The 144,179-nt window shown below is 44.9% G+C and overlaps 1 protein-coding gene and 5 long non-coding RNA genes across 6 annotated transcripts; 3 read left to right on the top strand and 3 right to left on the bottom strand.

Moving 5' to 3' along the window:
- Positions 1–11,279: 11,279 nt before the first annotated feature.
- LOC135372159 (uncharacterized) lies at positions 11,280–13,040 on the bottom strand. Its single transcript, XR_010415850.1, has 2 exons — positions 12,954–13,040; positions 11,280–11,644 (listed from the first exon to the last, which is right to left on the bottom strand). It is a non-coding gene; the product is annotated as an uncharacterized LOC135372159 (long non-coding RNA).
- Positions 13,041–33,942: 20,902 nt separating this feature from the next.
- On the top strand, positions 33,943–35,546 carry LOC135372156 (uncharacterized). The gene is made up of 3 exons (XR_010415849.1): positions 33,943–33,967; positions 34,040–34,131; positions 35,515–35,546. It is a non-coding gene; the product is annotated as an uncharacterized LOC135372156 (long non-coding RNA).
- An 8,003-nt stretch (positions 35,547–43,549) lies between these two features.
- LOC135372151 (uncharacterized) lies at positions 43,550–44,257 on the bottom strand. Its single transcript, XR_010415848.1, has 3 exons — positions 44,157–44,257; positions 43,711–43,751; positions 43,550–43,611 (listed from the first exon to the last, which is right to left on the bottom strand). It is a non-coding gene; the product is annotated as an uncharacterized LOC135372151 (long non-coding RNA).
- A 2,773-nt stretch (positions 44,258–47,030) lies between these two features.
- LOC135378722 (uncharacterized protein K02A2.6-like) lies at positions 47,031–68,815 on the top strand. Its single transcript, XM_064611811.1, has 2 exons — positions 47,031–47,243; positions 60,785–68,815. The coding sequence occupies exon 2, from the start codon at positions 67,185–67,187 to the stop codon at positions 68,232–68,234; it is 1,050 nt and encodes a 349-aa protein (XP_064467881.1). The 5' UTR covers positions 47,031–47,243; positions 60,785–67,184; the 3' UTR covers positions 68,235–68,815.
- A 2,584-nt stretch (positions 68,816–71,399) lies between these two features.
- On the top strand, positions 71,400–72,242 carry LOC135372146 (uncharacterized). Its single transcript, XR_010415847.1, has 4 exons — positions 71,400–71,426; positions 71,511–71,749; positions 71,824–71,976; positions 72,091–72,242. It is a non-coding gene; the product is annotated as an uncharacterized LOC135372146 (long non-coding RNA).
- A 17,962-nt stretch (positions 72,243–90,204) lies between these two features.
- LOC135378721 (uncharacterized) lies at positions 90,205–123,950 on the bottom strand. Its single transcript, XR_010418555.1, has 3 exons — positions 123,788–123,950; positions 123,417–123,590; positions 90,205–94,439 (listed from the first exon to the last, which is right to left on the bottom strand). It is a non-coding gene; the product is annotated as an uncharacterized LOC135378721 (long non-coding RNA).
- Between the last annotated feature and the right edge of the window lie 20,229 nt (positions 123,951–144,179).

Raw genomic sequence — 144,179 nt, 5'->3', positions numbered from 1 at the left:
CCAACTAATTAAAATTCTCAGACAGGAAAGTTCTTACGTCTTGAAAGATATTGATAACCAGCTCAAACAGCTTGCGAACAAACTCTCTCATCATGAAGTTCTTAATCTCTCTGAATTCACTGCCAATAAGCTGAAGAAAATTCACGAAATCAAAAAAAAAATCGAAACGCGATAATCTTATCCTGTCTCCCATGTTAGCGCATGGCATTTGTGACGCGATACATTCTGAACCATCTTCCACAGAGGCTGGCCATTACACCGTCTTCAATCTTTCTGATGTGACCCTCGACCTGGCTGAACTTAGTGTTCTCTCAAAAGATCTCAGTTTTGTACCAACGGAGCGTAATATTGATGAATTTGAAATTTTGCATGATCTGCACAACTCAGGTAGGAGAATGCACCTGAAAACCTTCTTTCACGATAAACCTAGCTGAGATGCTGCGCCCTTCCGAAACCCCTCTAGCTGGACGCCGGACTCCTCTAGAACTAGCCCCCTCATTGATAATTACATCAAGGCCGTTCACAAGGATATCAAGACTAGTTATTCGAAATCTATTGTACACACTGATAACTTGTCTAATTGTGAGAAAGTAGCGCTACGAAATCTTAAAACCCGTAATGACGTTATCATCAGACCAGCGGACAAGGGTGGCGGTATAGTGGTTCTCAATACATCCGACTACATCGCAGAAGCGGACAGGCAGTTGAGTGACCGCTCGTTCTACAGAGCTATTGATCAGGATCCAACCCCTTCCTTTTGTCTTCTTATTAATAAGAAAATTGATGAACTCGTCACTAGTAAACTTATCCTGTCCCATATTTCCAAATTCTTGCGTCCTAAGAACGTCACACCAGGTAATTTTTATCTTTTGATCAAAGTTCATAAACCCAATAACCCCGGGAGGCCCATTATTTCAGGAATAAACACACCGACAGAGAATTTATCCTTAGTTGCTGACCACTGCATCAAACACATCCCACCCCTTCTCCCATCCTTTGTAAAAGACACAAATTATTTTCTTTTTCAAAATTAACGCTGTCCATGACCATTTCAGTAACCATGCGGACATTTTGTTGGCAACAATGGATGTCGTTTCGCTATACACTAATATTCCTAATGACGAGGGTCTCTCTGCTGTTGAACAGTTCCTTAATTCTCACTCTTCCGATATTCTTCCCATGCCCGCTATCATCCCCCTTTTAGAACTAGTTCTTGGCTGTAATAACTTCGTATTCAACGATCAACACTTCGTCCAAATTCATGGCGCTGCCATGGGCTCCCGGGTCTCACCTAATTATGCAAATTTATTCATGGGTCGTTTTGAAAACTTAGCCCTTAATTCTTTCCCCCTTAAGCCACTCATATATCTCAGGTTCATCGACGACATTTTTGTCCTCTGGTCTGGTAATCAGGCATCTCTGTAGTCATTTTTTGATCACTTCAATTCTGTGCATAGCAAAATTAAATTTACCTGTAACTATTCAAGGTCTACCATAAACTTCCTTGATGTGACAGTGTCATGTAAATCTGGTAGGCTGACCACTGAACTATACAAGAAACCAACGGACAAGCGCCAATATCTCCACTATGAAAGCTATCATCCTAATCACCAGAAAAGGAGTATTCCATATGGTCAGTTCTTGCGCCTGAAACGAATCTGCTCAGATCAGACTGATTTTGTAAAACATGCTCAGGAAATGGTATCTGATTTCCACAAAAGAAATTACCCATTTGAACTCATCCATGACTCTGTTGCCAAATCACCTAGCCTATCCAGGGAGTCCTTATTCACCCCGAAACGCAAAGAAGACTTAAGTAATGTAGTACTGTAGTAAGTGTTAAGTAAGTAATGTAGTAGTAAGTAAGTAATGTAGTTAAGTAAGTAATGTAGTTTTATTCACTACATATCATAAATCACTTGTCAATACCAATTCCATTCTTAGACGCCACCTCAATATATTACATTCTGACGAGCAATTAAAGGAAGTTTTTCCGACTCCCCCGTTAGTAGCATTCCGTTGATCCAAAAATTTGCTCGACGTCCTCACGTCATCATGCATCATGAAGCGCTCGCCGGGTTGTTATCCCTGTGGTAGTGCACGGTGCCAGACCTGTAAATTTATCGCGCCGTCCACCATTGCCCGTAGCACTTTGGGTGACTTCTGTTTGAAAATTAGTCATTCACTCCACTGTAATTCACCGAATATTTGTTACTTGATATTCTGCTGCAAGTGCAATCCACAATACATCGGTTTTGGTATCTGGAGACCGAAGAGATGAGATGTTCTCATTGGAGCAACTTCGTAGCTTTTATAATTAAAAAGTTAATTATTGAAAGTTAATTAAGACATTGCCTTAGGAGTCTGTTAATGCCCCCCTAGGGAGTGCCCTTCAGCATATGATATATTGCAATTGATTTCATCTCGGAAAAAGTGATTGATATATTTTTAAAAAATCTGTTCACACTTAGCGTGGACACCCTGTATATACTTATGTGTGTCACCACTTCACTTTGTACCTCAGGAAGCGTGGACCACCACGCGAAAGCTTGTACAAATTAAACTTAAACAAAAATCTTCAGTGTCGGTTTCTGCATTTTGTTTATTAAATTAATGATAGAAGATCCAGGCAGTGAACCAAGGAATGAATTATATTAAATGTCAGCTTGACTTTTTGAAACAATAGCTTACGATATTCTGAAAGCCCATACGAACTGTGTCTGTGACGACTCTTGATTTTCAGAAAGCGTTTTTTTAAATAATCGTAACTTAGCCATTCCGAAACAGATATGGGGCCGCCCTTTTTATGACGGTATAGCACTCTTAAAATGAACTTCACCACATAGAACGTTACTAGCCCACCATCACCCAGAGTGATATCGTTATCTGCTCTAGTTTGTTGAAAACTGGAGGCGTACGCCCTTTTTTGTGACACGGTGAAGTTCATTCCGAAGAGTGCGGTTCAGGCGGTCTACACCGCTGACGTAAGGGCAGTGATGGCCACTAACTACTTCTACAGTAGTTTAACTATAACTACTAACTACCTCGTGATGGAGTAGTTTAACTAGTAGTTCAACTACTTTTCAGGGGAGTAGTTAAAACTACTTCTTTAACTACTGCAATGTAGTTTAACTACACCTATAACTACTTAACGTTATCCATCAACACCAATCCCTTGTAGTGTTCTTGGACACCTAAATATGAATCACAAGCAACGACAAACTTTGGCTCAAGCCACTGCTACGATTGTCAAATACAAAGCTTGCGGCGGGATTCTTTCTGTGCCTACGCGATAAACTAAGTTGCATATTTATTTCACAGCAAATGAGGCTTCACTGGACAACAGTGTTGCGGATTTAAATCCGGGGATTTGATTTAAATCCATCAAAGGGCTCGTGGATTTGATTTGGGATTTGATTTACGAGGAAAATATGGCAACGATTTGGATTTGGATTGAATCATATTTTTGACAGATGATTTGGATTGTATCACGTTTTTTTCGACGGGATTGGATGTGTATTTGGTCAAGCTCCTGAAGGAAAATGGTTGGATTTTGACTGCTGCGAAATTTGACATTGACGGGCGGGCAGATTCTTTGTCAGTCGTATCTGAGGCCGTCTCTGTAATTACGTTTTTACAAGACATTTGGCTGAATTGCATTTCACATATGTTTACACATGATGCAATGCAACTCTTAATGATGGGAAGGTTTAAAAAATGTTTGGATTTGAGATGGCTTGCCTTGCATCCCGCCATTTTGGTTCCCAATGTCCCGCCAAAAGTTATGTTTCGTTTAAAAAGAAATCCCATGATTTTTTGATTGCGTCTACGGACACTGTTTGTAGACTGCTTCAAGTTTAAGAGCTGGTTTGTCTGGTCAGACAGACCACCTCGAAGGCGTATAGCCATCTTCCCTTCCGAGCACTAAAGCTACGTCATGCAATACTCTCACACATAATCACATGGGTAGTTCGATGTCTAATTCACAACGGTATCACAGCTTTCTATAATTTCTTAGAAATGGAACGCATTGGAGAAAGCACACCACTGGTGCACTGAGCTCAGGCAATGTACGTTCGAGAAAAGGACTACCGTACACGTATTTTGACTGTTTTATTTGTTCTCGGAACTGCGACTGATGTCGCGTTCTGGTGTCCCAGAGATTGCTAAAAGAAGTCCCGAAATGTCCACATGAGAACCAGTCGTATGAGGTCATTGTGTCCAGGAACAGGAATGTGAATGTTGGTTGCCCTTTTTCATAGTGGCTTGCTTATAGTCAGCTTGGTGCCACCGCAGAACTCGTACCGCAGGAACGAACGACGGAATAGTCCTCTATTTAAGCGAGTGTACAGTAAAGGATGATGTTGTTTCCCCTCTCTGCTATTGGATGTCCGCAGTGGCCCGCCGCCCGCTGATTTCGGAAGTAGCGAAACATGTATTTGCAGTACCTGCAAGTTCTGGAGCAGTTGAACGAGTGCTCTCTGCAGCCAGCCTGATCAAGACCGCGAAAAGAAACAAGCTGCAGCCAGCTACACTGGAGCAGCACTGGTCTTTCTAAACAAGAACCTGAGAGAATAAGACTGCTTACGCGTGTTGGGCGGATGTACTATTGAGTTTGTTATAACACAATTGCGGTGTGCAGCACGTAGCCGTCACATTTAATCATATGTGCCGAGTAAGCGTATTTGACAAATATGTTACTCCGATATCCACGTGAAAATAAAATGTCGGTGTCGACGTTGGCATCGCTATGTTGGCTGTTCATACTCTTCGCTGCAGGTGAGATTTATAGGTGTTTATACCATGTCACGGTCTTATCCAGCTAATGCATGCAGTAATCGTACGACCTTGTAGACATGGTCAGCTGCATGCTACAGTTATTTCGGGAACTTTAGCCCCCGGATTCGTTGACGGATTTGATGAATCCTGATTTAAAACCGGATTTGATTTAGCACACCAAAAACAAATCCGGATTTAAAATGATTTAATTTGTCGCCTCAAGTTTAAATCCGGACTTGATTTGGATTTGATTTGCGGTGTTCCGAAAAACATGGATTTGATTTAAATTCGATTTGACTCGTTAAATCCGCAACACTGCTGGACAAGCATTAAAAGTGACGATTTAGTACACATGCACGACACAATTGCTCTGCACCTCCGTTCTCATCAAACAAGTAGCTCAAGGTAAAAGTCGGAACCACAATCGTGCATTAAAGCTTGCGGCAAAATCGGAAGTATAGTTTGCGCCTTTAGTAACCTAACTACTGTAGTTAACTACTCGAAATAGTAGTTTAACTAGTAGTTGCCACTACATTTCTGCAAGTAGTTGATAACTATTTTTTAACTACAATCTGGTAGTTTAACTAGTAGTTTAACTACATGTAGTTAACTACTGGCCATCACTGCGTAAGGGATATCAAAGTTCCTTCAAGACATCCCTCAGACGGTATACACCGCTGGGTAATTCCACTTTAAATCGACCAAGGTCCGCCGATGACATTTTTCTATTTCAGTGAGAAAAATATATGTTGTAAACGACCTTGAACGAAAACGAAAGCAGGTACCCGGAGCTTCCTACGATCAACCAGTCCACAGATGGAGAGGGGGTAAGGTGGCCCCTTCTTCGCAACGTGATATTTTCTCGCGACTTTGCAGCCATTCCATACGCGTCACAGCCCTCATCGGGAGCACACGTAAAGTCTGGGCACTCTAGTATACTTGTACTGAGTGAAAACAGTGTCACTTTAAAGGGTCGCTGAAGAAAAAAACACAAAACTCAGAAGATATGACAAAAATGCACATTTTTTAGCACTCATAGCTCGTGGACAGCAGGTCAGATATTCGTAAATGAAGTACGCTTTTCATATGCAATCTTTCCTCTATCGTTCAGTATATAGAGAACCATTCAAACCCATTTCGTTGCCGAAAGAGATGTCAGTGAAGTTAGGCGAGAGCTGAAAATTGACGATGTTTGGTATGGTACCCCAGCCGCTGCAGTACTTATTCCAATAATCTTGCGGTCACTGAAAGGCCAACGTATCCCCTAAATCCAGCTGCAAAAATATGTTGCACTATTTTAGTAGGGTGTACGCAGCGATTTTTTTTCGTTGCAGCCTTGCATCTCCGACTCCATTTTCGAGTGGCACGCCATCGCGCGTTTCCCATTTCACAGGGCCTTCGGTCTCCCTAATGTTGCACTGATTTCCGCCGCTGGCACTTATTTGTGGACATGTCCACGTCTGCATTCATGTTTACGTGCAAATCTTTCAGATGCCGCTGCAAGACGGACAGATGACGTCTGCCTGTTATGCCGCTGCGATTGAGAGGGTAGTACTCACTGACGATTTGCAGCTGAGTATAAGCAACAACTTTTGAAACAGTTTTGTTAATACTGCACTGGGTGTGCGCTAAAAAAAATGTTGTGCTGGGAAGTGCTACCAAGTGGCTCATTGCTGGAGGTGCCGTCTTTATTGCAGCCGCAAGAAGAAGTAACAAAAAACTGTCATTAACAGGTAACACATGTCAGTCTGTCATGTCAGGTAACACACGTAAAGTCTGGGCACTCTAGTATACCTGTACGGAGTGAAAATAGTGTCACTTTAAAGGGCCGCTGAAGAAAAAATGCCAAAGTCAGAAGATATGACAAAAATTGTACATTTTTTAGCGCTCATAGCTCATCGTCGGCAGGTCAGATATTCGTAAATCAAGTGTGCTTTTAATGCTCAATCTTTCCTCTATCGTTCAATATATAGAAAATCATTCTAACTTGTTTCGTTGCCGAAAGAGGTGTTAGTAAAGTTAGGGGTGAGCAGAAAATTGCCGATGTTTGGTATGGCATACCTCAGCTGGTGCAATACTTATTCTAATAATATTGCGGTTACACAAAGGTCAACGTATCCCCTAATTCCAGCTGCAAAAATATGTTGCACTATTTTAGAAGGGTGAAAGCAGCGAATTTTTCTCTGTGCCCAGGTTTCGTCGTTGTGGCCTTGCGCTCAGACACCAGTTTCGAGTGGCACGCCATCGCGCGTTTTGAATTGCACTTGCCTTCGGTCTTCCTGATGTTGCACTGATTCCCGCTACATGCACTTGTTTGTGGACATGTCCACGTCGGCATTCTGTATTACGAGCAACCTTTTTGCCGTTGCAACACCAACAGATGGCGTCTGTCTATTATGCCGCAGAAACTGAGATTGGAGTACTGACAGGAAGTAGCCGAGTATAGCAACAACTTTTGTCAATACCGCAGAAGGTGTTAATTTTTTATTAAATTCTGTACTGGGAAGTGCTACCAGCAGCTGATTGCTGGAGGTGCCGTGTTCATTACAGCCGCAAAAGGAAGTAACGAAAACTGTCAGCCTACATTGCATATATACCACGCCTTTCTGCGATGGAAATTATCGTGGCATCTATTTGTGACATATATTAATAAAAAAAAATAATTAGGGGCGCATTCTACCGACAAGTGTTCGACTGGTGTGGCTTGGTGCAACCTTCCTCTTATTGACCAAATCCTGTCTAATTGACCAAATAATATAGGAGCTCAGGGGATGCATATGCTAGCTATGTAATGTAGGTTAATGCTTTACGTAAGTTAATGTAATGTAAGTTAAGCTAATGACAGTTTTTTCTTACTTCTTGTGGCTGCAATAAACCCAGTCAGAAAATTCTGTCCTACGGATATCCATCGGATATACTTTCACGGAGATACGGATATCCGCAGAATAATGAAATTCCTGCAGCGGATGTACTACGGAGATCCACTTGGCCGGGCTTCGAACTTCCTATGAACGTCCACTTTGCGGACGTAACTAGGAGATACTGACGTAAACAGGAGCTTACTAGGATGTAGCGTGTATCACGAGCGAGTGTTACTGTTTTATTTGTCAGAAGTCAGTATACGCTTTGTAGTAAAATATAAAGCGTGTTTCCGCCATTTTCTTAACATCTGCCACCGTTGCCGGTCGTTTTACTTTCTGTTGGTCCGCTTTGGTCCGCTTTCTGTTGGTCCGGTCACATGAGAGAAAATCAGCGCGGCGTTTCAAAGAGCAAAAGAAAAAAAAGAAACAAGAAGAAAGGAAGTAGAAACGCCAACAAGAAATTGGACAACTCAGCCAAAAAGCTTTGGAAATGAGGTTGCATTCACTTTCAAACAGGGAACAGACACTGTATATTGGTGTTCTCGCGAGCTTTTACACATTCGAGAGCCCTGTTCGCCTGTGAGTCGAAATGAAGGGTGAGATGTCTAAGTTTCACTCGATTGCGTGCACAACCAACGGTAAAATGAGAAATTGTTTGGCGTATTGAGTCGGCGTAGAGGTAATGTCTCTGTTTCTTACTCATGTAGTTTGAGAAAGTGAGTTGGTTCATGGGAAGTCGAATTTATGCAGTGCTACATCGTCCCGCGTTTCTCTCTCTCTCTCTCTTCAAATTCATGATCCGTACAGCACCCAATCGCGGAGCTGATTCGGACAATCCGTGAAACAGCCGCAACAGGACCTCCTGCGGATATACGGCTACGGATATCCCTCCATAAATATCCGACGAGAGTCCCACGGAGATCCGTCTTCGGATATGGACATTGGGATCTATTTCGGACGTCCGTAGGAGATGGTGTTCTGTCTGGGAAGACGGCACCTCCAGCAATGAGCCACTTGGTAGCACTTCCCAGTACAACATTTTTTTAGCGCACGCCCTGTGCAGTATTAACAAAACTGTTTCAAAAGTTGTTGCTTATACTCAGCTACAAACTGTCAGTCAGTACTCCACTCTCAGTCGCAGCGGCATAATAGACAGACGTCATCTGTGCGTCTCGCAATGGCATCTGAAAGGTTTGCACGTAAACATGAATGCGGACGTGGACATGTCCAGAAATAAGTGCCAGCGGCGGAAATCAGTGCAACATTAGGGAGACCGAAGGCCCTGTGAAATGGGCAACACGCGTCGGCGTGCCACTGGAAAATGGAGTCGGAGTGGAAGGCTGCAACGGCGAGACATGGGCACAGGTTTTCATTTCTGCTTCTTTTTTCTCTTTCTTTCTTTCTTTTATTTTCTTTTTTTTTTTCTCTTTTGGGAATAGCAAGTCGGCCTTGGCCTGTCTGACCTTTCCCCCTTTCTTTATCTGTAATAAACATATCCCCCCCTAAGAATAAAACTCCTGGCACACAACTGCTCATCCGAGATGATGTTCCAGTTACGGAGTCACCACTTATTGCAAGTAATTTCAATGAATATTTCTGTGTCATTCACAGGCGGATCGACATCCCTGTTAGTACCGAGGATGAGCTTCCTCTTCCACCTGTCAGCTGTTACACTTTCTTTCTTGTCCCGACAACTCCTCACGAGGTCGTGTGAGTTATGCATTCGTTAAAACCCGCAAAATCGTGCGGCCCTTACGGAATTTCACCCCTATTCCTCAAGAAATTTTCCCACCTCTTGGGGGCGCCACTGTCTGAGATATATAATGAACTTCTCCCATCGGGCATTTTTTTGGATGACCTCAAAGTGGCTGAAGTTGCTCCAATACACGAAAAAGGGTCAAAGTCGGAAACTGGCAATTACAGACCTATCTCCTTACTTTCTTCCGTTGGCAAGGTGCTGGGGAGGCTGATCCTCACACGGCTGAAACGATTATTTGAGACCAATCACGTTTCTCGTGATTCCCAGTTCGGTTTTCGAAAAGCCAGGTACAAATCTCTTGCTCTTCTTCATGCTACTGAAAGAATCCGTGCAAACATTGAAACAAAGTTACTACCCATGGGAATCTTTGTAGATCTAACCAAAGCCTTCGACCTAATAAATCACGAAATTTTATTCAGAAAGCTAGAGAGATATGGAGTGAGAGGTATTCCCCTTTCACTCTTAAAAAGTTTCATTTCATTTATGTTATTTTATTCTACCCAGTTAGTTTACCTGTTAAGTACCCAGTAATAGGGCACAGTACGTGTATAACGCCGGAGCAACTTCCTCTACTTTGCCTTTACACGCGGGTGTGCCTCAGGGCTCTCTCCTCGGCCCTTTCCTTTTTTTAGTGTTCATTAATAACTTGCCTGATTATCTTTCTAACACTTTGTTACTTATACGCCGATGACACTAACATTTTTGTTGAAGCTCCAAATTTATCGGAACTTTATCATGAGGCATCTCTGGTCTTAGTAAAGCTTCATCTCTGGCTCTCTGCTAACAGACTTCTTGCTAATAGTGAAAAGACATCCTACGTCGTCTTTCATCCAGCTCAAAAAAACACTACATTTCTCTTACTTTCAACTTAAATTTCATAACCATGTGCTCACTCGAACAATCACTGTTCGGTTTCTTGGTATACCCTTGCATGAAAACTTAAGCTGGCACCCTGATATAAGCCGCGTCAGAAGTAAAATTGCTTCTGGCCTCTACGCTATTTCGAAAATCCGAAATCGTCTTCCCACAAATGCCCTGCTCACTGTCTATCACGCTCTTATTCACTCTCACATCAGCTACGCTCTAGAAGTTTACGGCCTCACCTATCCAGGTCATCTCCTTCCACTTTTGCTGGCTCGGAAACGGGCCTTGAGGACTATCCTTCAACACGGTCATCGTGATGCCATATCATATGCATTCCCTCTCTTGTCCGTACACAACGTCTACGACCTTTTGAAGTATAAAGTTGCTCTTGCTATGCATTCATTTTATTACACCCCATCCACTAGACTTGACCCCTGGTTGCAAAATGTTGTCACTTATTACTCTCTCAGGTACGATCCGTACACATTTTATTATCCCAATGGACGTACGAACTTTGGTTAGTTTTTAATTTCATCTTATGGTAGCAAGGTATGGAATGGACTACCACTCGAGCTAAGCTCTACTGCTAGCCGTGCTTGCTTGAAGGTGAATGTTAAAGTGCATTTTTGAACATCATGCTATTGTGCTGTTGCGATACTTTGACTGCATATTTACTGCATATATACTGCATTTTTGCTTCTTTCGAGATGAGCCTCCCCACTTTCCATTTCAAAATAAAGTTGTTCTTGTTTTGCTTCTTTCATCTTAATCCCAACGTCGTTGTTACCTTTCTTTTTATTCTTTTTTGTTCAGTGTTCTGGTTCCTCTTTATTTACTCTTATTGTAACTGCTCTACCTAACTGATTGTTCGTTTTGGACTGTACCACAGGGCTTTGCCCTCATAGTCCTGTTATAGATCTGTTTCTCTTCTGTAAATGTGCGTTCCGAAATAAATAATTAAATAAATAAAAAAGTCGATAATTGGATTATTGCAGTTATAAAACAGGACGCAGATGTCGAACTATGTACATACTTTTTATTTCCAGACATTGTGACAACAGTATATTGGCGCAGAAACGTTGGTTCTTGCAGAAAGTTGTTGTAGTGTTTGATGAAGTGACGGCATTCTGCTCGTTGATTGCATGGCCGTTTGACGTCATCCCACTGGGATGATCAGATGAAGGTTCTATATATACGTATGTTTTCTTGATTTGACGCTAGGTGTGCCAGCGTCGGAGTGAATCGCGATGTTTAAAATTCGAGTTGACGGAAACTACGAGGTGTTGAAGCATGCATTTTCGTATGTGAAGTTGCTTCCGTGTATTCTATCGGCATCCACTGCGGAAAAGTCCCTCCAGCTTCTGGTCATAGACACTTTAACCTGAAGGTTACCAAGGAAGAAAAAAGTCTAAATGAAGCTTAAAGGCATGCAGTGTTGGGATAGTTGATGAGGAAGCCTAATAATACAAAAACGCACAAACACACGAAGGCACAGGAGAGAGAACCACAAAGTGATATGTGCACAATCTGTGTAGTTTAGGCACTGACACAGTCATGTTCCAGTCATGTTTTATTCGAGGCGCTCACATTTTAACATGCTGTCAAAGAGAATGTCACCTAGTGCATGACTATTCGGTGTTGGAAGAAAGTTGCCAAATGATAATAGCCCCTGCGATCTGATGACATAGTACTGATCAATTCTGCGTATGGTCTGCAATTTGCGCTCAGTGTGACGGAGTCTTCATCTTGTCAGTCTCCGGAATAAGGAGTGGACCACCCAAAATTGTGGGAGTCTCCATGGTGCAAGTGCATAGAAACGTGACTGGACATACTGTATCTGACTGCAAAGGTCTTGCAAATGGGTGACTCACACTTGGGGACACTGACCTCGAAGGAACGCATGACAGCCTGCAGTAACCTTTGGCCCTGAGGTCACGCTCTTTTGAGGATTTGATGTAAGGTCATTGTAGGGGCCTTGGTAGCGACCAAACGTTTGAGGGACGCAGGAAAATTACCCATGGAGTGCACCGGTGACAATGTGTAAGTCGGACTTAGGAACTCTGAGTATGTATTGCCCCTTTTAGAGTATTATCATACATGGAATAGTTGAATTTTTCTGTGCTATGTTACTAACGATCATGAGTAGCGCAGCTTAACAACAGCACAAAAATGGCACCGAACTTCCAATTGGTACTTGCCAGCACAAATAATTATGTAAGTCCTTCGAAGCGAGCTAATCAAGGAAACTTCTTATGGGAATTGTAGCGTAGGCTGTAATCAGATGCTAGGATGTGTAATAGTTACCAAGTACCCCACTTTTCTATTTTAGCTTATAATACGAATAAATTCATAGAATGAGTTTTGTAATACATAATACACATAGCTACTCAGAAGTATTACCGTGATATCGTGATATAGTACAAACTGTTATTATTACTGTCCTTCCCTGTTCCTAACATAACGAAACTGGGTACGACCTTGTTCACATGGGCTCAGGATCAAATTATAATAAAATACAGCAGCAACTGTCGGCGATCCAGCCATACCATGCAAATGTGCACACGCTTCGATCGCAGATTTTCTCGGACTCGAAGATTTCCAGTTTACGTTTCAGGTCGCGCAAGAAAGCCAAAATCAGAGCGTTGCTTGTCATCAGAATACATGGAGGTATAACTACCATGAAGACTCACCTCTGACCTGCACATAAGTAGCATGGGCACCGAGGTATCGCCACAAGCAGAACGAGACATACTTCTTTACAGAAGTGTGCAGTCTGGGCCTTGACAATGGGGTCTCGATAATGTACTTGATCTCGTCGGGCTCAGATATCTCGGGTTTGACGCGTTTGGAAAGGCTGATTGTATCCATAGGATGTGCGGGACTCATTAGGCGGCTGTATTCTAGTGCCTGGATAGGCTGATTACTCATTAGGCAGAATGCAGGACCTTCCGAAGATGACGGTGCTTTTCGTGACAAATAAGTGTCAGGAAGGAGAAATCGGTCTCGTGATTGAAGCAGCAGGTCCTGGGTACGTCCCACAAATAGAATGCGGCGTTGTTAAAGGAACTGTAAAGTGATATTGGACCCCCCTGTTTCTGTGTGAGACCTGGTAGTGTTTGCCTGTGTGATGCCTCACAGAGAGCCTAAGCCCTCAAAGCGCGCTAATTATTACACAGCATAAATTAGAAATATGAAATGGGACGGTAGGTTGCGCCTCACAACAGCTACAAAAGTCATGATGGGAGTACTCCCGTCACGTGACACCTAAGTAATACAAAATGAACTTATGACCGGCTACTAACCATCAATAAATATTACTTTTAGAATCACTGGGAATCAATAATTACTGCGACAATTCTTCAAAATATCGAAGAAACAATATCCCAAAATACTGTCAGCGCCCTCTGTTTGCTCTTCTCCCAACCATATCGCACGGCGGGTATTGCGGTCCTGCGGGGTTTGTGTATGCAAAAAAGTTTTCCTGCCACACAACAATTGAACACGTAGAACATCATCTGACAGCGATGCCAGGTATCTACTGTAATGTTCGGGGATACACCAAGGGTGCTCTTTCGACAAGGGAGGTTGTGTACCACAAGATTCCAAAGGAAAATGCGCGGAAACAAAAGTTGTTGCAAGCTCTTGGTCAAGACATTCGTGAGCCATGCCATATTTGCTCAACCCATTTCCCTGACGAGTCGCACGAAGTGGTAGCAGCGGACGGTCGAAAACGTTTCAAACGGACCGCAGTCCCGACGCCAATGTTTTCCTTCTGACGTCTGACGATGGGAACACCAGTGCAGACGAGGTATGTATTTACCGACACACAGGAATAATACATATATATGGTTCACTTCAAATTCAGATTGATTTTTGTGATGCCTAGCTACGATGCGTAATGTACCAAACGGAATATCCCCCTTCCCTTTGGGAGTCCTGAGCTCTGGCAGGAGAATATAAGTATACACTAAATTGTGCGCTATGGTTACTGACGTACTCTTCATTTATATCAGCGACACCGGCTTCCAACGTGATTGACCAGAAAGTGAAACTCGGAAGTAAAAGCATGCAAACGCATGATTCACCGTCAACACCTCTCAACCTTAATCCAGTGATGAGTGCAACACCTATTGCTCATACACCCTCATGCTCACAGGTGGGCCAAGCTCTTGTTTTAACATTCTAACCTCTGCATTCCTTGCAGGTGCATGATATGACAATATCTGCACCACTAGTAGAGCCAGCTGTTGAGTCATTCTGGGAATCTGAAGACAACAGTTTTGAATGGTGCACAGCCTGCTGACACAAGTTTGCAGATGTAAAAGCTCTTCTACCTTGCACTGTTGTGCCCTCTGCTTCACCAGACCAGAAGAAGTACATCAAATGTGCATCAAATTCAAAACTCCACTATTAGAACTGTTTGAGAAATGCTGGACTTCCTTTTTTTGGTTGCATATTCAAAGTTTCACCACACGCACAATTTTCGGGGTTCTCCATGTTGCATACAGCAATGCCTAGATGAACGTGCACACAGGGACAATATCTCTAAGATCATTCAAGACGCTGTCTCTGTGGTTTCGCTTTCCACAGCCTGCGAGGCAACCAACGGTGACAGGGCGCTCGCTTGACTTGACCAGTGGAGTGCAGCTGTAGCTTCCACAGTTTCGCCACGAAAACCACCGCCCCCCTTGACCACGTGATCATCCGTAACGAATCACGACAGGGTAGCCGGAAAACGGCGCCAAAAAGCGCGCGCTGGCTGATCGAATTGCGCATGTGCGCTACGTGCCCTCTCCATACTCTCTCACTCGAATTCTCTCCCCCCCCCCCTGTTCCGAGCGCTTCGCCAGGCCATCTGCTAATATTATCGTGAAGCAAATCCAGAAGAAGAAGGAATTCACATGTACAAATTTATTGACACGGTAAACATATAAACAAGAAGCAACATTTGAATGCAAGTAAATCTACACGATTATTACAGAATACTGCAGAATAAATAAAGAATAAATAGTGCCGAGCAACAGAAAGCGTGACTATCATATTACACAATTCTTAGGGGAACCTATTCGGTTTGGAGAAAGTAGATATTATTATACAGATGATACCACGTGATGAGTCGCAGAAGCCATCCGCTTCATCCCAGCACAACTGTAGAATTTTCAGGTGACAGGGGCCACATGCTCGCGGATCACAGGGCCACGAACAGCTGTCGGTGTCTGAATGAAAAAAAAAGGAACCTGTTAATGATATGGTAAACCCGAGCACAGGCAACGTTAATTGGCTGAATACGCTATGTAAGACATCTATCGTTACGCGCCTAATGTCGACTAATGACAAAATTCGAGGAGCCCGGCGTACGCGATGCACGCTGTTTTCCATTTCATGCGCACCCGTTAAACATCAGACACATTCAAATACAGGAACAAAACGCAACAAGTAATGTCACGCAGAATAGCACATCAACCATGACTGATAACCGGCAGAAATTGATGTAATACGGGACAAGGCGCACTTCCATGCACACAGTTAGGCGACAGTATTAAACGTCCGATCACTGTCATGCATCATACGTTTGTCTGCACACCTTTCATTCAGGCGTTCGTCCATGGCTCGAATATCTTCGAAATCCACGAAACGAAATCACCGTCTCCCCGCATAGACGCAAGCCAGGCGCCCACAGCTCCCCATAGAGCCCATAGTTTGATATAATTCAGGCAACACTGGACATAAGACCAATGAAAGCGTGCCGTGATGCCTAGCAGGAAGCCAATCAGCAACCTCTCCGCTTGGCTCGGCTTTCGGCCGGCCCTGGCTATCATTGACTTCTACTGGTTTTCATACCTGGCGCCCGTTTTTCCAAAATAACTAAGGCATTTTTGATAGGGTAAATACATATTTATTGATGCAACGTATAGACTCAAATGTTTGACTCATATATTCACCGTGCGTGGAGGAAGTTTCGTTCGTTGAATAGACTGCAACCAAACCAAGTTCGAACTTGCAAAGCACACACACAGTCTACTTCTGGAGGCGAGCGAAGTCCACGAGTGCGTGCTTTTCACAGATGAGCACCTTCTCATACTGGCGATGCACCGAAAGTCACACAGTCACGGAAAATACTTTTGTCGTTACGAACAATCTCTTCTTAGTCACTGTATTTGAAAAAGCGACAGCGCTCGAAAGTGTTCCTCATGCGTCAGCTCACCAAGCATTCCAGTTTCGACCCGGGTAGAATATCCGTAGGTTGATACTTTATCGGAGATCAGTACATGGCCAGAGTCACTATAACTCACGAACAAAATCGCGAATACACTTCCTGTTTGGTCGTTGCGGTCAACCGACATCGGCGAGCCGCGGAGACGCAGCGACCTTGCTTGGAGCTGCCCGCATGGCCGACTGCCCAGACTGCCCGCGAAAAGTGAGCTGTCAGATATTTCGAAACTTTGTCAACCAATCCCGGAGCGCGCAACCTCATTCGGCCAATGGGCATCCGTCATGATGCCTCAAGATGTAATACCACGTGACTGTGACGTGATTTTTATTTTTCTACTGCCGCGAATGCGGGGAGCTATGGAGGCCTGCGCAATCTACACAACGGTCAGACGGGTCGGCGCCTTGGAGAAACGAACGCAGGCGAATCCACCGGTTAAATGAGCCTCAGCCAATCATGACCGAGAAAGGTCACGTGGGGGACCAGAGCCAATGAAAAGTAAATAGCCGGAATTTGGCGGCAAATGCCAGCGCCGACACTATTTTCGCGGCGGCGAAACCCGCTTACTGTGCCTCCTCTGACTTGACTAGGAGCGACGCAGCGACATCGAGAGGAGCAGTGAAGATGGCGGAGTGCATTGTTTGCTTTGTTCATGCTCGTGGAAGTTGAAAGTGTCATTTCATGGTTTCGAGTTCTTAAGGGGTGGAATAGAGCGTATGAAACGCTCCGCTAGTGCTATTGGTCAAAAGCATTGGACACTGGCGGTCAACTGCTGGCTCCGTGCGCATATGACATACTCGTGTGCGGTGTGTTGGCGTCAATGCTTCAAAAACTTTAGCGTACAAAAAAATTTATCCAGTGCAACGCAATCCTTTGGTTAAGGAAGTTAACTCGTGGATAGCTTGTAGAAGAACGAACATGATGCGTGTCAAATGTGAAATTGCTATTCTTCTGCATATGATATGCGTCTTCGTTGACATTGATTATCATGTGACCCTCCCAGTCAACCTTGGCAGCTTGAGATATTATCCTGTTTCGTGATACTGTGTATTGTTGCAGGACTGCATTATAAACTAGTTCGTGTCCTATACGCATTTTTAGACTATCAAGTTGTTTTCGTTGTGCACCGTTTCTGTAGATATATACGATAAGGAGAATGAGGTGTTACTGTTGCCGTTCTGGTATTCTTCATAGTTCATGACTTGCTGATTAGTTAGGTAAAGCATACACATTCGCCACTGCGCATCTACGTTCGTGACCGACCATGGGGCTATGCCGAACAAGTATTTTGCTCTGTACATCTGTACTCTATGCAGCGCTGCTTTAGCCAGATACACCAGCGCAAGTGCTTGATCGATGGAATATCGTTCCACTGTGGCGCTGGTAAAAGTGACTGTCACGCAGGGCTTGTGCTTCAGGGGGTTACTGGCATTTTCCGGAGTAGTATCAAAAGCATGAGCGAACATCGTAGACTCCATTGTGAACAAATTTCACATTGCCTTCAAATTTATTGTCAGTCCAGTGCATAAGTGCATCTTCTCACTGTGGCCATTCCACTTTCAGGGAAATTTTTCGGACTTTCTCAACTCGTCGTTTCTCGCGATGGAGGAAGCCATGTGCGCCATGTCACGTGTTGAGATGTCATTGTGCAACATTGTGGACACGTTCTAAGGCAACAGTGTCCTCGCGGCCGTTCAGCTGAATGGTGTAAAAGTTGGGTGAAAGGCGCAGCACGAGGTGAGGGGCCATGTAGGGCGGTTGAAGGGGCTTCCGTACAGCGTCACAGCGCACAAAGACGTGTGTGCAGGAGGCAAGGTCGGGATGCTGGAAGGCCGAGGGCACACGCGAGGGCCGAGATGTTGCTGGACGAAGGGCGGCCATAGTACGGCGGAGCCGCGAAACGTAGTCAGCTGGTGAGAGAGCAGTGCTGCCTGGCAACGGGCAAATGAGATCTCCGGGGAGGCGTAGGGACGTGCCGTATACCATCTCGGCGACGGCGCAGCCCATGTCAGCTTTGAAGGTGGAACGGATCCCCAGGAGCGCGAGCGGTCTGACTTCTGGCCAGGGTGTTTCAGGAGCAGCCCGGAGAGCAACCTTGAGCTGTCGGTCGAAGCGCTCAACGAAGCCGTTTGACGCCGGGTGGTAGGCAGTCGTTCGAATCCGTTTGCAGCCCAGTGTGTTGACGAGTCTAGAGAAGAGGGCGGACTCGAACTGGGGACCTCGGTCTGACGTGATGATAGAAGGTACACCGAAGCGTGACACCCAGGTGTTCAAGAGGGCGGCTGCAACTGTGGATGCAGTGGCGTCGGGTACCGGTACAGCCTCAGGCCAACGGGTGAAGCGGTCAATGATGGTGAAGATGTAACGATAGCCGGATGATATTGGGAGTGGTCCCACCAAGTCAATGTGCATATGAGCGAAGCTGCTGTCTGGCGCGGGAAACTGAGAAGGATGAAGGCGGGTGTGCCTCTGAACCTTGGTCCGCTGACACGGAATGCAGCCTTGAACCCAGCGCTTGATGTCCTTGTTCATGAAGGGCCAGACGTAGCCCCGAGAAATGAGTCTTTGAGTTGCGCGTATGCCAGGATGGGATAATGAATGATAGCTCGAGAATACTTCTCGTCGAAGTGCCGCCGGAACAAATGGGCGGGGTCGACCTTGTGACTGGTGGGCCCCGGGTGGAGACGTGGTGAACAACGTCGAGTTGTACGGGTTTCGTCCAGTCGGGTGGTTGAGTCAACGCAGGGAAATCTTTCAGGATAGAGGCGAAGGCGACGTCCGGCGCAGTGCAAGATAGTACGCGGGATGGTGGTGCAGGGAGGATAAGGCCGCAGACTGACAGGGACGTTGAGCGATCAATGAGGCGCCCAGCGTTGACGTCGACGAGCAGCTTGAAACTGTTGAGAAAGTCTGCTCCGAGGATTGCTTGGGTGACGTCGGCGACAAGAAAAAGCCATCTCAAATATCTTCGGAGCCCGATGTTGAGGGTTAGAGACCGTCGGCCGTAAACGGGTATGATAGAGGCGTTGGCGGCTCTTAGGCTGAAGCATTGCTGTCGGGGTCGGCGTGAAAATTTGTCGGCGGGTATGACGCTTACTTCCGCGCCCGTATCAACGAGGAAGCGCATCCCGGTGGTACTGTCGATGATGTGGAAAAAGCGGCAGCTGTTGGGCTCGGCCGCGCTTGTCGTGGAAAGGGTTTTCGGCCATCGCGACCACGAGCAAGGTAGGAGGCAGCGTTGTGCATCGGCGCCGAAACGGTGGTGGTAGCGACAAAGTCTGCTGGAGGTTCGGGAGCAGGAACGCGTTCTGCGTACCGATGGGGAATCTGCGCGATGGTCATAGCGGCAGGAAGTTGATGATCTTGGTCGGCATAAAAGGTTTGCGACCAGCTGGGTAAGGTGACGAACCTGCTGAGACAAGGCGTGGGAATCGGGCGTGCCAGGAACGGTGCTACCGGCAGAGGCGGCGGAGCTTTCGAAGCTGGCCTGGGAAACAGGCGGAGCGGGCAGTTCCGAGAAGCCGGAGGAATTGACGACTGCCATGTCCAGGTCTGTCAGGTATTGTCCAAGGTATTGTTCAGGTCACCTTTGTAGTGCTACTGAACACTAACGAGACCAGGCAACAACATGGCGGTGGAATTGCCAGGTGAGAGCGAGAGCTCGGGCTGACCGAGGCAAGGCTATTTATTATTCGCGCCTTTATGTGATGGCGCTGGCAATGCCGCCACAACATAATCCGCATTGATAGATAGAACAATTCAAACGATGTGCTCGCATTGCGCGTTCCTGCTCTAGTGAAAAGACCCCTCAGGTCTAATGTGTTCTGGGACTGAGAGGTCCTCTCAGGCTGGTGGACCTCCCAGATTGACAGGACCTCTCAGGACCTCTCAGAAGCTAATGCCCAGATCTGATATCGGAACATCAATATTCAATTTCGCCGTCTACGCTGCACCGGTCGTGGGAGCGGTGCAATCATACAGTGCTATGATACACCAGAGATAGATACAGACAAGTACATGTCACAAAACTCCACATATATTGAGTTCCTTCGATTGTACAGATACACTCAAGGCATGCACACTGCTATCAGATTATCTAACAGTTACTTGCAGAATTGTGAATATCTAATATTTGTTGAAGGATCGCTCGCAAGAAACTACACGAAACGGTAAATAGCAGCAACAGAAACTAGATTTAGCACTTACATGTCTACGAAAGCATACAGTCATCATCAACACATACTGTCGTATTCCACAAAGCGTGAACTCATGGGACACATATTCCCAATGTCCGTACAGCGGCGATGAAAAATATTATTGAGGCACTCTGCTTCTCGGTGGTCAAGTTCGTCTGTTTTACGTATACTTGGGGACTCACGATGCACCGCCTAGTTTCCCTTGCTTGCGTAAGACGCCAAGTAACTGGCCAGATTGGGTTCTCACCACCTGTCGCTTCGTACGAGATTCGTCTGTAAGAAATACAATTTCAAAATGTCAGTGTAAGTCAGTGTGTAGGCATCGAAATATATAACATAACGTTTAGCACAAAGCGCCGTTGGTAACCTCCCAGTCAACCACAGAATATAGAATCAACGTTGAAATAACATTGGAAATCTACAACACCATCGTAGAGTCTGCGATAGCGTGCAGCACGATGGTGTTGTAGATTTGCAATGTTATTTCAACGTTGATTCTAGATTCTACGTAGAAAATGTCCGGTCAAAAGCACGTAGAATCTACTATAATTTTATAACGCTATTTCTACGTTGACTGTTGTTTTTTTCTACGTTGATAGAACGTTCACCAAATGTTGTGAATTACTGTTGATTCTACGTTGTCTATTGCTACCTCTTCCTACTATGCTACTCCACATCTGCTGGAACAAAAGCGCAGGTATCCCCAAACCGAACTGTGTCCAAATACAATAGTACAAATGTATAATAATGAATATTCAATAAGATAATGAGGGGAGTAGTACTATAGATTAACTCTACAGCCAAGAAATGACGTCAAACAGGAAATGACGTCATCAAGGACGTATGACGTATGGCGTAGCGACCATCCATGTGATTATTATGAGAGAGGCGGTACCCGAGACGGGGAGGGAGAGAGACGACACAACAAGAATTCTCGAACACAGCAAAAATTTTTATTTACCAGAGCTCTATATATTCAAAAACCTCCGGAGAGGAGGAAGAGGAAGGAGGGAAGGCTTGCTTACGCAGTTGCCACGTGTACTAATCCCACAGGTCTCCCTGAGCAACCTACGCCAAGTGTTCTTTTCATTGCACAAAACTTGGGTCTCGGGGAAAACCGGCTTACAGCCTCTGCATTCACGGAGATGCTGCACGAGTTCGCTCGACACAAAGCTCCGTTCATTGTTGCGCGAGTGTTCCCGTAAACGGTCATTGAGGCAGCGTCCCGTTTGCCCTACATAGCAAAAGCCGCATTCAAGGGGGATAGAATGCGGCTTTTGCTATGTAGGGCAAACGGGACGCTGCCTCAATGACCGTTTACGGGAACACTCGCGCAACAATGAACGGAGCTTTGTGTCGAGCGAACTCGTGCAGCATCTCCGTGAATGCAGAGGCTGTAAGCCGGTTTTCCCCGAGACCCAAGTTTTGTGCAATGAAAAGAACACTTGGCGTAGGTTGCTCAGGGAGACCTGTGAGATTAGTACACGTGGCAACTGCGTAAGCAAGCCTTCCCTCCTTCCTCTTCCTCCTCTCCGGAGGTTTTTGAATATATAGAGCTCTGGTAAATAAAATTTTTTGCTGTGTTCGAGAATTCTTGTTGTGTCGTCTCTCTCCCTCCCCGTCTCGGGTACCGCCTCTCTCATCATGCACCAGCTTGTCAGCGCCCTGTCACTTCTTTCGATGTGATTATTATTATTATGACCATTATCACTGATTATCTTTTCTGTACATGTTTCGTTACTTGATTTAAGATTTTAATAAACACGCACATAAACGGTCATGCCCATCAGTAGTACTATAGATTAACTCTACAGCCAGGAAATGACGTCATCAAGGACGTATGACGTCACTCCAGGCCGCAGCCGCCCTCATATCAGTGAGGTTAGCGGATAAGATAGTTAATCAGTGGATACACTATCAGTGACATCACATAGTTAATCTTAGTTATATGATATCAATGATAAGATTAAACAATAATGACGTCATGGTGAAACAAACTAGGAATCGAACTTGGGTCCTTTAGGTTGTCAGACAAGCAGCTTAAGCCACTGGGCCATGGGCTGTACATGTTTACTTGCATCGCTAATCAGAATAGAATTGTGTGGGGTGGAGAGGTCGTTTGATTTCTTTTACGCCAGGTGGCGTCATGGGGAGTTGAGTTCGTTCATCTAGAGATGGCAGCACTTCCAGCAAATTTACCGCCGTTCAACAGATGGCGCTACTTGCGCCCCCCTTCGCGCCCGCAGATTTTTGTGTCATGTTCAACAGCTTACAGCATATTTTAAATTTGCCCGCCTTTTCTGAAATTTTAAACAGATGGCGAATTCACTTTTGCCTCAACAGATGAAGCTATGACGAATTTAAAAAATTCCCGCCATTAGTCCATTAGACTCATCACGATGATTTCGTTAAAAAAAATACGAAGCACTTCTACATCAGTTTACTGTCAAACGGCTCGAGTGATGTATTTCTTAGTAACACAAGGAGCAAGTTTAGAATGAAACTCGCTCACTCAGTGCAATTAGATCGAAAGTGGCAGGTTGCTCTGACTGAGATGAATATTCCGTTTGCAATTAACAATAACATGAGGAAACCCCCTCCTCGATACTGTAAGCATGAGAGAGCAAACAAAATGGGGGAGAAAACATTGTAAATTTTTCTCCACCCCTAACGAAACAGTAAAAAATAACGAGTATAAAAAAAGAACAAATTCATTCGCTTTTTCATGACTTATTTTTATTATAACAGTTAGATCACAGTTATCTTTCAAGTCTATAGTCATTTCAAAGAATGAGCAAAGCATAGTGCTACTCTCGTTTACAAAACAGTTGAGCTTCGATGACATTTGGATTTTCATACTCTAATTCACTCTGTTATGGAAAGTAAGTAACGGACATATTGTAAGGCAATTACACACATGTCTCGCTGTAGGGATAAATATTCCTTCTATTGACGTTACATGACACAGTCAACCTAACACAGCATCGAATCGATATTTAAATTAAGTCGATCCACATACCGTGTGAGGACGACGATGAGGCAATGTTGATTTTGTGTTGGTGACATCCAAAGCGAACAGAAAGTCCAACAGATCGCTGGTCTCTTTGTGGAGATTTTCCGACAAAAGGAGGTCATCACACTCAAGTCTTGACTGATGAAGTTGTAGGACGACTTTCCCCTTGCATGGAGAGTCTTACAAAAGGCTGTCTCACTCCGATGACGTGCAAAGTCACTCTACACATGATGCCGACGAGCCGCTGAAGTTTCTACAATGAGCCAGACGGTATGGGGAAGTGACGGAGACAATCGTGAACCGTTCGTACTGCATTTCCGTGACTGCTACAATGAACTCGGATGCTATGAACATTGAGCAAAGCTCAGTCTCACCAGAGAGGGGCTCGCAGTGACGGCGAAAACATTCGGATTTGACAGGCAGGCCACATGACTGCCCCCCTCTCTGGATTCGACGCTGTGCTAGGAGTTCTGTTGAATGTTTCAGCCATCTTTATGTTAAGGTTTTCTTTCGCATACTTTTATTGACAACTTCCACGTGACAACATCGTGCCTTGTACACTGTTAATTTCTGAACACCCTTTCTGGTGTAATATGGGTGTAATAAGGGTGTAACTGTTGTTATACTCCTCTATTACACCATCTGTGGGCACTTTTTTTTCATCTGGGGTGTAAAGTGGGTGTAATTGCGAAGAAAACTCCCCTTCACATTATGTTTAGAACCATATGGTGTAGAAATGGTGTTTTCAGCATACGCCAAATACACTGCACCTGACAGTTAACGCCACCCGTTTCCACGATTCTGCAAAAATGCACGGAATTCGCTATGTGCCGTGAAACTACAAGCGTGTTACAGCATTCCGCGGAATTGCGCAACTTTAGGGAAGGTTGACAAGAAATGGACCAACCTACATCGTAATGGGCCGTTTCCACTCATGAAAATGGCTCACTCATGGAAAACTCATGGCCGTTGAAAATTAGACTGGATATTTCTAAGGTGATCAGATTTTTTAAACAAAGCCTTCAATTACGTACGTGACCCACCCGTTTCTAAAGCGGGCTTCACCCTGCACACGTAAGCATTGCGGGAAGCCCCCTTCACAGAACCGTTTGCAGCCGGTCAAGTCATATTTTCCAGGCTTTACTTTTTTTTTTTTTTAATTTCGGTGAATGCAGTCATGCAGCATGGACTTAAACGTCTCGATCCGTGCATTACGTGGACCAGTTCTTCTCTGACAAGAGCTAATTTACCCTCATTCTTCACGAAGTGAAGGGGAACATATACCCTTCGTGCATATGTTTTCTCTGTGCAGACCAGCTTCTATGGACAAGCATGGAAAGCATGCAAGCATTACTGTCAAACCATAAAGAATGTTTGAACAAGTACCTGTCCTTGCTTTTGCTGAACTGAGGAATTGAAAAAAAAAACTGAATTCAGAAATTAAGGATTGCTGCAGTCAGAAACTGGTGGCCCTATAATGATAGTCGCCCCTTGCATTGTCCTAGTTATCTGATCGACATGACATGTGACTTCAATAAGTATCTATTTAGTGGTCAGAGATCATGCAATGCTTATTTACAGAACCATACTTCAGATATGTACACAAAGAACGCACAGATACACAAACAAAATGCAAAAGTAGGATCTAAAGGGGAGGAGGACGATGACACAACCATCATATAAGTGCCTGCCGTGGATTTATGACAAACATGTCTCCCTTCCTGTGCACTTTGAGCAAGTCCGATACATGCTCAAAATAAATGTCTGTTATGAAAGTCTCCTCCCTACGTTCGACAACATAAACATGCAAATGGTCGTTGAACTCCATCGTTGCAAGCTTCCTAACAAGCAGGAGGATGCGTCGGTTGACAGAATATATTCCGCAAACCTCCAAAAACTCTGGTAATTCACCATCAGCCCCTTGTGACGTGAGCACACAGCCCGTGACGTAAGCCTTGCCACTGAACTCCACGCTCTTCATGGAAACAACCTGACGTTGCTCGATCCCATGGCTTGCTAGATACAGTTGGATAGCCTCAGGTGCTTGCTCCGTAGGGGTTGTCCTGCAGCCCTTGCTGGATACACTATCCTTGGAGTCTGGTTGCGTCCACATGTACATTTGGTAGAGCTGATGCCTTTGTGCCATTGAGAAAGCTATGTTCTTAAAATTCTTTAGCTTTCTCGCCATGTCCTTAAAGCATTGATGTTTTCCCTCAAACCTCATGGACCACACTTGGATGAGTTGTCCATACTTATAGATGTAGGTGGGGTAGTGGAGTATGTAATGCATTTTGCATGGGACTCTCACATCTGGAAACAGTGTCTGGAATTCTTGCCGGAAAAACTCGATGCGGCGATGGAGATAAGGAACGTGGTCAAGTGGCAAGTCTCTGCACATGATCAGGTCAACGACTTCTCGGAACATAGTGTAGAGCCTCCAGAACCTGTTCTCTTGCGGAATGAACTCTCCAACATAAAGAGCAATGTTCCTGAATAAGCAGAACTTCTGAGAGGCACTCCCTTTCAGCGAGCCCTTGCCTGTCAGAACAGTCGGATGTATACTCTCGGGCTTATTTTTCACATCACATGGGTCGTATCCAAATTTTTCAATGGAAGCATTCAAGGTTTCCAAGGAGAAATATTTGTCAGAAACAAGCTTGGAAAGTACGTGCTTCAGGAGGAATGGCAAGATGCCTTCGTGAACATCATGCATCACGTCGGGCGGCAGGTGCTCTGTGGGGTCAAACCCGTGAAGTGGTAATGCACAGGGCCTTTTCACTCCATATAATGAAAGTGCAGGCAACCCTCTTTCCAACATGTCGAGGTGGTATGCATGGCTTCCAGGAGACTGCATGTGAAAATGCTGCTCCTTGTGCTTGGCAGACAGTTCATAGTGCAAAGCCATGCAGAAGCGGCACACGCGACCGTGGCTGAAGCTTGTTGCAAATCCCCCCACACGGTGGCTGGATAAGTTGTCGCCTGAGAGACACAGCACTGACCCAGTGTGCCGTATAGAATTCACGACTATGCCTTCTGTTTCTAGCTCTGTGACATCCTTCACAAGGGGCTGCAGAATACGGTCCAGTCCATAGCGTTCCGCAAGCTTGTCCCGAACAACCACAGCTAGATGGATATGTTGCAGAAGGGATCTGTACTCAGCAGGCACATTTAGAAGTGAATAGTATATGACTACCAACTTGTGTTTTCCTCTTTTGGCACCCAAGGGATCACAGACTTCAAATTCATCACAGTAGAGCTGGATACAGAGCTTGTTGGTATCGCCTTGAAAATATCTGTGCCCTTTGAAGGCGGAGCCATCAAACACGCTTTTGAGGTGGCCTTCGCTGCCCTGTTGTACACTTACGTGTGGAACCTGTGGAGACTGCAGATACATCTTGAGAACTTTCAGTATGCTGACATACTGGAACGTATCTGGCTTTCCCTTTGAGTTGTTTCCCAGGTACATCGTCGCTGGTTGTACAAAAGGCAGTGTGCTCTTCCAGTAGTCTTCCCGACCACCTTTTGTTTGTAGAATAGGCAGCTCCTTAATGATGTCAGTAAGTGGCTGTGCATCAGGTGTATCTGCAGATTGCTGAACTAAGTCCTGGATGTAATGTATGACATCATTTGCAACTTCATTCAAGCTGGACTCTGGTAGCCTCATTTGCTCCTTCCACTTCAGAAGCAAGAGTGCAAGGCGCTTCGTAGAATCTGCTGTACATACGGAACTGGATGCATCTTGTTCTTCATTACTGATGTCATCAGCTTCATTACTGCCATCATCGTCCTGAGACACCGTACTTTCGGCCCCCGTGGGTTCCCCAATTTCCTCACTGCCTTCATTCTGGGTGGCTTGAGAGGTGGCTCGTGAGTCGTGACTTCCAAGGAGGCCGCTGTGCTTGCTTGTCACATGCCTGCGGTATGTGAAGTAGGATCTGTACGTCATCATACATCCTTCCAAGCCGCAGGTCCAGTTTTTCTCATGGCCATGAGCTGAGTGCATGTGGCGGAAGAGGGCTCTGTGGGTGAATCCCTTCCACTGGCAGCGCGTGCAGGAGATGTACCGAAGGTTTGGCATCTGAGAGCAGTTTGTAACAGTATGAGTCAATGACACTTCCACTCAGCAAGGGTTACTTTTTGTGTGTATTCTGGTTTAATTATGCACCATGCATGCCTCATTCACTTTAACGGAGTGGTAAGATGGTAGTGGCTTATGTGTGTCCCGCCCCCCCGTCCCCCACTGTGTCCTCCGGGATCGGAAGAACTTTCGACTGTAATCACTTTCCGTCTTTCTCACATTTGTAAATTGCCCTTCCCTTGTAATGACAAACATGAAAGCGAAAATGTAGACACGTTAAGGTTCTGTTGTTACATAATTTAATCTTATGACACAGTCACAGAAAATTAAGGTTCTCCTTTGTTTATTCTTACGTCATGGCTAGCATTACAGCAACGGTAATGGGAACAGCCAGTTGCAGTTACAACAGCGACAGTCCGCGCTGTGTTATCAACCAACAACGTTACAACAACATCGACATTTCCATTGTTTGTGGTCGTTCATAACCTAATTATACAGTAAAAAGATGCCGAAACAAAGTGAGAGAATTTAACTTACCCTCACGTTGATGTAATATCTCGGCACACTAACCTAACTAACTCTCACATGAGTGAAGTGTGTCAAGAGTGTGAATATGTCAACACCATGCTCCCTAACCTAACCTGACTTAACCTAGCCTAACCTGGACAAACCAACTTATCATAATCGACCTAACCTAACGTAACCTAGCCCCATGAAAACACCGGGCCGATTTCTTCGGACGATTTTCCCATCACACCGAAAGGAATCCAAAGTCACACACAGCCAATGCACCTATCTAATCACGACCTACCAGGCTCATTGTAAAAAAGAAGAAAAAGAAAACCCACTGCCGGGATTTGAACTTCGTAACTACCGCAGCTGGAAATGGCGTCCTATGCACTAGACCAGCACGACATTGTCTTTTTTCCTTCCCCGTAACTGAGTAATGATGTTTGGTATGCACGAGCGGTGATCGATGACAGCATAAGATGAAAAATTACAGTGAGATATGGCATGGTGCATGCGATGCACAGGGGATGGACAAAATTTTCACACACGGTTCACATCCCAACAGGTGGTCGGTGGTATCAATAGTGGTGACCAACACGACATGGTAAAACGGGCACTAAGTTGACGCCACAAGGCTCGCGTGGTTGTAACTTTAACAGCGAGTTCATCTAAATTCCTTGCTGCTGATCTGCTTGCGCATAGCTGTTTGGAGGAAGACACTCACGGTGCTGCACGGCAGGATCTCCTTCAACAGCTAGAGGATATCGTTCCGACAAGATTGGCACAAGACAAAAATACAGTTGAAATAGGAAAGCGTCTGACAGACGGACACAAGACACTCGCAACCATGCTCGCAATCGCCCGCCGAATCTCGCAGCCGCCGGAAGCGGAAATGGTACGATGTCTGTACGATGTCAAGTTTTACATTTAATGCGCGAAATGTTTACAGTTCGTTAAATGTGGTATTGTTTATTTCTCTTCTTTTGTATGTGTATTTCTTTCATAACAAGAAACAATAAACATTATGCAAATGTGACAAAAAAAACAAAAAAAACAAGCGTCACCGATACGAAGAGCGGCTCCTATCCACTCACGAATCCAATCAGAATCCGATCCATCCGTGCTGTTGGCGGCATTTGTAACCGCTGGAACGCTTCAAGTTCTGAAACTTTTTGTCCATGTGCGCGTGTTATAGTGACAGTTAACTTCCCGTTTTGCTGCCACCTTCGACTTTCCGCGCACGATGTCTGCGGTGGTCTGCCTAGTCGAAATTAACGGGACAGATCTAGAGCGAAAGGTTCAGTTCGACTCCAGGACAACCCTCGGCAATCTGAAAGGTGCAATACAAGGATGTACCCTACTGGGCAGCAGCGTACAGTGCGACAGCGTGCTGTTCAAGGTATTGCTATTTTCCCTATTACTTTCATTGCAGCAATCTTACGCTACAGCGAATAGCTTTGAGACGGTAACATGCGCCGTATTTCTTTGGCACGATATGTGAAATGCTATCTTGCTACGTAACGTACGTTTTGGCTTTGTTAAGCGCGTTTGTCTGTTTATATAGTATGTTGCCAGTGTTGTTTGGTTCCGCAGTTCTTGCAAGTCATTTTTCTTTACCAATGGTAAGCGTCTGTTGCAATTTTGGTTTCCGTAGTGGTTTCGAGACGCAGTTTGGGGGGTTGCAAAGACGCCACGGGTAAAAACGGAGAGCCAGAAGCTGGAAACGGTAAGGCAGCTTACCGAAGTTTGGGACAAAGTACTCGCGAGACCGTATTGGTGGTGTGGCATCATACTTCATGAATTCTGCAGGGTAACACCTTTAGCCGCAAGTAATAGCAGAATGCGTACTTGCCACTTGCAGATGTTTGACAAAGACTTCAACTGTTTTGTCACCCTTGTGGACGACGATGTCATCCCTCACTTGGCTACAACACGGGTGACGAAAAGAGATGGTGTGAGCACTGACGAAGGAGAGAAGGCGCCCCTGTTAGACTGCATGAATTTGCCCACTCTAACGTCCTCATTAGTCGACTCAGTTCCAACATGGGTAGAGTCAACATCAGCCTCTGACTTAGGGGAACCCACACCTGGAACCAGTTGTGTTGTGGCACAGAACATGTAAGAAATTACAGGACTGTCCTTGTGTGACTGACACTGTTTCCCTGCCATAATCATATGACTGGAAAGCATGCTGTTACTGATCTCTCTGAGGGTAATGATGTGCACATTTACCTGAAACCTTATGAGGAGGATGTATGTGGACAGTCGCGATGATAGCATGGTGCTGGCTGTGGGAGCCATAAATGACGATGTTGCATTGTCCTATAAGATATCCCGCCATTAACCTCAGTGGTAATCGTATTGCCAACCCACATATTTTTTGCCATTCCTTCAGTATGACCTGATTTTATGGATAATGTCAGTGCCTGGTGTTAAACATTTCCGGTCGCTAACAGCACAGAGTGTTTTTGTTTAAAGGGTAAAGGGCGCTCCACAAGAAAAATGAGCCTTACTTTTCTTTTATCATACTCTTTGTGAAGCGCTCGGTGTTGTTTAAACAAAGATAGCCTGTATATTACATACAGGGTGTTTCAGTTAGATTCCTGCAAACAGGTAATGCCAATCGAATATATATATATATTTTTTTTTTTACAAGTATATGTCCGATACCACATACAAGTTGCGTGCGACGTGAATGACTTGAAGGTGCTCATTATTTAAATAAGAATTCATATAAGTTTTGTGAAAAATATAGCTTCTTAAACAGCGCGCTGTCATTATAAAAATGGGTGCTACCCCTATTCGTACCTTCACTGGACACCTTTAAAAAAAAACTACTGCCAAACCAGGTCATTTGCTGCAGTAATTTATCGGTTTTGGTTTACATATTTTTTGTCGCGGTGAAGCTGTGACACTCTTTCACTCCCTTTTTCAAAAATGAATTATGTGTTCTGGAGCTTGCTTTGCAACAGGGGCGGTAAAAAAAGAATAGCAGCCCCAGGCAGGCTTCACACTCATTCGCCAGGCATGCCAGTACACTGAATGGTATACATCCGCTTTGACTGATCGCGAGCTGCCTTTCAGCTAGATATCCCGTCATTTCACTGTGCAATGTTCACTGCAGTTTGAGACATTGTGTTGCGAATGTTGAGATATTGATGCACAGCGACCGTTAAAAGATGCACAGATTTTGTGACATCTCCTGTTGATACAAACTGATGGTACGAGATAGCATGACTCGGCTGTGGTGCCTCAAATTATGACACTTTGGCTGTATTTCTCTGAAGCACTTTTTTCATGGCTTGCATGCTGAAACTTGCAGGAGTCGCCCAGACAACCGTGACGGCAAGGGTTACGTACTCCCAGATTTTGGTGGCCTGCATGCATCAATTGCCGCTGTGTCCAGTGGCAACCCCTTGAGGTCGTCCCTTGAAACTAAAATAGTTGACGCGGTGTATCAGTCAATGGTCGTTACCACACTGTAAGTACACATTTCAGCACGTGGTTGTGCCTTTTGGCAAGGCTACATTTTGTCAGAACTGGGAAAAGTTAGCACACGGAGATTGCATGGCCTCTCCAATAACTTTTGTTCAATGTGTCCCCCTTTTTTTTTCTCCACTCCAGGTACCCATCTCATCTGTTCTACCACAAAGCTGTGAGCATGTTACTGGAGCGATATCCACATCTTGCGGACACCATTGGGGATGGATTTGTTAGTACCAGTATCCACTGATGTTTTTTTTAAATCCTATGACCACTCACTGAAAGGAAAAAAAATTCAATTTTCTCTGCACCTCTTTGTAAGCGAGAGAAGCAGCGGTGACATTTTCTGCATTGTTCCGTGCATTCCTCGAGTTCAAAGTTAAGACCCTTGCCTCTCCCAGGTATAGTCTGCTTGTAGAAATATTGGTTTATCTGCTCCGCCTTTTACTTACTGATATTAGGTGAACGACTTTATGTGCTTAAGGCAGAAGCACTTCCTCAGCGAGTCTAAAGGGATTTTTGTTTGCAATGGTCTATACTCGCTACTGGAAGATGAACCCTGAGGTAAGGACAAAAAGGGGACGACACGACAGAATTTCCCCTTTGTCCTTATCTCAATGTTCATCATCTAGTATGTCATACCAGCTACACTGCATCCTCTCTCTTCTAGTGGTCTATACTGTCATCATAAGATATGCATTGGCATGTTCCCCTCACTTTTCTCTTGTCAGTGACATGCGTTTTGAAAGACAAGGATGAGTCGCTGATTTTTAATGAATTAGAGGTTGGAGCAACCGAAACATGTGCCGCCATCTGGACAAAGTGCCGCACACTAAAATTCTTTGCGAATTCGCAGATGAAGGGCTCGTCGTTGTCTCCAAAGAAATGCCATTGACAACAGGAAAACAAAGAATACAACATTGACTGTGCTTACTCTATTCGCGAGCCCTGCATGAAGAAATGCCCCCTTAAATTTAATCTCCCTTCATCGCTGTATGAAAACCAAAGAAAAAAACGTGAAGGAAGTTGTCCCCTGCGTGGCGTGCTGCTCACACACAAAAAAGAAGCCTAACTGCCATTGCTTTTCAAATTTTGCAGAGCTCATGGCTTGTGGCTCTGAAGAACAAGTTTAAAAATGAAAGGAGGAAACTGCAAAACAACCATGAAGTGCAAAAGCAGCGGGAAAAGTTCGGGAGCCATCGGCGCCGAGTTAGTAGCGAACGTGCCAACTCCGAGCTACAGTGAACCAGGCGACAGGTACAGGCACTGTTGCTGTTGCTCGAATTTCTCCCATCATGGGAGCTATAATGGGTTTGCCGCTTGTTTTTTACTTGGAACGGTTTTTTTGGGCCACCATGCACTCTTGTTTTGCTTTGCATGATTATTAGCTTTGTAGCTTTCGAACCACACTTTTGTCACATGCGCTGCATTTCTGTAGCTGCCAGTTCTTAATTTGAAGGTGCAGCAGTATCCATTATACTTAGGGCCTGACTTTTTCGCGTTTAATCCGAATCCGACCGATATTTCCCCCCCCCCCACAACGACATTAGAAAAATTCGAGTTTAACCCAAATTTACCCAAAAACCCATTCCAAAACCAACTCCTTAAGTCAGGCCCTAATTATATTTCACTTCACATTAATTTTTCTTAGAAATGACAAACACCTTAGGGCTTGTGCAACATCGTTTGGAGCACATCATTGATGGGACACTGATGGGACATTGATCAGAGGACCCTCCACATCAAGTGTATTCAACATTCCTTTTTTTAGAATATTCCACTTGGGACAGATCATGAGGATGATGCAAGCCTTCAAGCACACGAAGAATGGCTGAAGACTGAGCACAAGAAGAGGAGCCCCAATGAAGAGCAAATCAAGATACGCATGGCAGCAACTTACAAAGGAAGGTGCGCAAAGCTGGCGGTAATGCCTGTGCAAGCGTCATTAGAAACATACCCCTACATAATGATTGCAGAGCGGGTAAGATCACCAGCAATTGTCCTCGATGCATATTATAATGGCTTGCTTGGCTATCAGTTTTTCAGAGACTTCGAATGTGTCACGCAGCGGCTGGCTCTCTCTGCGGTCCAAGATGGCATTCAAGAGGTGGTCAATCTTACACTCAAAGGCACAATTTCCACCAGCAGTTCACTTCTTCAGATTGTGCAACAAATCCCCCACTTGGATGATGTCTGCTCAGCACGAAAAAAGCGTAAGCCACTACTTGTTGTAGTGTATGTTTGCATACGGCAGCCATTTGGTAATTACATTTGTTCTGTCACAGACATTTTTGCTGTTGCTGCAGTGCGCATCATGTGCCGTTGCCTACGTGAGCCGGATGGCATCTCGCAGCTTTTCATTCATGAAGACGTAGATGTAAGTTTTTTTACTTGTGTACAACTTTGTCACATAGCTTAGGTTGCTGCTTAGTCATCGGTTTACATGAGACTGTGCATTAATACAGTGTGTGAGAAGGGTACAGTAAAAGCCTGTCAATTTGCCACTTGCGAATTCGAATTTCCAGATAATTCGAACATTCATGGTCCCGCCAGCTTCCCATAGACATCTATCTATAATGCCCCTCATGCCTCACATGCAGATCTCTCCTACTAAGGATAATTAAAACTGAGTGCCACCTCCCATGTAAAAAGGTAGCCTGCCAAAGTGATTTTTGCCATCTCAAAACTACCACCACTGATGTAAAAAATTAGAGCTGGTGCTTGTGTGTGTGGGATGAGGTCCGCCTTAGGAGTAGAACAGAATTGCACAATTCCGCGAAATTATGTGGCAAGCGTCTATCTCCATGCAGCGTACCGGAATCCATGAAGTTCCGCGAAATCCTAATAATTTTGACGGACTTCTTTACAAAGGAAACTTTGGGCGATTCCAGTTTTACCAGCGCTGGATATGGCTCTATTTCCTTTAACTTTTGTTAATACGAGCGCCTTTTAATTCAAACTTCTTTTGCGTCCCCATGAAGTTCTAATTAGCCAGCTTCTACTCTATCAGCTTTCGATGGTAATCTTATCTGTATTGTACAGGATGTCTGCTTTAATTGAAAGCAGAACACCTCACTAGCAGAGCAACAAAGGAAAACTGGATGACATCTTTGTGGTATGTACTTGCTTTACAAGGAGGCGCTACAGCACCTGTTTATAACAAAAATGCCACAAAAATATTTTTACAGCCCTGCTCATGAAGTGTTGTTTCCAGTGGAAGCAGACACCCCGTATTTCTTGCATTGGGAGGCCATTTGTTTTGTTATCCACCGTGTTTCTTCATTACCTGCCGTCGAGTTAATTGGCTAGTCGTTTCCAGCAGCATTGTGCTAACAACTGCATGCAGTGACAGTGGCCATTTTGATGCTGTGTATGCCACAAAGCTTCATCAGCCTGTGCTGCCACGTAATACTTGTCATTTGTTCTTCTTTATCTTCCATATTCCTATCATATGCTGCTCTGTATACTAATGAGCCTCTCAGGTACGATAACATCCCTTGAGCTCAGTATGTTGCTCTTTGGTTATGCAGTGTCTTTTTTTTTATTGGAGACAGCACGTCACAAAGAGAGCAATAAAAGAAAACTGGAGACTGTCTTCCTGCTAGTTGAGTTAGAGACAGGTGGTACTTGCTGTAGAGCACCAGTTTTTAACTGAAGTAGCAGAAAAAGTGTGAAGTGCTGTGTTTCCAATAAAAAAAAAGAAATGCTGTGTAGGATATTCTTTACTGTAATACTCAACTTCTGGTAATTTGTGTTTCAGCCTGAAGACTTCCCTTCGACACCTTGTGTGCGGTACACACGAGCATCTCTAGAGGAGGCACAACAGATGCACCTGCTAGTTGAAAGCCAGGAACTTTTTCGAATCATCAATGCAGAAGACGGTGTGGCCGCAATATTTGCTGCCTACTGGCTCTTTCAGGCCATGTATGATGCAAAAGTTTTCAACGTCCTCACGTATACCGAACACCAGTGGTTTAAGCTGGGTGTGACAAAGCCCAGAGCATCAGTCATCCGGCTTGTGAACAAAACTGTGAGTGGTTTGTGAATGTTCATGACCCCATTTAGTGCTGTAAGTTATTTTTTCAGCAGGTGCTCATCAACTAAAGCTTCCTTTTCTTTTGCTGAGTATCCTGTATAAAGTATGAAGAAATACTTCTTTTTTTTCCCCCGGAGGTCAGGGTTGCACGTGGGAACAGTCATGTTACTCAACTTATTAGTGCATATACAGTGAGATGGTGTTAGTGCATTTTGTGTTTATGCTGCATTCTCATTAGCATGTTTTCTTCAATATTGCATTGTTACATGCGAAGGTGTGTCAGCTGTTCCCTGCCTAGTCATATTACATGTAGGGTGCCCCAGTAACCGTAAAGTCAGTCTTACTAATATTCTATGCAACGTAAAAATATGCAGTGAATGGCCTGTCGGCGACCGAAAGTTTTGCCACGCATTATAGGTAGCTTTATTTCATTTCAATTCGTGGAAATTCAGTTTTCTAACTTCGAAATTTGCCTGGTTAACCTACCTTTAATTTTTCTCATGGAAATAGAATGTCAGTTCCCAATTGTCCTGATTCTGCAAGAACGTACAGTCCCTAGCACAGCGAAAATTAGTGACGTAATTGAGCGAAACTGAGCACTTGGCTCCGCCTACCTCTGTTGCCCCCCCCCCCCCCAATTCCTGAGCTCGAAAAACCCCAACGAAAGGAGGAAAGGCCACCACGACTAGCCAGGAAGAGAGGATTTTGGAAAAAGCACGTCACTTTTCGGCAGCCGTGATACATGTGACTTTACGGACGGTGATTTCCGATCCTGTTCCTCCAGCTGGGCGTGACAGCCTTTCGTCGTTTTTCTATTTTTTTTTCTTTTTTTTTTTTGCGCTAAAAAGGGCGATAAAGATAGGCGGAGCCAAGTGCTTTAGAAAATTTAGGAAGTTCAATTTAGAAAAATGAATTTCCACGGATTGAAATGAAGTAAGATTACCTGTGACGCGTGGTAAAACATTCGGTCATCGACAGGCCGTTGACTGCATATTTTCATGTTGCATAGAATATCAATTTTAGACTGCTTTCATGGCTACTGCGACATGTATATCCTGCCACAACATTGTTTGTGTTGAGTAACTTTCTCTTATTTATTGAGTATTTATTTTAGTCAGAGCTTACTTAGCCACTTAGCCACTGACTTAGATATGACTTTTGGTTTCACCGTGCCAACAGGTAGGCACTGCTTTGGAAATTTTACGTCACTGTTCAAGTGAATGTCTAACACAATAAGCACATTTAACTATAGTTGGAAGTTCTGAAAAAATGGATGTTGGATAGCAGTCCGCACAACTGCTTTTTAAAATTTTGCCAGCAGCATACAGAGTACTGTTTATGCTACGTTCATTATGGTTGTAACATACCCGTACCTCAGAAGAGAAAGTGTTCCCTTATCAGTATGTCAGCTATCTTGGCACATGTCCTGAAACCCTGTGGTCTTGTGCATGAACGGACACCCATCTGGTTCCAGTATTGCCATCTTACAAGTGCTATCATCCCTGTGTGCTTTAGTGGCAGTGGTATCAACTTATTTGTGTTAGAATTTTATGAGACTATGCAAATAAAGTGTCACATATCGTTATTTTCCATCTGCATTTTCTTTCAGGCACACATTTTTCTCACCTACACCCTTCTTAGTAGGGTGTAAATTTGGCAAGGGGTGTTGATATACACCTCAAAAGGAGTCAGTTATGGTACCTGGGGTGTAACCAAAAAAAAGGAGTATAATTACACCATTTTTGGGAGGGTGTAAGGCTGGCCAAGGGTGTTAAGATACACCTAAAATGGAGTCAGTTATGCTATGTGTGAATTACACCCCAAAAGGTGTTCTGGAATTAACAGTGTTTGGCGAATGAATGACCCATCAGGATTGCCTGGTGTCGTTTTTTTCATAGAGTTAATTTACATTAGTCACATTTGTCAGCTGAGCATAACAATGCTCAACTAGTCCATTCCTTTCCGTATGTCACTTGGAAATCATTATGCATGCAAGCATTCTACCAAAAGGTAGTACATTCGACAGCATTTTTGGGCGCTCAGTATCGATTGGAATTTGTTCGTAAATTATTGCAACTTGATATTTTGCGTTTGAGTAGTTACAGAGTCAGCCGGATCAGGGAATATAAGTAACTGGAGTTTAATATTTCAGTATTATTTCAAGAAGTTCAACAATATAACCCGTATTCACCAGTCGACTTAAACCATTGGTTTAGTGACGTCGGGTTTAAATCGATCACGTGATCTCTCCGGCTATGAAGCGCCATCCAAAGGGTTGACCACAACGCATGCGCATTATTCACATTGTCACGCGACGGTTGAGGGGAGGGAGAAAGTAGCAGACGACAGGAGTGCGAGGGAGGGAAGGCTCCTGTTTTTTTTTATTTTTTTATTATGAGGTTGTTACGGAAGAAAAGTTGAGATGGCGCTGCTGCAGGTGGTTGCGGAGTTGCGGATCAGGGTATCGGTAATCGGTGGTTAGATCTACCTCCATATCTGTTAATGACAAGCTCCGCGAGATGTGGTTGTTATGGTCGCTAAAAAGGTGTACATAGTCAGCGTTTGCAATGTTATTTGAAAAACAGAAGTAGGTATCCTCGCGGAGGTGATCGTTGTGCTATTGTCAGTGTTTAGTCGTCGATGGTGGTTGCGTGTAATAATTTCATCCGCATCGACCATCGCTTATTTATCGTCTGTTGTGCGATATATGTGGTGAACTGCAACGATCAAGATTGCCTCTCGATTGCGGGGGCATTCCTTTATACGCTTTCGAGCCTGGTGTCATGAGCGCAACGTGTGTGCAAGTGTTTGATCACTGTGGGCTATGTAAACAGAAAGAAAGTTGATGCAAGGATGGCCTTATGCTGCATGGGACTCCCACACGCACAACTTTTACAGTGTTATCGTTTTAAGAACTCGACGTGATACTTTCAACGTGTCACAAACCTGCAACGCGTTAGATTATCTCCTTGCTGGCTGTGTTTCTTTGGAGCGCGACTGATACGGAAGACTTACTCAGGGTGCTGCCTTGTTTCCGTCGTCGTCCTGTGTGTGTGTGTGTCTGTGTATTTCGTTTGTTTGTTTAGCTCTGTTTTCGTCATGTTACCCAGGGCGTCCTTGCTTGTGAGCGTGGAAGTGTCGTGACCCCCTGTCAGTGCGGTGCGTTGCTGTGCTTAACTCTGACCTCTTTTATTTCTGCATTTCAGCATATCAGATTATTGTAGAAATCACTAAGCACTAAATTGATTGTTCTGTTCAGCCCACGAAGATTCATCGTTACGTTGTGACTGTCTCTTGCTCTGATGAAATTTCACGAAATAGGAACATACCTAATGTATATATTTGTCATTACAGTTACTGAGCATATTTGTCATTTGATATGATGCATTCAACATTGTTAAAATAAATGGCCACACTTTAGTGCCAGCACACTACGTCTGAACCATTCAGGATTTGTAGTTTAATGAGACCATGTACACAAAATACAGATGTTAAAATTAACCAAATATATCATAAAGAAGGAGATGTTATACCAGTTTGACAAGTGGTGTTCAAAGGATAGAGCAAACAGGAATGGACCAAAGAAAACACATACAACAGCTGCAACATCAGCTACAAATAAGCCTGTGCTGTTATTTTGTTCAATAATTGCATTGTGCTTATTTCTTCAACTTCATATATTATTGAGGGAACACTTTTATGCAACTGGTTCGGGACTTGCACATTTTCCATGCTCATTCTTTACAAGCTTCTCTTTCAACTTCATACTGGCATTGTAAATTTCACTAGCATTATCATCGCACCATTACATGCCAAACCACCACGACCACCAATGCTTAAAAACTCCCTCCAGCTCATGCCATGCCATGCTAAAATACGGCTGCCAAGAGCACATCATGCACTAAACAAGTGTAGCAAGGCAGGGTAGGTCGTACGAGTTATGGTGTGTAGACAGCCAAAAGACGCGGACAGAAGGACAATGACACGGACGACTGCATCATGCACTACGCTCTGTGAAATCACTCCTTATCTAAGCTTTTAATTTAGGATTCCTGTTCAGAATGAATTTGCGTTAGTGATGCAGTTAGTTATCGCTCCACTCTAACACAGATCACTCAACTTTGACTGTGAAATGACATAAGAGGCCTGTGTGATGCCATGAGAATGATAACTGCCACTGTATAATTGTGTAAACTTATTTTGTTAATTTTTATTTCACCACTTGCTTGCCATTTTTTTAGTTTTCCAGTCATGGAATAGTTCTGACTATTTTCCCAGTTTTCCATGCCTTACTGGATTGCAGACATCCTGAGATATACACGGTGATTCAAGCAACTGGGCATTCGAGGATTACATGTTTGTGACTTGCCTCGACTAATTCTCGTTCTTTACACCGATGATAAAGCTCTGAAAAATTATTGCGCAGGCTGCATTTCTGCACTGTGTGGTTATGCAGTTTGACTGTACAGCTTTGTATTGAGAGATTGTGCTATTTCTTGAGAAACGACACAGTGGAATATCAAAGCAAGGCACACCTAGAGGTGCTCATTCTAGCATGAAATCTCTGTAGTAGCACTGATCATTGTCTGCTTGCTTTCTGTATTGATCTATAGCAGACAGTGACATGAAGTTCACGATGGACAAATATGCACAATGCAAATAAGCTCACACAAAGAAAGAAATGCAACTTGAAATCACGTGCATCTTAACTACAATGTGCTGTATTACTTTTATTAAAATTTACATGTTTGTATATCTTTCTTCCACAATTTCACTTATTTTTTGAACCACTTTGGTAGTTGTCACTTTGTAGAGGCGGACATATTCATCCAGTTGTGTCAACACAAATCTATGCAACTGGACAGTTTAATGTAGTGAGCATGATGTACTGCATCATCAAGGACAAAGTTTGGGAGTCCTTCCGTTGGGAAGGACAAAGTTTGGGATGTATAGGACATAACACTGAATATGTAGTAAAATAATACAGATGCCTCTGCATGACAAACCACCTAACTTCAGTAACGAGTGATGAACCTGCAGTCTTCAGGCAACTTCAGGAAATTAATACATGATGTATGGGGAAATGGTTCAAAAGATTTACCAGCACCCAAAGCAACAGTTTCACAAGTGCCGGCCAAATGCATTATGTTGGCGCCCAAAATAAGCATGTAATTATTTCGTTCCACTTTACTGAACTTTATGCTCCCCTAAGAAAATGAAAATGTGGGAGGAGAGGGGGGGGGTTCTGAAAAGAAACAGAGGTAGTGTGAATTTCCCGTTAAAAAGAAATGAAAAAATTTTTCACACTTCACCACAAGATTTATGAACCTATGGTGAAGCAAGCTCTTACACAGACATGTTTTTCGTGTGTTACATGAAGGTCAGTTGTATTGGGGATGGCATGGTATGTGATAGGCCTAAGCTAATGCCAGCCACATATTTGTATAGCAGTAAATTTTCTTCACATGTGACTTTGAAGAACTGCTTACTTGAAACAAAATAAATAACCCGGTGTGACACATATACAATCTAATGTCCCAGGCATTTGGTGCCAGTCATTCAGTGAAACTAGTTTGCACGAGATGCCACATATTCTCCTGGTGACGATGAGGGGGAAGGAAGCTTTCCAGCGATAAATGTATGTCATGGTGTCGTGTATTGCAACAGCATTCAGGCACTGTTTCGAGTGACAGATCCATAGATGTTAACACCATTTGTCGCTGATGACACATTCTTAGCCACATCCGAACTTTGTTACCGTAGTATTCCAATATTCTGTATACCCTCCACTCACTGCTTTAGGAGTGGAGTGCGAGTCAAGGCAGAGGAGAGCTGGTGTGAAATGGGAGTACCCATTCTGCGTAGTTATTGTACAGGACATGCCGTACGGGAAAAACTGTGGACCCATAGCATGCACCTGAGCTGGTGTAAGGGGAACAAGTTGTAACATAGTTGAATGTACAGTAAGGTATTACATATATGCATATTAGAAGTGGATATTGGTTTGGTTCACTATTTTTGAACTCAGCTATTCAGAACACGTTGAAGACAGGCACAACACCAAATTAGAGGCATTGTGGCATTCGTGATAAATACAAGCATGATAGCAATGTGCATGCGGGAGTATGTTATAAATCATGTAGCATGATTCCATAGGAATGTGTTTTCCCATTCTTAAGATGTACCTCTACAGGATAAGAGACTACACAACAAGAGTGCACTGATCACACTAGTGTAAAGCTGCAGTGTCGTCGAGCAATTTTTAACAGTCCTGCTCACAGAAATGATGCAGAACAGCATGCATACATTTTAGCTTGAAAGAAAAGCCTTGAGCTTCAGGAGGCACAAAAGGGACTCTGTTTTTCTGTTTAGTACTATATTCACACTCAACACCTGAGTACATGGATAAACTCTGTCGCCATATGACAGCTATCAACAACATAAAAGGAGATGCATAATGTAGAAACCCCGAGACTAGGGAACACGAAGGGACAGACACAACAGACTTCGTGTTGTGTCTGTCCCTTCGTGTTCCCTAGTCTCGGGGGGGTTTTACATTATGCATCATCTAAAAACAGTCCAAGTACCGGGGGTAGACATTTATTAAAATACGTAGGCCACACCGGCAGCACAACAGAGAAAGCGGCCCCCCCCCCCTGTTTAAATAGCTGACGCGTGACGGATAGACCTCATTCTGAAGATGGGGCCTGAATAGGCCACGAAACGTTAACACTTAGTGCATATTTTAAGTTGTTTTTATCCTGTTGTGCTGCCGGTGTGGCCTACGTATTTTAAAAAATTATGCATCATCTTCACCAGCTCGCTTGCTTCCTAGCCATTCTTTCATTATAAAAGGAGAGATAGTGTAACATGGGTGCATGTTTACCCTGCTTTACTACTGTCATCAATATCCACATTGAACACGTGCACACAGAAGTTAACTATGCAGCCATATGGCCGCTGTCTACAACATAAAAGAACAATAGCTACTGTTAACATGGGACCGTGCTCTTTTCACGTTCTCGTGTGCTCAGTGTATATACAAACAGCTGCACTGGCAGGACAAATCTGTACCCATGCTAACAGAAGCTAACTTTCTTTTAAGTAGTTGACAACAGTCACGTGGCCATGTACAATATTTCCATGCACTCATGCTACAGTTATGACAGAACCACATTTCCATTTTGATGTTGCATGTACCAGCTGGCTACTATTATAATTATCAATACCATCTATTGATAAGTCTGTACCCTATGTTTTGTTAAATCTATCTGGAAGGTGTTATTATCAGTAATTGCAGTTGATCTAATTTTCAACTTCAAGTGCAATGCAATAATGAGCAAAAGAGCTTAAAGTTTCTGTACACATTGCCATTGATTCCTATGCAATTCAGCTCTTTTGCAGTAAACCTCAGACATATTAGTGGAGTCAGCATGTGGAATGTAGCAAGAGGTTTTTTCCTTGTGCACCGTTGCTTACTTATGCTTTCACGTCACCTCACCATCTAATTGAGCAGGGTATCGAGAGTGCATGCCTCTATGAAAAAAGTCATCCTTGTGGAACTACGTAATAGCCTTTATTGTCTGAATATAAACAAAAATCTCACGAATACAAAGTTGTTGTGACGAATGAGTCCACAACAGAGATTTTTGAAGAAATGATCTCCAGAATATCTGTGCTTATACAATGCACAAAAAAACAGTCATTGATTGGTTATGGTTATGAACCTGCAATGGTTAACCTAAAAAAGTAATGATGCATCCAAAAGGTCTCCAGCCTCCTTTAGCACACTGCTGTGTAGTGTCTTTTGCAGAAACAGCCCTACAAAAGCAGATCTACTGTTACCATACAATAAATCAAAATAGAAGTAAGCAGCTGTCTTTTTGAATGTTTTCCAATGTAGCAGTTGTAACACAATACCTGAATAACTTTTTTTCATTGGTCTCCTCTGCTGTGGCATGCTGAAATAAGTAAAACACACATTTCAGTTTCATCTATGTGAATTACAAATCTATTACATGTGAATCCAGGGAAAATTGGGACCTCGTTCGGTTTTGCTCCAGCATTTTCATAACCCGGGAAAGCAAAATCTGCTCAAATTCCGTGTTCAGTGTAGTGCAACAACATGCATATTTCCATGCCTAGATAGTATCCACACAACAGCCGCAAGACGCTAATGCACTTTACGATCAGTTCTATTGCACGGTTAAAGGTCTCTGGAGATAAGACACGCTGCAAAGAGATGAGAGATACTGGGACGGTTAATAAACATGCGAGTGGGTAACGCCCCTCAATTTCTCCATCGGGGCTTGCAACAACCATCTAGCACGTTATTGCTCTTACTGTACAATGAGAGGGATGCTTACAGTGTGTATCACAGGAGATGACACTCATAATAAGCGCCAGCACAAACAGCACTACGCTTTGTTTTTGAAGATGCACATTGAAGTTCGGCCATCCGCACGCTATGTCGGTCCATTGGATTGGTATCTAGATTTTGTCCAGTGGCACATGTCGATGTCACTCACTTTGACCACACTTCGACGGTGCTTTTACGTTTACCATGCAAGAGCTTGCAATAGCGCCTTCGAAAAACAACTGCTGCATTTCGTGATCCCGGTCAAGCGTTACGCCACTTTGCTCTACTAACTGCGCATTTAAACCGATTCTGCTTAACTTTTACCAGTTAGACTTCGAATTAGTGAAACATCACCTACCACAACCACTCTACGATAGTTTTTTCAGCACAAGTTCACAGTTACAACGTAATTAGGCCGACGTTAAACTAGCCCCTCCCCTAGTTTAAAACACGTCCCATTCAAATACATGGGTCTTAAACCACCGGTTTAAGTAGCTTGGGTGGATGATCGAAATGGAATATTTGAAGGGAATATTCGTCCCATTGCGATCAAATCCATCTCCTGGGCGCTTCTAGCAACTATATCAATCAAAGCTTACCGAAGATTTGATGAAAAATTCTTCGTGAACCGGGGATTAGGCCTACCGGCCACAACCGCTTCTGGCAGACTCTGGCGAAATGCACATGCGCCGTGCAGGAAGCTCGCTATGTGCGGTGCCATTGGCTTCACAGCAGCAGGTTGTAGGGCATGGGGTGGTGATCCAGGATTGGCGAACGAAAGTCTCACGTGATCGATTTAAACTCGACGTCACTAAACCAATGGTTTAAGTGAGTTGGTGAATACGGGTATATGTGTTTTGATATTATTGGCATTATACTATCTAGTCATTGTCTAGCCGTTGACGAGCGCTTGTGGCATTACTGGCTTGTCGCGATGCTGCGCGATCGTAAAGTGCATACGCTGTTCACTTTTGCAGTGTTTTAATAGCTTTACGTTAAAATAAAGTTTTGTCAAAATGTGCTTCATATGCGAGCTACTGCATGTCACTTTTACACGCACGCATTCCTGAAACAGTACGCACATACAGAGAAACTTTTAGGTGGGGTCTAAGTAAAGGCTAATGAAGGTATGATTCTAGACATCATGGCTAATTAAGGGCTAGTACAGGGCTAGGAGCCGCCTCAGTCTGGTGTATAAAAGGCCTAAACTTGGGCTGGCTGTAGACGTTGGGTGTCTAATTTGAGACGTCTAGGTGGCGTAACATTAGCTATTCTTGAGGAAGGCTAGAGGAACTCCCCTAGACATTAAGGCTATTGAGAGACATCTACTAGACCTGCCAGTCGCCCAAATTTCGACGTCGATGAGACATTTATTATCTCACCTTTGGCTACATAGAGAGGGACGTCAGGTCCGATATAGTCCATGTCACCGTTGCTCGGGTCGCAGTACGCATTTCCTGAAGGCGATCCAAGTTCTTCATGCCGACGTGCTTCGGCAAGCCTTGACCCGATCAGCAAACCGTGTTCCTGGGTTTGGCAATAATGTAGAGGAAGTAAGGACGTCCGTACTCGATGAAGTACATTACTGGAATGACAGTACGAGGTGCAAGAATGTGGATGATGCGCATGGCAAGATCACGTGATCTTCACAGCCGTCACATGTGTCTTCTTCCTAAACAGTGTATTCACCGCATACTATACACAAAAACGCGATTCCAGGAATGGACTGCCACCCTGTTCGGAAGTTATAATCAGTGTGTGCAGCATAATTACGTGAACACGCACTGTTGTGTTGTCAGATGTTCCTAAAACCGAACGGCAATTGGCGATAAACAAAAAGTGTACTGCTAAAATTTTCTCACATACGTTCACACAAACGAATTCATCGAACAGTAACATCTTGATAATTAAATTGACAAGAGATAACACTGCAAAATTCGTGTTCCACACGCGGCCGCATAATGTACCAATCATGCTCTCAAAACTATATCTAACTCAAGAAGTGAGGTAGAAAGCAGTTGCTAAACCTAAATAAGCAGAGAAAAGTTAAACTGATGCGTAAAGATAACTTCCCTGGTACACAACGGTACAGACCCATTGGGCGCCGGCATGAACGACTACCCCCATCAGTTACGACGCACCCGCGTGCGTGACATTGCATTTGCGAGTACGATGTGTGCGCGCGACTATGTCTGCCTCATTTTTTTCATCGTCATCCCACTCATATATTATCCCACATGCACTGAGGCACGATACCGCAATTGTGGCGGTGAATCACCTCATCCCATCGTCATTCATGTAGTCGTCGTTGTTGCCACATTTGCTGAACTTCTTCAAGCGCGCTGCCTGCACTACAAGGAACGGTTACTGGGCGTTGAGAGCGGGCGAAACGGCGCAAAAAGCAGCTATACTTGAAGGAGAAACGCCATATAAAAGCCCCAGCTTGGGCAATTTGAGCCACTTGCTGCTCGAACCGGTCTTTTGTAATATGGGGCATTCGTAATGTTGTGCTGAGCTCCCCATGTAGTCATTCAACCTGAAAACTAATACCTTGCAACCAAGGAATCCTCAATCTGAAGGGCACAATTTTTGTTTCCGGAAATGAGTTCCAGAAGCAGCCTGCGATGCAAGGCCTGTAATGTTTCCACTATCAAGTTGTGTTGCGTTTTACTACGATTATTGTTCTCGAGGATTACAGCATGAGAGCTCCTCCGGATCGGGTCGGAAGCGTTCAAAGCTCGGCGTGACAAACTCACGTGACCGTCTTCCGAGGACCGATGTCGAAGGGCCCCGTGATACTCTCACCCCTCCTCGTGTACGGAGACAGCCTCCGAAAGGGTTCTCCCGCAGTACACAATTCCTTGGCGGCGGCGTCTCCACGGTTACAAGGAGCATGCGCAGTACAGCAACAGGAGCGATTTGAGAGGAGACACCTACATCCGCGCTGCTGAAGTACGTAGTTAGTGATAGGGCGTATCGGTTTTCCACACGAGCAGGATTTACGTCGCTCCACACTGCGACAAGGGGTCGAGAGGTAACCAAACGGATGTAGGACTCTACTACATGTGAGGTTGCAGTGGACGCTCAAAGTCAGGTGAGATCCCCACGACGAGAAACAGCCCAGCAAGTTTTTTCTTCCCTTATTTTTCTCCTTTACTCGTTTCAGAAACTTCTAATTGTTGTTGTTCACTTATACTGGATGTTAGGTTTTACATTTTTCATAAGTCCTATACAGAATTTTTATCATACAAGTGTGAGAGCTTCTAGATGGCGTTTGCGCATGTGGGTGACACGACTCGGCGAACAACTTGTTGCGCCGAACAACTTGCGGCGAAACCTAAATAATATAGGCCGGGGAGCAGATTTTTGTACTTTGTCTAATTTTTTTTCTATTTTTTTGATAGCGTGCATGTGTAGGGATCCCAGTCTGCGGATGCATACTCTAAACAAGGTTGAACTCAGGTTTTATATGGCTGTTAATTCAATATCTTTATTTTGTACCATGGCGAAATCTCATTCTTAGCATCCACAGATTTCGAGTGGCTTTCGCGCACATATGACTATCCTATTTCGGATTGTTCCCTTTAAATTTGTCGATTGCAATCAAAAAGGTGCCCAGAAGAAGCACAGACTATTGGCTGCTGCCAACTTGAGGCCATTTTCTTCAATATGTGTCCTACTGGTTCGCTGGAGCAGTCAAAAAAAAAGAGAAAGAGAGAGAGAACAGAGGACACCACGATTACTTGGACAAACGTGGCTACCCATGCAGGTTTATTGAGGACACTCACAAACGCATGGAAGCATCTCGTCCGCAGAACGGGAACCGCACCCACCACAGACGGGTTGCAATCCCCTATGTCAAAGGCGTTTCTGAATCTATCCGCCGGGCTTTGCTCCTGTTGGATGTCAGGACTACGTTCAAACCGCATGTTAAACTCCGAAGTCTCGTATCGAAACAAAAGGACCCCGTCTCCCTGGAAGACCAGTCTGGAGTAGTCTACAAACTACAATGCCAATACTATGGCACGTGCGACATTGGCGAGAAAGTAGGAAACGCAAAAATACTCCAAAAGCCGGGAGACGACATAACTGGACAGAAAAGTAGAGAACTCCGACTTAACATAACAAAAAAACAAGTTGTACTCAGACGTTTCGTCCGTCCTGCGACGGACGAAACGTCTGAGTAAAACTTGTTATTTTGTTATGTTAAGTCGGATTTCTGTACTTGTTTGTCCAGGTAGGAAACGGAACACTCGTCTCAAAGAACATAAGCGGGACATAAAGACGCACGCCACATGGTTTAAGACGGAGCTTACTGAACATTGTTGGGACGCGGGACATTGTTTCGACTTCACAACGCGGTGACCTTGGCTCGAGAATAAAGATGGAGACCCAGAAAACTTCTAGAGTCTTGTCACATGCATCGTGACAAGACTCTAACAAACAATACTCCCCCTTCCCAAACAATACTCCCATGTTGTGGAATATCTCCGTTTCCGAATAAATTCCGTTTGGCACTGATGATACTCCGATACTCCAAATACTCCGAAATCGGTGCCGTTCATTCTTTAGACTTTTTAATCCTCCTATAGACTCCGAATATCGGAAAAGTTGAAAACTCCGATAAACAGCCTCCGAATTTTCCAAAATGAAAACTCCGAAAACTGGGAACCCTAATTATCAATAATGGCATGGGGCGTACCTTACTCTAGAAGACTGCCCTAACAAGCACCGAGATGGAAAACAACCTGGGCGCGATGTAGGCAACTGATCTCAACTGAACGTTAGCAGTCATATAAACCCAGAATTTAAAAAAAAAACAATTGATTAGAGAAGATTGATGTACTAGATAAGAGTGGTTAACTATAAATACCTAACGAAACGGACTGCTGGTTCCTCAAGCCTAGGGTCTGAAGCTAAAACCTTAATCACCAGAACGACTTACTTTAAGACGAGGCTCGCATTCATGTTTGAGCAGCCATAAACGCCGCATTGAATGACCATGGGCATTGCCTGCGGGGTTATGGGCCATTCAACAACGTCTTGCCAAAATAACCAAAGAAAAAGCAACGAAATGATTTGCAAACAGCACGGCTTGAAAGCGAAGACGTGGGAACGAGCTTCGGAACAGGTTCTTCCCGAGGCCGCTATGCGCTGAAAGTGGCGCAACGATCGAGATGCACGAGTCGTATACCCTACCCATTTGGGTGTTGTTTCCAATGCAGCCCCCAATAGACGCATTATCTCAGATGAATAGAAGGATTAGCCATTGTGTAGGGTACACCACTAGAGGGCGCTACGAGCGATCCTTCACCACTAGGGGCATCTGCTGTCGCATTTCGCGCATGATGTTTTCTTGACTACTCCAAAGCATTTGATAGGGTCCCACATAATAAATTAATTTCTAAATTGTCTGCTTTAGAATAGGGGTACCATCCAACATCATTAGGTGGATCCAAAGACACTTATCCAGTCGTAGGCAGTTTGTGGACATAAGTGGAACACTATTGGGCCTTCTAGAAGTCAGATCGGTCAGTCTTGGGCCCATTATTGTTCTTACTGTACATTAATGATCTACCGGATTTTGTGGGCCCCCAGGTTTCAATCCGAATGTTTGCGGATGATTGTATATTGTTTCTTCCTGTGTCATTCATTGAGGATCAGGAGCACTTATTAGTTTACATAGAGTGTCAGAGCGGTGTTCGCAGTGGGACATGGTTGTTATTCTTGAAAAGACCGTTTTTATGGGGATAACGGCAAGAAAGAATCACGTTATATGTTATATGTGAACACGAAAGTGTTCACATATAACATAGGTGATACTGCCATAACAAGAGTAAGTCAACATAAGTATCTGGGCGTAACCATTACAGATCAATTACCTGGTCCAAACATATCGCAAATATATGCACAGTGACCCGTAGGAAGCTGGGATTATGGCGAAGAAAGCTTCACTGTACTAGCAAGGACCTTAAGATCGCAGCTCATAAATCTATTGTTCGACCATCGGTTGAATACGCTGCCGTGGTATGGGATCCCAATACATAGAAAGACATAGGTGAACTTGAAAAAATTCAGCGCCTTGCAGCGAGATTCATTTTTAATAGATACAACAGGCGTAGCTCGTCAACACAAATGCTTCGCGATGCCGGTTTAGAATCTCTAGCTCATAGAAGGAAATGCGCGCGGTTAAAATTCCTCTATATGTTGTATACCCGTAGACTAGTGCTCAACCCTGATCAGTATGTATCCAGCATACAGTCTAGAAGTACCCGACACCGTCATGAATACAGTTTAATGCCAATATATGCTCGTACAAGTAGATTTAAAAATTCATTTTTTCTCCGCACTATAGAAGATTGGAATAATATCCCTCAGGTTGCATTTACATCACTAGAAAGTTTTCTTTCCTGTCTCGATCGTATGTAGCACTTGTCTTGTCAAGCACTTGTGATCTAGTGAAGTGCAAAGCGCTGCTATTCTATTTTTGCATTATGTGATAACCTCGAAATTGCTTGTACTGAAGTTACTCGTTTGCATTCCTTTCTGTGTAGTGTCAGAGACCACTCCTGCTCTGACTCCAACGGAGTCTACAGTATTTCATAAATAAATAAATAAAAATAAAATAAAAATGATGTCATTGCTCCTTCGGAGAGCATGGTGAGAGATAACGGGAGGCATGGGATGGCGATGCGAAATCGAGGGCCCTCGTGCAAGGCTGTGGTGGCGCTGCGGGCAGTAGGGCAGCGACTCCAGCGGCTTATAATCATTGTGATTATCATTACGATAGGTATGGCGAGGGAAGAATAAATGCAAAGGGCGACTGCCAACGAGCAACAGATACGGTCTCGAGAACATCGCGTCCTATTTATTTCGTTCCATCGAAAAAACAAAACTTTTACACACTGAACACTAAGTTACTGTTTGGGACACGGTTTTCTAAAGTCCCCAGCCCCAGAGCCATATATTAAAAGGGAGTCTGGCCATTAATGGGTCATGCCTATACATGAAGCTCCACCCGCTTTTTCAGCTTTCTGACCAACGAAGTCTTGAGTTAGTTGAGTCTAGTCTTGCGCTATCAATCAGCCTATCCTCACTTTGCCCCCTTATCCAACATGGGCAGCGCCATTTTGGGTGGCAAGTGGATTGGATGGGATTGAAATGGATACCTCCCGAAGTTGCAAAAGTAGTGGATTGTTGGTGTAAATTTGATGAGCGCCACCTAGAGAGCATAAGGCACGTTGGGAGTTGTCGTCTGCTTCCGTCGTTGTACCGCTGCCGGCAGAACCACCTGCTGGGACACATTCTGTTGTCGGTGTGATTTTTAAACAAATCAACATTAACAGTTGGAATATAAGGGGCAAGAATGTTTATATCCATGAAATACAGCAATTAAATATAAGATTGTACAGCACAGCACAGTTTTTGTTATGATTTCGTTGTGATCGCCGTGTTCACTAGGTCTAACACCGGCGACAAAACGTATTCTTTTCAGTTAGATATCGACGGATGAGCATAAGTTGAAACTGATTTCCGAGAAACGTGTATTAGGATGTACATTTGCAGCGTAAAATCAGGGTAGTCTATGAAAATTTTTGGTCACGAAATCCCCGCTTCTCTGTTTGTTTTCGTCGTCATTTTGGGTGGCAGTATGGTGTCATGGCGACCCCTTTGGTAAAAAGCAAACCAATCAGAAGAGCAAAACTGTGATTGACAGGTCGAGCCTCTTTTCGTGACTCCTCCCAATGGCCAGACTCCCTTTTAATATACGGCTGTGTCCAGCCCATGGCCGAGCACTCCTCTCTCGGCGATGTCGCGCACGAAGGAACTATACCATTACAATCTCCGAGGTAAGTCCACGCAGCGCCTCCTATCAGGAGAGAGTACTGAGAGTACCATCGCATACTCAGCGTCATCTGCTAGGGAAAGCAGTTCGGCGCGACCTCCCCTCGGGGAGGTTGTTGGTATAGTTCCTTCGCGCGCGACATCGCCGAAAGGGGTTCACTCCTCCGCAGGCTAGAGACGTTAGACAACCGTGTCGGAAACAGCACTTTGTAAACTAATAAAATTGTAAAATGACTCATCCAGACCGATAAGACATCATCATCGTCACTCCGTTCATGTTCAGAAGCGCTGGCATGACGCCAGAGCTTCTCTCGTTCCCCGGCCCCTACCATCATCGCCGTGCTCTCGTCAAAATGGCAGCGGCACGTCGAAATGCAGGCCAAAATAAGATTGACATTGCTTAATGGACAAGCACCAGCTACCCGTGACATAGTGGTTGGGATGATGGATTTTTTCTCTTTATTTTTCTGCCAATAACCCCCCCCCCCCACACACACACACACACACGCCGAGACTGGGAGGCGACGCCGGTTCGGATCCTGTCACCGGCTGTGCTGTCTGAGGTTTTCCTTGGCTTTTCAGAATACTTTCGAGAATGTCGTCATAGTTCCCCCTGAAGTGGACCCAGCACGCGTACTAACCCCCCTGTCCCCCCACTACTTCCTACTGTCCTCTCTCCATCTGTCCACATCTGTACGCCACTCATAGTCACAGTTGTTTCACGGCGCTAACAAGGAAGTAAATAGAAAATCGAGGATCACGTCCATTGTGCCCATTGTGAAAAACGGAGACCATCCATGAGCAGGGTTCAACACTTGTATGCGTGACAGCAAAGTTAACATGCGCAGAAAAGAAACTATGGTGAAATCACTCAACGAGAGAACAGCGCACTGGGTAATTTGTTATTTATGGCGTAATGGGGTCACGGCGACAGCTGATACAAAATACAGCACACAGGCGGTTGTCGTTTGCATGTTGTCTTAAGAGGGGATATCACCCGTCGCGGCCCCATGTATTTTCAAAGGGGCAAACTTTTTCATTTTTCTCGATAAATACTCGTCCGATCTTCACGATATCGGTCTCATTTGATAGCTTTTAACAATTATGAGAAAATGGATTTTTCAAATCTTCAATTTTCGCTTGGATTTTTCGTTGAGACGTTGTAGAACGTGTGGAAAATAGCCAAAAATTGACCTTGGACTTCTGAAGCGAATAGCAGAAAAGAAATCATTCTAGGCGACATTTGCTCAATCCATTTTCTTCTAAAATGTGTCCTGAACGTTTTGGTACCACTATCTCGCGTGTAAAGTCAGCCGTTCTTGAGATAAATGAGAATATCTGAGCGTATGTACAGCGCTTCCTCGGGACAACTTTTTCTGCCGCCCGGTGCTGCCACGACGCGGGCTTTACGTTCAGAAGGTATTTATCCGCCAAGTGTGACCCTTATTTCAGCATACTATCCGAGTTTCCCTTTCCCAGGAAAAAAGGGGAAGAGCGCTAAGCTCCACTACAGCGGGGCTATTCTTTTTCCTGCTGTGTGGCTTATCCGCGCCGGCCTGTGAGAAGCGGGCACAAGTGAGCATGTAATGACTCAGCATGTTATTCTCGGTATTGGGCTCGTCCTTGCAGTTCGGACTGTCCCGTCGATTCGCTTGGTTCCTGTGTGCGTGTTTGTTCCGAACATCTGGAAGCGTCGAAAGATATGTTTGGCGCAGGGACGAGCGGCGATGATGAGCTGAGCAACTGAAAATTCGGCACCCGCCAAAATAATGATGATGATAAATACTAGTGAGATAAGCACAACATCCCCATTGTCTTGCGGCCTCCTAAATAGATTTTTTTTCGCTTTCTCTCTGGTTGTTCTCACTTTGTTGTCGGGAATTCCCTTGTAACGTTGGTAACAGGTCAATGGTAGACTGCCACCGATCCTTTTCACGTTCGAAGCATTTCTATCTGGGTTTGTGGACGCGACCTCTGTATGTATAAGATATCGCGTTCTGGCACAGATAACAACGTTGGTACGGTTCAGGCCCGCCCACACACACAAAAAAAAGGGGCGGGGGCAGGAAAGAAAAATAAAGATGTAACAAAGAGCATTGACCATTGCAATGCGCTGCTCGTTTGCGAGTATGAACCGCCTTGTGCTCCTGCAGTATGTTGCTTAGTTTTCAACAATGGCATCTTATCTCAGCAATGAAAACAAAGGAAAACTAAATTTGGTGGCAGAGTTTTAGTATATAATAGCACATATGTCACATACTCAATCGTTTGCTATAGTGCACTTAAAGTATACGTACAGCGCGGTTCTGTTGAGCACCCAAAATGTTTTTATGGACATTGAATGATTCTGACAAAACTACTTAATTAATTAATTAAGTATTATTTATCGGTTTAAGGGCTGAGTTGTCAATGAGACTCTTTGTTTCCGCTGCTTATGGGGCATGCACGAGCAAAACCGAGCACCCTTTTCCCGCCATTACTGGTCGTTATTGTTTATTTATTACAAGTACCATTCTTTTCGCATTTTTATTTCCTAGCATTCAGATTATTTGCTAAACGTTTGTTCTGGCATTAATTTATACTTCAAGACGTGCACGCGCAACAGGGAACGGTTGCATCCCTGCGTCCGTGCATAACGTATAAGATAATGGTAATATCATATGTTCAACTCCAGCTCAAATGATCGTATTCGGACATTCCAACCAGATACTTTTTCTGCGCGAAGATACAAAAGGAAACATGTATACGATGTGTATGTGTGTTTTTCTTTCCTTATTCAGTACCGAGCGAGAATAAATACACAAGTCATACTCTCGTGTAAAATTTGTACACAGAAGGAGGTGATCAGTCAAAAGTGGCGTTCAGTCAAACGTCTTAGCCCAAAACCGCATTCAACTGAGCAGCATTCGGTCAAATTGGCGGACCACGTGCTAGCCACTAGGGGAAGCCTATCAGAAGGCCGAAAATCATAATACCGATCTATCAGAAGGCGGAATGCCAAAAGGCCGAAAAATCATAACGCTGAACTATCATAAGGCCGAAAGCCAAGAGGCCGAAAATTATAACGCCGAACTGTCAGAAGGCCGAAAGTCAAAAGGCCGAAAATCAGAAGGCCGAAAATGGAAAGGCCAAAGAGACAGCAGACCCTGAATGGGACTGTTCTTGTCATAAGATTATAAAAAAGTTTCCTGGCTCTTGTATCAGGAATCGAATAATTGGAATGCGTAGCATTTGGTGCTCAGAAATGGACTGGCTGGAGAAAAAAAAAACTACAACATGTTTACTACAAAAAGAAAGTGCCTCGTGGGTGAATACCAGTGCATGACTTGTATCACCTACTGAATGGATTGTAGAGGAGATGGTGTTTCTCTACATTTGGTGACCGGAACGTGATTTGAACAAGCAACCGTCTGAATCGCTTGCTATACAGAAATAACTTAAACCCAGTTAATGACCATCGTGAATTTACCCCTACATAGGATATCTATGACAAGGTCTGTGGGATTTTTTTTTTCTTTTTGCTTCGCCTGCAACTTTCTGTACCGTTCTATTTCAAGAACTGTATAATGACCGCGCTTGTCCCCTGACACAGGAGAACATATATGATTTCTTCCAGAATGGTCATCAGTTGTCCCAGGTCATTCTATCGGCTACTCACCCTACTTATCGAAAGGCCGAACAATTATGTGCGGTTTTGAGTCAGAGCTGATGATAGGGAAGTGGTTTTAGGAATGACCGAGGTTGAAGCCGTTGTTAAAAATGGGATGAGAATGGGAAAGGTCATCGCATAGCTCGTAATTTTTCATTTTCCATTGTGTAAAATAAACAACAATACAATAACACAGTGGTTCATATGTCTACTTTTCCTTTTTTTTGTTTTCCCCTAAGTGGTCGAAAGTACGTTATTAACGCGAAGTTCGGTGAAATAATTTATTTGCTGTATTAATTCACAGCAAGTCTATCCTACTTAATTTGTAGAGCTAACTTTTTATCGCAGTTGGAATAAAAGTTTTCGTATCCTGGGTTCCTTATATTTCGGCCTTTCGATAATTCGGTTTTCTGACTTTTCGGCCTTCTGATAGTTCGGTTTTCTGAATTTTCGGCCTTCTGATTGTTCGGTGTTTTGATTTTTCGGGCTTTTGATTTTCGGCCTTCTGATAATTCCGCCTTATGAGTTTCGGCCTTATGATTGCCCCCCGCCACTAGGTGCCGATTTGGGGATTGTCGCAAAAATGTAGTTGCTGAAGGTGCACGTTCATGGAGTAGACAGTTGGTACCATCACATGCGAAATTCACAAGTTAGTAATTTTTGTTTAATTGGTGAGGGTATTGCAAACGAACATTGCATAGCATAAGTACGGCCCCACTGATGCCAACACAGAATAAATTATTTCGCCATCGTGAACCGTTTCTATTCTTCCAGCCGGGAGATTTTGGTGAAACAGCAAAACGATATACAAGTCGAATAGAGTGCAAACCCGGGAAGCAGCCGACAGACACATGAATAGATGCGTTTGTTCCCCAAAGCTGCGTTCTCCTCAAGAACCCCTCTTTTCTTGGGAGATTAACCGCGCATCCCGAGCGAAGTCGGGGTGAACAAAAACAACAAGGTCACGCATGCCGTGGGGATGGGGACTACATGCCCCCGCGCTGTATCGCGCGCTTCTTGAACAACGGCACTTGCTGTGTGCCAGACATGCGGTTTAAAAGACGATAGTCTCGGCACCCATGCCAATGGTGCATTCCACACGGAGAGGCCCACATTCGGGGCGCCCATAACATCAGGTCAGAGTGCACCTCCGCTGTCGGGATGGACTCTCACCTCGCTTCGCAGTCGGTTTCCTTCGAGCATCGGAGCCACTCGCTCGTACTCGGCATGTAGCCTTATTGATCAGTATTAAATGTGCTATGTTGCTGTAACCCACTCGGATACACATCAATTGGTGACGAGGATGGGATACTGGTGACGCAGCGGCAGTACGCGACCACACGTCAGTCACCGCACGTCTGAAAACATCTCATCCGACGAGACTGCATTTCCCTTTGTTCTCCGGAGCGAGGAAGCAAGATGGCTACTTTCGGAACCGCCCCAGCCTTCGACGCAGACGTGGAACCATGGAGTCACTACGTTGAAAGGTTAGAACAGTACTTCGTCGGAAACAAGATTAGAGACGGGAATCAGCGCACCGTTATTTTTCTCTCGGTTGTGGGACCGAAAACCTACGGGCTACTTCGGAGTCTCCTGGCCCCGGCCAAGCTGAGCACAAAGACCTTCGTGGAACTAGTAGCAACACTCAGCAGTCACTTCGCCCCGACGCCTTCTGAAACTGTGGAACGTTTCCGTTTCAACTCTCGTGTCCAGCACGAGAACGAAACTGTATCTACATTTATCGCTGAATTGAGAAAACTATCTGAGTTCTGCGAATTCGGAACCACTCTGGATACGATGATACGGGACAGGCTAGTATGTGGTGTCAGGGACATTGGCATACAAAAGCGATTGCTTGCTGAGCGGGAATTGACCCTGGAGAAAGCTACTACACTTGCGTGCGCCGTAGAAGTGGCAACCAAGAATGCCATGGAACTGAGTCAGCCTCCGGACAACTCAGTGAACCGGATCATCAACCGAAAGGGTCGACAACGTCCGGTTGGTCAAGAGCCTAAAGGAACCTCACCAAGACAGGCAAGTCAGAAATTTAAGTGCATACGTTGTGGAAGAAGCGATCACGGAGCACCAGCATGCCCATTTAAGACTACTGAGTGCCACCGCTGTAAAAACAAGGGACACCTTGCAAAGATGTGCTTGTCAGACTCACGACAACCAAGACCACGAGCACATGGTCGGACGAATGCTATTTCAACAGAAGGGGCGACCTCATGGGCAAGCCTTAACCTGCATGGAATCCATAGTGTCGACACCCAGGCAACGCCGCGTCCGTGGATCATCACCACTCGTTGGATGGGCATCCCGGTTGACATGGAGGTTGACACAGGTTCGTCTGTTACGTTGATACCTGCTAGCATGTACAGGAAACATCAAGCCTCCTGGCCAACGTTATTGCCATGCCAACGCAAGTTATCATGCTACATGGGTCAGCTACCAGTGCTAGGCGTTCTGAAAATGGAAGTCACTTACGGACACCGGACGGCAACAGCTTCGCTTTACGTCGTTGACCGTGAGGGCCCAAGCCTATGTGGTCGTGATGTAATTGCAGCGCTGGATCTGCTTACCGTCAACGTGAATGCAAGGTGGTGAATGCCTCCGCTGTCGGGATGGACTCTCACCTCGCTTGGCAGTCGGTTTCCTTCGAGCATCGGAGCCACTCGCTCGTACTCGACATGTAGCCTTATTGATCAGTATTAAATGTGCTATGTTGCTGTAACCTACTCGGATACACTTCAGCACTAGTTACAGCACTCGGCGCCCCTAGCGCCACCTCGTGGCTGGGTAGACCCCGGCGCCATCTCGTGCACAGAAACGACGAAACGGCGCGGGGTACATCCCCTCTTAATATGTTGTACTAGTTCCTGCCATTATCCCGTTAATCCTCGCAACACATCGCTAAGAGACACTATATGCACAAGGGGAACGTAACAATGATTCGCGTCCTTCAGCACCACGACGACTAGGATTACGAGTGAAGTCACAGAGGCAGGACGCCCCCCCCCCCCCCTGCCGTTCCCAGTCGGATAGATCCGCACCTGTGTGCACCTGAGGGTTCTCTCACGTGCCCCGAAATCTTAGCAGATGGGACACCCTCTTCAACGTCCCTCGCTGGAGACGGCGAGTCTATGCTACTTTTACGTTGTCACCAAGGTTTCTCCGTCCCCCACCGGAATCGAACCCGCGATCCTGGTGTCAGCAGCCTGACACGCTACTAACTACGGTCAAGGAATATCCAAAGAGTTGTGGAAAGCAGAAATGTATTGCAAAAAAATGTAAAATAACGTTAATAACTTACCAACATTCAAAGGTCGGCATCATCGCACAGGCGCTACCCCGGTGCAAAGCTGGCTCCCTGGCTGCTACCATCATCAGGGTGTGACAGCAGTTTAGTGATCATGGACGCAGGGCTGGGCGGTTCAGGCACAGAACGACACTGCTCCAGCAACGAACATAGCTACTTTCGCATCAGGACAAATAAATGAAAGAACATCCGTGAGCACGCGTAAGGTTCCTCTAGACGTGGCAGTGAAGGAAAACATGCACAGAAAAAATGCTCCTGACTCCACGGAGCAAGTACCTAACTAGGCCGAAACGAAACATCAGAAAAGCCCGAATACAGTGGGAAAGACACGAGCAAACCACAGCATGACTGGCACAAGAAGGCAGTGATTCCGCAACGTCGGAACGCGACTTCGAAGCTAATTGTGCCACATTTCTTTTTGTTGGGAATGCAGACAACTGTCCTCTACCTCTGTGTTACAGTCCCACACACACACACACACACACAAATAGAGATACGATGATGAGATGGGGCTGATGCCGGCCAGCAGGCTGGGCGCTGCCCCAGTGCTACTTGTACGTGATGAGAGATGATGATGGATATGATAAGGGGTCCGGTAATCAAAGCAGGGTGGAGAGGCCTGTTGATGACAAGAAGTCCCAGAGGTGACGCAGACACTTCCAGAATTGCACACTAAGAATGTAAAATCGGGTGTTATATGCTCTCTGTTTGGAATGCTCTTTAGAGATTATGTGACCACAGGGTGTTTTCAGCTGTAAACTCAGTTACAGCGCCTTGTACGAACGGGTTATCAGGATAGCCAGATTTCCAACGTCTTGTTCTCTAGACTCTTCGGGGTTCCTAGACATACGGAGTGTAGAGGAAGTTCAGACCGCAAACCTATTCGTGTGGTGGTCCCCTTAGCAAGCATGCACTACTTGTTTGCTTCCACGGCGATAATTAGAACAAGAGATTAGGCACTCCTGTGTCCTTGCATTGTTGCACATTGTTCTAGTCTCTTGAACTTTCCCTCGCGCAAAGTTCTGTTTAGGTATTCTACGGCTAGTTGTGTTGATGTGTTGAGCCCAGCGAGTGCTCATTGATGTTGTTCTTTCCTCACACGAGAGTGTCTGTGTGCCTTGTTTGAGCAGTGTCGTTCTTGTCGTTACCTGCATTGGCGCCGCTATGTTGACGAGAGTGCGGACACAGTGGTCCGGGAAGGCGGCATGAATGAACCCTCGCATGACGATGAAGACAAAGTGAAGAGTATAAACTGGGAGAGCAAGTTTAAAGTAAGAAATTTTCAGTGAGGCTCTTGCAATCACGTCACGCGCAGCCTTTGAGCACATCGGAGTCTCGTGACCCCGGAAAACATAACGATGCGTGACAGACGTCCGACTGCGGGCCGAACTTAGGCAGCCAGCGTATGTTTTTAAAATGTCCCCCTCGTAATTAACCTTTTGCACAACGATTCTGCGCATGCTCTGTCACCTTGACGGCACCGAAGAGGGTTTCCTACATATTCAATAGGTAACAAACGTCTGCTCAAAGGGGAAGGCAGTTTCATTCCTCCTTCCGCGATTATTTCTCAGAACTATCCACTGAGTGCTCTGAGAATAGCTGACGCGGCAAGTAATCAAAGATGCTGAAATTTTAAGTTGCCTTCCATTTGAAAGTGAACGCGGTGTAAACATAGATGTGTTTATGTGACAAGTTCTTCTTTCTAATCTGATCTAATGAGTGGACAAATTACCTGGATGTCATTTTGACAACCAAACTTTTGCGTTCAGGAGAACCACACTGATGCGTGAAATCGGTTACCTGAATTTTGTTTGAATTTCAGAAGGCAGCGAGCCGGAATATCCTGAAAAACCAACTTCTGCCGTCTAGCTCTCGACCAGCAGGCGATGGAGAACACGCGGTATGAAGACCCTGCAAGACTGGAGAACCTGCACAACGTGTCAAGTGACGGGTTTGCAAGGATCGAGGCCCATGCCCTGGAAGGGGAACAAAGATGGAAGTGGCTTTTCGTCCCGCTTGTAATCGTCGTAATCGGAATTGCCGGTTCGGCTTGGATCCCATATGGTACACGTATGAAGGAACTGGGCGAAGCTACTGGCGAACTGGGATGGACTCGCAGAGAACTAGAATTTGCTTCTGCCAAACTAGAAGAGACTAGTAGCAAACTACAGCAGCAAGGGATTGAACTGGAGGAGACACGTAACGAACTCAAGCGCACTAATGACAAGCTAGAGCGAGCTACTATTGAACTGAAGGAGACTACTGGTGAACTGCAGCACACACGTATAGCACTCAAGTTCACCGCTACAGAACTGCAACGGACCCGTGGCGAACTGCAGCGAACTACTGATAAACTGCGTCAGGCTACTGGAGATATGGCGCGGCACGCTGGGAGACAGGAGCAGAAAAGTGACGAACTGCAGCACGATATTAGCCTGCTATCTAAACACATTAGTAACTTTCCCTATATCATGATAATAAGCGTCCTATTGTGGGCACTATTCATGGTCGGGTGTAGAAGGGGGAAAGATTAGCGATGCACTGACGCTCTTCAAATGCTGCTAATTACGGAAAATTGAGTTTTCTGTTTCGAAGTGGTCAGTCAACTGATTCGAAATTTCACCAATCGTCAAAGATGCGAGAAACTTCGCTGAGTTTTACAAATCGACGCAGTGTCTTTTTTTTTTTTTTCGTTTTGCTTTCTAGAATACATTTGTAATTATTTGGAATAATGTTTTTGATAATTGCTTGTTGTTACTTTGTTGCTATTCCTTCCTTGCCAAAATAGCACTATACAGGGTGGTCTACCAACCATTACAGAAATTCATAGTAAAAAACCTTGGCCCCGGAGAGACACGCGGTCAAGGGACTTTTTTCTGCCAATAACTTTTGCCACATATTGGTGACAGTTTTATTTCATTTCAATTTGCGAAAAGTTAATTTCTTGAACTCCTAAATTTCCCAAGGCAACCTAACGTTTTCTTTGCGGAAATGGGTTCCCCGTGGTCATTTTGCTCAGTGTAGCACATAATCCCACTCGTAATGCAATGGCAAATGCCGAAATGAATTCGCCGAAAATACGCGGAAATGAGCCCTTGGCTCTGCCTCTTTTTTGACGTCTCGTAGTTTGAGCGCAAAGCTGCGAAGAAAGGAGGCTACATTGACACGCCACACGAGAGGGAAAGGGTTACAAGCCTTACCCACGGAACAAACACGCGCGGCGAGTGCCGGAATCAGACCTATCTTATCACAAATGAGATCACCCGATGAATTGTAACCCTTTCCCCCCTCGTGTGGCCTGTCAATGTAACCTCCGTTCTTCGCAGCTTCGCGCTCAAACTGTGAGCCGTCAAAAAAGAGGCGGAGCCAAGGGCTTATTTCCACGGATTTTCGGCGAATTTATTTCGGAAATTGCCATTGCATTAGGTGTGGGATTATGTGCTATACTGAGTAAAATGACAACGGGGAACCCATTTCTGCAAAGAAAACGTGAGGTTCCCTTGGGAGATTTCGGAGTTCAATTCAATTCAAGACGGAAAGAAATTCTTTCCGTCAATTGAAATGGAATAAAAATGTTACCAATATGTGGCAAAAGTTATTGGCAGAAAAAAATCCATTGACCGCATGTCTCTCCGGGGCCTACGTTATTTACTATGAATTTCTATCATGGTTGGTGGACCACCCCTGTACTCGTATATGCTTTGGTGCTCCATGTTTCAGAAATACTGTCCGCTTAATGTATTCAGACGTGTTTGTGTCTTATTTTATTCTCACGTATAGTGTGTTTTCTATGGCTCTTTAACTTTGCACGATATACGGAAGACCCTTTGACCGGGAAATCTTCCCTCTGGGCCCTCCATTGTCTCCTGTGTCCTGGGTGCTCGATTGGGTGATTTGAGTCATGCACTTAATCTGGTATTTTTCCAATAAAAATGCATATAATTCAGCTCACTTCAATTCTAAGATTTCCAATAACATCTGGCTTTATCTGTTAGCCGCCCTATGGACCGAAAGCAACTACGTGTTACAAAATAAAATAATCATGCATTTGACGTGCGTTTATCACGTGCGGCAGGGTTCTTCCTTTGTAATAATAATAATAATATTAATAATAATAGTGCATTTCATTTAGGGTGTATGTATACGGCAATATATCTTAATCGCAAGGCACTTTCTGTGCGCTGCCTTAACCATGATATTATGTTCTGTTACAAGATCACACAGAGTATTGTGGCTAGATCTCCCCTATTAGGGCAATGGCATTGTGATTCCCACCAATGTCATCGGGCACACCAATATTTTGTATACTTTCCACTGCACACCACTTAACCCCATCTCACGAATTCGGCGAGCCACAACTGCCCTCCATTCGCATGTCGATCTCTTTGACTCCCGTACCAGTTCCATGAGGGTATTTCGAGGGAATCCAGTGGACACCACTTGGCACAGTCCATTTACGTAAAAGTACACATACAAACGCGCAGTCGTACCATTCTGTATTACTTTTTCTTTGTTACTTTTTTCAACATTGCTGGAAAGCAATTTTATTTGGCGCGCCATATCTTCTGCTCTTTTGTTTTTATGTATGACTTTCATTCATGTGTGACTCTGCTTCGTGTGTATGTCCTACATGTTTGACTGCTGCAGTGCGGTAGATGGGTAGCCTGTTGATACAGTGGGAAGACATGATAAGATGTATGCATAGTGGAGACAGACGTATGCATCAGCAGCCCGTGGATCAGTCTACTGCCAGCAGAGATAGCGTATCTGAAAGAGCATGCGATAGGAACGGTACCTGGTGTGTAGGTGTTACCCTAGCGAAAATGTTGATTGATTGATTTTAAAAGAAAAAATGGAGATGGTAGCGAAAATGTTGGCAGAGGCCACCAAGATGTTTGAATAGATCAGTTCATCCGTTGTGCGTGCAGCCAACTGTCCTGTCTTCTTTACTTTGTCCGTGTCCCATGTGCGCTCTTATTATGTCTTCCCAATGTTTGACTGCAACACTATGTGCATGCACATGTTTTTTTTCTGTATTTATCTTCGCGTGCCAACACTAAGGCCCTGTGCAGTTCTTGGGCACGTAAATAGATGTTATTATTAAAGATTATTATTATCATTGTTATTATCATCGAAACAACTGCTCCGAGAGAAGCGCCACTACTGCTCAGCATAGCGCCACAACACATATTGGATTCTTCGTATATTTGTTATTTCTGTTTCTGACCTGTTTGATTATCAGCAAGGGATAGCACGCGCTCAGAGTGTTCCGTGTAACACCGCCCCCTCTTTTCGAAATAGATAAAAGTGGCGAACTTGTGCGATTGGTATAATACAAAGAGCAAGCTGTCACTCTGGCCGACCCGTCGACGGTTCACGGTGTGTGTTGTTGCATTTGGATGGCTGGTCATCAATCGCTTGTGGAAGAAAGATAGAACGGGATAAAAGATCCATCGGGAAAGAACATCCAACGGGATCGGGTGCCTGAGGGCAAAGATCCAAAGTAAAAACAGATCCAAACTTGAAAGAAGATCCAGGCGAGTATCACTCTGCTGTTCCAAGAGGGCATGATACCGTCATGCAATGGATCCCAGCTCACGTAGGCATTCCCGGAAATGAAGCTGCTGATGCTTTGACTGTAATGACACACCTGAAAACGAGAAGACCCTTGTATATTTCACGGCGTCGCACGCCGAGAGAATGCTTCGTAAAATACTTCACGACGTCTGCTTACGTACATGGTTGGTTGATGTGGAGCCCAGCTTGCTAGCCAGAGTCGACTCGAATTTACGCTTCTGCCTTCCGAGTCGCACACCGCGTGCCATTGAATCATTTGTGTACCGCCTTCGACTAGACCTCCCTTTCAGCGGTACCCTGTTGTTCAAGATGGGGAAGGTAAACTCGCCGAACTGCCTCACGTGTGATGAGGTGGAGAACACTGAACATATATTAATCAACTGCTCCAGATACAGTGTCCAACGTAATGCCCTTAGAGCTGTGAGGTATCTGGCATTCGAGCCCAGCCGTTGACTCATCTTCACACCGCGCCTTCGCACGGCGAGTTCAAGGCTTTCGCGTCTAATATTCCCACCCTAGTTTATCTTTCCTGGCGGGCTTTGTCAAGAAGCAGTCCGCTCTTGGTACTCGTACAATAAACAGCTCTCTTAGAGCGGCAGCTCGGCTCGTGCTCTGGTTCCTCTACGGAGTGTAAAGCACAACATGGTGTCAGAAGTGGGATCCACGGGTCTATTCTTCGTATAGCGTGGATCTCTACAACTGTGCAAACTCCAAACCCTTAAACGTGAAGTATGGCAACGCCCGTGACGACGACGTCGTACAAGATAGCACCTCCAGACTCGTTCTCATTCAAACGCAACGAGTGGCCGGCATGGAAGCGAAGGTTTCTTCGATTTCTGTCACCTTCCGGATTGCAAGGACAGAAAGAGACCAACTTGGTGGACACGCTCGTCTATGTGATAGGACATCAAGCCGAAGACATCCTTCAAACGTTCAAGCTCAAAGCCGAGGAATCAACCAACATCACAAAGGTACTGAAAAAAATCGAAGAGTATTTCGTACCTAGACGAAACATGATTTACGAGCGAGCCCTGTTGAACACTCGAGTCCAAAAGGAAGCCGAATCCGTGGAAGATTTTGCAACTGCTCTGCACGTCTTATCGTAAACTTGCGACTGTGGCGAGTTAAAAGAGGATCTGATCCGAGACCCTCTGGTAGCAGGAGTTCTCGATCGCAAGCTGTCAGAGAAGCTGCAGCTGGATCCGGACCTCAACCTCCACAAAGCATTGGTCACGGCCCGACAGCATGAAGCGGTTCGAAAGCAGGAGGCTCACCTTCGACCGTTTCCCGAAAAAGACGGCAACATCGATCGCATTATTAAACATTCAGGGGGTAACAGATCAACCACGAAGAAACACCACCAAAAATCTTCAGAGAGCTCAGAGAACTCCAGAAGCAAGACGTGCCGTTGGTGCGGCAGGGATCCACATCCGAGACAGCAGTGTCCTGCGAAAACTGCCATCTGCAACAAGTGCAAAAAGAAAGGACATTTCGCACTCGTGTGCAAATCCTCCTCAACAGTGCACGCAATTGAAGCACAGCAGGACGTTGGCTTCGTAGGCATCGCTGGAGGAGATGGCGGCGCAAGATGGGATATATCAGTGCTCCTAACCGATGGGCCACACCTTTTCAAAATAGACACGGGAGCAGATGAAACCGTTATATCGTATGAAACGTTCTGCCAGCACCGTAAGCCAGGCATCACGCTTACAAAGCCCAAAAGACAGCTACACGGTCCCGACGGCAAACCACTCCAAATCCAAGGAACGATCGATTGTGACCTCGAGGTAAATGGCAAAAAGGCAAAACAAGTGATCTACGTGGTGAAGGGACTTAGCAAGTCGTTGCTTGGCAAACCAGCAAAAGAAACGTTTTGTTTGTTCCAACGTGACTTCTACGCCTCGTGTCGAGGGTACCAAGACAGTCCACCTCTGCAATCCGCGTAAGGACTTCTCTCAGCTCCTCAAAGGACTCGGTAACCTCAAGGGGGAATGTACTCTTGTTCTCAAACAAGATGCAAAACCGTATGCTGTCGTTTCTCCGCGCCGCGTGCCGCTCCCTGTCTTCAAAAAGGCACGGGAAGAAATATAACGAATGCAGAAACGTGGAGTTATCTCACCAATAGATGGAGGCAACAGAATGGTGTGCTCCAATGGTGGTGGTCCCGAAACCGTCAGGAAACATCCGTATCTGTGTTGATTTATCAGAACTCAATCAACATGTGCACCACGAATTGCACCCCGTACGATCAGTTTAGCAGACACTAGGACAGCTTTCAGGTGCAAAAATATTCTCGCGGCTGTATGCCAACTCTGGCTTTTGGCAAATTCCTCTTAATGAGAATAGCCGACTGCTTACTACATACATCACACCGTTCGGGAGATTTTGCTTCAATCGCCTCCCATTCGGCATCAGTTCGGGGACAGAACACTTCCAGAAGAGAATGACGAGGATCTTAGAAGGCCTCGAAGGGGAACTCTGCCACATGGATGACGTCCTTATCTACGGTTGTACAGAAGAGCAACATTCCCAGCGACTGAGGAAAGTGCTACAACGATTAGCCGACGCACAACGTACCCTGAATTCCGAAAAGTGTGTTTTTGGAACTTCCAGCATCACTTTCCTAGAACATAGGATAGACGACAATGGCATTCGACCGGATAATAGCATCCTCAAGTCAGTACAGGAGATGCCACCGCCATCAAACAAGCGCGAACTCCGACGTGTACTTGGTGAAGGACTGCAACATGTGCGCGCAACACCGCATCAACAGGAAAATGCCGCTAATGCCTACATCATTTCCACAACGTCCGTGGGAAAAGCTAGCAATGGATTTGTTTTGCCTAAACGGACAATGGTGGTTAATTGTCACCGACTACTACTCGCGCTACCCTGAAATCGCGCGATTATCGAGTCTATCGGCCGCAACGGTTGTAAACCACTGCAAGTCCATTTTTGCACGACTTGGCATACCGAACGAAGTAATATCGGATAACGGACCACAGTTCGCCGGTGCAGAATCATCAGAATTTCGAAAATTCCCAGAGGAATTCAAGTTCAAACACACCACTTCCAGCCCGAGATATCCCCAAAGCAACGGCATGGCAGAGGCAGCTGTTAAGATTATCAAGGGATCTATGAAGAAAACGGGGGATCCGTACGAAACGCTTCTTTCCTATCGGTCAACACCGCTCAAGAATGGCTACAGCCCAGTCGAACTACTGATGGGTAGACGATTGCGAACTACACTTCCCGTAGCGGAAGAAATGCTGCTACCCAAGAAGGTAGACCACGAGGTCGTAAAGAAGTGCGAAGAGCTACTGAAAAAGAGACAGAAACAACAGTTCGATAGACACTACGGCGTTCGACCTCTCTCTCATCTTGATGGGGGTCAAGATGTATGGGTCATCGATGTACAAAGAAGAGGATCCGTGAAAGGCTCAGCCTCAACACCACGTTCCTATCTTGTGGCAACGGAGAGGGGAAATCTTCGCCGCCATCGGTCGCATCTCATCCTGCTGTCACAGAGTTTACGTGATGACCACATGGCCGAAACAACAGACCTCGCAGATGCACAAATGCATGAAAGAAGTAGCACTTGTGAGAATATGTCTCACATGCATACCAGAAGTGGACTCTGCATTACGTCAAAGGCTTTTCCTGAGTCAGAGACTTCAAAAGGAAGGGAAATGTGAGATATCTGGCATTCGAGCCCAGCCGTTGACTCATCTTTACATTGCGTCTTCGCACGGCGTGTTCAAGGCTTTCGCGTCTCATATTCCCACCCTTGTTTATCTTTCCTGGCGGGCTTTGCCTAGAAGCAGTCCGCACTTGGTACTCGTACAATAAACAGCTCTCTTATAGCGGCAGCTCGGCTCGTGCTCTGGTTCCTCTACGGAGTGTAACGCACAACAAGAGCCGCCTTGGAAAGACTGGACCGCCATCCTCTAAACTTAGGGAAGCTCCTCGGGGAATGGCCGAGGGACCTCAGACAGCTGCTTTAATGACATTTCTTGTGGACATTGCAGCGCCTCTAACTGTTTAGACTGACTCTTTTTTTTCTCTCCAAGTGTTTTGGAGTAGCCGGCTCCTGTGTTTTGTAGGAGCCTCCATCTCTATAGTTTTCTTTTTAATTCCAACTCCATCCACGCGACAACAATGTCCATAAGGAAGAAAATGTACAAAGGAGGATGTGTGTGCATGTGTACACCGGCAGAAAAGAATGACTATCGTGTCATACTGTAAGTATATATTAAAGAGTGACTATTGAATGTTACTGTCAGTATGTATCGATTTATTGTGATATAACTAACCAATGTTGGCGAATTCAAAAGTTCGGATACCGGACGGAAACCGTGTCATGGACAATGTCCGAAAGTTAGTGGTCGCGGATAACATGGTGCTTTACTTAAAGTGATAAAAAATTCTAACTGGCGACGTACTCGCCGGAGGATTGTGGGGCTTTCGGCAAGTATCATCCGGACACTCTTGCCACGATTGAGGAACGCTTTAGAGAATTTTTAGTTGCGGGATATTTATTTATTTTTTAAACTGAACTGTGAAAGTTGCCAAGCGAACCTCACTTTTTTTCCAGAGACGGATAACCGGAGACCCAACAAAAAATGTGCACAGTATCTTAGCAGAAATAATCCCCAAAATAGCAAAAATCACGCTTTAGCCCCGCCTGTTGTTGCATTGCACTCTAAGGGAAAGAAAAACAAGTATAATGAGGAGTAATTGCAGCTTCTAGTCCCCTTGACTGCAATTACTCCCCATTTTAGTCCCCTAACCGCGATAGTTATTCCCCGGAACTGCAAATAGTCACCGAATTATGCAGATTGTGTCCTGAATGCAGGTCTACGTAAATATGTGCTCTTCATGAATTTGATGGCATAAGGCTATGTAATAACTGCAATGCCCTGCCCACACAGAGGAAAAAATAGTTTGTGGTTCTTTCTTGCAAAATTCTGCCCTATACATGTCGGAAAATTTTATATCACTCGACATATCACGGTTGACGGTTTAAGTCAAAGTATTTTTCTTATGCACATGAATTGTGTACCCAGGTAAGCTAGAACAGGGCGTGAAATGCGGTCTCCACTCTGTGACATCCATATAGAACTGTGCATTTACTGCCTAAAGGGACCAAATTTGTGGCAATGCATTTAGTCTCCAAAGGGATTAATATTATTCCTGGTTTTCTTAGAGTGTAGACCCGACCATCAGTACGTACCAACCTGCCCAATTCCTTCAACCTATATATGGTCTTTTGTTGTTGTTGTTTACCGCGAGAACTGTTGTAGCCCCGCTGCGGGACGCGCTGCCAGGAGGTCATCTGCAGTCCTCAGCCCGACTGTGCCAGATACAGGGGACTTCCTGGACAATACAGTTTCTCGGCATTTATTTCTTATTTTATTTTTCAATATTACGTGTTAGCGCCTCGAAGTAGCTGAGGCTATGAGCGGCGAACAGACATGAACAGATGGAGAGATGACAGCAGGGAGGAGTGGGGGACAGAGGGGTTAGTCTGCTTCCTGGGCTGACTTCAAGGGGAACTGTGCCGGCATTCGGAAAGTCTTGCGGAAAGTCTTGCGGAAAACCCAGGGAAAACCCAAGACAGCACAGACGGTGCAGTGATTGGAACCCGCCTCACCTCCGAGATGGCGTGGAAAGCGGACCCCCTGACCACTACGCCACGCGAGCTGGTAATTTCTCGCCAGGAAGTGTCCCTGTTGAGGGGAGTTGTCATCCCTCGGATATGTTTACCTCGGCTAATACACGTGCATAGACAATACTTGCAAAAAGCTTACATCCCAGTCAACACACATTGTTGGGAGAGAATTAACGTTGAATATTGCTGAACAACGTAGAACGCAAAATGCGAACATTGGTTCCGCGCTGATTTTACGTAGTCGATTCATCATGTCAGATGTTGAACGTGAATATAACGTGGATTTGCTGCAGACAAACTAACAGTCGATTGTCATACGTGAAAACAGCGTCGATAACTGTAATGGAAAGTCACAGAAGGACAGACGTCGAATATACAACGTTGCTTTTGCGACCATTTTGCCTCATACCTTTAGCAAAAAGCAGGCTCAAACTATGTGGATCTGTCGCACAAGCCGTTCAACAGCGCTTTACCAAGGTTGCTTTTGCGTGATTCTGCTACTGTTAACATTGCAAGAGATCGACAAAGAAAATACTAATATGGTAGTAATTCCATACGTGAAAAACCTATAGCTGATGAGAAACCAGTAGCTGCTCTCCCAGTAATCCAGGCACAGTTATTTTATAAAATTCAGAGCATCTTAAAAATCCTACCTATAATCAAATTCCATTGATTTCAAGGAAGAATAAAGGATTGGGCGTTTGAGCCCCCTTTTCTCCGCCATCCGTCTTCACCCCATCCTCTTAACTCTGCCCCTTGCCGTTTGAGACCCCTCCACACACTACCGTACCACCGCCAGACTGGCGCCAGGCCACATGAGAAATCTGCGCAGAAGGCGTATTTTTTCGTCAGGCGCAGAAGAGATAATCACGTGATACTCTAGTCCGTTGCACCGTTGCAGCGGTTAATTTCCAACTGTTCCAGACGCGGCTGGAGGATGGAGTCGAAGAACACGACGGCGTCTCGATGTCTTGGAGGAGTGCGGTAATTTCCAGCGCGAACAGCTCCAGCACAGGTTGAAGTTGGTGAAGCTGTAAGTGAGTGTCCCTCGTAGGTAACGGATGCACCACATGCGGCCACAGTCTATACAGGTAAACGACCGTGGTGTCTTTCTCGATTAGCGTTCGTTTGAGACTCTATTGTTCTTCCAGTCGATTCAGCCAACAGAGTTCATGAAAATGGAAACCATCCCGGGTATGCTTGTAGGCACATTAGCGTGCGTGTGCTACTTTTAATTTGTGGTCGATTCACTGACGGCATTTCTCGATTTGGTCTCGATGTGGTCGATTTCTGACGGCAGGGGGACCCCTGTAGCGGACGCTGGACAACGACAAGGATGGCCACGCGCATGGAGCACCCGCTTCTCAGTTCCACCTGCGCGGCCATGAAGACAGGCCACCGTCATCGCCTCTCCGTGGCATACCATCATCGCCGGTCGGGGCTCATGTAGAGGAAGACCATCGTCCTCTACACATGTTCTTTTAGGACTCAAAGTCTTTTTAGCAAGCTTGGAATCATTTATCGTCTAATGCGCTACAGGTAAGAATGCTATTTAAATTGGAAAATTCTCAAACGTTGATATGTCTGTGTCATGTTTGTGTTATTTTTCTCAGTATGCTTCGACAGCGGAACTTCTACTTGGTCGGTGAGTTCCAGAGGTTGGAAAACACGAAGGAACAATGAAATCGGTAGCCGTTCATAAGGCGACAAGGGACCAGAGGCTACAGTTGCGTCGCTAGCAGGCAGGACACGAGCTAATTATACTGGTGAGTAACATCGATTATCCTTCTTATTTACATAAGGTGGCAATATTTTGATCTGTATAAACGGACGCTGCGTGGATTACAAACATCAATAACCACAGAGTGGTCTTGACACAGGCATGGGCAGCTCATCATGTGGCACTTCACGATTTTTTAGATGCAATGTCCAAGTGCCTACGTGTACAGATAAGCAGAGGACCCAGCACAACCACCAGCCAATAGTCCAGAAGATAAACACGAGGGCTATAGCAAGTTCAAGTCCAACACCTATGCCATATGTATTTTGGGTAATAAAGTGATTATATTCCCCACTTTCCTGCGAAATTATTGACAGCGTTGAAGAAACGTTGTAAAGCACTGTTTCTTTTATGCTCTCATGTCGTACAATCTGGTACGTTGTATTCACATATAAACTGCATTTCATATACATTAAATTTACGTTGATCGGCACTTGTTAAATTAACGTGTTTTCGAGCGGACATTTGGCATGATTTCACGTTCGCTTTCATCGTCGATTCAACATTCATTTTGTTGATATCCAACGTTTTTTTCTACGTCGAATTTACAATAGTGTGTTGGCTGGGGGGTGGAAAAGAAGGAAAAGGGATTTCTACAGTTTTTTTTTAATAGTACCATATTGAAAACGTATCGCAAATTGCGCCCAACCTTACTGGACTGGGCAGAAGTGAGTAGAGCGATGTATGCGTGAAGGCAGCACCGGTGATGCCTCAGGTGAGGACTATTGCGTTGAACTAATATCTTTTTATTACACAAAATCAAGCTGTGCCTTCCATTATTTTGTTTCATTTCACCCATTAAATACGCCTTTCAAGTGAAAAAATGTTCCTTTACCACTGCTCCTGTGCTGACTTCAGATATGAGCAACCAATGTGAACTGCTCTTTCTTAACATCTGATCCACGACCACCGTTATCTCGCCCCATAGCCGACAACTGAGACCAGGGCAGCTCGAGTTTCGAGCTCTTCATTGCAACCAACAACGTTTCTTAGGAAAGGAAGCTAGGTCCAGCTATTTCTAATTGTTGTCGGTGAACAAGCCTACGTGACGCTGAGAAATTTGATACACAGAGTGCGCCAAGGTTTGTAATGGAGATAAAACAAATAGAAACGGCGTCGGGAAGCTAGAGTAGATGCTAGAGGGCGTATTGTGCCCCAAAATTTTATGTCCATACTGCAACTTGGCACGTTTTTCTGCGGATAAATCGTCAAAATTAAAAAACGCCGCTACCTAACATTTTGAATCGACTACATCTGTCTTTCAGCTCCTTCTGTCAGATGGCGACACGGTCGAACGCGGCGTTGCAGACGGCTTCGCACAATAGTCCACTGCATTCACCTCCACATGTTGGATACCGTCTTGGTTTCGATACCGTCTGCAACGCCGCGCCCGACCGTGTCGCCATCTGACGGACGGAGCTAAAACACAGGTGCAGCCGATTGAAAATGTTAGGCACAGAAGGTTTTCTTCAATTGTCATGATTTACCCGCAGAGAAACGGACCAAGTGGCAGCATCAACATCAAATTTTAAGGCATAATACGTCCTCTAACATCTACTTTACCCTCCTGATTACATACCCCGAAGTTTACCTTGGGAAACCCTGTACACCCGCAAATTCCTGCCAAGGTTACCTACAAGGGAGCTGTGCAGGCTTTCACACAGCCTAACTGTCTGAAGCGCTCAGTTGCGGACGAGCGCTACATATTCCGGAAGCGCCAACGCGGAAAAGGTGAATCCATCACAGACTTTATGACGACATTGAAGAAGACACACACACATAAAGGTACGATGATGAGGTGGGCTGCTGATTGAAGAAGAATGCTACACTGTGCGGGTTCAAAACAGCACTGGAAGAACACGTTCCAGATCAGCTCATCTTCGGAATTCACAAGGACGACATGCGGCTGCGTCTCCTGGTCGTTAAGGAAGCGTCTGCGTGCAGCCGGACAGCCGAACGTAACAGAAATGCGGAATGGTGGGTGAATCATCGGAGAAGAGTTGTTGGATGACATTGCATAGTAGTGTACCAGATACCGCTGAGTTGCAATAGGATTAATAGGTCAAACGGAAATATGTTTTAACACTCGGCGGAAGGATCTTGCCGGTTCGCTGACAAACGTGCCCAGTGTGCATCTGTCAGTTCATGTTGACAGGTGCAGGCGCAACCCCACCTTCGAATAAACAGTTGTTCTTGGTGGTTACAAGGGGCGGCCACAGAGGGAGCGTTTAGAAGTTACCAATTACCATGGTAGTTTAGAAGTTGCCAACACCAGAGCACACGCATCAGGGATCCTGGTGTGGGACATTAGAGAAAAGACACTAGGAACTCCAGGGAATTCTGACGTTAGCATGAGAGAAGCAAACACAAAATATGTCACAGCCACTAAAAACACGGCAATGATTCTGGTGTTTTTTCAACGGCGAAGAGGAAAAAAGATAAGAGTATAGAAGGAAATAAACTGATGCCCAAGCGAATATCAGTTTCATTACACTCTAAGAAATTTAGTTGAAAAACAGACATATTAACAGGGGTGCTATTATTTTGCTAATTTTTTGCTATTTTGCTAGGGGTGCTATTTTTTGCTAATTAACAGGGGTGCTATTTTTTGCTAAATAACAGGGGTGCTAATTATTATTAACAGGGGTGCTCGGTAAAACGAAACAAAAATGGTTGCTGAGGCGGTCTCCGCTGCGGAGAGTCGGAGTATGCTTTGCAGCAGTCAGGTAACCCCGCAGAAGGACCGAAGCAGTAAGCAGGACTCGTCCTTCTGGACAATTCGCCCACACCGTTATTGCTTTGAAGCAGGAACAGCGCAGGAACATTTCAAAGTGCCGACGGACGCCGCGTGGCAACCGACATTCGCCTTTCTCTTCGCCTGCCCTGCGGTCCTGTTGAAGCGTAGGTATGTAGACTGCAATTTTTGTTCTGCTAGTGCTGGAAGCCTGTTGTAGCTAATAGCTCCGGGAATGGATTGATAGTCTGGGCTTATGCGCACACATTGCTTAGAATGCAGAAATCGTGTTTCCTGCTTGTCACCCCGCAGGCGAAAAGTAGATCCTGTCACTGGTGTTCGTAATGACGGTTACTACAACGAGACTCCAACAGCTCCCCATAGAGCCCATAATTTGATATAATTCCACAACACTGGGCACACGACCAATGAAATTGCGACGGTGTGGATATTATGCACAACCAGTCGGCCAATCAGGAGCCTCAATGTCTGGCTGGCCTGTCGACCGGTCCTGGTTACCATCGACTTCCACTGGATTTCAGGCCTGCCGCCGTTATTCGGTATTCAAAATACATAAAGTGATGTTTGGGTAAAATAAAGATTTCTTGGATACAAAGCACTGATTCAAAGATGTGATACATGGGTGCACTGTGCGTACAAAGCCTACTGCGTTGCTGATACACTGGGACAAAGTTCGAACATGAAGCAGAACGAACACGCCGTTGAACTCCTAATACCGAGCTAGTCTCATGAGTGCGTACCATTTCATGATGAGCATCTTCCTTCGCTGCTTTCGGTGCATCCATTATAGCGAAGCGAAACGCGCTTGTGTGGACGTAATCCTGTCTTTGTTGACAGTCCTCGAAATGCAACGGCGCCCGAACTTGTTCTTGACGCTCCAACTCATGAAGCATTCCGGTACCGCGGTTGGTAGACTGTTCGTGGGATAATAGTTATGTCTAGAAACAGTACAACACGCGTAGACTCACAATGACGAACGAATAAACCTGCGAACATATTTCTGAAAACCGTTCTGTCGATTGACACCACAGAACACAGGAGGACGACATGCCAGCCGTGCTATTTCGAAAGTATGCTGAAACTGCTGAGACGCTGCACGCACATGCGCGCGTACAAAATGTGATTTCAAAACATTCTCGACCAATCGGAGCGCGCGCACAGTCTCGGCTGATGGGCTTGCAACATGGTGTATGGGCGCAGTGGTACATACTCTACAGCCGTGTCCGCGGGTATCTGTGGAGGACTGCTACAACCATTCATTTGGTACGTCAGTTATGGCAGCAAAAGCAATGCTCCGTTCATGCAGTTGGTATTGTGTTGTGCTCGTGATTCTTGTTATTTTTGTTGTTGTGTGCGGAATATGATATTCACGCCTTTGATTGAGTACATCATAATTGTTCATGTCTGTAGGTGTAAGCTACGCGTTCCTGTTCTTTTTTTTTTCTACACGGATAACGTACAAATGTAAGCTGCAACATCGATGACTTCACGTACGAGCTACGTTAGGCATCAAAGGAAACATCATAAAGTCAGCAACTATAAGTTTCCATGTTCTGCGTCTGGATGCAATGCGAGGCGTTTTCTTCACATTCCGTTTTCTCTCCTCAGTGCGTCTTCAAAGAGCCTCTGCCGCCTCCAACGATTTCCAGTATGGAGGAGACTGAATCATTCCTTCTTTAAGAACTGCAGGTACCGACAGAATAACTAAGCATACAAGATATAATTTTCTCCTGTATGTAAGCTTTGTGCTGGGATTGCGTGAACGAAGCCATGCGTAAAACGACGATAAAACCAGAGACACGGAACAGAAAAAGATATAGTCGTTTTACAATTTTACAATTTATCGTCATTTTACAATGTACCAGCTGGCCTGCACCCTTGCACTTCTACGGTTGAAGCCATGCGTGCTTGCTGCATTATAAAGCATATTATAGTAGTGCACGTTGCTCTCCCAGCAGGGCAACCAATCCATGATTTCTCCCTCGCTTGTCATATTAGAAATCGACAAGTTATCTACTGAGATCGTGTTGTTGAAGCCAGGAGTGTTTTGCTGCATTATGAGGCACATTGTATTAGTGCACGTTGCGTTTCAGGCAGGAGAAACACTCCAGGGTATCGCCCTTCCACCCTCGCCAGTCATATTATCAATTGGCAAGTGTCGCCCCGCTCCCATACAAAAACTTCTGGGGAAAGCATTGGAGAGATTATGAACGTGCTGAGAAACGTTCATACCAAAAGTTTCCTCCAATGTATAACTTGCGCAGACATTTCTTTTCCCAGCTAGCTATAACATTCAGACAGAATACAACAGTGTCCCAAATGACAAATTGCACGTATGGTTTGAGTACCCTGGACTGTACAGCCCTCAAACATATGCTGACAAAACAATGCCCATCTTATGTACCTAGTCCCGAAATTACAATTGTACAGCTGCGCTGTCATTTGCGCTACTTGCTCTTGTTAATACTGTACTTTGAATGGGGTTACATTTCAGATGCTTCCTTGAGATCTATCAACCGGTGGGAGGTATGTGAAGGCACAAGAAGCATTGTTCGAGTACAGGGAAGGTTCTCTTGTTGGGGGCACCAAGCAGCATCAAGCAAGGGCTTGGATGCATGAATAGACCTTCAGAGTATCTCATTTGCACATGAGAAGAGTTAATGTATGATTGCAAGTCTACATGAAACTATAGTAAAATCCTCGAATAAAGACGAGCAGTTCTAGGACTGATGGTTTTGTCATGGACTTCACCACGTTTCTTGCAGATTTTTTTATCTGTAGAAAGAAATCCTTCCAAGTTAGTGAACACAGTGTAATTTTGATATAGCTACAGAACTAGCATGTAATATACACATATATAGCACTATATATATAGCACTTTCCTGTTAATACAACAGATAATTTTTTTCTCAGTGTACGTGTTTACTACACGGCTCAAGTAAGTGTCACTAAATGATGTTAGCAATTACGATAGATAAGAATGAACGTAGGCAATTTTTTTTTTGTCGTGCGCCACAATACCGTTTTTACAGAACGTTTTCTTTTTTCTCTTTGATTTAGAACCACATCCTGCAAATATTCTTCACACAATAAACAAAGTGGGCTCAGGCACGTTCCACAACAAACATGGGCGCCGCAGGGTTGCCGACAATACGAAGTTTTCACAGGCTCTTAACGAGAGTAATGGCATGTGTTTCGGTACAATGACACACCACTAAAATAAAATAAACACCTTGTTGAAAATACATATTTAGAGATATTGTGGCTGTCGGGGCCCCTCGCTTTTTCACAAACCTGTACCTCAAAGCCCGCCGTCAAGGCTACGCACTCCGTCCGCCGAAGAAAAGTGGAGTGAATTTGGGGAACTCAAAATATCGTTAGTGCACTTTCTGTCGAGTGTCACTCATAGATGCCGTGTGATAGCGCAAGAACGACACTATATGGAAGTAGTAATCATTCAACCCAAGTTTTGCACAGAAAATTCACGGCAAGTATTGCACTTTTTGCTTTAAATTATTTTAAAATTACTTTAAATTTTTTTTAAAAATTTAAATTTTTAAAATTTAAATTTTTAAAATTTTTAAATTGTGGAAAACCTGACTCAGTGCAATACTTGTCGTGGATTTTCAATGTGAAACTCGGGTTGTAGGAAATAAAAAAACAGATAGAAAGGAAGCAGACAGTGGGAAATAATTTATTTGAAAATCAATGACGCCATCTTGAAGAAATCACGCCGGTGCGGGCGACTGGAGCACGACGGTTGCAGAGGCAGGTGGCACGCTAGTTCCAAGGCATCACACCAGATGGCGCCAGCATCGTAGCTCTATACGAGAAAGACAGAGAACATGAAAGTACTAGCGACACATAAAAATGGCAACACTGCTCGACAAGTCTAAGCATGCCAGAGCACGGGGAAAAGGCCTAACCGCTACTGCTAAACAGCACGGAGAAAACACTACACATCGGGGGAAAAGGCTTAAGGCAATCGACTAGGCCTAACCACAGCGTCACAACACTTCGCGGCTAACACAAGGCAGGAACCACTAGCCACATGATGGTAAACGTTCGTCAACAGGCTTGGACACCGCTAAACAAGTCTAAACATTCGCGTACGGCGAGAAAAGGCTTAAGACGAGCACGGTAAAACAACGCGCAAACATCGGTAAATCACTCAACTTTTTCCCCGCTGAGATGGAGCGTCCGCTCTCGTCGACAGTCAGGGATCAAGTGACGACGGAGCGACCGACCGCACGTCTTCTGCCTACAAGAGCAAGAGCTGGACTGACGTACGCGCTACTCTACGGGTGCTATGCATGCGCTCCTAGCGCCCTCTGCGCGCTCCTACCGCCACCCGCGAGAGGCTAAGAGAGAAGAGCATTCCTGCGGCCCCTGCTGGCCGTTCTCATTGGTCGTGGAGGAGGAGTGTCGTTGGGAGGAACCCGAGAGGTCTGCCTGCCTGATTAGGCGGCATGTTTCTCGGGAAGGGAAAGGTGGTGGAGAGGAGGAGAGGAAAGGGTGAAGTGGAAGACCAAGCGGAATCCGCTCGGGGGGAGGATAGCTGCGTCCATGGGCCGACTTCAGGGGAACTGTGCCGGCATACGCCTATTACACATCTGAGGGAAACCCAGGAAAAACCCCAGACGGCACAGCCGGCGCGCGGATTCGAACCGCGGACCTCCCAGTCTACCGCTACCTACCAGTCTAGCACGCGTTACCGCTGCGCCACCGGAGCTGGTCACATCATTGGTCTTGAGGCTAAGAGAGAAGAGCATTCCTGCGCCCCCTGCTGGCCGTTCTCATTGGTCGTGACGTCATCCTATTGTCTCAAGCCTAACCCTGTTTTTTTCCACTAATGCTCCTCTAGACAAGGTCAATCTGCAATGAAGCCACGGTATGACGTCATCATGCACCTGCGTGGCTCAAGGACGCATGTGCTCTAGACAGGGGAACTATTATTTATTGAATTGAAGATTATTTTCGTTATTCTTCTATAACGATTGAATAGGAAACTATTGCAGAAGAGCACCACGCATGAAAGCTGATCGTAGGAATTCCAAAGTCTTACTAAATGAGACTTGCAAAAGAACAAAATATCCTAACACCGAAGTCCATCAACGGCAAATAAGAGGACTAGGCACTCAACAAATCAACACAGAGTATGGGTAACCAGGAACGCAGAACTCAGGGCAGCACTATCGTCAAGACGACAATGTTCCTTGTCAAACAAGAAAAAAATACAAAGCATCACCAAAGGAAAGCATGCACATCGGGGCATGTGAGAACACGTCAGGACAAATTGCACGACGGCTGGGCAACAGAGGAAAACAAACACTTGAACAGAGTGAAAAAGACACTCGCCATCATTTTTCACGTTCACAGCATTCCCTCATTGTAAATACGCTCGTCACAAAATCCACCTGCATGGTCGTACACCATTCACCAGTGACGAACCACACATCCGCACCCCATCAGGGGCAGACAGAACCCCAGCGAAGCTACGCTCTTCCACCGACGGCCAACGCAATTACCAGGAGCAGAATTTGCGTGTCCAGACCCGTCAGTGTTCAAGACAGAAGTGAATCCTTGTGCCCCCTGCAGGCCCTTCTCATTGGTCGTGACGTCATCCTATTGTCTCAGGGCTACACTCTTTTTTTCCACTAATGCTCCTCTAGACAAGGTCAACCTGAAACAATAGTCTCGCGGTATGACGTCATCATGCAGGTGCGTGGCTCAAGGACGCTTACGCTCTAGAGAGGGGACCTGTTATTTATTGAATCACTATCCCTAGATTATTTCCTTTATTCTACTATAATGGTTGCATAGGGAACTATTGCAGAAAAGACGCCATAGATAAGGGGAGATTGTAGCATTTCATTCCCAAAGTCTTACTGTACAGGGAAAAAATAATGGTTCAGCAAGACATGTCCATCCCAGCCAAGAGCCTTGCACCTAACTGAATAATGACGCTTTGTTCCTCCTGAATAAAGTCACACACCTGTCCCCCTCGCGGTTACTCTCTGAACTAAATGAATCGCAAAATTATTAAGAATAGCACTATTCCCATTCAAGGCAGCACTATTGTCATCGTCAAGAATATTCCTTGTACAAAAAGAAAAAAACTACATGTAGAAGGAAAGCATGTCAGAACAGGCCCAGGCATGTCAGCGCATGTTTGTCAGACAACAAGGGGGAAAAAAGCGAAACGAAACAAAGAAGAAAACCAGTATCAAACTATTTCTAAGCACACGCACTCCTCTTATTCAAAAACAGTGCTCATCATAAATCTGTCCAGGACAATACACACCATTTTTGTATTGCTACACTTTTTTCCAGTAACGGTCAATGCATTGCTACAGACTGCGTGACGTCATTACATCCTGTCTGAAGAAGAAGACAGCGGCAAGGACTCCTATTATTTATTGAATCGCGAGATTATTTCCTTTGTCCTACTCTTAATGACATTCATTATCTCATTAAAATTCAACAAAAAAGCACCCTGCATATTAACGATTTTCACCCCAATGGCTCATCATGGTCATTAGAATTACAGTAAACTACCACTGCTCTTTAAAATGATAAGTGAGTCCACTCCACATCACCTCCAGGCTTATGTAATACATGACCCTTTCTATGCTCATACATTAGTTGTCTGAGGCTACACCTGCGAGCAAAAAGGCGCGGAAGCCGGGGAGCAAAGTTCCATTTTGCGCACGCCAAAGCACAAGACAGAACGCCTTTACGGGAACATGATGGCATTCCTACCATATTAATGATTTTCTACATTACATTGCAGTTTAGAAAAACTACTACAAAGCTATAATTTTAGGAGCTCATTAAAATTCTACTTTCTATGGAAACTATAATTGACCTATTACTTGGATCGCTATTAATGAAGCGCTCCAATTTTTTCACTCTTCCCATTTCAGCCTTGCCATGCAGTGAAGCAGACTCACATCCAAAATAATTAATTTACACTGAGGGTGCCGTGCTTCAGGAATTCCTATCCTGCGCTCAGATGCAAGCATTTCTTCACGGATACCTTTAACAGCTGACTTCCTCAACATACCGAGCTCCTAACAACATCTAACAAACAATCAGAGAAACCCTCTTCTCAGCTGCACCATGCGACTTTCTTCTGTGTAAAATCGGTGATTTGAGGAAGAGAGCAGCGAAAAATTGCGCTTAAAAAACCTGAATCATATGCCAATAAACCAAGAGAGAGACACTCATGTCTGGTATCTGATAGTGCCACATACACAAACGCATTCTCGCAAAGAAAGCACAAAACAGGGATACACAAATTTCCTTAGGTGAGCAGGGAAAAGGCTTAAGACCTCAGGAATAATAGCAGAGTCACCGGACATCGCTACGCGGCTAACACAAGATAACAACGACAGGATAATAGCGGCGGGTAAAATTGCAACACTGCTAAACAAGCCCCAACATGCCATCATGACGTCGCAAACCAGGAAAAAGCACGCGCGCACACACAGCAGCCCGGGAATGCACAAGGAGAGGTGCTTTATAGGAATTTCTACTCCACACTCAGATACCAGCATTTCTGCACAAATACCTATAACGGCTGACTTCCTCAACATATCGAGGAAAGCGAATACTGACACTCAACATATAACAAAAAACAAACAAATTCCATTCTCATGAACTCTCCTCTGCCGAGCGGCTTTCTCCTGCTCTACCTGGATGCTGACTGTTTCCCCTCATCTACATTCTGAGTAAAAGCAGTGAAAGGAGAAAAGAACCGCGAAAAATTACACGCATTTGAGCTCCAATAGCTGTAACTGCAAGAAACCGTAGCGCACGCCAATAAACTGAGAAAAAGACACCCATTTCTGCCACCAGATAATTCTTGCATAATGCCACATACACAGCCGCATTACCCTTGCGTATAGAAAGCACAGGACAGGGATACACACATTTCCTTAAGTGAGCAGGGAAAAGGCTTTAGTCGAACCGCTCAGGAATAATCGGAGAATCACCGCTTATCGCAACGAAACTCGACGGCTAGCACAACATGACACCAACAAGATACTAGCAACGGGTAAAACTGCAACAATTCCCAAGCAGCAAAATGTACTGAAAGCCGGGTGCATTAGGGGTGGACGGGTAGGTGGAAGGCCTTGAACAGACTCGTGAAACTAAGGGACATCGATAAGACACATACCGTCCACCCCTATTGCACTCGGCTTTCAGTACATTGTGCTGCTAGGGAAGAAAGACACTGCTAAACAAGTCCAGACGTGCCATGATGCCGTCACAAATCAGAACACGCACGCACGCACAGAGCACAACGCATTAAACACATGGAGCGCTCAGGAATAATCGTAGCCTTACCGCACATCGCTACGAAGCTCAACGGCTAAAACAAGACGACAACAAGAAGATATTAGCGGAGGGTAAAAATTGTAGCAAGAAAGACGCTATGAACAAGGCTAGACATGCGACATCGAAAGCGAAAACACTGGTGATCGGGGAAAAGGCCTAAGCCTGTGGCGGATCATCATAGAGCATACACAAGTTCATTTTTCTATTTCGCGTAAACTAAACGCGGTCTGCTTGGAAAACGACGCACAAATTTTCTCAGGGAGCAGAGATATATAGAAATTTCTACTCCGTGCTCTGATACCAGCGTTTCCGTTCAAGCACCTGCAAGATTAAGCACTGCTTACTTCGATCAAGATATCGAACACCCAACAAAATCAATCAAGCAAACAACCCCACTTCCACTTATAGAACACTATTCAGCTTTTACCAGGAGGCTTTCTTCTGCGTAAAAGTGGAGAAAATAAGAAAGGAGCAGCGAAAAATTACCCGCACTTTTGCTCGCATAGCGATAAGAGAATAAAATAAAATAACGAGGCACACGCTAATAAACTGTGACAAAGACACCCATTTCTGCTATCAGACAATTATTGCATAATGCTAAATACTCAATTGCATTGTCCCTGCGTGAAGAAAGCACAGGAAAAGGACACACAATTTATCTTAAGCGAGCAGGGAAAGTCACTTCTACTCGGACAGCTTAATACCATAAAGTCTGAATTTTTGCAAAGAAAACAAAGCTTGAACAGCGCCACGAACGTGACAGATACATACTAACAAACAAACAACAGCAGGACCGATGTCGGGCACTCATAAAATACCCTCTCCAAAACAAAGACCTCACCGGGTTCGCGAGGCAATTCCATTAAAAACGCTCGTCCAATCCAACAGATAGCAATGGAAACGCGACTACCCTTATTTTTTAAACCACTATTTCACGCAATAGCACATAAATGTATCACTCGTGTCACACGAAAAGGCAAACACTTACTTGTCAAGTGGGGTCCCAGCTCGCACGCCCGCACACACACACACACATTTTCACACTCACAAACACAGTCTATTCATTGCCACATAAATCCATATTATTCCTCAGGTCAATAATTATCCAACCAGCGTCAAAAGACGGCTCACAGATGTATGCGCACGCAAAGGTCTTCGTTCCGGATGTAATAGGATATCACCGGTCGACCGTCGCAAAACAAAAAAGAATGGAATGCATGTTCGCTATACATCCGAAGAAAGCGGTGCCGTGCTTCTACGCAGCGATCATTGTACACGAGTGAATTCACCTTCGTTTTTTATTTCCTTGCACCCATATATTTTGCAAGAATACTATAGAGCAGAACGGGTAAATGTGAACATCATTCGCTACACACTGTAGCTCTCATCATTTTTAAACCAAACCACTTAACATGCGTTCATAGGTCTTCACTAAATAGGTGAGCCGATAATGACTCAAAATGAAATCAAATCAAATAAAATAATCATTCCAACATCGCTGGCTGCAAGCTTGGGTACCCTGCTTGGGTCTGCTGGCGCTGGCATAAAAGATTTATCGCGAGGGTACTACAATGGTGAGCTCTGCTGCTGTTTAAGTGATGAAACAGTGGCCTGCACGGGGAAACGGATCGCGCGCGTCCAAACCGCGAGGCCCGCGTTGCGCTCGCACGGGGAATCGCGCGCGTCGCGTCCCGAGAACGGGTCCGCGCGCGGCTCGCGTGAGGCGCGGTTCGGGCGCACTGTTTTATCACTTAAACAGCAGCAGAGCTCACCATTGTAGTACCCTCGCGATAAATCTTTCATTCCAGCGCCAAGCAGACCGCGTTTAGTTTACGCGAAATAGAAAAATGAACTTGTGTATGCTCTATGATGATCCGCCATAGGCTTAGGCCTTTTCCCCGATCACCAGTGTTTTCGCTTTCGATGTCGCATGTCTAGACTTCTTCATAGCGTCTTTCTTGCTACAATTTTTACCCTCCGCTAATATCTTGTTGTTGTCCTCTTGTGTTAGCCGTTGACCTTCGTAGCGATGTCCGGTAACGCTACGATTATTCCTGAGCGCTCCATGTGTTTAATGCGTTGTGCTCTGTGCGTGCGTGCGTGCGTGCGTGCGTGTGTTTTTTTCCTGATTTGTGACGGCATCATGGCATGTCTGGACTTGTTTAGCAGTGTCTTTCTTGTTGCAGTTTTACCCGTTGCTAGTATCTTGTTGGTGTCATGCTGTGCTAGCCGTCGAGTTTCGTTGCGATAAGCGGTGATTCTCCGATTATTCCTGAGCGGTTCGACTAAAGCCTTTTCCCTGCTCACTTAAGGAAATTTGTGTATCCCTGTCCTGTGCTTTGTTTACGCAAGGGTAATGCGGCTGTGTATGTGGCATTATGCAAGAATTACCTGGTGGCAGAAATGGGTGTCTTTTTCTCAGTTTATTGGCGTGCGCTACGGTTTCTTGCAGTTACAGCTATTGGAGCACAAATGCGTGTAATTTTTCGCGGTTCTTTTCTCATTTCACTGCTTTTACTCAGAATGTAGATGAGGGGAAGCAGTCAGCATCCAGGTAGAGCAGGAGAAAGCCGCTCGGCAGAGGAGCAACTACGGCAACCCCAAACTACGGCACCCCTGCCCCTGAGCCCTGCGCGTATTTTTCCCTGCGCAGAGGGTTGTCCACGTGATTATCGGCGGGGGAGGGCTGCGCGTGCGCTCATCGTAGCATATTTTTCAGCTGGGGCAGACTTCTTTGGCCATACTTGGGCCGAATTCACATATTTTTCCGATACAACAGGTGAGCGGTTTACATGCAGAGACATTAATGCCAATTTATTAATGCCAATCAAGTTGAGATATATTTATTAAAGCCAATAGTGCTGGCAATTGTACCAATTGCGATGTCAATCAGATGAAGGAGAAAAACCCAGCCGAAAAACCTTCACCACCTGTAACAAAGCGATGCTCGGGTGGAGGGCTGGTGTGGTGGGCGGAGCGTGACCGGAGGGCTGCGTGCGCGCTTACCATTCACCCTGGGCCGACTTCTTTCACCATTTTCCTACTTGGGCCGACTTCCTTCCCGCGACAGGTGGGCGGTGCTCGGGTGGAGGACTGCTGTGGTGGGCGGAGCGTGACCGGAGGGCTGCGTGCGCGCTTACGCTTCACCCTAGGCTGACTTCTTTCACAATTTTCCTACTTGGGCCGACTTCCTTCCCGCGACAGGTGCGCGTCGCGTGGTCGGAGGGCTGCGTGCGCGTTAACCATTCAGCCTGGGCGCCGACTTTCGTCATTTTTCAGCCTGAGTCGACTTGAATCTATCGTAATTTTTCCAGCTACAACAGGTGTGCAGTAGGCTGTTTACATGCAAAGGATAGCCATACACAAAAGTACAAGTGAAAATATATTTATTAAAGTCATTAGGAATTATGTTATGACTCTGCGTGAATGGGAAAAACTTAGCAAAAAATCTGAAATAGAAGGAACACAATACACGTAACAAAGAATATACTTATTACAGGTATGCATTAGCATTGAATAGGTATCACAAATCAAACACAATATTTTTATTAACAGTAATCACAAGTTTTCAATGAATCTGAAGTGATAACACACTTAATCAAAGAAGATATTCTTAATCAATATGATTATAAACAAAATTACAAAATGTATTATAAAAAGTCTAATATTCCTATACGTGAGAACCATCAGTGCAATAGCGGGAAGTTCTGATAGTTGTATGTAGTTAAATGTGAACAGCACAGAACCTGGAAGACTATAGGACACGAACACAAGACGAAATAAAATATATACCACTACATTGATTAATCAAAACAACAGAGTAATCTATCATTCAGAAAATCATAAGAAAAAATCAAACTCATCTGAAAATAGACATGTTAAAAATGAACTTCACCACATAGCACGCTCCCAGCCAACAAACAGAACACAAACGACAAGAACACAAGAGGAAATAAAATATATACCACCACAAAGAAGATATTCCTAATCAAAACTATACCACCACAAAGAAGATATTCCTAATCAAAACAACAGAGTAATCTATCATTTTCTACAGTCTCTTGGGCTCCTTACGACTTCACGAATGTGTCCACTGTGCGGCACTCAAATGAACCTGAACAGTGATAGTGAGAGTATTGAGGGCTATATTTGGAGATGTTCGGCCTCCACCAGCGAAGAACGGCCCAAAAAGAAGGCAGGGCGGTCAAGATGCCAAGGGAAGACCTCCGTGCGCAAGTGGACGTTCTTCGACAAATCGCATCTTCCCCTACGTACGATTGCCTTGTTCTCCTAATTCTGGGCTCTCAATTATCCAAGCCATATAATCGAGAGAGAGGTTAGAGTAGCGCATCAGACCGTCACCGAATGGGCCAGCTTTTGCTGTGAGGTAGTTATCAATGCTATGATAACTTACGGCGAGCCCATATGTGGCGAAGGCAAAGTGGTCGAACTAGATGAAAGCAAGTTCGGCCACAAGAAGTACAACCGGGGAACAGAAGTGGAGGGCCAGTGGGTCTTCCGTGGCATTGAGCGTGGCTTGAACAAGTGCTTTCTGGTGCCTGTGCCTTCACGCGGCTCCGATGTACTCATCCCTTATCATCCAACACTGGATAAGGCCATTCGCTTGCTCATGTGATCTTTGTTGTTCTTGTGTAATGGGTTCCCAGAAGGTTACATTTATCCATATATGCAGGTCCTTAGGGGCACAGTGGTGATGACGGATTGTTGGGCGGCCTATCGAGAACTTAGCAGGTCGCGCGACTACACTCATCTCACCGTGAACCACCGCATTGACTTCAAGGACCCAGAGACCGGCGCCTGCACCAGCACCCTTGAGGGCACATGGATACATGCATAGCGCTATATCCCGGCAGGTAGGCATATAACTTTCAAATGCTGTAATATGTTTGAATAAACGTAAATTATGAACGCAGGGCGCAGAAACAGAGAACACTTCGTGGGCTACCTGGCGAAGTTCATGTTTGCCAGGTGGGCAGCTCCGCACTCCGGCTGGGACGAATTCAGCGCCTTCGTCGCTGCCGCCGCTGAGCTGTACAATCCCGCAGCTCAGCTGGCAATGCAAGGCAGGGATTCCGACAGCGAAGAAGCCGATTAGGCGCGTACAGAAAGCCAAAGGCCACCAGACCCACAGCAGCGAAGGAGAGGGCTTGTTTCTAGTATTTTAGTTTTTAATTTCACTTTCACCCCGCCCCCACTGCTTATTGCAGTTTTTAATTCCACTCTCGTCCCGCCCCCCACTGCCTATTGCAGTTTTTAATTTCACTCTCATCCCGCCCTCCACTGCCTATTGCAGTTTTAATTTCACTTTCATCCCCCCACTGCTTATTGCAGTTTTTAATTCCACTCTCGTCCCGCCCCCCACTGCCTATTGCAGTTTTTAATTTCACTCTCATCCCGCCCTCCACTGCCTATTGCAGTTTTAATTTCACTTTCATCCCCCCCCCACTGCTTATTGCAGTTTTTAATTTCACTTTCATCCGGTCCCCCACTGCCTATTGCAGTTTTTATGTCACCCCAGTGCTTTTATTTCATTTTGTAATTTCTTTTTGCCCTCTCCCAGAAACTATCTCCGTATATAGCCATCACTGCTCTGACTATCACTTTTCAGTGACAACTGAGTGCTGCAAAGTGTACATATTAGTGAACTTGCTAAGAGCACAAACGACTCTAGAAAATGTATTGTTGCCAGGTCATTGCTCATTAAATCATGGAGTTCAAATGGTTTGTGCATATGCATTCTTTTTTTTTTTTCTTTGCTGGATTGGAGGGAGAACTCTACTGGTACACTTGTGAGCTACGGCAAGAAACCAAAAGACCATTGCGTCATGGTTATAAAAAAGAAAAAGAGTACAATAGACAACGAACGACGCTCATTTGGCTGACCGAGCACACGACGTTATGGTTTGGCAGAAGTGGGCTTGCACGCCTTATATACGTGTGTCAAGTTGAATGGGAAGCACGTAAAATATATAAGTGCCCATGGGCACGCAAAGGCCTTCAAAAAAGACCAAAGTATCCCGCTGAACAAATAAAAGAAAACAGCATGAACTGCGCTACGAAAACACGCTTGTGCTGTGTTCCTTTGCGTAAATGACTTTAGTGATCGTATCAATGTGGCGTCTTAGCGCGTCCCGTCCTTTTTTTTTTTATTTCTGCAGAATGGATCAAAATGCCTCACTGCCTCACACAAAACTTGGTTAACAGAAAGGAGCTACCTGCCCTCACCTCCCCCCAAATAAATAAATAAAACTAAAACAGAAAGTAACCACCCCGTTGCAAAAGAAAAAAAAAAAGAAAGAAAGAAGAAAATGTCTAGTGTTCTGAAATAATGACATGACATGACAGTCTCCGAACGGATACACTTTAAGTTTCCAGTTCAAACTTGTTTTGTGCAATGTTGTAATAATATTAGACAAATGAAAACGCGTACAGATGTTTTCATTCAAAGACCTTCAAAGAAAGCAGGCTTTCACAAAAGATTATTCGTATCTGGGCCTTTATTGAATTCTACCATCACAACCGCCGTTATCGCCTTGGAAATAATCCCTTGCTCTCGGAACTTCGGTCACGAGATGTTTAGAAAGTCCGTCCCTTGGATATGTAGAGCAGTGGAGCGACCACTTCATGTCCTTTGTAACGCGGAACACGTGTCACCTGCAGCGCCACCATGAACGGCCTGAAAAGTAACACGGTTCGCAGCTAACTCGAGAAATGCGCACCAAGGAACGTGGTAGCTATTATCACGCGTTCCTTCCGTAGCCGGTAGCCGAACGAATTCCCTGGAAAATGGCAAGGGGGTACAGGAGAGGGAGACAACAGAAGGAGTGCGAAGGCACACATTTGCAAACAATGGGCGTATGTACATGGTCGTGGGCTCCGAAGCCGAAAGTTTTCGTTGGAGAATGCTCTCTGGAAGAATTTCTGAAACCGACCGCCGCTTATTTATTATGGATTACGATGCGTTAGGATAATTGATTCAGGTATGTAAATTTGAAGGCTCAAATCGAGTGGCGCCGGTAAACTAGACATGGACCGAATATTCGACTCAAGAGCATTATTTTTATCAGTGTCAATTGAGTGAACAACTGAAACAAATACAAGGCAACATTTATTTCAGGCAACCATTGTCTAAGCAAATGAGAAACATTTAAAAGTTTCCTACAGAGGAAATCAACAGAGACAACTCATACATCCTGCGTACATAATTCCCAACTCACAGAATATTTTTTATTGATATCAATCGAGTGAACACCTGAAACAAAGACAAAATAATAATTAATTCAGGCAAATCATTTCTAAGCAGCGTTAGTACACTACAGAATCAGTACAGAAACTTGTGTTTTGCAATGAAGAAACAGGATTAACTAGTGGATTAGAACAATAAAGTGAGAGATGGAAGTCACCGACCATAAACTCCCCCCCCCCCCCCCGGCACAGTTACGTCCGTAGGGATGGGAGGATTCTCGTGCGTTCTGTTACTTGGAATCATTGAAAGCACACCTTACATAATTCCCATAATTCCCATCGAGACAGTTGCGGTATATTAATAATATTCTAAACCTGATGCATAACAAATTTTTTAACAATAAAGCATAGATATGATTTGAATTAAGTGTAGACGCACACTAGAAACAATACAAAAGAAATGCTCTACATCGAGATCTAGATCTAGAGAGATTTTGCACTCTTTACCATAAGTCCTGGGAGGGGGTGATAAAAAACTGATTCGAAGAGGCTCGAAATGATTCTATTATGACTGCATTTCGATACGTCATAGACATGGTCGTATTCGGAGATATTGTAGGAACAGAACAGAAGGAACAGAACAGAACTGAAGGTGCAACAATTTGTATACCGGAACTACAATGGTTATAAAAATGTTTGCACATCAGCTTCTGAAGGACCACTGGGATTGATGGTGGAGTTTTTGAGGTCGGCTAACGAAGAATTGAAGTACTCGACACCAGAGGTAATCGCAACCATTGCAAAGGGCACTGCATTCACCAAGAAAGCAGTGAGATCAAATTATCATATACATACAAGTGGTCTATATCGCACGATTCATTATGGATTTGTTGAAATTACATGTAACTATTAACAGGAAGAGTTCATAAAAAATCTTATCACGTTATATGTTCCACTGGCACGGTTACGCAATTATTTTCTTCTACCCTTTCTTGCAATTATATCGAATCAGCAGAAGTTCAATATCGTTGCACGAGGTCTGATTTAGCATCATTTATTGAAACTCAACGACCATACCAACTGTGGTGGACCACCGGACGATTTTCATCTAATACTCTCTTGTGTCCCCTGTCTGTTGTGTCTTGTGTCTCCATTCAAGAATCTTCACTTAAAGAAAGCAAACATGAATAAGGAATTGTGCAAGTTGATGCCAACTAAATGCAAGTTACTGAAGCGATACAAATACGGCGACATCGTGTGGGTTGCATTAATCAACGCTGGATTCAAGCGACCCATAATAAGGAAGTACCATATGACGCATTATCAATTCATCAACCACGACAACAAACGAAAACTGCAGAGTTTGGAATAGGACAATTGTACTTTATCAAAATCCAGCATACCCCAATGATCTGCACTAGGCCCCCTTGTGTTTTCCGTATACATCAATGATCTTCATATGCTCTCAAGTCCGTCTCTTCGCCGATGACTGCGTGCTATATCGTAAAAATTGCTCCTGTCACGATGAAATAACACTACCAGAATGCCTTATCCTCAATCCAATCCTGGTGAGACACTTGGCAGATGCCACTAAACCTATGTAAATGCTGACCTGTAGATTTCCATCGCCGTAAAACCTCGTATCACTTCCAGTATGCCCTTAACAACACGCTTATAACGCCCTCTAGTACTTACAAGTACCTCGGCGTACATCTTTCAGCGGATTTAACATGGAGTAACCATATTGATAAAATAATCTCACATGCTAATCACACCCTAGCCTTCATCCGACGCAATCTTAAATCGGCCACACCTAACTTAAAACGACTCACGTACCTAACGTTAGTTAGTCCTAAACTAGAATATGCATCATCAATATGGGATCCTCACTAGAGGTATTTTACAAGTAATATCGAATCCATTCAAAACAGAACATCGCGATTCGTCTGTAATAATTTTTCTACTAATACATCAGTCACTGCTTTGAAACGCGAACTTAACCTGTCGTCCGTAGGACAGTGCCGTCTTAATCATTTTTTTGCCGTACCGTCCTAGAACGGAATGACCTTCCGAGCAACATCGCTACAGTAACACAAACCATCTGCCATCTCTGATTTGTTCTCGTAGTTATCATCCGGTTACCTTCCTATGTGTTTTCCTTGTGTCCAGGACCTCTTACATGCCATTAAATTATATCACATGATCCATTTTCAATGATGATGTACCACATTGCTGATTCATCATGCGTAAATTTCGTTGTATATGTTACATTATTATCTCACATTATCATGGCTTTGTATTTTCTTTTTCTATTTCTTTGTACTAAAAGTTATGTACATATACTCTGTGTGTACCTATATACATACACGTACGGCATACATATATATATTGTGTAACCCATTATTGTTGTAGTACGCTTTTATTTACTTATTGTTTCCACAATGTGATGGAGCCGGAGCAAAAAGCTACCCATCTAGCTTGGCAGAGGCCCCAGACCCCTACAGTGCAGCGACAATCAATTGAATGGCACGCTGCAAAGCAATACTAAGTAGCAACATTAACAACAAAACAATGACAAAACAAAAGAAAACGCATAACAATACGCATACTCCCGCGCTATTACCAAAACAATCATTTTAACTGCTTGTTTGATGGCACCTTGACATTAGTGAAGAAGCCAAATGTGTTTAATACTCGTGGGAGTTGACGGGACAAACTCTGTTCGCCATAAGCTGTTCGGGCTCTTGGGTATTCCCATGTGACATTTCTCCTCGTATGACAGCAACTTTGTTTCAGCTTGAGATCGGCAAGAGATAGGAAATGATCGTTGTTATTTAAGACAGTCCACACAAGCAGTCCTATTTAAAGAAGTCACTAGCCCGTATATTATCTGGTATTGTTGAAAAATTCAGGTGGTCGTCTCGTGGCTTTGTATATTGGCAATGGCGCGTAAAAATCTCTTCTGAATTTCTGAATCTGAATTTTTGCAATGGTCCGAATGTTATTTCAGTTGTAGGGCCCCACTCTAGGTGACAATAATTTAAAAGCCCTAAGAACGATGCGTTGTATACAGCTATTTTGACATGGCAGGGCAAGAGGCTTTTGAACCTATGGATCCTACCTGTTGCGCTTGCCAACTTAGAACAGAGATGATTGACATGTTTGTCCCAAGATAACGTTTCCTTAAAGTGCACGCCCAGGAACTTTACGTTATCAACGATTTCAATAACAGAAGCTCACAACTTCAGAGTCGAAACTATCTTAACCGTCTTACTATTTGCCCTAAAGATAACAGGTTTTGTTTTCGATGGGTTTAATCTCAGGGAGTTTTGCGTGGCCCACAAATTTACTTTAGTTAAGATGACATTACCTTGATTAAAAATCCTCTAATAAGTACTGTCATATCATCGGGATATCACATGAATTTTGCATCTTAAGATATTTGTGTAATGTTATTGACCTACAGGTTAAGGCGCACTCCCTAATGTAATGTCCCTGAAGGGACCTTTGGAGGTATATTGAAATAAAAAAATACAAAATAAACACTTGTATAACTGAAATAGTAAATGTAATTTGACTGATTGATTTGTAAAGAAAAAATTGAGATGTTAGTCTCGAGCCACTCCGGACTGGCTACTCCAGGACGCGTTATTCAGAAATGAAAGGGAAACTACACAAATCTATACACTTTGAAACGGAATGGATGAAAACATCACCACAAAACTTGGAACCAAAAGCAACAGTGTGGGAGAGTCCACGTGCGAAATCTCAATGCTAAAAAAGCGCGTCACAAAGTGTCAAAGAGGTCTGTCGAGACGACAAATTGCACGAGAGTGCGCATGGCAGGTATGAGGTGATTTGCCCAGCAGATTGGTCAGCACCCAAGAACCGTTTCGGTGGAGTATGGCCGATTATCCAGGAGGGCCAGCGATGACACAAGGGTACAACGGTGTGCACTGTACCCCGGACAGTCTTGGAGTATATGATCCACGTCCTCAACTACATCACACAGTTGGGGGACGAAACCTTGCCGTCCACTGTATGGCACGTTGAGGCGAAGCCTGTAGATGAGCGACGTGATGGGTCGAGGAGGCGCTGACGGCATATAAAAACGGAGATCTGTGTCTACCTTGCGCAGGAACGACCTAGAGGGGACACTGATGTAATAAATGTAATTTCTTTGTCACCATTATAATGAATTCTATGCATCGCTACGAAAGCAGATTGATTGCGATTGTATTTAGCATGGTTAGATTGAGAACAATGATTTCTAAGGAAACGAATATTCCACATTATGTGCATGAATCCTGATATGGAATCAGAGCTGACCATCAAATAGGTTCTACCCGGCTACCAATAAACTATTTCTCTCTCTCTGGTCAACAATAGAACGCAGAGAAGCACGATCTTTACAACTTCAACATCTGAAGGATAGAATTGACGGCGAAGGATCGGTGCAATTATGTCATTGAAATGCAGGGGCATGATACATCAATCTTTGTTTAAAAAACAGGATCACAAATCTTTTGCGAAAACTTATCTATTTTGTGAATTAAATTGCAAAGTGTGTATATTTCTCAACCAGCTAACCTAGCTCTTTTGTTCTGTTATTCTTGAGCAATGACAAATGCATAATAGAAAGAATTTCTATAACATCTTTTGACAATATGTGTTGAAAGGAATCAATTATCAAATGTTGTGATGCAAATGGGTGATTTTACAAGCATGACGTGCATGCGGAGTCTACAATTCTAATCACGCAATCCTCATAAGACACAGCACACAATCAAATATAAGGTAAATTTTAACTACTATATAAGGGTAATTTTAATCCAATCAGATTTTGGGAGAAGCAAACCACACAATTATGATGAGAAATGTTTAACCAATATACAATGAGGATGAGCATCATGCATAAGCACAATGGAATGTATGTAAACTTAATTATAATACTTTCTAAGCAAATATTCCTTTTACAAACGTAGTCATTATGAGCAGCACAGGTCACACATAAACGTAGACCATTTATCCAGTTCACCGAAATGTACCTGAGGTCTCCGTAAGACATACTGAAAAAGCGAACATGTGAATAGTGAATAGCGAACTTGCGAGTAGAGCACCTGAGAAGTAGTTTTGAGGGGTGGGGGGTACGTGGGGTGAGGTGAGAATTTATGTTAGGGGTATAGGAGAACAAGTCGGGAGATGAGTTCAATTTCTCCTCGTTTTTTTTTCCTTACAAACAAACAACATACTGAAAAACTATCATGCTATCCATATTGTCATAGCTTACCGACACTACAAATTCAAAGACCATACATTAATTTTAGAGGTTTTTAGCTCATAATGTGGAAAAACGTAAACTCAACACCAAAGATAATTTCTTGTTTCCATTTTCAGAGTCAAAACTGCACACTTTCTTGCAAGTTTGAGATTTTTAAAGACACAGATTAAAATGTCGTACAGAGTCTGACATCCTATACAACATATTTGATTGTGCATGAAATGCTAAAATTTGTCGAAACACTTGCAGGAGAAGGCCTGTAAAGTGGAGACTACCACACATCAGTAAGTGTTTAATTGAAATTTAAACAGGTGTTGCAATTTACGAACTTACCTGTAGAAAGTGTAATTTTCTCAATACGCAAGCTTTAGCTCGCTGACATGACACACGAAGGTTTTGAGAAGTATTTCGCGTTGACCGAAAATTTAACCAATGAGTTTGATATTTTGTGTATACCTTACAATGCAATGTGGATTCTCCATGCTGTGGAGATCGATAATTACGAATATTTAAACAAAACTCGAAGACAGGGTCATCCGCGTGACGACGAAGGCGTTTCGGCAACATGCTCGCATGCGACAGCGCGGTTACGCGTCGGGCGCAGAATCGCGTTCGGTTTCGGGAGCGTCCCTAGCGTCGGGGAAACGTCGCAAACCGTGTTGCAGAAACGTCTTCGTCGTCACGCGGATGACCCTGTCTTCGCGTTTTGTTTAAATATGCGTAATGATCAATCTCCACAGCATGGACAATCCACATTTACGAAAATATGTGATCTGTAAGAAAACGCGTGTGCTTTCAGTGATTCCATGTACAAGATCACACGAGAATCCTCCCCTCCCTACGGGCGTAACGTTGACGGCGGGGGGGGGGGGGGTTCATGGTCGGCGGCTTCCATCTCACTTTCTTTCTTTATTTCCGAAAGCACATTTACAGAAGAGATACAGATCTATAAATGGACTGTGAGGGCAAAGCCCTGTGGTACAGTCCAAAACGAACAATCAGTTAAGTAGAGCAGTTACATTAAGAGTAAATAGATTTGAACCAGAACACTGAACCAGAAAAAAAAAACGAGCTAACAACGACTTTGGGAATAAGGTGAAAGAACCAAATGCAGTGAAAACATCGCAACTGGACACTAGTATGATTTACAAAAATAAATTTTAACATTCCTCTTCAAGCAAGCACGGCAAGCAGTAGAGCTTAGCTCGAATGGCAGTCCATTCCATACCTTGCTACCATACGATGAAATAGAAAAGTAACCAAAGTTCGTACGTGCAGTGGGATAATAAAATGTGTACGGGTCGTACCTGAGGGAGTAATGAGTGACAACATTTTGCAACGAGAGGTCAAATCTAGAGGATGGGGTGTAATGAAATGAATGCATAACGAGAGCAACATTGTACTTGAAAAGGTCGTAGACCTTGTGATATGGCATCACGAGGACCGTGGTGAAGGGTAGTCCTGAAGGCCGCTTTCTGAGCCAGCAAAAAGTGGAAGGAGATAATCTGGATAGGTGAGGCCGTAAACTTCTAGAGCGTAGCTGATGTGAGAGTGAATAAGAGCGTGATAGACAGTGAGCAGGTCATTTGTGGGAAGAAGATTTCGGATTTTCGAAATAGCGTAGAGGCCAGAAGCAATTTTACTGCTGACGCAGCTTATATGAGGCTGCCAGCTTAAGTTTTCGTGTAGGAGTATACCAAGAAGCCGAACTGTGGTTGTTCGAGTGAGCGTATGGTTATGAAATTGAAGTTGAAAGTTAGAGAAATCTAGCGTTTTTTGAGCAGGATGAAAGACAACGTAGGATGTCTCTACATTACTTAAGCCAGAGCCATAGATGATGCGTTACTAAGACCAGAGATGCCTTATGATAAAGTTCCGATAAATTTGGAGATTCAACGAAAATGTTAGTGTCATCGGCGTATAAGTAACAAGTGTTAGAAAGATAATCAGGCAAGTCATTAATGAACACTAAAAAAAGGAAAGGGCCGAGAAGCGAGCCCTGAGGCACACCCGTGCGTAAAGGCAAAAAGAGGAAGTTGCTCCGGCATTATATACGTACCACGGTCCATTGATACTCTCTCTGTCACGAAACTACGCCGGAAAGTTATCCTGGGGACCGGATCTGCTGCGGGGCAGCGCGCGCCTAAGCAGCAGGTGGTGACGGTTGCATCTGGCGCATCGTAGCCGTATGTTCGTGCGTGGGCTGAGCTGGCCGTTTTGGGTGGTTTTGGGCGCAACAAGGCAAATAAGGTTGCTCAGCGTATCTGAATTTTGTTTTATTTTGCACATGGACGGGTGTACACCAATATATAGCTCTCTGAGCAGTATAATCGGCTGCGGACGGAGGAGAACTTTCAGCGAGCAATTGCTTTTACATACCGACGTTCAAGCGGGACTGACCGTAAGTTTGCAGCGGCGCTTAAGGCGTTAACAATTTGATCGTAGCTTTATCATTTAAAAACGCTGCATTTAGGCAGTTATCTCATCGACATGGTTTACTGTACGTGTTTCGATCGCGTTTGATGTCCGAAAAAATGAAGACTCCACTTGCGCTACAGCAATGCACCCAATCATCATTTATTGCAGATTTACTATTTTAGGTATAGCAGAACTCCTCAATACTGCTATTGCAACGTAGTTCCTACACCATGGAGGTTTTAATTAATTACATTTTATGATTGTATTGTACATTTTATAGATCAAGAAACAACAGTGATCACAATCAGTGGCACTGGCAATGAAGACTTTATATCACAGGATATCAATGGCTGTGAGTGATTGGATATTACATCATCAATTATGATAATCGGCAAAATCAATGTTCCAGGGCAACTCATGGAATGACCAAATGTCTTACGGCCTTGGATGGCCAGACTTATTTACACTGTTCACCGTCAGTAGTGAATCTTTCCTGCCATCTGCAGCAGGGCGTGATCTGGGAGTACTCACGTTAAGCTTCCTTTATTTTTTTTTTGCGGGGGGGGGGGGGAGTGCAGCCGACATCTCACAAAAAATTAAGCACTTCACCTGTTTTATGGATGTAGTGCGCACTACATCCAACGCTGGGACCCGGACATGTGACATACATGTGAGGTACGTGTGACACCTTGCAGGTTGCACGGACCTGTGCCAACTTCCTCTGCAGGGTGTACTGCTTCTTTTGTGTGTCCCACAGCTTCTGCTTTATTCGGTCAGGTTTTGCTTTTATGGAGACATGTGAAGCAGTCCGACAGGAATTGTTGCAGGTTTTACTGCAGACTAGAAAAGATAAATTCATGAATGCGTCTTATTATGACCTTTTGTTGGCTGCATTGCAGTCATGTCAGTGAAACAGACAAGTTTCAACGGGCTTCTATGAATAACAACGCACATTCTGTTCTGATGCGCCTAACTGTCTGTCTTGAACGCAGAGTTCTCCTGTTCTAACGTCGATGAGAGGCGTCGAGCTTGTACCACCACTACTGGTCCGTTTTCTTTTCGGGGACGGTTTCGCAGCCGGCAGCCTCGTCGTTGCACGACTTTTAGGCTTTGGGGAGCCCAAGTATTGCGGACACCCGTCAAAAATTCGTGGCACGGCCTCAGGACGCAGCTTTGACCTGTCGCGAGGTATGGTGACCTTCTCTTTGCTTGCGGTGTCATTCAGAGCTTCCGGTGTCACGAGGAATTCGTCCGCTCTGACGATGTCGGATGCGTCAAAGTGCTTCTCGCACACACGGGTCCACTTTGACTCAAATCTGAAACGCGAGCCCTCTTTTCGAGGTATCGAATGCTTCAACGTCTCTCGCTTGATGGCATCAATTGGCAACGGGAAAAACGATACCTTTTCACTAGAATTATCATATCCCGAGCGACACGCCGGGATACAACACGTCTGCGGCATGCATAGATTAGCCGAAATCTATTCACAGTCTAAGAATGCATGTGGATTTCAAGAAGAAGCGTCTACACTGGTCAAAACACAGGTCTGAAGAAGAGGCATTTACCCGTATCAGCCGGCGTTTTCTCCCCAAGTAGCGACGCGCGCGCCTCCGCGCGGTGGCGGTTCTCCCTAGGCAAACCTGGGCCTAGCTTTCTGAATAAAATTTTGCGAGTTATTAGGTCGAAGGCTTTGGTTAGGTCTACAAAGACTCCCATGGTTAGTAACTTTGTTTCAATGTTTGCACGAATTATTTCAGTAGCATGAAGAAGAGCATGAGAGGTGGACCAGCCGTTTCGAAAATCGAACTGGGAATCATGAAAACTGTGATTGACCGCAAGGAATCGTTCCAGTCGTGTGAGGATCATCCTCTCCAGCACCTTGCCAACGGAAGAAAGTAAAGAGATAGGTCTGTAACTGCCAGTTTCCGACTTCGACCCTTTTTTGTGCACTGGTACAACTTTAACCACTTTGAGTTCATCCAGAAAAATGGCCGATGAGAAAAGTTCATTAGATATCTCAGACAGTGGAGCCCCGAAGAGGTGGTAAAATTTCTTGAAGAATAGGGGTGAAATTCCGTCAGAGCCGCACGATTTTACGGGTTTTAACGATTGTTTTCGAGCTTGCGAACTTTATTGTTCGAATCCACTAGTTGATCCTCATTGCTCATTGAAAAAGACATGTTTCTGTACTGATTCTGTGGTGTATTCACCCTGCTTGCTTAGAAATGATTTGCTTAATGAATTATTGTTTTGACTTTGTTTCAGGTGTTTACTCGATGTTATTAAAATATTCTGTGAGTTCAAAATTATGCATGCAGGATGTGTGAGTTCTGTCTGTTGATTTCTCCTTGAGGATACTTTTAAATATTTCTCATTTGCTTAGAAAATGATTTCCTGAAATAAATATTGTCTTGTATTTGTTTCGATTGTTCACTAGGTTGACGTTGATAAAAATAATGATCTTGAGACGAATAATCTCTGAGTTGGGAAAGCCTCACATTTCTGAATCGCATTTCAGATGTGTTGTTTCTGCATGGTTCATCTATGTGGAACTTTCTGTTGCAAGATACTATAAAAAATCGAAGTGATATAATTAACTTTGCATTTTTTCTTGTTTTGACTGAATATTGCTTCGGTGATGTTATCATGGCATATCTCGTTTGCTTAGAAAATGTTTGTCTATACCCGGTTTGCTCTGATATGGATGTCTGTTCTTAGTTTTTGCTGGCTATTGATTGCTTTGATAGAATTCTTGTTGTGTTCTTCAGAATCGAATAATACTAGCATCTATTTGGAATAAATGTTGAAAAAATATCGCCTCTGTACAAACTTGCTGCAAGCGGCCTTGATAACGTCCTGTTTGGTGAAAGGAAAGGAATGTGTGATACAGTGAGTCCCCCACCCGTTGGAACAACAACAACAACAACAACTTTATTACGGGATGACGGCTGGGGAGTTTCATCGCCGGGGGCAATACTCTACCCCATTGCTGGTGGTGATGCGGGGAATAAAATAATGATCCCCTTCACAATAAGGATCGAAGTCCTGTGGTGTCCAGAAAAGTGAAGAGAGCCTTGAGGGCAGAGCGTTGGTGTGTAGGATGTGACTAGGGGCCAAGAAATTTGGTGAGAGAGAGGGGGCGGGAGTATAGCTCGTTAAGGAATGCGGAGAGTACGGTTCGGGAAGGTTGGCAGTGTGGGCAATGGAGAAGGATGTGCTCTAGATCTTCAACAGCACCGCAGTGGCTGCAGTGAGCAGAGGCAACTTGTCTCAAGCGGTAGCGCCACTGCGCTTTGAAGGCCACATCGAGGCGCATTCGATGAACAAATGCGGCATCTTGACGAGAGGTATGTGGAGACATGCGGAAAGCGAGCGCTGGGTCAACTTTGCTCAGCATGGCGGGGGTAGAACGTCAGCGGTCCGTTGGCGGGTAGCCAGAGGAGTCACGAGGCGTCGAAGTACGGATCGACGATCTCCTCTCAGCAGTGCAATACGCGTCTGTCTCCGAGACGAGAGAGCGGCTTCGGCGGCGCTGTCAGCCTGGTCATTGCCTTCGACACCGCAATATGCTGGAACCCATTGGAGAACGAGCCTGTGCCCTGCTTCATAGACAAGTTTGTAAGCCATTAACACATACACAACCAACGGTGCGGAGGAGCCTCGTATGCCAGACTTTTCAATTGCTCGCAGCGCTCATGTTGAGTCAGTAAAGACCACCCGATTCCGTGGGGTAAAGTGAACGATGTGCTGCAGAAAGAAAAGTATGCCACAGAGCTCCGCAGCTGTGGATGAGGTATGATGCCAAATGCGACGTCCTTCAACTATGCCTTCGGATGGGATGACGAATGCCGACGCGGACTTATCATTTCGAGATGCGCCATCGGCGTATGCGGCGGCAGAGGTAGAAAACTTCGCGTCTACGAGAGCATAAAAATGGGCTCGAAGGACTTGAGGGGGAACCTGATCTCTACGGTCCTGGAGGTCAGGAACACATGCGAAGGTGGGTGACACAGGCAGAGACCAGGTGGCGTTCGGCGGTGTGATGTCCTTAGGTGTCAAGCCAGTGAGAGTCTGGTGTGTCCCCTGCGCTACGCGATGGAAATGACTTTCAGGACGGTACCGAATTTTCCTGAGGAGTGGGTGACGGGGAATTTGCGCAGCAAACGCCCTGGTCTGATCAGTCGTCTCCTACAAACGTAGGAGGTGTCGATCCGTTTCCCGCTCACGGAGGGCCTCCACCTGGAGCTCAGCAGCTTCAGCTAGGACTTGCTGTGTTTCAGCCATTCTTGGACATGTTCTTGCCGACATGGCGCAGCGTATGCACGAGGTAGCACCATTTGAGAAGCCTAGGAACACTCAAAAGCAATTAGTGTGATAGCATTAGATATGGTGTGCAGCATTACATATTTGCTTTTGCTAGGGCAACTGAGAAGGGTGGATAGAAAGGCAGTTCATTAACAATTTCCTGCAAGAGAGCTAAGGCTTTTCTAGATTACTAGTACATGGGTACCTGGTTATAAATAACAAGAATTCATTCACCAGAGGTCAGTGTTTCACACACCCTGCTTTCCATCAGAACTATTAAGAGGTGTGACATCCAAACCTGCACAAAATTCACTGGACACCGTCGCTGTCCCTCTCACCAAGTGCTCTATGAGTCTGTCTGTACCTGTCTGTCGAAGACAGCCGACTGATGCTGTTGGCTTCATCTGTGTCACACTCATCACCGATACCGGTCATCGCTGTGTGATCATCACCGATGTTCGTAGAGCTCTGACTTCGTCTCGCATTCGCGGCATCGGCGAAGTTTCGGCAGCAAGGCTACCGAACTGTTCAGTGTTGTAACCTAAAAAGGATGAAGAGGAGGAGTGATCTAGAACCACGCTCCTCTCGCTCTGTGTGTTCACGCGAATAAATTATTCTTGTCTCTATGTCTCCTTGTTCATCAACACGGTGCCGTGACCAGGATCAATCGGCATCGACGACCTCCAGAAACACAACGCAAGCAGATTACAGGCATCTTGTTAGAGCCCAGAGCAGCAACCCCAGATATACCGACGTTTGTCCAGTTCCAAGGTGAATCTGTACTTCACCTTCAGCGAGACGTCTTCGATCCTGGTGGCGGACGAGGAGTGAACGACCCTGAGACAAGCAGTGAGACATATTCATTTGCATCACGATGAATAGGGACACCGCATCGAAAAAACGGAAAGTTCTCAGAACGCATGTCACGAACCTTATCGGAGAAATTGAGCGGATCACTCAAGGGAGAGTTGGTCAGGGTGTTGTAGAAACACTCACGCACCAGTTAAAGGCTTTAGACAGTCTCCTGAAAGAGACCAATAGCCAGTACGAACAGTTTATCACTGCCGAAACAGCAGATGGAGAATTTGAGAGATTGGTTGATTACCAAATGAAAATAGCAACCGCGTTCGCAACATGGCGCGGGCAGGTATGCGAGAACCAGCACAAGAGCAAGGTGCAAGGAAAGCAGTCACCGCTTCACGAGAGGAAGTAGTCAAATTACCAAAACTTGAACTGATCAAATTTGATGGAAACAGAGTGACGTGGCAGAGATTTTGGAATCAGTACAAGACCACCGTTTACTATAGACAGGCGATGTCGAAGACTCACAAATTCAGCTACCTCTTAAACTTCTTAACGGGATCCGCTGCATCTGCAATTGAAGGATTGCAGCTTTCGGAAGAAAACTACGACCACGAGTACAAATTCTTACAGAGCGATTTGGACTCCCACAGCATATAGTGGATAGTCACATGGGTTCTCTCATCCATATAAAACCTGTAATGTCGACAAATAACAAGGAAGGACTTCGATATCTACATCAGACTGTTGAAGTCAACACTAGAGGGCAGTCTTTGGGCATAAAACTGGAATCGTACGCTACAATGCTGCTACCCTTTCTACTAAAGAGCATTCCAAGCAGCAAATCGCTGTTGATTTGAAACTAAAAGAAAAAGAACGAAAAAGGAATGGCCAGCATGACCAGAACCAAGCGGAAGAGCGTCCGTTGATGAAGGAGAATGTCGAAAAGCTTAAGAGACTACTTCAAAGTCTGCAAGACCTAGTAAAATGTCAAGGAGACGACGATAAATGGAGGGCAGATTTCCAACGGGAACAGCACCCCTCGTACTCCGCAACGGGAAAACTACAGGGAATAAGACGAAATCATCTGCTGCTTTTTCTATGACCGCAACAAGCAAATGCATATTCTGTGGTCAATCGATCCACAAAACAGAAGAATGCCAAAAATCGCTAATGTACGAAGCTAAAATGCTGAAACTCAAAGAAGAGCGACGCTGCTTCAAATGCACAGGAGACAGGCATTCAGCAAAGCTTTGCAACAGCAGAATTAAATGTAAAAGATGTAAAGGCGGACACGCTACAAGCATGTGCCGGAACAGGAGAACACAATCATCATTGGTGTCAGCAGACGAGTTGGAAAGTCATCCAAGGCATAGTAGACCGCCGAACCCAGACCACGGATGCATAGAAGAGGGAGCAGAAGAGCGGACTATCCTTGACTTTGCTGACCAAGAGCAAGGGAGGCTCCGCCTCCAAAATGCGCGCTAATAGGAGGACTCGGAAGGCGGAGCGCTGCGGCCTCTGCTCTTGCCTTACAGATGGCGCACCGGTAGCGCTCGGCTCTAGATGACCCGCCGTCGTCTGCTTTTTCCGCTAGCTACGACCTTGAAGCTGACCCGCAGCCTCTGCTCTCGCAACATTGGCGCTCGGTAAGGGTACGTGTGGTTGCGGTAACCTAAATTCCGATGACGCGGCGACAACGAAACCATACTGCGCAGTTTTGATGATTATGCTTTATGGATGTGTCACTGCCAAATTTTCGGCCAGTTCGACGTTCCGCTGCGCTCTTATGCGTGAACATTGCCTCAGCTCATGAAAAAGGAAAGAAATGTTGCTGGTTTTGCTCTACTCCTCGCACTAAAACAAATCATGGGCTGTATATGTTTGTGTGTGTGTGTGTGTTTCGTTTTTAAGTAGTTTCGGAAGTATGTAAAAAGGAAACAAATGTTGCTGCTTGTTCTACTCCTCGCACAGAAATAAATCATTTGAAATAACTGTACTGTGTTTTTTTTCTTTTTGTAAGTTGTTACGGGAGAAAATAATTGTACTGTGTGTGTTTTTTTGTTCTTTTTGAAAGTAGTTACGGAAGGTGTCCGCCCGTTTGATCGACGCCGTTTGTTCGATAGACGTTTGTTCGAAGGGTAGTTCAAAGCTCGCAGCGTGTCCTTAGCACCTCTTTTTCTGTAACTTTTGACTCGAGCATACGGAGCTGGCAATCAGTGTCCTCTGTTTTTTTTTTTCTTTTTCAGCTAAAGAGGCTAGACCACTGGTGCAGACCTTTGTCATCCACGAACGGCACAGCATCCTGGCTTTTTACTCTCTCCCGTACGAAAGGAAAATTACATTGAATTAAATTAAATTGAATTGAATAGAACAATGGGGAAGTGTCCCGCGAACCAGTAGGACACATATTGAAATAAATGGCCTCAAGTTGGGAGCAGCCAATAGTCTCTGCTTCTCCTGGGCACCCTTTCCATTGATGGCGACAAGTTTAAAGGGAACGGTCCGAAATGCGATAGTGATATGTGCGCGAAAGGCACTCGAAGTCTGTGAATGCTAAGAAGGATTTTTCGCCATAATATAAAAGAAAGGTATTATATAGCATACATATAAAACCTTAGTTCAACCTTGTTTAGAACATGCATCTGCAGTCTGAGATACACATCCACGCCACGAAATAAATAAATAAATAAATCAGACGAAGTACAAAGATCTGCTCCCCGGCTTATATTGTCTAGGTTTCGAAGGGATTCTTCGGTTACATGTATGTTGGATGAACCAAATTTAGATTCACTTGCACATAGGCGGAAAGTAAATAAACTAAACCACAATAAATCAGTAATGGTGACGTAGTAAATAAACTAAAACTGTTATTTCTCCAAACCATGGTCAGTTAACTACAAACATTAACAATACATTGCTAAAATTTGTCCACGTTCGACGCGAATAAATCATTCAAAAATATCATTTATTCATTTGATTTATATATTTGTCAGAAATGTTGATTATTTGACAATTGACATCAATTATTATTTGACAAACTGTTGGGGGACTAGGGGTGAAAGGCATGTATGCCATGTTTAGTCACTATCTGTCAGAGAGGAAAAACCTATCAAGTTGTCGAACGGGATAAGGTGAACAACCCAAGCCATCGGATCGCCTTCTGGATGCGAAAAAGTGGATTAGGATGAGGAATGTGTTTATGGGCAAGTGGATTACACAGAGTGAAACATCCCTTAGGATAACAGCATTTAGAACCGAAGCTTCCTTTTGTTGTTTTCTTGTTCTTTTTTGTTTCATCAACGCTCCAAGCGAACCAATAAAAAAATCGGTCAAACGACCGCTGCGGTTTCGATCAAACGGTGTTCGATCAAATGGCTTTCGACCAAATGTCCTGGAACCCTTACAAAAACGAAACACACACACACACACACACACACAGTAGAATTAGTTTCTTCCGGAACTACTTACAAAAAAAAAAGAAAAAGAAGAAAGAAACGCTCAGACTGCAGATGCATACTCTAAACAAGGTTGAACTAAGGTTTTATATGGCTGTTAATATATTTCTTTTATACTATGGCCAAAAATTATTAGCATTCACAGACTTCGAGTGCCTTTCGCGCACATACCACTATCCCATTTCGGATCGTTCCGTTTAAACTTGTCACCATCAATGCAAAGCGTGCCCAGGAGAAGCAGAGACTATTGGCTGCTCCCAACTTGAGGCCATTTACTTCAATATGTGTCCTACTGGTTCGCGGGACACTTCCCCATTGTTCTATTCAATTCAATTTAATTTAATTCAATGTAATTTTTATTTCGGATATGAGAGAGTAAAAAGCCAGAAGGCTGTGCTGTTCCTGGATGACAAAGGTCTGCAAAACACCAGTGGTCTACCCTCTTTAGCTGAAAAAAAAAAGCAAGAAAAAAAAACAGAGGACACTGATTGCCAGCTCCGTATGCTCGAGTAAAAAGTTACAGAAAAAGAGGTGCTAAGGGCACGCTGCGAGCTTCGAACTACCCTTCGAACAAACGTCTTTCGAACAAACGGCGTCGATCAAACGGCTTTCAATCAAACGGCTTTCGACCAAGCGGCGTTCGATCAAACGAGTGGACACCTTCCGTAACTACTTATAAAAAGAAGGAAAAGAAAGACACACACACACAGTACGGTTATTTCAAATGATTTATTTCTGTGCGAGGAGTAGAACAAGCACCAACATTTCTTTCTTTTTTACATACTTCTGTAACTACTTACAAAAACGAAACACACATATACATGCACAGCACAATTATTTTATTCCGTAACCACTTACAAAAACAAAGAAAAAGACACACACACAGTACAATTATTTTAAATGATTTATTTGAGTGCGAGGAATAGAACAAAAGCAGCAACATTTCTTTGGTTTTTCATGAGCTCGGAGGCAATGTTCACGCATAAGAGCGGAGCGAAACGTCGAACTGGCCAAAAATTTGGCAATGACACACCCGAAGCTCTCGAACTAGAGAAATAGGAACTAATATCTTGCCAAGAGTGGATCCCAACATGCAAGGTGTACCAGACGAAGTTAAGCGACATTTGGGGGACGAAGAAACAGTAGCAGACGATCAAATAGGCGTCCTGGTAGGATCAGACCACTATTGGGAACTTGTCACTGGAAAGACATACAGGATAAGCGATTCAGTAACCCCGGTGGAGACAACTCTCGGTTGCGCGATACAAGGGCCAGTTACTTTAAAATGCCAATGCACTAGGCAGGCCGCAGTCAATGTGCTAAAAGTGTCGCTTGGATGTGAACTAGAAGACGGACTATTAAAAGCATTGTGGAGAGAAGAAACGCAGGAACATAGAGATTTTACAACCGAAGATGATGAGAGACTAACGGAGTTTACCAGGAATCTTCAAAACGTCAACAATCGATATGCAGTGAGACTTACATGGAAGCACGAGGTCAATCTGGAGGATAATTATTACTTGGCCCACAAACGCCTATTGCATCTAACAAAGAGGCTACAGAAGGACATAACCCTATTGGAAAGGTATGACAAAGCCATCAGGGAATATTCGTCGTCGGGTGTAGCAGAGAAAGTCAAGGCAGGTCAAAGTAACGGTGAATTCGTATACTACATGCCACACCAGGCGGCCATTCGGGAAGACAGAACAACCACCAAGATCATGATCGTCCTCGACGCTTCATCAGCGGAGACACCCGGGACATCGGTAAACGACTGTTTGGATGCAGGGCCGAACCTTAACCCTGACATAGTAGCTGTTCTTCTCAACTTCACAACGTACAAAGTAGCACTTGTTGCAGACGTGAAACAAGCGTTCCTGGAGATTCTCATACAAGAAAAAGACAGAGATGCACTTCGTATGCTGTGGTGGGAGCAATGGTGGATCACATTGGTGGATCGCATTGGTGGATCACAAGGGTAACCCTTGGAATTGCCTCGTGCACGTTTCTACTAGCAGCGACGATAAAAGCACACTTGCAGTCCGTGAAGGATAAGTACCTCGACACTGTGCGGATGTTGGAAAAATCTGTTTACGTCGACGACGTGATCATCGGAGGAAGCAGTGATGAGGACGCAAGAAAGGTTTATTTAGAAGCAAGAGAGATATTTAGAACAGCTGACATAGAATTAAGGAAATGACGTCAAGCTCGAAGGATCTGATGCAACTATTTGCAAGTGACTTCGAGGAAGAAGACCCTGACGACAGGTACGCGAAAAAGGGCAAATCAAGGTACTTGGACTTAACTGGAATTTCGAAAAAGGTGAGATCGATACCTCTGCAGAGAATAGCGTGAAAGACATGAACGAAGAATCACTATGGACCCAACGTATGTTGCTACAACGTGTCGCAAGGATATATGATCCATTGGGGATGTTAGCACCCGTAATTGTTGCAGCAAATATATTACTGCAGAGTCTGTGGAAAACGAAGATCTCGTGGGACGATAACCTGCAGAAGGATCAACAGGAGCGATGGCTTGAATGGTTTACAGACGTAGAAAAGCTGCAAAAGATCACGATGTCTAGATGCTATGACGACGGAAATCAGAGCAAGGTCTTACGTACTGAACTGCACATATTTTCGGACGCGAGTCCAGCAGCATACGGATGCGCAGTGTACATGGTTACACATTACGACGATTTAAGTTGCAAAAAGCAATTACTCATGGCTAGATCACGAGTTGCACCCCTCAAGCCGTTGTCATTAGTAAGGCTCAAATTGCTATGAGCAACTCTTACAGCGAAGCTGCTGGGCTATTCAAAACATAACTTTCAACGTAAGTTGGTTTAGGTTTACTGTTGGACAGACTCTACAATTGCATTGCAATGGATATCTTCCGAGACCTCCGCAGAGGTGTTCGTATGAAACAGGGTGCGAGAAATACAAAAAGTGACTGCGAAGCATGCATGGAAACATGTAAGATCACAAGACAATCCGGCCGATTTGTTGACTCGAGGAGTAAAGTCAAAAACGCTGTTGTCATCGAAATTATGGTGGGAAGGGCCTCAATGGCCAGAAGACAAAGCTCAATGGCCAAGTCAAGCGAACGAAAAGAAAGATTTGGGGGATGAAGGTGTGGAAGGCACATCCACTAAATCAACCGTGCAAGCCGTCCAACTTTCGGCACACATGAATCAGGGTGAGACACAAGACATATCTGACATTGAACTTTTCAGCGATTACGAAAAGCTGCTTAGGGTAACAGCACAAGCGTTTCGTTTCATCAAGCGCATATCGTTTAAACGCAGGCGCAAACGTGTAAACGTCATACGTCGTCCGGTACAACAGATATATCCGCTAGAAGCATGGAGGAAGGAAATACAAGGAGCGGCTCTTCTCTCCAGACTAGCGTAGCCACCCTGTAGCGGTCGCTAGAGTCAAAATCGCCATTGCTTCCTGTCCACCACGTGATCCCCTTTAAAGTTTCGGTTTTGCAAGGCTTTGTTTTTCGCGCTGCTCTCCGTGTGATTTTGCTTTTTGAAAGTAATTTATTGTGAAAATGTGAGCACCATCGTCGAAACGACGTATGGTAATGTGTTCCTGCCCCGGCTGCGGCTCTCGTTGCACTGAAAGCAGCCCTGTCACGGGAACGCGTTTTGTTCGTAAGTACACGGTAAGTTGTTTTAGTCGCCCGTGTGTGTTCGAGTCACCTTGGATTGTTCACTTGGGACCTCAAACTGCGCCGCAGATTCATTTCGTACCTTCTGTTGCTGTAGAAATCTGGGTAATGGTTTTTTTTTGAGAACGGCAGTCTTTACCACATTATCAAGGAACGTACATACTTTAGAAGTAACCGTTGCCACACGTGATATTTCCGGTCACGTGTACTCCTTTTTCGTTCTGCATACTGTGACTGGTGTTCTAATAGAACAGCAAACATTCGAGCACACAGAAATCAAATGCAAGCACGCGTTCAACGTAATACTGACATCTGAACTGATCTGGTCATGTGAGCGGTCACGAGGTAGACAGGAGCATCCCAGAATGCAATGCGAAGCTGGCTACGCTCGTCCCGATAGAAAACTGTCAGACGGGCCGCTCCTTGTGTTTCCTTCCTCCATGGCTAGAAGGGTGCACTTATATGTCCCGGGCGGTAAGATGTTGTAACCTAAAAAGGATGAAGAGGAGGAGTGATCTAAAACCACGCACCCCTCGCTCTGTGTGTTCACGCGAATAAACTATTCTTGTCTCTATGTCTCCTTGTTCATCAACATGCAGCACGCAGAATTTCCTTCTTGATCGCAGAAAGCTCAAGTTCCAGGCTCGAAGTCTCCACATTTCTTGCTTCAACGTCCATATTGAAGATCGCTCTCCGGATGCCGCCGCTCTCACACAAACTCACTAACAACAGAACTTCCGGTCCGGGCGCCTAATTAAAGATGGACCTCATGCTTTCGTCACGCACACGGAAATTGCCGGATATCCACCACAAAGAGGATAGATTTCGGCGCCGATTGCGCGAGTTGAGGAGGAAATGCCAAGGCGGTTTTCAGCTCCCTATTTGGCAAACTTTGCCACCACGCACAGCCAAAATATTTCGCGTGTGGCTCGGAGCATATTATACCTTCGTAATAGATGCAAACGAGAGATTTGTCGAACTTCTGGTCAGAGTTCATTTACAGAGGTGTATAATTAGGTGTATAATAAGGTGTGTAATTACGGTAGCCGCGACGTCGAACGCCGGGCATTCGAGAGACATATATGTGGGCAGTGCATGACTTCGGAAGCAGCAAGTGATGCAGCGATGGTGACCGGTAATGATACGAGAGTGTAGTCTTGCCAATTAAGCAAACAGTCGACTTACTTTATCAAAGCTAACTACAGTTCCAACCAAAATACCTTTTACGTATGCACACTTTATTCTTTTCGTTGAGTGACTGAATGGCTTCAGAGTACTGCACCTGACGTACAAAACTTCCTCGGCAATGTTAGTGAACGATCGCTATATAGACGTTCGTTCGTTCGTAGTTGTTATTTTCTTTATTCATCCACCCTTTTTCGTCTTCCCTGACAACACAACAACAACAACATAGGTGAATGAATGATGATGATGATGTGCTTCCCTGCGTTGAGTGCAGGACCCTACCCCACTCCAAAAAGGTCCACATGAAAGGATGAAGAGTGATGAAAAAAAACAAAAAAAACTACAGTTCTTGACGGAGGCCGGTGGCCCTCAGAAAGGAAAGAAAAGCGCGAAGTGCACGGCACTGATGTGCAGGGTTACTCCATGGGCCGATAACTTTGCAGATGTTGAATAGCCTCTGATCCAGCAGCTCAAGTTTACATTTAAAGGCCCGTTGCTCGCATACGTACTGGCTACAGTCTTCTATAATGACAACAATGGATGAAGGCCCTGTATACAAAGTCGTACGTGCTATTACGGTCAACGCGCTATTGTGTGAAATAAATTTGCCGCAGCATACGGTCGTTTTTCCTAGGCAAAAAACTCCTCCCTTCCTGCACTCTTAATAAAGAAATTCAACGGATGGCACGCTCCTTGCCATCCATCATCCCAATGGCATCGGCCTCTTCTCAGATCCATTGAAAACGGGAGGCGTGCGCCGTTTTTTGTACAGACAATGTACTGCATAAGTGGCACAAAAAGGGCGTACGCCTCCTGTTTTCAACAAATCAGGCGCGATAATAATGTCACTAGGGATGATAGTTGGCTAGAAGCATGTTATGAGTGCGTGGTTCCACTGGCGTGTCAACAAAATGCCGCCAAGTTGAAGATTTTTTCCATTAGGAGACCGGTGCTCTCAATGTTGAAGGACGACTGTGTGCATAGTGCGGGACAAAAAGGGAATGCAATACTCTGAGCGAAGCTACTCGGTGACTCTAGTATGCAGGAGTGGTACAGGTGGGTTGACAATACGTGACGCTAATGGCGCTCTCCGCCAGTTAGCCGCAGCCCGGCAACACGAAAGCATAATTGCACGACTTGGAACTGCACAGGTGGCATTCGCAAACCCTTCCACAAATAAAAAAAGCACTGCAATCAAGAAGTCTATACGCCGATCGAGCAGATGCTCTCTGCAAGCATCGCCCTCAACGCCAGTCTACATTTTCGTATGCTCCATAGAGAATGATGGATGTCTTGAAAGAGCACTGATAATCTTTTGTCAGCTGGGTAATTCCATTTTAAATCGATCAAGGTCCGCCGATGACATTTTTGGATTTGAGTGAAAAAAAAAAAAAAAACGTTGGACCTCAAGCGAAGACGAAATCAGGTTCCCGGAGCTTCCTACCATGAACCAGTCCACAGATGGAGAGGGGGTAAGGTGGCGCCGTCATCGCGACGTGATTTTTTCTCGCGACTTTGCAGCCTTACTGATGCTATTTCATTCGCGTCACAGCCCTCATCGCGAGCACACGTAAAGTCGGGGCACTCTAGTATACCTGTACGGAGTGGAAACAGTGTCACTTTAAAGGGTCGCTGAAGAAAAAACGCCGTTCTAATCTGTTTGGTTTCCGAAAGAGATATTAGTAAAGTTAGGTGTGAGCAGAAAATTGCCGATGTTTGGTATGGCATACCTCAGCTGCTGCATAACTTATTCCAATAATTTTGCGGTCACTGAGAGACCAACGTATCCCGTAAATCGAGCTGCAAAAATATGTTGCACTATTTTAGTAGGGTGTACGCAGCAAAATTTTTTCGTTGCAGCCTCGCACTCCGACTCCATTTTCGAGTGGCACGCCGTCGCGCGTTTCCCATTTATCAGGGCCTTCGGTCTCCCTAATGTTGCATTGATTTCCGCCGCTGGCACTTATTTGTGGACATGTCCACGTCTGCATTCATATTTACGTGCAAACCTTTCAGATGCCGTTGCGAGACGCACAGATGACGTCTGTCTATTATGCCGCTGCGACTGAGAGTGGAGTACTGACTGACAATTTGTAGCTGAGTATAAGCAACAATAACAGTTTTGTTAATACTGCGCAGGGTGTGCGCTAAAAAAATGTTGTACTGGGAAGTGCTACCAAGTGGCTCATTGCTGGAGGTGCCGTCTTTATTGCAGCCGCAAGAACTAACAAAAAACTGTCATTAGCTTAACTTACATTACATTAACTTACGTAAAGCATTAACCTACATTACATAGGTAGCATATGCATCCCCTGAGCCCCTATATTATTTGGTCAATTAGACAGGATTTGGTCAATAAGAGGAAGGTTGCACCTAGCCAGTCCAGGCGAACACTTGTCGGTAGAATGCGCCCCTCATTATTTTTTTATTAATATATGTCACAAATAGGTGTCACGTAAAATTTCCATCGCAGAAAGGCATGGTACCTATGCGATGTAGGCTGACAGTTTTTGTTACTTCTTTTTGCGGCTGTAATGAAGACGGCACCTCCAGCAATCAGCCGCTGGTAGCGCTTCGCAGTACAGAATTTAATTTAAAAATTAACACCTTGCGTGGTATTGACAAAAGTTGTTTCTATACTCGACTACTCCTGTCAGTACTCCAATCTCAGTTTCTGCGGCATAATAGACAGACGCCATCTGTTGGTGTCGCAACGGCATATAAAATGCTTGCTCGTAATTAAGAATGCCGACGTGGACATGTCCACAAACAAGTGCCTACAGCGGGAATCAATGCAACATCAGGAAAACCGAAGGCAAGTGCAATTCAAAACGCGCGATGGCGTGCCACTCGAAAGTGGAATCTGAGTGCAAGGCCACTACGACGAAACCTGGGCACAGAGAAAAATTCGCTGCGTTCACCTTACTAAAATAGTGCAACATATTTTTGCAGCTGGATTTAGGGGATATGTTGGCCTTTATGTAACCGCAAAATTATTGGAATAAGTATTGCAGCAGCTGAGGTGTGCCATACCAAACATCGGCAATTTTCTGCTCACACCTAACTTTACTAACATATCTTTCGGAAATGAAACAGATTACAATGGTTTTCTATAGTATATATTGAACGATAGAGGAAAGATTGCGCATTAAAAGCATACTTCATTTACGAATATCTGACCTGCCGACGACGAGCTATGAGCGCCAAAAAATGTACAATTTTTGTCATATCTGCTGACTTTTGCATTTTTTCTTAAGCGGCCATTTAAAGTGATACTATTTTCACTCCGTACAGGTATACTAGAGTGCCCCGACTTTACGTGGGCTCCCGAGGAGGGCTGTGACGCGAATGAAATACCATCAGTAAGGCTGCAAAGTCGCGAGAAAATATCACATTGCGAGGAAGGCGCCACCTTACCCCCTCTCCATCTGTGGACTGGTTGATCGTAGGAAACTCCGGGTACCTGCTTTCGTCTTCACTCAAGGTTGTTTACAACATTTTTTTTTTTTCACTGAAATCAAAAAATGTCATCGGCGGACCGCGGTCGATTTAAAATGGAATTACCCAGGGGTATATACCGTCTGAGGGGTGCCTTGAAAGAACTTTGATATCCGTTACGTCAGCGGTGTAGACCGCCTGAACCGCAGTCTTCGGAATGAACTTCACCGTGGCACAAAAAAGGGCGTACACCTCTAGTTTTCAACAAATTAGAGCAGATGACGATATCATTCTGGGTGATAGTGGGCTAGGAGCGTTCTATGTGGTGAAGTTCATTTTAAGAGTGCTATACCGTCATAAAAACGGCGGCCATCTGTTTCGGAATGGTTAATTTACGATTATTTAGAAGACCGCTTTCTGAAAATGAAGGATGATCACAGACGCAGTTCGTATGGACTTTCAGAATATCGTAAGCTATTGTTTCAAAAAGTGTTCAAATTGTTTCTTATTTGAATTACCGTCATCGACATCATGACATCGATATATATTTTTTTTAATTTGCAGATAGGTCGCATCTGCCATTAGGACTGTAATGCATTAGTCGTGCATGTAACACTTGATTGATGTGAATTTGATGTTTTCTTCTTTTAACGCGGTGCGACATTATTCACACCATGGTTGTTGATGGGCGCCATCAAAATAAAAATCTATGCTCATTGAATTATGATGAGCGAAAATGACGCTCTCGCTAATGTATTTAATAAATACTTTGGTGATATCGCAGAGTACGCGAAATGTGACAATTTGGATCGCCGCCTCACAAAAGAAGTAGGATAACTGTACTGGAAACATGCATGAGGTCCTGCACGTTTTGTGGTGCAAATGTTTTCTTGAGAGATATAAGATTGGCTGTCAAACATGTCACTTTATTGCAGCACTTGTCCTACAGGACTTTTCGTATGATACAGTAAAAGATGTTCATAGGTGAAGTATTATGCTGCGATAATATATTGTACATCACATCGTATTGTAATACAAAGCACAAAGGTAGCAACACAATGGAAAAAAGGTTTTACTAGCGTGGACAGTATAGCCGTTGGGAGCCACGATAGGAAATATTGTCCCAAACGCAATCGACGGGTCCTATACTATGCAGAGGTCTTGCAGGAAACACTCCAAGCAATTCTGCGCAGGCAATTAACGATGGCATTCCGAACGTAAGCGAGAACCGTGTTTGGAAGTACTAGAAAATGATTCCGCATTTAGCCACTTGGTCATAATACACTAGTATTCCGCGGAGGTATCTTCTTATACCTGTCGCACGGTCACGTACTCGATTGGTTATATAAAAAAAGGGGGGATCAGAAAAAGCGATGTGGAGCTTCAGCGGCGCAATTGATCAGTATGCCGCCAAGAAAGGTTCCTCTCACGCATTATCGCAGCTCGGGCCAAAATGTCGCAGCAATGCTTCGAAGTCCTTCCGAAGCTTCCGGAGCTCCTCGTCTCGGATTTTGAGTTCGTTCTTGTGTTTCTCCTCCTCTTTTTGTCGTTCTTGTTTCTCACGACTGCACTCCTCACGCGCCTGGCGGATTTCCGCTTCCAGGCTGTTCATTTGCACCTTCATCTCATGCATGCACATCGCGTGTTTCTCGAGCGTCAAGTGATGTTCCATTTCGTCATCACCTGCCTTGAATGTGCACCCCAAAGCGGCCATCTTGCAAAGTTTCGGTGTTTTGCGGCAACCGGCGCCATGTTCCTCTAAGCTGCCGCGTCTAATGCTCTCTTGGTTGCAGTACTGACATGTGACCGGATAATCCTGACAGTCCATAAAGTGACTCCCAATCTCGGAGACGAAATAGTTCCCGTGGCAGAAACGGCACTCCTGCGTACGCCTGGGACACTCATCGGTCAAGTGTTTTGGCAGGTCGGTGTTGGAGACAATGGAAGAACACTCGTTGGGACACGGCGTCGGGCGTCGAGGGCAGGTGCGGAGGTGGTCCACACAGTTATGAGGGATGGCCGTTTGATACTTGCAGCCAAACATTGAACCAGGACAGAGCAAGAGGCTGCTTCCGTTGCAGCGGGAACATCGAGGCGCTTGCGAAGGTTCCTTGTTCAGTAAGCACTTCTTGCATACGTAATGCTCACAGGTGGTTGCTTTCCAGAGGTACATGGAGGATGCCCCACAATACTCGCACATTCCCAACGAGTCCAGCGACGGCGGGGGACAAAAACGGACGGCAGGCATGTTTGGACGAGATGTTCCTCCGAGTGCGATGGGATGCAAACGCTGCAGGGGCGAGAACAGCTCGAACGATGAACTTTACTGCACGTAATGAAGATATCGGGTTTCCTATGAGACGACTATGACGGCAGTTACGTAGCGTGCTCTAATCTGTGATGACGCATAGCTTAAGTGCGGTATGGCGATAAGGGCTTCCAGGAAATGGAGTGGCGTCGTATCAGTAGCAACGGTCGCTTAAGTTGTGGGATATGTGTGTAGTGTACTAGCCCAAGCAGCACAATGTACTGAAAGTCGAGTGCAATAGGGGTGGACGGTTAGGTGGAAGGCCTTAAACAGACTCCTGAAACCAAAGAATATTGATAAAACACGTAGCGTCCACCCCTATTGCACTCGACTTTCAGTACATTGTGCTGCTTGGGAGTCTTTGATTGTTGCTATGACAAGTACAAGGAGCCTTGTTGGAAGAAGGAGAACGCAAAAAAAAAAAAAGGACAGGAAGCTTTCTGATGATATAATTGGACGTCGTGGTGCTGGGCTACAGTGCACGGTAGAGTTTTTTTCGGATCCCCGAAAATTAATCACCGTTGAAGCGCTGAGGCCGGACAGTTGCTCACCATCTTCGTCAGTCAGTTGTTACGTAGCGACTTTCCTTGTCGTTTTTTCCGAACGTAACAGCACATACGGATCACTGCATAGGGCTTTAAAGTGCAAAAATATCTCTTGGCGATATAAAAGATTCCGTCAACCTAAGAATAACGCAAAAGGAACAAGATTAACCCGTTGTGCCGTTTGGAATTTACACGTGAATGAAGGTACCGATTTCGAGGTTCCTCTTTCCTTCGTCCGAATCGGCGCAAAACGTCAAGGGTACGTCACCCCCAGCGCATCCAATTATCAAAGCAAACAAGTTGCGGGAACTGGCCATTCCCGCATTTCTTTGTCCAATCAGCAAAGTGCGAGGGAAGCTCCGACTTGGGTGTGACGCGTAGGGATACGCACCTCGCCGGAGCCCATCTGTTGCAGCGGGAGCTTTCGCTGACACCGCCACACAACACGGAAACAGGCACAGAATGAAGCAGCATTCATGCGGGGCAACTTTTTTCAGCAACTATGCGGTTGGTCGACCGAAACCTGGAACCTCTAGCAACCTGAGCTGCTCGGCATCGTTCTCCGAGTGAAACATCGAGAAGTTTTCGTGCACCCGCCAATCTGTGGCGGGAGCATTGCCACGTGACTCCCGATGGCGTGATGATTTCGATCGTTGGTTCATGGGTTCAAATCCTGCAGGGTCAGCTGCGAAATATTTTTCTTTTTTTTTCTACCAATGCCACACAAACATGTGAATAGCCATTTATTGAAGATAATGATGATCTTCTGACGCAAAAAACAACTAAGATTTGCTAAACAGCAGTTGAAAAAAAAAAGAAGAAGAAGAAGCCATCAGTTAGATTCGAACCCACATTTTCCAGTTGCTGTAAGTCTGCTTGAAGGTGGAGCCGTGGGAGGAGCTACCCAGAGCCGTATATTAAAAGGGAGTCTGGTCATTGGCAGGAGTCACAAAAAGAGGCTCGACCTGTCAATCACAGTTTCGGTCCTGTGATTGGTTTGATTTTTACCAAGGGGGTCGCCATGACACCTTACCACCACCCAAAATGGCGACGAAAACAAAAGCAGTGAAGCGGGGATTTCGTGACAAAAAATGTTCACAGACTACTCTGATGTTACGCTGCAAACGTACATCCTCATATACGTTTCTCAGAAATCAGTTTCAACTTATGCTCATCGACCGATATCTAACTGAAAATTATACGTTTTGTTGCCGGTGTTAGGCCTAGTGAATACGGCGATCATAATGAAATAATAAGAAAAACGGCACTGTGCTGTACAATGACATATTTAATTGCTAGATTTCATGGATATAAACATTCTTGCCTTTTATATTCCAACTATTCATGTAAATGTGTTTAAGAATCATACCGTTGACAGAATGTGTCCCTGCAGGTGGTTCTGCCGGCAGCGGTACAACGACGGAAGCAGACGACAATTCCCGACGTGCCTTACGCTCCCTGGGTGGCGTTAATCAAATTTGCACAAAAAATCCACTAATTTTGCAGATTGCGAGAGGCATCCATTTCAATCCCATCCAATCCACTTGCCGCCCAAAATGGCGCTGCCCATGTTGGATACGGGGACAAATAGTGAGGATAGGTTTATTGATAGCGCCCCATATATCAAGACTTCATTGTTCGGAAAGCTTAAAAAGTGGGTGGAGCTTCAGGTATAGGCATGACCCATTAATGGCTGGACTCCCTTTTAATATACGGCTCTGGAGCTACCGAGTGGAACGTGCGAACGCAACCTCGAAGTGGCAGGTGGGAGATTTCGTCATTACGACGTATCCATTCGTCATTTTGACGTGAAACTCGTCATTTCACACGCCTAACAATCAGCGCGCATCACGAAATAGCGCGCGCTTGTTATTGTCCCTACGTTGCATTGCGAGTGTATTCGAAATAACGAGCATTCAGTACGGACTATACATCCTTCCAGTAGCCCATGAGACGCACAAACACCAACCCCTTTAGTGCCCCTTTAATCTGTTCAAACAGAATCCTTCAAAATGACCATCTTTTTGCAACCCTGCAATGTAGGAGGGACGCTGCACTGTATCTGCACTTATGTACGTAAAACACATTCTTGTGACTGAGAAGATATGATGCTGAAAGCATTTTGTGGATGGGTGCGTTGTTGGCCTCACAAATGTGGGCGGTGACCTAGCCATAAGATGACACGAGGTGACGCTGACGCCAAAAGATGAGGATAGGAAGCGATCAGATCCGACTGACATTTCGCTAAAACAATTTTGTGGGCATTAATAGAAGCCGCACCCTGCCTATTCCGGAAAACGCACCGTTTCGAAGGAGCATCGTCCATTCTTAAAACTGGACTTCGTCGCATAGCACGCAGCTAGCAAACCATTATCATGAATGGCATCGTTCTATCCCTGATCTCTTGCAAATGGGAGGCGTATGCCTTTTGTAATACGTTAGCATTAGGAATGTCAAGCTGGAAAAAGCTCTATGCAAGTGTGTGTGTGTGTGGCTATGAGCGGCGTACAGACGTGGACAGGTGGAGAGAAGACAGCAGGAAGGAGTGGGGGACAGGGGGGTTAGTATGCGTCCTGGGCCCGACTTCAGGGGGAACTGTGCCGACATTCGTCTGGAAAGTCTTCGGAAAACCCACTTCGGTGTGTGTGTATCCGTGTGTGAGATGGTGAAGCCTCAACGAGGCAGAGGTATAAGTGGACATGTAGTGGGGATATAAGAGGGTAGATCTAAATGGAGGTAAATGATTTCAAATTGAGGTAATCAAGGGTAATTAAGAGAAAGAGGTAGGAGTAATTTAAGGTAATTAGAGGTAATTAAAGGCAATTAAAGAAAGAAAGTTGAGTTTAAAGGGAATGAATGTAAGATATATGCAATTAAGAAAAATATTAAATGAGATTGAAGGTTGCCAAAGGGAACTACAGATTACCGGTCGTAATTAAATGTCATTAAAGGTAAGTAACATCAATTAGAGGGGAATTGAGAGTAATTGAACCAAGCAAATGTAATTAAAGGCAATTAAATGAAATTCAAAATTATCTGGGATAAACTCCGCTTACATTCGGTAATTACAGGGTAATTGAAAGTAATTGAGGTTAATTAAAGGTTCATTAAATGGAGTTACACATGGTAACTGAAAGTGTCGAACAGCAAGTCAAGTATAGACCGGAGGTGGACAACAGGAAGTCAGGTTGGATCGGAAGGGGAGAACCGGAAGTCGAGCTGGACCAGAAGTGGATATCGGAAGTCTAGTACACAGACGGGAAGTGGACAACCGCAAGTCAAGTTAGACCAGAAGTGCACAACTGGAAGTCGGTTTAGGCCACCACTGAACACTGGAAGTCAGGCATAGACGGGAAGTGTACAACCAGAAGTTGAGTTTTAGCGGAAGTGGATACTGAAAGTCAACTATAGATGGGAATTGGACTACCATAAGTTAAGTATAGACGGGAAGTGGACAACCGGAAGACAAGTTAGACCGGGAGTGGGCAACCGGAAGTCGGGTTTAGACGGACAATCGGAAGTCAGGTTAGACCTGAAGTGGACAACCGAAAGTTGAGTTTGACCGGAAGTATAGACGGGAAGTGGACAACCGGAAGTCGGACTTAAACCGGAAAAGGCGCTTAACGCATTTCTGTCGCATTTACCGTTAATCGCCACTTAATTTTTGTGACACTTATGCAATTACGATGATTGTCACAAAAAGGCATAAATGATAAATGTAACATTCTGTACAATGGATGGCCTTCAGCGTGCTTGTAGTGCAGTTATGTTTTATTTGTTTTAATTGCGTGTTAGAGCCCCGAAGCAACTGTGACTATGAGCGGCGTACAGATGTGGACAGATGGAGAGAGGACAGCAGGAAGGAGTGGGGGACATGGGGGTTAGAATGCGTGCTGAATATCCCTGTGAATTATCATTAATTTGAGTAAATTAGACACGCTCTTCACATTGGTGGGGTAAAAAAGTGACCTTTACGCGGCAAATTTCCGACTTCAGTTGGCAAAAATTTACATAATTAAACTTACGTTACACTGCATTCACATCAGGAGGTGGCAAAAACCTAGTAAGAACAAATGCCGTTGACCGCATGATTCTAGTTGGTGTAGTTTTTTATCGTAATTCAATGACACGTTTTCTGGGACACCCTGTATCTACTTGCTGGCTTGCACTGCGGCCTCCACAGGTGGCGCCGTCACCGTGGAACATTGACGTCTCGCCGGGACGCACTGTCAGAGCCGACCCAAGATCGTGTCACTTCCCTACGCCGGGCTCACGAGTCCCAAGTAGAACGAAACAGCTGTACTCGGCTGGGAGTGCACGATCAAATTGTTAACATATGCTCAACGTGCAGCCATAGAGCATTACCTATTTTTCCTTTGTATATGTACTTGCTGGCTTGCACGGCAGCGGCCACAGGTGGCGCCGTCACCGTGGAAAATTGACGTCTCGGCGGGACGCACTGTCAGAGCCAACCCAAGATCATGTCACTTCCCTACGCCGGGCTGATGAGTCCCAAGTAGGACGAAACAGCTGTACTCAGCTTGGAGTGTACGATCAAATTGTGAACACATACTCATCGTGCATCCATAGAGCATTAGCCATTTTTCCTTTGTACATGTACTTGCTGGCTTCCACTGCGGCCTCCACAGGTGGCGCCGTCACCCTGGAACATTGACGTCTCTCCGACACGCACTGTCAGAGCCGACCCAAGATCGTGTCGCTTCCCTACGCCGGGCTGATGAGTCACAAGCAGGACGAAACAGCTGTACTCGGCTCGGAGTGCACGATCAAATTGTAAACATATGCTCAACGTGCAGCCATAGAGTATATTAGCTATTGTTCCTTTGTATATGGATAACCGCAGACTCAACCAAAAGTAAGCACGGTATCGCGACAGGAATAGTCGAAAAAAATTAGTAATAATTCCGCTTTAGCCCCGCCTGCTTGATTTTCGCAAAGAAGCGCGCGCGAAATGAGCGTCTCGAGGAGGAGCTATCCCCGCCTTCATTAGTTTTGCCTTCTTTGTGATAAGACGGTTACTTAGTTTTCTTTTTGATAAGACGGGCCTCACCAGCATCAAGGTCAACGCGTAGGTAGGAAAGGAAAAACAAGAGGCGGGAACACTTCCTCCTCTCCCAGCACCTTCCATGCGCTCTTCTTTGCGACAATCGAGCGGGCGGGGCCAAAAGCGGAATTTTTACTATTTTTAGTCTATTTCTATTTAGTATATTTAGACTATTTTTAGTTTATTTTTGTTGCGATACTGTGCATAGTTTTTGTTGGGTCTCTGGCTGTCCGTGGAGGACTTCATATTTGTGTAAAAAAAAGGAGGTTCACTTGGCAATTTTCAATGTTCAATTTAAAAAAATAAATTTCCCTCAATTAAAAATTGTCCAAAGCTTTCCTAAATGGCGGCAAAGGTTCCCCGAAGGCAATTACCGAAAGTTCCAAGATACTCCGGCGAGTACGTCGCCAGATGGAATTTTTTATCACTTTAGGTGAAACACCCTGTATCTGTAGCTGAAAAATTTACGAGAATGTCAGCGGAATGCGTATCAGGTTTTCCAAACACAAGATCAAGGTCAGGTGATGTTACTAGAAGGAGCTGCAGAATCTCGAAACGAACGGTGCCCAGTCAATTACAAAATTAACAACAACAAAAAAAAAAGCTATTATTTTATAGCACAGTAAGATTGACTTACATTTACACGTTTTCATGCATCCTTGATATGTGGCAAAATTATTGGCGTTTCCCCCACATCCTTAGTAGATAAATTTCAGGCAATCCAGAGATCTTGGATTGAAGTAGAACCTCGTGATTTTTGCCTTGCACGGGCCTTTAGCAGGAGCCATGTAGCAGGCATTGGGACGATCCGCTATTGGTACAAAGAAAATGAGGGGTCAAATAATAGAAGCAGCAATAGCAATATAGGGACCGTGTAGAAAAGTTTCGGAGCGAAGAAAGAGGCCGCAAAGCGGTCGTGTAGCTGCCACAAAGGAACGCCGACAAACCTGCAGTGTTTTGTTTGGGACAATCGTCCACATTTCGTTTGCTTCCCTTATCTGCATTTACCTGAGTGGCAAGGAAGCCGGTAGGAAGGAAAAGGCGACACAGAGAGCGACCGGACAGTTAAAATTGTCCCACTTGTGCTGCTGCGGCCACAGTGTTCGGCGCGCCGCCTGGACAAGAGCACGTCCCTGTACAGGGTGACACAACGAAGTCGGACCACACTTAGAGAAAAAGAAAAGAAAGAAAGAGACGAAGCATTTTGCGTTTTTTGAGCGTTTGCATTTTGCGAAGCGGCGAAACAACCTGGCCGACTTGAAGGGGAACTATGCCGACATTCGCCTTAAGCGTTTGCCGGAAAACCCAACCGAGGCAAAACCTCGGACATCAGAGCCGGTGGAAGGATTTGAACCCGCTACCTCTCAGTCTTCACTACGACCTTGGTTACCACAAACGGACGGATGCAAGTAACAGATTAAAATTGCTCTTTCGTCTACACCGTGCCGAATCTTTTTATTGACGGAATAATGTGCTTTATATTACAACCACTTCCTTGACGTGATTTTTAATATAGTTTCACAGAATTAGAGAATAAGAAGCTTCCTAGAGAGAGAGAGGGAGAGAGAGAAAAAACTAGACATGTGGGAATAGTAATCATAAGCATAAAATACGAAGCCTATAGGAAGTGAATATTTATATAATCGAATAATTTATGTATACGGCATATGTACGGATATGCGGATACATTCATCACACAATATATGCTTACGGATCATCATGCGATGCAGCACTCACTTAGTTCAATATCCCTTGACAGAATGGCGTAAATGCAGGCTAGCTGGTGGATAAATTCCATGATAGGCAAGCCATTTGAGCCTTCGTGTTTGTGTTTGTTTACGTGTTCTTGCCCATCGCTCAGGCTTGCCTATCATGGAATTTGATTGATTGATTGATTGATTTTAAAAGAAAAAATTGGAGATGGTAGTCTCGAGCCACTCGGGACTGGCTACTCCAGGACGCGTTATTAATAAAAGAAAGGGAAACTACACTAACCTCGACGCTTTGAAACGCTTTGAAAGAATAAATGAGAACATCATCAGCGAGCTTGTCACCAAAAGCGAAGTCTCAAGGCACTAAAAACAAAGAGTGTCACAATGTGTCAAACAGGTCCGTCGAGACGAGAAATTGCACAAGGGCGCGCATGGCAGGTATGAGCTGATTTGCTGGCCAGCACCCAAGAACCTTTTCGGTGGAGTATGGCCGATTATCCAGGCGAGACAGGGACGACACAAGGGTACATCGGTGTGCACTGTACCTCGGGCAGTCTTGGAGTATATGATCCACGTCCTCAACTACATCACACAGACTGCAGTTGGGGGACGGGACCATGCCGAGCTTAAACAAAAGTCGTCCACTGTATGGCACGTTGAGGCGAAGCCTGTAGATGAGCGACGTGATGGGTCGAGGAAGCGCTGACGGCATATAAAAACGGAGATCTGGGTCCACCCTGCGCAGGAACGACGTAGAAGGGACACTTCTGCGCCAGTGTTCACTGCACAGACGTCCCATGAGAGCACCAATTGCTTGCTTCGCGTCCGCTTGGGTGAAATACGTACGGTGCGTCGGTACGCCTCGTGCCACATGAGCCCGTCTCGCAAGTAGGTCGGCAGCCTCATTCCCAGGGACGCCACAATGACCTGGGATCCACTGCAAGGTGATGTTATGTGTCTGTGTGACAGCACATGAATACTCCCTGAGGACGTCACACACCAGTGGAGCGAGGGAGCTCGAGCCCAGGGTGCACTGCAGAGCTTGGAGGGCGGTTTTGGAGTCAGTGTATATGGTCCAGTGCATCGGTGGTTGACGGGACACAATGAAGGAAAGCGCCATAAGAATGGAATGCAGCTCGGCCACAGCAGCCGACGTCGGGTGCGACAGCTTAGCGCTTCGTTCAATCGACAGCTCAGGGATTACGAATGCACAGGTAGAGCCGGTCTGTGTCGATGAGCCATCAGTAAAGATTTTAATTCTGCCTTCATCGCGATGAAGCAGACTCAGGGTGAGTTGGCGAAGAACAATTGTTGTAGCCGATTTTCTGGAAGTCAAGCCAGGGACATTGACATGCACAGATGGCGCCTGAAGGGCCCATGGAGGGACTGCGGGTAGAACCAGTTTTTTATGCTTTGGAATGAGGCTGCGGTGAGCTAAAACGGCTTGGCAGTACCCGGATGCTGGTCGCCGAAGAATGTCGCGCACTAATGTGTGACGGTAGTGGCGAGTGGAGAGCCTCATGTAGTGCCCAAGAGATTGTGCCGTCCGCATAAAGATCAGCGAAGGCTCCTTTGCTTCAGCCATGACAGGGGCAGTTGACGTTGATTTGTGGACACCAAGGCACTGTTTCATGCTCTTTGCAAGGACGGTTTCCAACACTTGTTCAGACGAAGGACAAAGACTATGCAACACTGGAAGATGGTACATTAACATTTGTCGTATGAGGGACCGGTGCAGACCAAGCAATGCCCTTGTAGAAAGCCCCCAGCGGGCACCACAGAGGTATCGCAGGACACTCAGTCGAGACTCAGCTCTACCTCTCAGACAACGAACCTCCGCTCTCCAGGACAGACAGCGGTCAAGAACCACACCAACAAACTTATGGTGTGTAACACGCCGCACGACATTCCCACCTATATGAAGCTGAAAGTTCTTCAAATGACGGCGAGTAAAAGGCAAAAAAACAGTCTTCTCATGAGAGAGGTCCATGCCTCTGTTTTCCAGGAAAGCAGCTACAACATCAAGGTCACACTGTAAGCGGAGGCTCACACTACAGCGCTGGCCACTGCTTGCCGGATGTCCATATGCATATATCGTCAGCATACAAGCTGATGTTGACGCCCCGTGGCAAGAGAGCTGGTAGAGCAGCCATCACGACATTGAAGAGGAGTGGGCTGAGGACCCCGCCCTGTGGGACACCTGCTGTTGTGCTGTGATGAGACGTTTCACCATCCGAAGTCATCACAAAGACAGTTCTACCACGTAGATAGTTGGCTATCCACCTGAGAGCTCGCCCAGTAACGCTCAGGGAGAAAAGCTCATGGAGTACATGGCCGTGGCTTGTAGTGTCATAGGCTCGCTTAATATCAAGGAATGCTGCCACGGTTAGTAGACCATCCGATCTAGACTGTTCTACGTGGGTTACCACATTCAAGACACAATCCATTGTACAACGAGCTCTCCTGAAACCTGCCTGCGCCGGGTGTAGGAGCGTCCGGGACTCCAGAAACCAGTCAAGGCGGTCCAATATTAGCCTTTCCATTACCTTGCCCAAGCAGCTTGTGAGGCTAATGGGACGAAATGAAGCCAGTTCCCTTGGCGACTTCCCTGGCTTCAAAACTGGGATAACTCGAGCCGCTTTCCATACGTCAGGCACGACACCAGTTCTCCAGGAGTCATTAATGAAGCACAGCAGTTTTTCAAGCGACGCATCCCCTAAGGAGGCTATGGCCTGATACGTAATCCCATCGGCCCCAGGTGAGGATCCTTTCCTAGAGTGGGAGATTGCTGACTGCAACTCGTTGATGGTAAAGTCCAGGTCCATGACAGGGTCACAAGCCATGCAGCCAAAATCAACACCACTAAGGGCATCAGCAACCGATTGCTTGTGGGCGTCAGTCGAAGAGGCGCAAGATGGTCGTGTGAGGAGACAGCAGAACTCTTCACCAGCTGTAATTTCTGAGATCTTCAGATGAAGCGCGAGAGCTCTGAAGGGAGCCTCCTGCTCAACAGGGCAACTAAGTGTCTTAACAATCTGCCATATTCTTCCGGTAGGTGTATAAGGGGAAAGCGTGGAACAGAATGACTTCCAGCTTTTGCGACCCAGGCGCTGGAGGTGTTTTCGGATGATGCTACGAAGCCTACATACTTCCTGGTAATCCTGTTGACTTCCAGAACGACGGAACCGGCGCTCTGCTCGGCGTCGTATTGTTCTTAGGCGTTCAAACTCGACATCAACACTTGAATGCGTTGCTGGAATGGGGACCTGTTTTGTTGCGGTAGACACGCTGGACGCCAGAGCACAGTTAATATCGTCCAGACTTGTCGCAGAGCGAAATAAATCTTCAGCTGTCGTGTTAAAAACCTTCCAGTTAGTAACTTTCTTGGTCTTACGGGGGCCTCGCAGCCCAGAGTAGCAGACAAGCAGCGGCATGTGGTCACTCCCCATGGTGTCCATATCTACTACCCAGTGAACCTCCCGGGCCAACGAAGGAGAACAAAAGGTGACATCAATACAGCTGGAGTACAAGGGCCCACGAAAAAAGGTCGGAGAGCCATCATTTAAAACGATGGCGTCAAAATCCTCCAAGTATTGCTGTAGCAGCCGGCCCCGTACATCATCATGCGAGCTTCCCCATGCAGTACCATGAGCGTTGAAATCACCACACACGATGAAATGATTATGGAGAAGCCGAAAAAAATCCGTGAACAGATTATCTTCAATGCGTACCGACGGAGCAATGTATACACTAGCAACAGTCATGCGTCTAGAGCGCAGACGCACGCTGCACACGACATATTCAAAATCATCATCCGATGACCCACCAAGGAGTACACTTGGAATGTCTTTTCTGACGCACAGCATAGCCCGACTAAGCCCTGTGCGTCTCTCAGAGCGGTATATAACGTAATTTGAAAGTCTGAAAGAAGTCGGCACCCGGGCTTCACAAAGAGCGATGAGGGGAAACTGGTGACGATAGACGAAGTTTCGAAAGTCGCTTAACTTGTTTTGAAGCCCATTACAATTCCACTGGAAGATGCAAGTCCTGGAATAGCTAGTGGCCATCGCTGTTATCCGAGGGGCACGCTTGTTGGTAACGACTCAGAAGGGGCTGCAGCGTGAGTAACGCTTGCACTTCTGGAAGCTCAGTAAAAGAAGGTAACGACTTGAGTATTGAACGTAGGGCAGCTAAGATAAGAGGCAAAATGGCTGTGAGAATGTCACAGTTCTCCCGGTTAGTGTTTCCTTGTGTGTCTCTGTGGCTAGGACATCCACCATGTGGCACAGACCGTGGCAAATCCTGTTGAACTCGAGCTGAAGGATGGAATTTCCATACCCCTATTCTGAAGCTTTTATGCTTAGGAGTGGAGCTCCAGAATTATTGCAATACATTTGATTCGTAAGATACATTACTTCGATTCGAAGTTGGAATACAGAATTACGCATTCGATTTGGAATTTGAAATCCGATTATACGCAAAGCACTAAAAAAAGACAGCGTGGCTTACCGAAACCAAGCACATAGTAAGAGCCACGAGAACGAATAGGTTCATGGTCACACGTTGCTTTCGAAGCGTGGAACTCCGGATATCACTAGTGTAAGTGTCTTGTGCACTTGGGTTTTTTCACGGTATCTGTACCCTGCAACAAACCTTGAAACAATAGCGAGTTTTAATGCATGGGAAGGTGTTCACGATAACAGCTCCGAAAACATGATAAGCCAATCGTCCTTCTTCGTAGCGGGTGACATCACCATCGCGATGTCACCCGGTGTCACCCGCGTCATCATTCATAGGCGCCGACTGCGCGGAGGGGGGGGGGGCATTTTGTTCCTTTTGCACTCAGTTTTCAAAGGCATAATGCCTTCAGTTGTGCGCATGTTCACTGTTTACGTTCTCTCTGTTTTTTTCTTTCTTTTTTTCTGTTCTTCCTTTTTCTTATTTCTATACCAGTTCTGCATATATCATAGGATCCCGCCAGAGTGTGTGATTCTTCAGCTTTAGTTTTGTGTTCTTCATTTCTATTTTCCTTTTCTTTCCTTCTTTTTTTCTTTTGCTTTCTTTTTTCTTTGCCTCTTTTGTCTTCCCCCTTTCACTTTTTTTTACATCCATGTGGCTTGCCTTTCTTACTTTTTTTTCTTAATAAACATATCCCCCCCGCCAGAGTACTTACTTCGCGGTGCGCCCTTGCCACCCCCGGGAAAATGGAAACTCTCCGCCTCTGGTTCTAGGGCATTGCGGAATAAGCGGGAACCACGAGGCCGACACTGCCGCTGCACATCAACAACGACCTTCTATGCCCATTTTAATCTCGAGAGGAGACAGAAGATCACTCCTCAGGCATTTGTACGATTCCTGGTCTACCCTACAGTGGCAACGCGACATTCCAACTAGGTCCTCTTTGGGAAGTGTATACCCAACGTTGTCATACCGGCTGCCTGCAAGGCTTCCTCGTCCTCTGAAGTCGCTCATTCGCAGGATAATGTGGCCTGAATATCTGAATGTGGCCTTCACTCCGTTCTATCGCTACCAGCTAGGCTGTGAGGCTAGCCCTATGTGCAACGAGTGTAGTGTACTTGTCAACGTAGAACAAATACTCCTGCGCTGCCGGACCTATATCAACGAGAGGCGTACACTGCAGTCACAGTTTACCACCCTTGGCTGCCTCCCCATCAACTTGTCGACCATCCTCGGCTCGTGGGACACCGCGGCCCACTCCAGGGCGGCGTTGCGTCGTGTGGTTGGCTTCTTTGAGGCGACAGGCCTAAAGGACTCATTATGACCCCAGAAGAGCTCTCGGACATTCCCACCATCACGATCACGTTCAGCATCGCCATCGCCGCTCCGATCATTCCCGTCATCTCTCATGGTCATCATTCATCATTGTCACCACTCATATTAGACCCCCTACATATGGGGTATCGTTCCACTCCTAGAGTGGAAAAACTCCCCACTTCATCATCAGAATATATATGTTGTTGTTGTTGTTGGATTGCATATATGCCGTTTGAGGAATTGCAGTCTAGCTCTGCAATGATCTTTGCGGTAAAATTAGAGTTTGTACTTTTGACTTCCTGCGTGGTCTTCATTAGTTTGCAGATCTGACAACGTTGCCCACTACATGGGTGACAACCACTCGAAGGATTTGTTGTACTGTTTACTTTGGAGCGGACTAAGTTATCCTGCAGATTACGTGTACGTCTGTAAGCGACACGTGTTGGTTGGGGAAAAATTTCCTTAGTGCGTTCGGGCTGTAGGAAGATACTATGGTTATGATTAAGTATGCTGTTAATCTTTGGGATATATTCGGCGAATGTTACAGTTAAGTTTACCGAATTGGTTTTCGAATTATTTTTTTTTGCTTTTTTCGAACAAGCTAATGCGATCTACTTTGCGAGCCCTGTTGAGGGCATCTTGCACTAGGTTCGGTGGATATTGACGGTCAACGAAAGTTTGTTGCAGCTGTTTGTCGCCTTTGCCGTCGGGCCCATTTGTTTCGGGGCCATTTCTTCCGGGAACGTTTTTTTTTGTAACATTTTTCCTGTACCTCGGCACCAGAGCAACTGATAACAAAATCAGTGCCGATTTTCATATTCAGTGCCGTTAAAAACTCGTATGCTTACAACGACAGCACCATTTAAACTTAGGATCCAGGGTCTCTTCACCAAAAAATTAGCGCCCTCTGCCCACAGAAAACAAACAAGGCTGATACAACACAGCCGTAGGCCTGCCTGCCGGTATGAGTGCATTGTCATACCAATGTTGACCGTATCCATCCGCCGACCATAGGCGCGCACGCGCACTGTAGTGATCTCTCTCTCCTCTTTACTTTCATGGACAGCGGACCTTGGAGACCAGAACAAAAGCTTACTTAGCTGCTCGTAAAGGGATTATCGTCAGCCAGCATTGTCGGGGGTGGGGGACGTTGGGTAGACGAGCCAGCGTTGTCGCGGCCCGTGTAAGAGACCACCGAGACCAATCAACCTCTTCTTTTTTCGGTGCGCTTATAGAGTGGTGAGATGAGTTTATTAGCTTGACATGAAACGTCAATTTGCTCGATTTTGCCGTTTCAGGTTTGTGCCTACTCAGTCAACTGAACTGTCTCATAAGGCTAACGAGAATCTCTCGTATTTACGGTTAGTGGAAGGCCGACTTCGCAAACATTCCAGTAACGTTCAACAGGACCGCCCTGTAATGTTCGTAGTGTTGAAACAGCCAGCAAGCGGATTACACACAGATAAATGTTTCTTAGGATAACGGTACTTAGAACTGCAGCTTTATTTGTTGTTTCTCTTTCTTTTATTAATCGATTTATTTTTATCTTTATTATTTTCTTTTTTTTTTTCATGAACGCTCCACGTGAAGCAATAAGAAAAATCGATCAAGCGGCCGCTGCACAATTATTTCCGCCCACGCAATGAGCAACAGTCTTTTCCGGAACCCAAATTCACGTTCGCGTAGCAAGGAAAACCAACGACAGCCAACGACAGCGACGGGGGAGGGGGATATATTTATTAGACGAAAAGGGGGGAAAAACTGGCTAAAGGTCAGCCAAACAGGACGTCGGCTTGCTATTCCAAAAATACATGAAATAAATAAATAAAATTAAGAAATAGGAGATACATGAAACGGACGCGACGGAACTGCACGTTAGTTAGTTGATTATTAGGTTAGTGAAAGTTCGGTGTTTGCATTTTCATGTTCAGGTTAGTCTAAGTGGGCTGTGGCAGTTTCCGCGCAACAACAACAACAACAACAATAAATGAAGAGGTGATGATGACATGAGATGTTTCCCAGTGGTAGCCACAGGACACTACCCCACTTCACAGTGGTTAATATGAGAGGATGAATTATGGTGAGATTGGTGTTTCCGCGCAGAAACAGCCAGATAACATTTATTTACAGTAGTTTATTTTGCAACGGGGACTTCGATCACGTTATTTTGAGATACGGCCAATTTTTCGAGACCGGTTCCCTAGATTTTCCATCTTTCGATAATCCTTGCTAGTTGCACCTGTACCCGTCTGTCTTTGCACGGCACACAAAGGGAGGCCTTCTGAGGAAGATAAGGAAAAGCTCCGGGTCACTGGGGATTCTCCGCTGAACTAGTGTCTACGCTGAACGAAAGGTCTGGTGTAAATGTAATGTGAAGTACCCTGTGAAAACCAAGGAGTATCTAAAAATATAGTACCGAAGTTTCCGTGTAATAATCAGCGCAATTATGAGACGGAAATCGTGCTCCGGGACCTCGTCGCGCGTCAAGTTCCTTTGAATTTATCTTGTTCATTTATACATAAAGATGGAGTTCAAGGGGTTTTAGGAGCTTCCTCCTTCTCCTTTTTTTTCATTTTTTTTTTTTTTTGAATAGCTGTTGCTAAATGCAATGCAATTATTTAGGCTGATTGAGCCTATCAAAAGGCAGAAAATCATGACGCCGAACTCTCAGAAGGCCGACAGCCAAAAGACCAAAAAATCATAACGCCGAACTGTCAGAAGGCTGAAAATGGAAAGGCCAAAGAGACACCGGGTGAGCACTCCAGTGAATGACCACTGAATGGGATGGTGTAGATTATGAAAAACTTTTGTGGCTATTGTATTAGAAATCAAATAACTGGAAGGCATAGCATTTGGTGCTCGCAAATAGACTAGCCAGCGAATATGAAAAACAATAATCTACAATATGTTTACTACGAAAAGAAAGTGTGTGGTTGGTAAAGTGAGGATAATTGTGCATTAAAAGCCCCTGGAATATAGATGCAAGTAAGAACTGAAATCTAGACAGCCGATGAAATACATCACAGCCGACCGAATGTTATCGTTCGCTTTGCGGATTTGTTGAAATTGGGAGACATAGGGTGCGTTTTTTCTTTTTTTATGTGTTAATAATGAGTAGCTAAATCTACATTCCATTCAACAAGCAACATAAAATGGATATACATAGTTTGCTGCATTAGTTCGCTAGCGATATCGTTCGCTGGATTCTATAGTATTTCTCTACTGTCAGTCAGACACAGGTGTTACAGTTGTCCTTATATCTTTTTCTGGGCCGATGTTTATGGGTTATAAAAGCTCTACACCCACTTATTCAGGTGTTTCATTGCGGTTTGATTGCATTGAAAATGCGGTTCATCAACATAGAAAGTATGAGACAACAACTACAACATCATTGTCTGACCGCCACCAACAACAAAACAAAACTATATATGAAAATACCAGTATTCCGGTTGAGTTGGGAACTACGTCCGACGATATTCACGTTCAACGACCGTGAAGTCAGAGCCTCAGGATAGTGGGCATCTGCGTTTCATTTCATTGATACGAATACAGAAGGTAATGTGTCATTGCGCTCAGTATTCTGTAGTACTCCCCTTTATAAAAGAACGCGGCTAACATATCTGCCAGAAATAAGTAGAAGGTAGCAGGACCTTGGAAAATCACCAGTGATGAATCACCTCGTGTCATAGTCAATATTTATTTGTTGTAGGAGAACGGGCTAAAGGTCAACCAAACGGGACGTCGGCTTGCTATTCCAAAAATACATAAATAAATAAATAAATAAATAAATAAATAAATAAATAAATAAAATTAAGAAATAGGAGATAAATGAAACAGACGCGACGAAACAGCACGTTAGTTAGTTGATTATTAGGTTAGTAAAAGTTCGGTGTTTGCATTTTCATGTTCAGGTTAGTCTTAGTGGGCTTTGGCATTTTCCGCGAAGAAATAGCCAGATAACATTTATTTACAGTACCGTATTTTCCTGTGTATAACGCGCACTCGTGTATTACGCACCCCTAAAAATGAGCCGAATTTGAAAAAAACTTCCATGTATAACGCGCACCGGTGCATAACGCGCGCCGCAATGTTGCTACGGGATGACGCCGAAATAAATCATGTAAAATAAAATGTTCAAAAATAAATCTCTTAAATATCAAATCTACAAAATAAACTCTTCAATATAAATCATGAGAAAATCCACGCCGCCGAAATAAACTTCGAAAAATAAACTTTGAAGAATAAACGCTTCGGAATAAATCTTTTAGCATCCATCGTCTCTGATTGGTGCACAGCCGACGGCTCTACGTCCGCCGCGGAAAATAGTACCCCTCTCGCGCTTGGGGCTAGCCAGGGCTATAACTGTGAAAGAGGATTTCGGTACACCGGAAGTAGGTTGTCTGTCTGTACTTGATCCGTGACCAGTTTTGCCAACTTAGTAAGGGGGAGGGGGGGGGGCTGATATCATTCGGAATGACGGATGCCCGGGAGTGTATTATTCGGTGAAGTTCTGCTTTAGCAGTGCAAGTAACGCACGACATCGGTGTAATATAGTCTAATATAGAGCCGACTATCAGGAGAGTTTGGCCATTCTTTGGTATGTTTTCTGATTTTGCGTTTCTCTTTTTCGTGTGCGTGCGCGCTTTCTTGGCCTTTCTTTTACCAGTGCGAATGACCGTCACCGCGCAACCCGTCCACAGCGCTCAGCTGGCTCAAGGGTCAAGAGCATACCTGGGTAAATTACTTCTAAAATGTAATTAAATTACATTACTCCAGTTAGAATTTAATTAAATTATATTACTCATTACTGCAATTGAAACGTAATAAAATTACATTACAATTACTACGAAAAAGTAATGACATTACAATGTCATTACTTTACCATTATTGGCATACATGTTCCCGAGTTTGTGGAAGGCACAAGGGACACACAAGTTGACGAAACTTGCCTTTCCCCGAAATTTGTAAAAAAAGTATAAAAAATCGAAAAATGTATGCTTACAATGTATCAACAGTTAGCTCGTACTCTTCTATTTGTCTCTTCTAGTGCCATGCTAGTGTGCCACGTATGACGTATCGTTCCACAATGTAGAGACGAAGGAGACACAGTGTATCACGACAACAGGAAGATTGTCAGAAGGATGGGGCCCGAAAACAATGGTTGTCCAGGGCTACAAACCGTTGACCTCACAACGTTTGTTTGTGGGTGCCCTGCCTAAGGCAACTGGCTGGTCGAAGGGAATTGATGTTTCACGTGCCGATTGAGTGCGTCACCGTTCATAGTGCCGTTGGAATTCTTTTCACTCGCAAGTCCCCCAACCCTCTTTCTGCTAAGTGCCAACACAGAACACACACTCGATTCTTTTGTAAAAAGTAATGAGTAATGTCATTAAAATTACAGCCCAAATATAATTAAATTACATTAAAAATTACCTAATATCAAAAGTAATGCATTACATTACAAATTACCAGAAAAAGTAATTTATTACTGTAATTTCATTACAGTAATGCTATTACTACCCAGGTATGATCAAGTGTGCGTGTCCTGTGTTCATACGCGCATCGTCGTCATCACTTTTAAGCTGGATATTTCGAAATCCTAAGTTGTTATGTAATTGATAACAATACAAACATGAGTAAGAAACATCTTAATAGCATGTTTCGCCGAAAAGAACATCGTGTCGCCCATACGGCTATCACTACTTTGATACGGAGCGGCGTTACATTCCTAAGCCTAACCATGATTTATTTTAACAGCGTTTATTTTGAGGACGTGTAATTTTAAACGGTTTATTTCCGAAAATGGATTTCGAAGGGTGGAATTTTAAGCGTGGATTTTTTAATGTTTTATTTTAAAAGGCAAAAGGGCAAGGGTGCAGGCCAGCTGGTACATGGTGAAAAAATTTGGAACCCGAGAAAAGGACAGAGGAGGGACGTGTCGTGTCGTCCCTCCTCTGTCCTTTTCTCGGGTTCCAAAAATTTATTTTAAAAGATTTATTTCGGCGTACAGCCGTTGCTACAAGCTTCTGTACTGCCACCAGTATAGAGAATAAACCAAGGCGGTGTATAATATATGCATACGCAGAGATGGCCAGATAACATTTATTTAGAGTAGTTTATTTTGCAACGGTGACTTCGATCACGTCATTTTGAGATACGGCCAATTTTTCGAGACCGGTTCCCTGGATTTTCCATCTTTCGACAATCCTTGCTAGTTGCACGTTGGATGACCCAAAACCTGTACCCGTCTGTCTTTGCACGGCGCACAAAGGGAGGCCTTCTAAGGAAGATAAGGAAAAGCTCCGGGTCACTGGGGATTCTCCGCTGAACTAGTGTCTACGCTGAACGAAAGGTCTGGTGTAATGTGAAGTACCCTGTGAAAACCAAGGAGTGTCTAAAAATATAGTACTGAAGTTTCGGGGTAATAATCAGAGCGTTATGAGACGGAAATCGTGCTCCGAGACCTCGTCGCGCGTCAAGTTCCTTTCATTTTACCTTGTACATTTATACGTAAAGATGGAGTTCAAGGAGTTATTCCGAAATCCTAAGCTGTTTGGAGAAGGCGTTTGATCGAAGACCGCTTGGTCGCAAGCCGTTCCGTCGAAAGCCGGATGATTGACGCCGTCTGTTCGAAAGACGTTTTTTCGAAGGGAGTTCGAAGCTCGCAGCGTGTCCTTAGCACCTCTTTTTCTGTAACTTTTGATTCGAACATACGGAGCATGAGGCAATCAGTGTATTCTCCTTTTCTTGTTTGTTTCTTGCTTTTTTTTTTTTGCAGCTAAAGAGGGGAGACCACTGGTCATTTGCAGAAAGGTTTTATTGGTCATTCACGAACAGCATAGCCTTCTGGCTTTTCACTCTCTCCCACCCGAAAGGAAATAAAATTGAATAATATTGAATTGAATTGAATAGAACAATGCGGAAGTATCCCGCGTAGCTGCAGGACACATACCGAAGAAAATGTCTTCAAGTTGGGAGCAGCCAATAGTATGTGCTTCTTCTGGGCACCATTTTCATTGCTGGGATCCGAAATGGGATAGTGATATGTGCACGAAAGGCACTCGAAGTATAAATGCTAAGAAGGAAATTTCGCCATATTATAAAATACAGATATTGTATTAGCAGCCATATAAAACTTTAGATCAATCTTGTTTATAGTATGCATCTGCTCCAAACGAAGGAATAAAAAACTCAATCAAACGACCGCTGCCGTTTCGATCAAACGGTGTTCGATCAAGTGACTTTCGACCAAATGTCCCGCGTTCGATCAAACGGCTTTCGTTCTTGCGTAGACGATTTCTCCGGGGGCATTTTTCTCTGGGGACCGTTCTTCCTGGGGGATCCAGGACAATTGCTCACCGGACAATTGCTCACCGGACAGTTGCTCATCGGACAATTGCTCACTGGACAATTGCTCACCACAGAACCGCTGAAGCCGGACAATTGCTCACCGCCTCTTTCACCGCACTTATATGTAATTTTATTTCGCGGCTTTATGTGATGTGATTTTATTTATCGTTTATCGTTTATGGTGCTCATATACTTGACTTTTTATTTGTTAGCAGAACTTGGGTGTACCTCGAAATAAAGTGATCGAAATCCCCATTTCAAAACAAACTACTGTAAATAAATGTTATCTGGCTATACAATGCACAGTTGCGCGCGGGAAACTGCCAACAGCAAACTTAGACTAACCTGGACATAGCGGTGCAAACACTGAACTTGGACCAACCTAATAATAAACTAACCACCGTACTGTTCAGTCGTCCCCGCCCTATTAAGCCTAATGAGCGCTAAAATGTGGCTTTCGTTCGCTCAACCGACTTGGACAGATATAGAAAATTCGTTAATTTTAGTGGTTAAATAATGATGTCATTTTAAACCTTCCCCGTCTCGTGGCTTGGGAGACCCTGGTGACGCAGGCATGAGCGTACCGAGACGGGGACAAGGTCACTTTGTAAAATTGCGCACTCTTTATTCATAGGTCATGATTTTTTTTCCCAGAGTCATCATAATATGAACCTGTGAACACCCGCACAGTTCGCAGCGTCCGTCTCCAGGGAAGGAGGTGACGTGGTTGCACGCTTTGCCCCCCCCCCCTTGGGAAATAATCCTCTAGGAACGCCCCATGGACGGAGATCCTGACAGAGACGCTTCAGGTGTGCCTTCCAGTGGACGACCTCTCGCCTCGCCCTCTTCACTGGTGGATTCCTAGACCTATTTGAAGCAACTTACACAGCTAGAAAAGAAGTTCAGCTAACATAAAAAAGTCAAGCGCCATAAACGCGAAATAAAATCACAATATAAGTGTGGTGAAAGAGGCGGTGAGCAATTGTCCGGCCTCAGCAGTTTTTGGTAAACAATTGTCCGGTGAGCAGTTGTCCGGTGAGCAACTGTCCGTTGAGCAATTGTCCGCGCCCCCTTCCTGGGGACATTTTTTCCGGGGATGAAAATCTGGCATCTCGTGCGAGCTTTGATTATATGAAACGACTTCTCCGTGACCATTCATTTGGCAACTAGCGCTCATATTCATCTCTGGAAACCCCAATTTTGTAATTGCATCTGTGTTGCTCTTCAAGAATAGTGATTTTCCTAAAATACGTGTACATTTGGCTCACATGGTGTCCAGTTCTTCAGCTTTTCCACGACCGAATTTCACGTTTTCAAGTTTAGATTGAATTAACTGAGACCTCAGCATCCAACACAACGAAATCTGGAGTAAAAATTTACGCTTCAGAAATTATTCTAAAAAAAGAAAAGAACGCATATATTATCCTGTCCCACATAATAAGGAGGCCGAACTGTACTTTTTTGCCACACTCAAACAAGAACCTGTTATGTTGTCAGGTGACCATAGCTATTATTTTTCTACAATGTGTCCTTTTATTTTTTTGTCGAATCGTTCCTCTTGGCGTTCAGGAAAAAAAAAAAAAAAGACTGTGTTGGGAATATCGCGACTCCCGCTGCAAGGCCTTGCCGCTCGACCTTCCCATATCTTTTTTGGTTGGTTTCCGTGTGCCTTTATCGCCCTTCACCTCCTTTGTACGGTTTTGCAAACACGTACACCCGAAGAAAGGGAGTCCCCTGTCACTGGGGTTGTCGACTGACATCATTTTTCTCAGCGGGTATAAGGTGAAAGAAAAAGAAGGGAGAACATGGAGGAAAGGAGCCTTCCAAATATGTTACTGAAGTTTTCGGGTAATAATAAGAAGTCTGTTCTACGACGGAAATTTTGAAAAGTCTTTTGCACAAACGCCTTGTAAATGAATTCAGATATTTGATAATGCTTACTTACCAGAAATATACATATCAAAATGTCATTTTTGCATGAATAATAGAGTTATTATCAAGGTAAATTGCATGTTGTAAAAACATTTTTGTGACTCCTCATATAGGACCCCGGTTAGCGAATGCTGCCCTGTTGTGCATTTCTCACACACAAAATATGGACTTTGTCGCAGGCAATGCTATGTACCTCGTATCTTTAATGAGCTCCCCTTCGACAGTTTTTCTTTGGAATCGAAGTACAAACTAAAAAAAGCGCTACGGCAACTTTATCATAGGATGTAGTACCTTTATATGTTCATGTACTGTCAAACTGCATGCGGCTGACTGCTTCAGGCCCAGTGCCACAAGCTTTTCCGCTTAGACGAGCCTGTTTTATTATATTTGTAGTTGGCTTTCTTGAGTAAAATTATTATTATTATTATGTAAGCGAGTGCAGAAAAAAAAAGGAATACCGTTTCGAGCAGATTTTCCAGACTGGCATTTTAGGCGCTGTGTGTAGGCAATGTTTATAGGCTAATTTACAGCCGCTGGTAGATCCAATTGAGAGCCTCCGAGATACCGGCATCCGTACTATCCGATCACACTTGTACGTCGGCATACAGTAAGTATGCACTAGTAAAACAATATGAAGAGCAACTAAAAATTCCATAATCAGTCAGTACAGGCGGTAGTGACTTGTGAAAACAATAATTGTAGCATGAATATATAAGAACAAAAAATAAAAATAAAGTACTCATGTAGCAATAGGAGACAAGCAAAAAGACGTGAATGTCTCGAATCGAACTGCGGACCTTTCGTGGCAAAGTCCGACACTTTACCACTCGACAAACAGCGCAGAGGGCGCGGGCCGCCTTAAACTCGCGCGGTCAACCATGCACAATGGGGATTATTTCGTGAGTCGGAGGCGAACGGCGTGATAAGGACGGCGAGCGCTGCGCCATCTAGAATCGGGAAAATCGTGAATCGGAGTTGCTCCCCGACTGGTATGGCCTATTAAAAGCAGCGGGGATTGTTAGAGGTTCCACCTCTCCCTACGGCAGTCCCTGCCTTCTGGTGAAAAAGAAAAACGGCTAATTCGGGAAGTGGTGGACTACAGGCGGCTGAACCAACAGACGAAGAAGGATAGGTTTCCATTACCAATAATCGATGACCAGTTGAACCGACTAAGTGGCAGCGAGTATTTCACGACACTCGATTTGGGAAGCGGCTACATGCAAGTGCCCATAGAGGAGGAGTCCGTCCCTAAAACGGCATTCATTACGCCAGATGGACACTATGAGTACCTCTATATGAGCTTCGGTCTGTGTAATGCACCCAGCGTATTCCAGAGGCTAATTAACAAGGCACTATAGGACCTCTAAGATTTCAAACCGCTGTGTGTTACCTCGACGACATACTCGTTCCGAGCAAAACATGTGAAGAGGGAATGTCAGCACTTAGAAGAGTTCTGGAAGCTCTGAAAAAAGCAAACTTGACGCTAAAGCTGCAGAAATGTGACTTTTTAATGGAGGAGGTCAGCTTCTTAGGATTTCGAATAACGAAGAATGGCATACAACCAGGAGAAATAAAACTAGAAGCTATACGCCAGTATCCACGGTCGAAAAATGTCCACGAAGTACGACGGTTCCTTGGACTAATCAGCTACTTTCGAAGATTCATTCCTCAACACGCTCTCAAAGCGGCACCCCTCACAGAGCTCACAAAGAAAAATGCGCCCTTCATTTGGGGAGAAAGACAAGAAAAGGCATTTGAAACGCTCAAGGAAGAACTGACGAGTGCACCAATACTTGCTCTATATGACTCGCAACGCGGAAACTGAGCTACACACCGATGCTTGTAGAGATGGACTGGCAGCTATACTGCTGCAACGAGGGAGCGACGGGCGTATGCATTTAGCTTACTGCGTCAGTCGCAGGACAAGTGAACCCGAAAGAAACTATCATTCCACCAGGTTGGAATTGATGGCAGTCGTTTGGGCAGTGGAGAAGTTGCGCACTTTTCTGGTGGGCATTCATTTTACTATCTTTACCGACTATCGAACCATTGTATATATGAACGCAGCCAAGACAAAGGTTGCGCAGATTGCGAGATGGATGGAGTGTATACAGGAATATGACTTCTCGATCTACCACAGAAAGGGTTCAAAGATGAGCCATGTGGACGCTCTAAGTCGCGCACCAGTTTCACCACTCGAAGAGAAAAGCATAGAAGAGAGGTTTGACGTGGGGTACACCTCCAGTGAGGAAGAACGGGTTCTTGCCATCCAAATGGGTGACGACGAATTACGCCACTTAATTGAAATTTTGAAGAAGAAGCGAGAAGAGCGAAGTAAACGAGAAAAAGGTGAAGTGAAAGGGTTTGCGCTGAAACAGGGTTTGCTGTACAGGACTGAGGAAACTTCAGCAGGCAAGAAATGGCTGTTTGTTATTCCCAAAAGCAACTGCAAGGCAATGGCACTAAAGCATCACGACCTGATGGGACACAGTCACGTGGACGAAACCGTGAAGAAGATGCAACGACGGTATTGGTTCCCCGGAATGAGAGAATATGTTAAGAGGCACATCTCACAATGCTTAGAGTGCCTCTTTCACAAGACTCCAGCAGGAAAGAAACCAGGAATGCCCCACCCTATCCCTGCAGCTGAGAGACCATTCGAGGTGATCCACCTTGATCACTTGGGGCCATTCCCACCGAGCTCAAGCCGCAACCAAGAGATCCTCGTATTAGTGGATAGCTTCTCAAAATATGTGCGACTTTTTGCAGTCGGCAATAGTTCTGCGAGTGCGGTACTTAAGTGTTTGGATAAGTACATTAACGAGTGCGACGTGCCTAAGTGCATCGTTACTGATAGGGGCACTGCCTTTACATCCGCACAGTTCGAGGCATACTGCATGGAGAAAGGGATCCCTCATACAAAGATATCTACGCAACGACCGCAAGGAAACGGTCAAGTTGAGAGGGTAAACCGGACACTAATTCCCCGCATTGCTATGTCAATTGAGCGTCCTGATTATAAAGGCTGGGACAAAAATCTCGAACAAATTCAAAGAATCTTAAATAACAGTCGCAGCAAGACAACGGGAAAGACACCATTCGAGATGTTATATGGCTTTCATGCGAGACACCGCGACAGTTGCATGCGACCACTCGATGTCGACGAAGAACCGGGAGAAAGCGTTGAGAAAGTACGGCAACAAGGTCGGGAATCAATCGAAGCGCAGCAACAACAACAAGCACGACGTTATAATTTGCGAAGAACTGCGCCCCCACAGTACGCCGTGGGAGATATCGTTGTTGTTCGCCGACTCCTAATTCATACTGGGCAACCTACGAAAATTCAGACGAAATACCGAGGTCCCATGGTGATCGACGAGGTCTTACCGAGTGACACGTATCGCCTAACGCACTTGAATCAAGCATCAAAACGTATCTACCGCACTACAGCGCACGCTGACCAACTAAAGCTATGGCATACTACCCGGGAAACGAATGAAGTAGACGATGGTGGCAGCGACGACAGTATTGATACTAAATGAAATGCACCACAGTTTCATGGTCACCAGAGTTGTTTCCTTTATGAGTTATCATTAATCCTTATATTTTTTTAAAGTCACATATGCTACCCGACACGTGGGTTAAGTTTGAGTTTGAATGTTACAGTGTCACATGTTGTTCAATGCGTTGCACTGCTATATGCATCTACTTATTATTCACAACAGTATTATTAACCATTGTGTAAGAAAGCTGATGACGATGTATTTACGATGCTTCGTATAGCGTTACCTGCACGACTTGAGTTATGTACCACGAGCTACACTTTTATACTATGTATACCATTTACCAATGTTTCTCTGTCAGGATGTGTTTCCATGTTGTTTCCATTTTTATTTTGTTGCAATGTCATGCTCCTGACCAGCGCATGCATGAAGTCGTTTTATTGTGTTTCGAGGGCGAAACATTATTTAGGATGGCCGAATGTGAGCTGTACTCTGACACGCCAGACATAAACACGGCAAGTGCGTGTGTTTGCCCTAATTGACACGTTGGTCATAACTTGCAAGGGGATACCACGGGCCAGGGTACGCTTCCCCGGCAGGGTGGTCTGTACGTGCCTAAAGCAGCATATTGTAACTCACGTAATCCAATGCTCCGATTTCGTTTACTGTACATAGTGTCAAATAAAGGAGTCTGTTCTCGAAGCTCGAAGTGTGAAGACGTGTTGTCTTGACTCTGCGTCCCTCGGCCAGAGCGGGCCCTGGGCATAAGTGCCCTACGACGACAACGAAGTTTCGTATTTCTTTTTATACGCACGAGTTTCGCGTACGCGTACGACGGTTGCGAAGCTTACACCCCTTTTGGAGTATTATAATACATGTAATAGTTTAATTTTTTATGCTATGTTACTGATGACGATGAACAACGCAGCCTAACAACTGCACGAAAACGACGCTGAACTTCCAAGTGGTGCTTTGTGGCGCAAATAATTATTAGGAATACTTCGAAGCGACCTAATCAAGGAAACGTTTTTATGAGAGTTGTAGCGAGTGCTGTAATCAGATGCTAGGTTGTGTAATAGTTAGCAGCTACCCCATTTGCTATTTTAGCTTATAATACGAATAAATTCA

This window comes from Ornithodoros turicata, chromosome 1 (genome assembly GCF_037126465.1).
Source record: "Ornithodoros turicata isolate Travis chromosome 1, ASM3712646v1, whole genome shotgun sequence".
In the NCBI taxonomy this organism is placed as follows: domain Eukaryota; kingdom Metazoa; phylum Arthropoda; class Arachnida; order Ixodida; family Argasidae; genus Ornithodoros; species Ornithodoros turicata.
This window is presented reverse-complemented; position numbering and strand designations above follow the sequence as displayed.

What these genes read in the sequence shown, in the direction of transcription:
- LOC135378722 (XM_064611811.1), top strand. Translation starts at nt 67,185, where the DNA reads ATGGCATTCGACCGGATAATAGCATCCTCAAGTCAGTACAGGAGATGC.